Genomic DNA, 142,111 nt, shown 5'->3' with positions numbered 1-142,111 from the left:
AAGTGGAATTCAGCCTGTGGTGTCTGACAACTTCAGACCTTGAGTATGGATTATGATGGAAGCAAGGGAAAGGGGGTGTGTGTGTGTGTGTGTGTGTGTGTGTGTGTGTGTGAGAGAGAGAGAGAGAGAGAGAGAGAGAGAGAGAGAGAGCTGTAGCTACTGAAACAAGGCAGTATAAGGTGAACAAGTTCATCTGAACCTTGCTAAAGAATTGTCCCATGGTAATTTCTGGCAAGTGGCTTGAAAATGATATGTTGACATTTTTTCCATGCAATGAAACTAAAACTCACTCTCCAGGCATCTAGCTTGGTTGAAAAATGCAGTCTTGGCAGAGAGGGAGGTAGAAATGTCAGCTGTGGCACATTTGTGTTCACCTCCTCCCCACTTTGAATTTTCTCTCAACTTTATTTGAATGACCAGGATCTCCCGAGTACTTCTGGCCCTGCCGGTCCCCAGACAGGGAATTCTCTTACCCAATTCAGTTTTGGAGAAAACAAGTTGAGCCCCATTTCCTTTCTTGTGCCCGTGAACCTTCTGGTTCATTACCTTTCCCTGCATAGAAGCAGTTTTCCTTTCTACTGTTTCTGGGAAATCAGAATTGAGGTGCATCGCAAAGCAATAAATAAAATCGAAATTTGCGTCTTTTTCCGGCAGCATTCTTATTGACTAATGGTTGCGGTGATTTGTAGCTGGATTTCTTGGAGAAAGCCCCTGTTGAACACTCATTGTTGATATGTATACACAGAGAGAGAAAGAGACAGGGAGAGGGGGAGAGAGGAGGAGATGAAAGGAAGGAAGGTAAGAAAGGAAAGAAGGAGGGAGAGAAGGAAGGAAAAAGAGAGGAAGAAAACAGAAAGAGGGAGAGGAGGGAGAGAGGGGGAAAGGGATGAGTTAGGGGCAAAGAGGAGTGGGAGGGAGGGAGAAAGGGAGAGGGGGAGAAAGGAGGAAAAAAGGTAGAGAGAAAAGAGGAGAAAAGAGAGTGGAAGGAGAGAGGGAAAGAGAAGGAGGGAAATGGAAAGAAGGAGGGAAGAAGAGAGAGACATGAGATGAAGGGGGAGGGAAGAGAAAGAAGTCTTTAGGGGTTACTGTAGAGGACACAGCTGTGCAAATGCTCTGTTCTTGAGGGTTAATGGCTCCTACTAATAAAAACCTGAACGACTTGTTCCTTTCCCTCCAAGGTGACTCTGTGTGTGTGTGTGTGTTTTAATACATCTGAGTATGTGCAGGTCATCTCTTACCCATTAGAAGGTTGGCTCAGTGATGGCAGAGACTGTCTTGCTTCTGTCTGTATCTCCAGTGTCTAGCACAGGGCCTGACACATAGTAGGTCTTCTCTTCTCCCTCCATATACTTTATATATTATATACTTGGTAACCTCACCTTCCACAGATACAATTTTTATGTAAATGACTGACCTGTGTCCATACACACTCACCCCCATTCACCTCCCCACTTACTCACACACACACTCACCATATATACACAGACTCATACACTCACACTCACACACACTCCTCTCCACACTTAACACTCACACATTCACACACATACTTGGCACATGCATACATACACACACTCTCCCTCTCACGCACACATCCTACACACCCAGCCCCACACTCTCTCTCAAGCTTGTCTCCCATCACAATTGTCCTCTGGACATTTCAAGCTGGATGTCTCCGAGACCTCTTCAGCCCATCATGACAAAGCCGGAGCTCATCTCTGGCCCTCAGTCCCCTCCTGGTCCTTTTCCAAGTTTCCCTTTTCTACCCAAGGTTCCATCCTTCCATTCTTTCAGGCTCATACTCTGGGCCTTGCCATAGACTGTCTCACTCTTCCTCACCTCACGGATCCAGTCATTTCCCAGATTTTGCTGTTCTTATTTTTTTTCTTGTTTTTCAGTCCTGTCCATGATCCCATTTGGGGTTTTCTTGGCAGACGTTGGAATGGTTTGCCATTTCCTTCTCCAGCTCATTTTACAGATGAGGAAACTGAAGCAATGTTTGCCTCATGACTTGCCCAGAGTAACATGGCTAGTAAGTGTTGGAGGCTGGATTTGAACTCAAAGATGAGCCTTCCTGCCTCCAGCTGAGGGCCAGCACTCCATCCCCTGCACCACCTACCTTCCCAATATCATTTCCATGTGACCCCTGCTGTCCTCTCACACTGCTCCAAGGATTTAGGGCCCTCTCACCTCTCACCTAGATTATTGCAGCACCTCCCACTTGCCTTTCCTGCCTCTAGTCTCCCCATTCCAGTCTATCCTAGGCACTCTTGTCAGGCATTTTCTTTGAGCCACTTTTTGACAATGTGACTCTTCTCCTTCATCAATTCTACTATCTCTCTATTGCCTCCGGGGAAAAGATGAATACTGCTGAGCTTGTAAAGCACTCCCCAGCCTGGCCCAGACCCATCTTTCCAGCACTGTTGGACCTGACTCTCCTTTCACACTTGGAGATCTAGCCAAGCTGCCTTTCTTTCTGTTGCTCACATATGCTGTTCTCGCTCAAGCCTCCATGACTATGCACTGACTGTCCACATGAAGCACACTTAACCCCTCCCCTCCGCCTCAAAGAAGCCTTCTCTCCCCTTAAGTTGCCATCTCCTGAAGCCTCCCACCTATACCCACCTTCCCTCTCTTAACTATTACATATTGAACTATCTGGTGTATTTATTCATTTTTTTCTGTGAAAATTTCCACAAACCTCGTTGTCTTCCCCAATAGAATGTCAACTCCTTCCAAATAAGAATTGTTTCAATTTTTGGCACTTGTATCCCCAACACCAGTACAGAGCCCAGTATATAGTAAGTGCTTAATAAATGCTTTCTTCACTGACCTGGTGCCTAAGTTTGGTTCTTGCAAAATTGAGTCTAAGTTCCTTGAGGCCAGGGACTATTTGTTTTTGTATCCCCACGCCTACAATAGTGCCTGACACTAAGTACATGTTTATCAATTCACAATAGGAGCAGGGCTCTAAGTCACACTAATGTCTCCAGTGCCTAAGGCATTTAGCTTCCATCTTATTTAGGTCACGGGTCCCTACCCCCAGCTTCCAAGTACAATTTATCTTCTCCAGGTGTTTGTTTGGGTTTTTACATTTTTTTGGAGGCAATTGAGGTTAGGATACTTGCTTTAGGTCACACAGCTAGGAAGTACCTGAGACCAGATTTTTATTTATTTATTTTTTTATTATAGCTTTTTATATACAAAGCATATGCACGGGTAATTTTTCAGCATTGACAATTGCAAAACCTTCTGTTCCAATTTTTCCCCTCCCTCCCCCACCTCTTCCCCTAGTTGGCCAGTATTCATGTTAAATATATTAAAGTATATGTTAAACACAATATATGGATACATATTTATATAGTTATCTTGTTGCACAAGAAAGATCAGATTTGGAAAGAAGATAAAAATAATCTAAGAAGAAAAAAAAATTGAAGCAAACAACAGAAAGAGTACAAATGCTATACTGTGGTCCACACTCATTTCCCAGTGTTCTTTCTCTGGGTGTAGCTAGTTCTGTCCATTACAGATCAATTGGAACTGATTTGGATCCTCTCATTGTTAAAGAGAGCCACGGCTATCAGAATCCATCCTCATGTAGTATTGTTGTTGAATAATGATCTCCTGGTTTTGCTCATTTCCCTCAGATCAGTTCCTGTAAGTTTCTCCAGGCCTCTCTGAAATCATCTTGCTAGTCATTTCTTACAGAACAATAATATTCCTTAACATTCATATGCCAACTATTCTGGATGGGCATCCATTCATTTTCCTTTCTGCCCATGTGGGTCCCTTTCCCTTCTTTAAGATCTCTTTGGGGTATAAGCCCAGTAGAAACACTGCTGGATCAAAGGGTATGCACAGTTTGATAACTTTTTGAGCATAGTTCCAAATTGCCTGAGACCAGATTTGAACTCAGGTTCTCCTGAGCCACGACTCCATCTCCACTGAGTCACTTAGTTGCCCTTTCAGGTTCTTAAAAAAATTTTTTTAATTGCCCTGGTCCTTTCGTAGGTTGAGAAGTTATTTATGACATAGTTAAGAGGGGGGAAAAGACAGGGGAGGCCGGGAATGGAAGGAAAGTGAGGATCCCAAGACTGCTAAGATTATAGATCACTAATGATGGGGTTCTAGATTTACAATAGGATGGGAGACCATCTGGGCCAAAGCCTTCCTTTAAACAGTTCAGGAAGCTAGGGCCCAGAGAGGTTCCAACTTGCCCCAAATTCTGTATCATTCTATCCAGTCCATCAGTCGCAGAAGAGTGGGATCTGTGGTTCCAGGCTCAAAGTTCTTTGACTGTACCACATGGAAGCTTCAGGCCTCTATTTTCATCCTGTCTTCCCACATCCCTACCTTCAAGTCTTCTCCACTCTTCTTGCTCTGACACTGCCCAGCATTTTTTCCTCCTACATAGGATTTAAAAGTGAGACTCCGAAATGTTGTCACTTGTTTGAGGTCATACAGTGTTATATGTTCCTACCCCCTTCTCTTTCCCTCTTGCAGTATCTCTACTATCAGATAATTGCTTCCTCCCCCAAGGCGCCCAAACAATCAGTCCCAGCACTTCCCTTGGTCATTGTCCTTTTCCATTCATCTCTCCCCACATTTTCTCTTCATATCTCTCCACTCTGCCTTATGATCTTCCTACATATTGGAAGACTGTCCTTGACACCTGAAGGATTCAGTCCCTACTTGAATGAATATGATGGGCTGAGTGCGCCCAATCCTAGAAGCCATTCTCCGGTCCAGCAGAGACATTGCTTGTTCTCGTCCCTCTCAGGGTTCCCTGGGAAATTTCCCTCCAGCTGGTTCAGTCTCTGAGATAGAGAAGCCAGCATCATTCCCTCCTCCCTAGCTGAAGTTGTTGCTTGGCTATCCACGGATGCTTCTCCGAAGAGGGACCTGCCCAGGAGACCCCTAATCAGCCTTGTCTGTCGAGCTAATCTTTAGATTACTCTCCCAGTAACTAGCTGGACCTCAGTGAGGGAGCCCACAAAAACGGAATATATCTTTGAGTTGACAGTGCTCCTCACCTAAGAGTGAGCCTATGCTGAACCAAGCACACTCTCAACTCATTGGCTTCCAAAGGGGTCAGTTTGGGGGCCAGAGAACAGCAGCCCTGTGACTCCCGGGGCCTGCAGGGGAGGATTTGGGGGGAGTGCTCTAATCCGTTGGGTTAAACAAATAATTTATTCAAGTGATCCTCAGACTGTTTACCCACACTACTCATTCATTCAGCTTGGAAGGACCTGCTAGTAACTAGCTGGTCGTAACAGAAGGCAAAATTGGCTCCAGCCTAGAGTGGCTTTTGTAATTCTTATGGGAATAATTGAGCACATAAATCACTGCAAGGTGCTGGCATTGGCTCTATTATATTTCCAGCTCCTGTGGTCGTCCTGCCAGCTGCCATAGACTTACTGCCTGTTGCAACAGCAGCCTCAGTTCATATCTGTAATCTAATAATTTGAGGGAGGACGGATGGACCTATGGTCCCATTGGAAGGCCAAGCGAGGAACCTCATCCCAGCCGCGTAGCTTGGTGCCTTCGATCAGTCAACAAGCAATTTTTCTGTATCCCCCAAAAGAGCTTGCCCTTCTGCGTGAGCCACCTTCCCGGTGCCCTTGCCCCTCGGACTTTCTCCAGTTTGTTCCCCGTAGAGCCGCCAAGATGTTTCCTAAAATGCAGCTCTGAACGTGCTGCCCTGAATAGGGTTTCAGTGAGTCCAGTGGTCCCGTGGTTTTGCTAGAATAAAATATTGTTTTGTGTTTATCTCATCTTTTTTAAAAGGTACATTTTTGCGTGCTTTTGGGATATACATAATTATTAGCTCAATGGTTCCTGAACAGTCTTAGTGAATAAATATTTATCTTAATAAATTTTATTAAGTACCTATTAAGTACTATTTATTAAGTACCTATTAAGTGTGACATTAAGGGTCAGGCACTGTATTAAATGTGTGCTTTTGTGATAAACATAATTATTAGCTCAATGGTTCCTGAACAGTCTTAGTGAATAAACATTTATTAAGCACGGATTTATTAAGTACCTATTAAGTGTGACATTAAGGGTCAGGCACTGTATTAAATGCTAGGGATACAGATAAGAAAAGACAATCTCTGCTCTCGTGAAGTTTACAACTTAATGGAAGAAGATAATACAAATACAAAAATATCACTTATGAATAAGTTAATGCACACATAGAGAATGTTCAAATTTTTCTTGCCTGTAAATCTGTGCAGTTAAAAACTTTGGAGATGCCTAATATAGGGCCCTGGGAGTCTGTGTCAGACATGGACTGGACCTCAGGCTTTCCAGGCTGCCAACTGTACCTCCCTGCCTCCCTACTAGAATGTTCCTCCATAAACATCTTGGAGTGTGACCTTAGCCCTTTGATGTTTTTATAGAAGAGATTATTGTAAGGAAGAAAACAGCCTGATCAGAAATGTCGGGGTGACTCGCCACCAGAAGTGAAGGCTGCTTGCCATCCATTGTAATTCCCTCACGGAGATTTTTGGCAGAGAGAGCACACTGTGAGATCAAGGGTCATTCCAGAAATAGTCCTGTGCCTACCACCATGTGAAGAAAACAGTAGGAAAGGGAGAGTTGTGCGGTACTGGGGCCTACCCCACCAAGGTTGTCGTTATTTTGTCGTTATTCACTTGTTTCAGTTGTGCACAAGTCTTTGTGACCCCATTTGGGAGTTTGTTAACAGAGATACTGGAATGGTTTATCATTTTCTTCTCCAGCTCATTTTACGGATGAGGAAACTGAGGCTGACAAAGGTGACTCATCCAGAGTCACACAGCCAGGAAGTATCTGAGGCCAGATTTAAACTCAGGAGGATGAATCTTCCTGATTTCAGGCCTGGTACTCCATCCATTGTACCACCTAGCTGCCCAGATTACCCCATAGGGGAGTTGTAAATGCTAATATTTGGATGTAGCATCTCCCGGGTCAGAATGTCCACTCCCCGAAGATCTGACACTTAAAGGGTGATTGCTCAAGGACATGGTTGGAAAACCCCGTCACCAGAATAGGGCTTTCATGCTGCTTTATTCCTCCCTCCCCCATCCTACTTGTCCCCTGGCATGAGGAAAGAAATCTGTAAATCTGGCTTCTTGCTTTGCAAGACGCTGCCCTCTCCTCCACTTCCAGGCATCATCCGTCTGTCTCAGCATTTGTTAAGACTAGCAAATCATCAATAGCTTTGCCTGGCAGGGAGATGAACCGGAAGCGTTAAGTCATATCTGTCCAACTGGGGGATTGGTTTTCTAACTCGTAGATTACTGAACTTGGAGACGGTGCTTTGGACAACAAAGAGCTGATTGTGAGGGGGGGGAAGGATTTCAGGATGAGGGTGAGGACAAAATTGAAGAAGAGCTTAGTTACTCAAGCTCTGGGTTGTTTTTATTGGGGATGGAGTGGATCAGGAAGATGTCAGTTCTAAGAAGCAGGAGATTCTCCTACATGTCAGTGTCAGGTGCTTAACAAATGATGATGGCTCCAGAAACCGCTACTATTCTTATCCCTTAATAACCATGGGAAATGATGGGTTTAGTAGGACGTAAGAATCTAATCAGGAGAACTGGGCAGGATCCTGACCGACCCTCAAGAGATCCTTTGGATTCTCAGTTTCCTAGTCTGGAAAAGGAGGCGATTGTTCTAGATGATCCAAGAGAAGGCTGCCTGAGAGCTCTCAATGGTGGGTGTCTATTTATTTTTGTTACTAGAGCTAAGCCTAGGTCAGTGGGTGGAGTTCCCTCTGTTGACAATGGAGTTCAGATATTTATGGAGCCATGTTTCTTTTGGGGGGGGGGTGTAAACAAAAGATTTAAGGAGGGGTTTCTGACCTGAAGAATTTGTAGACTATTTTTGAAATTAAAGAAATACTTGAGATAATTTTAAAATAATCTAATGCATTAAAAGTGAAAAGTAGTTCTCTACAAATGCTTTAGGGTCATAGATCATGAAGTAAAGGCTTGAGGGGAGTGGGCCACGGTGAAGGAAGCCTTGGAGGAAGTGAAGGAGGGGCTCTACCCAGAGTAGAAGAGAAGAGCAGCAGAAGGTATAAACCAAAGCGGGTCACGATAGGAGAGAAGGGAGGTTTGTATAGTAGAAGGCCCCAATTTGGTTTGGCCAAGGTAGAGGAAGAAGAAAAAAAGAGAAGAAGATAAATTCTTTCTGTTCAGGAAAACTTTGACAAGAGCTTTAATAATAAGAGCTGTTATTTATGCAGTTCCTGCTAGAGGCTTGCAAAGTGCTCATTTGATCCTTTGCTACAATCCTGAGAGCTAGTTCTTGTTATTTCTATTTTACAGTTGAGGAAACCAAGGCAGACAGAGAGGTTGAGTGATTTTGCCCCAGGTCCTCATTCATAATTGTTGTTTATTATTGATCACATATTGATCACATTATTGATCATATTGAGCCATCAAATTCATTGATACGGAAGCCATCTGTCACATTATTCTTGGGGATCCCCTTTTAGTTTGGAGCACAGTCACAAGTCTCCAGTTGGGCGGAAGGTAGCAATTCATTGAGGTGTTGAAGTGAGAGTGATCATGTGAGGCAGTGGTAAGGAAGGAGTGTTTCCTAGGCATAGGGCACTACCTGGGTAAAGAAAGGCACAATAGGAATTGAGTATTGGGTCTGAGCAATAGAATAAGAGCACAATGAGGGAGTCATGTATCCCACATCCCTCTGCTAAACAGAGGAGGTTCTATTTGACCCAGAGACAACTGGGAGCCATTGGAATATTATAAATGAGGGCGGAAAGGGGGGTGACATGGATCAGATCTCTGTTAGCAGGGCTTTTGCCCAAGCTGTGCCCATGCTTGGAGCACCTTCCTTCCCTCATCTAGTTTCCTTCAGAACTGACCCATCTCCCCTTCCACATGAGACCTTTCCTGCTTGCTCCTGCTTCCTGAAATGATCTTGTGCTTACCTCTCTGCATGTCCCCTTATCTGTGGAGACACATTTCTCAGGAGAAGAATGGCAGCTTCTTGAGGGCTCTTGGGGTTCTCTTTGCCTCTGCATCCTCACTGCTTGCCTGTTTCTTTGAGTGAGAGCTCAGTTTCTTCTCATCTCTAAATGGAGATGAGACCTTGGTGTTTACTGCTTCCTGCAATGAGGGAATGATGTGCACTGACCAGCCTTAAAGTACCTTGTAGATGTTATTTATGGGAGCCACTCATTCTGTGTTCGGGGCCAGAGAACGGCGACTGGAGAAGTGTGTCTGTCCATGGGACGTCGCAGAGAAGGGGAGATCATTTAGGAAACTGCCTATGAGGTGGAGGAAGGCCCGACCATGGGGTAACAACAGAAACATCGAGGAAGGAGCAGGAACAAATGGGAATAACAGGAGGTATTACTACAGGTAGAGATAGAAAGCATTAAGTCTGGGTGCTGGGACCACTATGATGTCATTCAGTGGCAACTGGGTGATGGAGAAAGTTTGGGGTAACAGGGGAAGGAACTGGAGGAGGAGATATTAATGGATAGTCTCAGCGGGCACCAATTTGAAAGGAAGAAGTCAGGATGAGTCAGTGATTTCATTGGGCCAAGGAACTCCCAGATGCAGAATCCCTCCACCAAGGCAGGTCTGCACCTTCTCTGTGGGATAAAGGGTTTAGCCAGGGTCACACAATCAGTATCGATGTGAGAGGGGGGCCTTGAACTTGGGTCTTTCTAACTTTGAGGCTGACCCAGTTTAATAGGCACTTCAACCATGAGTAATCCGTGCTTAATGAATGTTAATTGTCCATCCAAGGAGTCCAAAGTCTGAGGGTGGGAATGGAAAAGGCTCCTGAAAGAAACCAACAGAAAATATAGCCCTATAAAAACATTGGAAAGGAAGCCAAAGAATATCTTGCCAAACACAGGTGGGAAAAGCCCATTCTCTGGAAGTGACCTTAGGAAGGAGGAGGAAATGGGAAGGAGGAAGGGCTTGGTGGAGTGCCACCAGCTCCACCTTGATCTTGTTAAGCTAATCAGGGGGATCCATTCACTTCGGGCTGAGTAGCCATTTATCTCACCAGAATACTTATTGTCCACACCTGCTATGACAGACATCTGTCTGCCAATGCTGCTCAGACTGAGGGGGATTATCAAATAATTCACTAAAGGAGGCAGCTACGGGGCACAGTGGATAGAGCACCTGCCCTAAAGTCAGGAGGACCTGAGTTCAAATCTGGCTTAGCTGTGTGAACCTGGGCAAGTCACTTAGCTCTTCTTGCCTCAGCAAAACAATAATAAGTATAAATATAAAATAAATAAGTCTAATTTAAAATACCATAATTGGTATTTTTACTGTATACCCTCAAAACATCATTATCTCATTTGATTCTTAATCCCCATGTTACAGATACGGAGACAGACAGAGAGCTTTCCTCTCCTGGAATAGTTTTGTATTTGCTTATCTGTGTAAATGTTGCATGTCCCCTGTGGGGACAGAGAGAGTGTTTTGTTTGGTCTGGCCCAGTGCCTTGCACAATACCGACATCGCTTAGTAAATGCTTGCTGGAAAAATAACGCTGGGTCGAGGGCTCCTTTCTCACCGGCTCACTTGAACCTCAGTGAAGAGTCCAGCAGCAGGTGGGTGAGCTTTAGCCTTTGGGTGGCGGTGGGCAGTGGAGGCTGGGGGGAAAGGAGGCTGCTTTCCTTCTAACTCTTCCTTCCTCCCAGCCAAAGGAAACTGAAAGTCCTTCTTGGGCCCTTAAAGACCATTACTTTGGCTTTGAGGAAGTGAGACTAAAAGGGCTCTGCTCCGGGAGAGCGATAGGCCTCCATCAGGGCTACAATGTAACACATCCCCAGGAAACAGTAACAAGGCCGGGGAAGCGAGAGGGCAACATTGTAGCCAACCAGGGGATGTGGGAAGCTGGGAGCCTAAGGGCTCGTCTCTTCTGGCGCCCCCTCTGGTTCCTCTGTGCTATAGCAAGGCTCCTAGAGCTCCCAGCAGTTGGTTAAACAGTAATCGGCCACACCCCCTTTAATCTCAGATGGCACCGGAGAGTTGGGCAAAGTTCTTCCTGACGCCTGCCTTATTTTTATGGCACAGCATCAGAAGGAAGGGCACTTTACCGGACTCATTTAACGCAGTAAACATTTATTGGAGGCAGGTGCCCAGGCCAGAATGCTGGCACTCGGAGGGTTCAAATCCTGCCCCAGCCCTTTCTAGCTACGTGACTCTGGACAAGGCAGGCGTGTGCCTCAGTTTCCCCATCTGTGAAGAGAGAGGGCTGGGCTAGACGAAGCCAGAGTGCAAACAGCTCTAGGTCTGGGGGGTTGCTTTTGCTGCTTGTCTGCTGCCCAGCTGTTACTAATCTCTTACAGCTGGTGAGTTTTTCACTAGGGATACAAAAAAAGACAATAAACAAGATGGTTTTTGCCTTCAAGGAATTTCCAATGTCCTGGGACAGGTACAGCAGGTACCTGTATAAATGCAAAGAAGTGACAGCGTGTTCCTATGTAAATACAAACACATGCAAATACATCATATGCAAATAGAAGAGTTCTGTGGGAGAAGGAAGTGAGGTGCTCCTCCAATAAGGGAATTTATTGTCTATTTCCCTTTGCAAGCACTGATTGAGTGATCAGGGTAGTCAATAAACACTTGCTCCTGCCTCATTCTGGGCTGAGATCCATTCCCCAATGGGGTAAAGGGCACGGGGCGGGGGAGACTATTATTGTAAGCTCGCAGTTTTATGGAGCTGGAAGGTGCCTTATCGGAGATTTGGTGGTTGTGGCGAACTGAGGTTGGCTGAGGTCATTCAAGCAACCCTCCAACTGTTAGTGTTTATTAAGTGCATCCTATCTACACAGCAAGCACCAAGCTTCCGTTCTCTGGAGGATACAGCTGGCATATGGATAAGTAGATACAAAACATATACAAGGTGATTTGGGGAGTGGGGAAGGGGAGGAGAAAGTACTAGGGGGATGAGAAAAGGCCACAAAGCCAAGGGGGTGGAGTACCTTCCAGGTTGGGGATAAAACCCGTCCAGAGTCAGGCTGTTTTGTATGAAGAACCCAATGAGAAGTCCGGTTTAACAGTACCTGAAGGGAAGCAGTGTGTAATAAGTCTGGTCTAGGTAAGCTGGAGTCCAGTAGAGAAGAGTAAGAGGGAGCCACGGGGGCTTTAGAAAGAGGAAAGACTTGCATCAGGGAGCCCACAGAGAAGCTCGCTGGAATAGGCTAAATGAAAAGACCTGTGCCAGAGGAACGGTATTGTGGGTGGACACCTGTGTTATGGATGCAGAGGAGATGTGGGAGTATTCTAGCCAAGGCTTGGCCACTGACTGGATGGGGGCAGAGTCACTTTGCCCTGGGTTGTCTGCTCTTGCCTCTCTCTTTCCTTGTTTTCTCAAAGTCTGAATACCTCATCTGCTAATGGGGGTGACCATTTGCACTAATTGGCTTTTCCAGAATGGCTTCATTTTTCTTTTGGTTTTTAAGTGGTTCTTTAGATCAGTGGGAAGATTTCTTTCTGCTTTTTCACCCTGCTCTCAGGGCTCTTTTGCTTTCTCTCTTGCTTTCATTTCATCCATTATCGATAACTTATGCCCTACATTCGAAAGGTGTTTATGGAGAGGTGGAGGGAGGGCACTGACCTGGGGAGTACTGGCAGCTGAGGGAAGAACAAGCACCCAGATGATGGCGGTGCTATTCTAAAAGAAGCTCATCTTGACTGGCTGTGACCCCCAGAGTAGTGGGTGGCTCTAAGTCAGCCATAGAGTCTCTGAGACTTGTTTGGTGATGGTGTGTTGATGTGGACTGAGTCTAACAGCCAGCCCCAGATACATGGCAATAGATACTTGATATGTATTATAATATATACAATATATACTGATATGTATTATAAAACATATATGTAATATATTGTGCATATAATCTATGTTTTATATATATATATATAACCTGTTATGTATTATATATGTTATATATATGAACCTGTTATATATTAATATAAATATATGTTTGTCATTGATGGGTCTCAAACCCAGGTCTTCCTAGTTTCAAAATTGGGTCTCCATTTAGTATGCCATATTTCCTTTTTTAATATTTGATTAGTTTAATTGAAAGAGAAGTGGACGTGGCCTTTCACGATAAGTGCTCAGGGGAAGTTCCAGATTTAGTAAAAGTCAACTCCAAAGGTAAAGTAAGGTTTCAAGGCTAGGAACCAGCCAGTCCCTTGTTTCGGGAGTGAGGGTGGGGGGAAGGGGGGTGTTGGCACAATACTTTGCACTCAAAGTTATAAGCTCGTTAGATGCGTATATTATTTCCAAAGACAGAGATCATAATTTGTCCTATGAACTCCCCCCAGCCATATGGGAAAAGTCAAGTGGATGAGAATGCTTGTTGTCCAGTCTGTTCTTGAACAAACCACTGAGTCCTACTGTAGGGCCTGTGTCTTGGACAGACACTGCCACTGGAGAGGGAGCAGCTGAGCCCACAACTGAGTGAGGAGAGCATAGGCTCAGTTGCCTTGGGGAGACTGCTTTTCCTTAAAGCAAAGGTCCATCTTTTTAAATGCCAGTATTCTTCTAGAGTTTATGTAATGAGAGTTCTAGAATTCTGCAGCCTTGCACATAGTAGGCATTTAATGAACGTCTGAACTGAATCAATTCTAAATGAGATTAGATTTTGGCATACGGGGAATTGAGCAGTGATGGGGCTCATTGCATTGTCTAGAGTTGTGGAATGACCTGAGAATCTTGACTTGGGTTGGGTGCTAGGGAAGGACCTTGGGAACCTGTTCCCAGTTCCTGATTCAATTTATCTAAAAAATAAAAAATACTGGACAGACATACAGTTGAGGCAAAGGGGCTATATATGGAGAGTATTTTTAAGAGTTAGTACTGCCTCTAGTTCTATCAAAGGGAATGTTTTTAAAGTCAGCATTCTTATAGGGGAATAGCATAACAATTCAGAAATTTCTTCATTTTAGTGTTGAGTTTTCCCAGAATAAGGACAAGATTCTACTTTCTTATAATTATTTTCATCCCTCTTCTTTTGGCAGGGTGCTGAATAAAGATGGCGGAAGCCCACCAAGCCGTAGCATTCCAGTTCACGGTCACTCCAGATGGAATTGACCTCCGTCTGAGTCATGAAGCTCTGAAGCAGATTTACCTCTCAGGCCTCCACTCATGGAAGAAGAAGTTCATCCGATTCAAGGTCTTTGTCTTTCAGTCAATGATGCTTTAGAACAGTGGTTCTCAAACTTTTGTTCTCATAATCTTTATACTATTAAAAAATTATTGTTCAGAGTTTTTTTTTCAATGTGAGTAATATTTATAGATATTTACCATGTTAGAAATAAAAACTAACTTTAAATTTGAAGACTCTCTGAAAGAGTTTTCAGAGATCTCCAGGAATCTGTAGATCACACTTTGAGAACCACTGCTTTAGAAGATGTATTAGGACATGAGAAAAATGTTTGAATTGGAGGATCCTTAGAAATCCTCCATTATCAGTGGTTTTTTCTTTCTCAGTCTTAATATTGTGTTTACTGTTCTTATTTGTCTCCGATGCTCTTTGGAAGCTCTGGAGGAATACATCTTAAATAGTGAGCTGGGGCCACCTATTTGAAAAATTCAGCAATGGTATCAACACAGGGTTGACCTGACAGGGCCAGAAAGTGTGGGAGCCTTGGTTTTAAGTAAAAGTCATCCCTCTCAATCTCCTCTTGAGGGAATGCTGGATTATCAAGGCTTTGTGTACACAGGAATCTCGAGGCAGGACTTTTCAGATTTGAGAATATCCCTAGTTAGAGGTATTGTCTCTTGGCTGTGTGGGACTTTGCAGCCTACAGACTTTGCAAATAATCCCCAAGGTCTCCAACTCTGTGACTTCAAAAAGTTATTATGATCTAGGAAATATAAAAGACTACACTGATGACCAGAATTTTAAAAATCACATGATTATATCACTACTTGCCTCTCAAAATGCTTTTGATGAAATCCTCATTTCTGTTTAAAACACCAAAAAGCACAGCAATAAATGGACTTTTCCTTGATGTGGCATTTTATATGTCTCTTAAAAGATACTTTTTTAAAATGATGAGATATGAATCCTGAAAGTTTTGCACATGGAGGCATTAGGTTGTGAGATCCTCCAAGTCAGGGGCTGTCTTTTGCCTTTTTTTGTATTCTCAGACTTAGCCCAGTGCCTGCCATATACATAACGGGCCCTTGTTCAATGTTGATTGATTGATTGCATCCAGGGTGCCTTTTTTGTGCCTCCACATGTCAACAATAGAAAAGGGCATTCCAGAGCCAGAGATCTCTGGATCTTAGGAAGGGCAGAACAGGCAGCCCTAGCAGGAGCAGGATTGCCAAAATAGGTCCAGTGATGACCACAGTGGGACGAGCCAGGCTGCCATGCAGACCCTATTCTTATCCGAGATTTGAACTGTCTCTAGGGGGATGGTTTTTAATCCATGGCAAGCTGTATTCTAGTTTTTAATGAGAGAGAGGAAATAGAATTTGCTTTAGTTTCTATTGTTTTTTGTAAAAAAGTTACAGAGACCTAAATGTGTTTCTGATTAGTGGATTTCCAAGGGAAAATTGCATTTTTATTAATATCTATTTATAGTAAAAAAAAAAAATTGAGAGTCACAAACAAGTTATTAGTGGAAACAGTTTAATTTAGAAAGCAAGAAAAGTCCAAAGTTCCATTTTTTAAAAAATAAAAACATACTGATTTAGCTTTTTCAGATTAATCCTTCCCACATCCTTGTTAGGAAAAGAAGTCATATATCCCATCATCCCCATTGTACAGATGAGGGACCTAAGGCTGAGAATTTAAAAAAGACAGAAGGTTTATTCAAAGGCTTAAATTCACTTTTGGTTGTTGTTCTTAGGTTCTGTTTCTTCAGCCAGGTAAATTTAATTATTCCTCAGTGGGAATGCTTATTTAAGCTCACTGGGTTTTCTTAATCAGCTGAGCCAATGAAAGTAAAGAACAGCAGACCAAAGAGCCAGTGTGCCCAATCTGAGAGCTTTATTAGAGGTCCCTGAAGAAGCGTGGGACTCTTTGTGTACCTGTGATGGAGGCTGGCCAGGAGTTAGGTGGTTAGAGGTTTATACTGATGGAGGGTGGAAAGATGAGGCTAGTCCCTAACAATGAATAATCAGAAAATTGCCAGCATTTTCTTTGGAACACATCCAGACTTTGCTATTACAAGGGACCCACGAACTCCCTTTTGTCCAACTGGGGATTCTTGCCTTGGATTCAGAGTGAGTGACCTAGTGCCCAGTTAGGGGCCAGCGAAAGGCAACTCTAGGTCACCCTTGGATCAAGATAAGCTGCTTAGAAATGCCAGGGTCTTGTGACACCTTGAGTGAAAGCAGAGCTTACTGGTCTCCAAAGCTACCTCTGTGTGTTTATTTTTAGAATGGAATCATCACAGGCGTGTATCCTGCGAGCCCATCCAGCTGGCTTATTGTGGTGGTGGGGGTGATGTCAACCATGTACGCAAAAGTTGATCCTTCATTAGGAATAATAGCAAAGATCAATCAAACTCTTGGAACAACGTAAGTGGGAATTTCATGCTTCAAATTCTCCTGCTAATGGGTTTTATATGCTGACATCAATCCTTTGAAGTTGATAAAGATTATTAAAATCCCATGGATTTTGATTTAAGATGTTTAGCTCATTTTCCCATGTGTTCTCTTGTCATTTGCTTGTTCTAATGGAGCAGCTCCAGACTCACTGCTTTTCTTTTTGGAATCAGAATAGGTCCTCCGCAGCACGAGGTAGGGGTCTCGACGAGAAGAGGCCGCCGTTGGAGATACTGAGGAGGTGTTGGTTTCTGGTACTGAGCTTTCTTTGGTATCATAGTGTCCAGTTCCAGAATTCTTAGGAGCTCTGATTGCCCTGAGGCATCCTTGGGGAGGTCCTCCCAAGGCCGGGAGGGCAGCTCTAGAACCACCTTATTGTTTTAGCTATCTGAATTTTCAGGATTCATATAGACTCTGAGAAGATTGTGGTGAATGATTGTGATGGAGGCCTTTGGGCATTTTGGGGTGTTTCCTGTTTTTGAGGTGACATGGGCAATGATTTCTGTATTTCTTTGTGTATACAACTTTGGAGTGAGGGCTAGTTAGATAGCAAGGTGCTGATCCAAGGCGATCCCGATAAACTTTGGATATAAAAATGCCATCTGCATCCAGAAAAGCAACTGTGGAGATTGAGTGTAAATCAACACATGCTGTGTGTTCACTTCTTTTTTTATGTTTTTATGGTTTTCCCTTTTGTTTTGATTTTTCTCTCCCAATATGATTCATAAAGAAATGTATATTAAATAAATAAAGCAAAAAGGAGATCAAGGTATTGAGTCATTCCAGGATTAGCAAAGGTTTAGTTTCCCAATCCTCTGCCACCAGTGAGACCACCTCCAAGAGACTATGTTCAGTTCTGGGCACCAGACTTAGGAAAGATATATTAATCTGGGGAGCAGTCAGAGGGCCATAACCAGTAATCAGCAATCAGTCATGAATCAGTGATCTCAAGGTCGTCCGCATGAAATTCTGATGAAGGAGCCTAGGATGTGATAGCTATCTTCAAGTGTTTAAAGAGCTTTAAAGATTTATTCTTTGTGAATCCTGAGGGCAAAGCTGAGAGCAGATTTAGGCTCAACATTCTGCAACGCTAGATTTGGGCATTCAGTTAGAGATGTCGGTGATAGGAAAAGGGAGGGAAAGGAGAATTAGGAACCTGTTGCATCTGGTCTCAGAATTCATTAGCCAAGCAGGAGCCAGGGATCAGGGAAAGTCAGAGACATAGAAAGTGTAAGTTTGCTTCCACGATTTATGAAGGTTTAGAAAGTTGAGATAGACAAAACAGCTGCCACCAGTCACCTTGAATAGATGAGCCTAATCATTGAAGCATCTTTTCCCATGATGAACTATGCTGAATTTTACAGGGTGACTTAGCCTTGGGTACATGCCAATTTCTCTTGTTTATCAAATGACACATTTCAGGTTGTTATTTAATTTCTTATCCTTTTTGAAGATTGTTGTGCAATCTGAATTGGCATTTGTTGATACTTAAATTGCTTCCTACGGGCTATTGGGAAGCTCTGAGATTTGACAAGAGCATTTCTCATGAAATTAACTTGGGATTCCTCCCTGTCCCTATCCTGTGCATTATCTTGATTTGTCCTCTGGTCTCTCTTTCCAATATTTATGGAAAGTTTTGTTTTGTTGTGTTTTATTTCATGAAATGTGATATTTTAACTTTTTCAATCTATTTTTTCTTGGAGATAAATTATCTTATGGAATTTTGTCTTCTAGATTTGTTGATTTGGTTTGTGGAGCTCTGAGATCTTCTAGTTTTGAGATTTTTAAATGATTTACTCTCTTCTGCCATCTCTGCTTTTTTCCTTTTTTCTGCTGGCTCATTTCTCCAACCATTCTCCTACTTTTCCTTTAAAGTTGTGTAGATGTGAGTAGTTGAGGGCTTCCTTCTTTTTTCTTCTTTTTTCTCCATCTTAACATTGATGTCCTTCTTTTTTGTTTAACATCCTTGTTACTGTTTTAAGGGTGTGCTTGACTCAGGTGGGACTGCCTGTTCTGTCCTTTTGACAGAAGTTCCCCCTGGATAGATTCCAAGAAGGAATTAAGACTTTTGGAAAGGCCCAAGATCCAGTGCTGAATCCTTCTCCCTTAAAACAAATAAGAGAGGAATTTCCCAGTTCCCTCTCTGTAGCAAACAATTCAGAGAAGGGGCACCTGGCATGATAAAACAATGGGAATCCCTAGAGGTAAGCATTTTGTTTTCTGACTGACCTCACCTCCCATGTGCAATGACCAAATATAAGAATATTAGCTGTTCCTCCTCAGGACTATTCAGTTTAGGCCCACAGTGGGCAGTTGAACCTAGACAGAAGTAGAAAAACTAGTGAACTGAAGATGGAAGTGCTGAGTTTTCGCATTGTGATTTCCTTTCTTGTTCTCTTTCATCTAGCCCAATTAGCCTTTAATGTGTTCCTCGCACAGAACATACTCTCTAGTTTCCATACCTTTGCACTGTCTGTCCCTGGACTGAAAGACACTCTTTCCATGTCCATCTTTTGATAGAATCTCTTCTTTCAAGAAGCACCTCAGGTCCCACCTTATCATGACATCTTCTCTGATTCTCTCCGACTACTCCATGACACCCCTCACAAATTAACTTGTCTCTAACAGCTTTCCACATTTATTCTCTATGTGAGTGTTTGGATTCTTGTTGTGTTGTGAATTACACATAACTCCATTTGTATTTGTAGTCTTGACTCTTAGCACACAGTAAGTACTCAATAAACACTTGTAGAGTTATTGCATATTAACATTTATGAGTACTGGAAGGTTGTAGACAGAGTAACATGCATAAAAAGAACACTTGACTTTTTCTTTTCTTTTCTAGTTGACTATATTGTCATATTCCAAGTTGGTTGTATGGGGATACAAGGTCATATGTGATAAGAAGTGTAATATGCTTTTAAATTAGTCGTGTCAACTCTTGTAGCAACGGGGGCCACTGAACCATTCACAGACCGATTTAGAAAATCATATAATAACATTATCTATGTTTTGACTTATCTTGTTAAATATTTCCCTGTTACATTTTAATCTAGTTCCTACCTCACATAGAAGTACTGGGCATATTTGACATCTGCTTTAAATAGTTTAAGCTAAAGGATACAGGGGGGATTTTTATGGAACATCTAGCTCATTTGGGTGTGAGTGTCAGCCATTTAGAGAGGATTCTGTAGTGATTGGACTGAGTTAAGATAAAAGTTCCTTTTAAGAGCAGACTTAATTTGATCTTGAAGATGACAAGCGGAAAGTGAGCAGACTCTTTGACCTAACCTAATGACATAGACTGACCTTGTGGCCCAAGTCATTACTAATGACGGGTGTGTCCCAACCCTAGAATATCAGTGTGTATAGGAAAGGAGGATTTCAGGCAGAGAAATGATAGCTCACGCCTGTCCTCATGCACAAGGCTTCTGGAGACGTGGAGACATGTCTGATAGGAGCCTGGAGCTTCAAATTAGTTGAGAAACATGGGTCCTTTCATCAACAAAAAAATTATATTGTACTCTTCTAGAAAGAAATCCAGGATTTCCTAAGACTTGGGTAACCCTGCTGTATGAGACCTTATATTAAAAGGGTGTCAACCAGTATTCCCTGGCCCAGGGTGGGACTTACAAAGTCAAGCCAGTAACTCCACTGGTGACTCAATCTTAAAGAACATTCCTTCTGGAAGTTGCTGGAGTTTCCAATTGTAGATGTGTGGGCTTGGTCTTACACTGCTTGCTCAAATTGTGGCAGGCAATCTTTCCCATGGAGCGGATGAAAAATTGCCAGTTTAATCTGAATTAGACCTTTGCTAATGTTGCCTTTTCAGATCAAGATTAAATGGAAGAGATTAGGCCATTGAAAGCTTATTACAATGTGAATATTTCTAAGATTTATGCATTCCTTCCATCCACTAAGTGGAATGGATGGCGGTAGTCTCAGAAAAGGAACCAGGCAGACTAGGGAAGGCCTCCTGGTGGGATGTAGGCCATGTTTTGAGGAGGGTTAAGAGAACAGGAGGTATGGGGGAGGATACATGCAAAGGAGATGATGAGGGACTGCATTTGAGAGCAGAGCAGCTGAACCTGTGAGTCCAAGGAGCAGACAACCAGGTTGGGAAGGGTTTTCAGTACCAGATAGAGGCCTTGATAGTTGCTCTTGGAGGTAATAGGAAGCCACTGTAAGTTGTGTTAGGCAGCAGGAAAGGAGATGATATAGTCCAACTCATAATTAGTAAACTTTGGGGGTTGATTGTAGAATGGATTGGGGTGGGAAAGATCCTTGAGGGATGCAGGGAGACTTACTAGAAAACTATTGCAATAGTCTAGGCAAGAGCTGAAGAGGCTAGTGGCTGTTGAGTGTGGAGACATGTTGTGATGTTTCAACAATAGATTAAAAAATGGCTCCAAGAATATGAGAGCCTGAATGCCTGGGGCACAATATAGTGCTCTCAACAGTAACAAAGAAATTTGAAAAAGGGGAGGGTTTGGAAAGGAAAATAATCAGCTCTGTTTTAGACATGTTGAGTTTGAGATGCCATCTGTCTATCTATATCTGGTATTGTCAGTGTAGAGATCATTGAAACCAAGGAAGCTGATGAAATGATGGAATAGTGTAGGAAGAAAAGAGAAGATGCTACAGCAGAGAATATTGGGTAATCACCAGATAGGAAAGAACAGAATCAAGAGAGCAGCATCGTGAAATACTAAAGAAGAGTCAGACACTTCAGAAAAGTTAAGAAGCATAAAGACTGAGCAAAGACACTTAATTTCTTGATTAGGAAATCAGCGGTCACTTTGGAGAAAGTGATTTCAGTTAAAGAATGAGGTTGGAAATATACTTAAATATATTTAACATGTATGGTCTATCTGCCGTCTGGGGGATGGGGTGGAGGAAAAGGAGGGAAAAATTGGAACAAAAGGTTTTGCAATTGTCAATGCTGAAAAATTACCCATGCATATTTCTTACAAATAAAAAGCTATTAAAAAAAAAAAAAGAATGAGATTGGAAGCCAGACTACAGAGAATTATAAAGAGAATTTTAAAAAAGAAGGAAAAGAAGTAGAGTCACCTCTGGGAAGCAGGTTTCTCAAGTAATTTAGCCATCAAAGGAAAGAGAGAGGTATCTGAGTCACACACATGCAACTCAAAGACTAGCTCATAACTGATCTTGTATCTACCCCCACCCCACATTGCATGTTTTTATTTTTTTCTCCTCATCCATAAGATTCTTCTTAGTGGAGAAAACAGAAGCTGAAAAATGAGTTTTTATCTCTGCCTTCTTTTAGTCATTGGTCATCATCCCATCATCCCCAGGTAACAGCCCAGATCCTCCTTTGAACCTGGGCTTGCCAAATTCTCTCGCTGAAGGACCCTTCCAAGGTATCCTTTGGTTTTCCTCATTCTGGGCTTTGGCACTCCTGCCACTAACATTATATGGACCCTGAACCATTTTGTATTCATTCTTGGGTTCCTGCCCTAACATCCCTCTTTGGTTTCCCATCTTCTTTAGATCTGAGCTAATAAGAGAGTTTCCTGTGTGTCCACATCGGTGTCTTTAGACAATGACCATTTTCATTCTTCATTAGAATTGTTTGACTTTTTATTTTCAGAAAGCACTGGTCTTTCTAGGCTGACTTCCACTTCCTCCATAAAGTTTCAGGCCATGGATCCCTGTCCATACTTTTGTTGAACTCAGAAATCTGATCTCCCCAAAGCCAAAACCCACAGAAGAAAAGATGCGGCTTTTCTTTTCTTATATTCCATGCTAGGATTTGCAATAGCCACTTTCCCTTTCTAGTGGGAATGTTGCTTTTTAACAGAAACCATATTTCTAACGAATCTCTTATTATAAAGTTTCTCTCTATAGGAAATATTTAATATACTACTTTATTTCTCTAGTTTAGTTATTTTCCCCTAAGTTACATAATACAAGAAACCCAAAATACACATTTAAAAAATATCTCTTTAGAAAAACAAACCCAAATGTTTTGCTTTTATACAGGGCTGGGAAAAATTGTAAAAAGAAAAAAGAAAAGAAAAACAAAAATTAAAAATAAATCAAAGTTAAGATTCTTTTTTATACCTTTTAAGGACTTGAGTTTTAAAATGGTTATTTCCATTAGAGAAGAGTATTTCTTGTTTAAAATTTAATTAATCTCTAGTTTGGGAAAGTTTTAATTTTTTTGCAAATTTTTGAAGTTTTTTTATGGAATGATATAGGTGATGATTATTTATATTTGCATATGTTAATATTAAAATTAATAATATAATTTTATTTAAATTCCTTTCATTTAAATTTATTATATATATTTTAATATAATTTGTATAATTATATATGACATAATTATATGATATATTAAATTTATTTAAAATTAGTTAAGATCCAATGATTCCCTAGTTTTTTCTTCCTAATGACTATATTTGAGAGGGTCTGTCTCAATCAAAGTCACAGTAAACAAAGAAGATTAGACGGATGTGCTCAGATGGGGTCAATGAAAGTGATTTTGCTGGGTTGGCAGCTCTGTCTGCCATCAAGGCCTCATGCTTTCAGAGGCACTAAATTCTGCCTTTGCTGTCACTTAATTAGTTTGACTGAAGTAAAGAAGGCACAACAAGCACTGGGTTAAGCATCATTGCCAGCTTAGGAAGAGCGTATTTTGATTTCATGGAAGGAATCACAGAGCCCAGCTTGCTTCCCTGAATGGACGGCATCGGTGTTCTGGTTCTAGTGGGCTCTTCTCTCCCCTGGGGAGCAGGAAGGCTTCTTTTCTTCGTGTTCTCGGTCACAGGGGATCGTTACCTGATGCGCCCCCCCCCCAACCTGGCTAATGTAGAATTGTCCTGTCTGGTTTGCAGGGGTTCTATGTCCACCCAGACCAAGAACATTGTCAGCGGCATTCTGTTTGGCACAGGCCTCTGGGTCACCCTCATCATGGCCATGCGGTACTCCTTAAAGATGCTGCTCTCCTACCACGGCTGGATATTTGCTGAGCACGGCAAACTGAGCCGAGCAACTAGAATCTGGATGGTAATGTTGCTTGGCCGGGATGGCGCCATCTCGCTGAGGCTGGGAGTGGGGGGTTCAGAGCAGTGGCTTCTGTGGGTCCCTCTGTCACATTTCCTTCCTTTTCCCCTTCATATATCATTGCCTTTCCTCCTGTCCTGACTTGCTACAAACTCATTCACTCAGGACGGAGTTGTCTGTGGTCCTGAATTAGCCCTTCTTTTTTCCCCTCCAGTCATCTTCTGATTTCTTTCCAAAATTTGTAAAACTCTCCAACAAAATATGGGCTAAACTGGTTTTTTAATACTAATGAAGTCCCAGGAATAAAAATTATACTGGTTTTGAAGGGCCTTGTGAATAGCAGACACTTGCAAGCACAAACACACACACGTGCACAGAGCATCCAGCTTTCAGAGAGTGCTTTAGGGTTTGTGAGGCAGTGTCCACATATCTCATTTGGCGTAGGTGTTAGGATTATCCCCAGGTGAGGAAACTGAGGCTGAGGAAAGAGAAGAGAGACTTGTTCAGCTAGTAAACTGAACTATATATAATAGTTATTATTATATATAATGTATAAATATATATAAAACTATATATAATAATATAATATATATATTGTACATATACATGTGTGTATATATGTACATATATATATATACATATATATATAACAAATAAGAATTCTTATTTGTATCTTCCTAGCTTCAAGTCTAGCACTATTCTCTGTCATTTTGCCCTTAGAGGTGATATCATCTTACTATTACCAGTGACATTATGTGATTTTCTTTGCAGTTCAGCTACTGGAGAGGGCAAAAGGGCCAGGTGGGGGCAAAGAGCAGGTAAAGTAGGGCCCAAGAGGTGTTTAAAAGGTAATTCACAGGTCTAAGTGATTGCTCTTTGGGAACTCCAACAAATGGGTCCCAGACCTGACCCATGGAGAACAGGAAACAAATATTTAAAGAAAAGACTAAAATACTTGAGGACTTAATTGTTTGATTTTTTTTTCTTTAAAGATTTTGGCTATAATTCAAATATATTGTGGTTTACAGGTAAAGTGAGGTTTACATAAATGCCGTGGTCCAGGTAAACATTGTTTTTCCTAATAAAAAGTGAGATCTCAAGAGGGAGATTTCGGCTTCTGTATCAAAGCCCAGCAGAGGCCTGTCAGCTACATGGCTGCTCCCCCAAAACCCTAACACCCCCCCATAGGGTGAAAGTGACAGCTCAAAAAGTGGGCTCAGTTCTTCCTTAGACTAAGGATTCCAGAAGATCAGTTATCATATTACTATACATCCAATCCAATATTTTTTAAGCACCTACTGTGTGTCAGGTACTGAGCTAAGCCCTGAAGATAGAACTAATTTTTTTTAAGTTCCTGCCCTCAATGAGCTTACAGTTTAATGGGAAAAGATCCCCATCAACCCCCAAAAAGATCAGAACTCACACTGGTTTAACAGGTAGACCTGGCTGGCCCAGCAAGAACACAAACAGGTTATGGGTCAGAGGAGAGATGGCAAGATGGGAGGTTTGCATTGAGTTATGGAAGAGAACTCATCCAGCTCCTATACGTCCCCAAATCCCCTTCACCCACCCCTTCTCTGCCTTTGAATTACCAGCCGGGACAGGTCCAATACCTGTCCAAAACAGGCCAACGGGCTGTTTCCTTACAGGAGTCATCTGTAAGTAACGAGACAGCGTGATGTAGTGGATTTAATTTTGCCTGAGACTATGAGAGCAGGTCACTGAGTATTCCTGGAAATCCCTTCTCTCATCCGTAAAATGAGGGAACTGTCCCCTGCTAGATCTTTTTGGCTGCAAGTAGAAGAAGTGCCCATTTCTAGGAAGGAAACATCTTTCATCTCTCAGAAAGTCCATTGGTTTTCTTGTTCTTCTCAAATTGATGGTTTTCTATGTTGATATTAACATTCCATTATTTTCAATTCAAATAATATATGGGCTCCTAACGATGTCAGGGGGAAGCTTGATTAAAAAAAAAACCTGTCCTAAATAACCCTCACATAAATAATTAAGAAGGGACACCAGACTTTTTTTGTTTTCAAAAAATAGATTTTTATTGGCATCTTTTATTTTTAACATCACATAAATTTCCTTCTGTATCTCTCAACTTCCCAGAGAGCCATCTTTTGTTCCAAATTTTCCCCTCTTTTCCCTCATCCCCTCCCCTAGCTGACAGGTAATCCAATACATGTTAAATATGTTGAAATACATGTTTGATCCTATATATATATATATATATATATATATATATGTATATGTATATATATAGTTATCTTGCACAAGAAAAATCAGATCAAGAAGGAAGGAAAAGAAAAACTGAGTCATCTTTTTTTCTTCAAAAGGAAAATAAAAAGAGGAAAAAATCAGCAAAAAAAAAAAAATCAATCTATTGAAAAAAATCTGCCATTATGTACAATATTCCAAACCCTTGGACTGTCTTGAACCTTCTTGGCAGAGAATTAATAGAATAGTTAATAGAATAATAATTAATAGAAGTCTGATTCTAATTGAATTACAGATGTCTTACAACTCTTGTTTTTTTATAATCCCATTTTAAACCCTATTAGTTGATTTTGCAACATTTATTAGGCACCTACTGTATGCCAGGCACTCCATGCTAATGGGCTTTTCTTGGATTTCAGGGAATGGTGAAGATATTCTCAGGTCGAAAGCCAATGCTGTACAGTTTCCAGACGTCCCTGCCCCGTCTCCCAGTGCCAGCTGTTAAAGATACTGTCAACAGGGTACGCTTTTGATGGAACGGCGCTCTCCCTATTCTAATGCTTTCTAGTGCTTCATTCTTTGGCAGGGCTGGAAGTGATGCTCAGTGAGGCCTTGAGTGTCATCTCGGGGCTTAGGCTCCTTGCCATCTTTCTCCTAAAGGCAGGCTGCACCGTTCCTGAGCTCATCTCATTGCCGGGGGCATAATGACCCGGCTGCCAGATGGTCTCAGCTGTGTCTGGGGCAGTGGCCGCTTGGGGGATGGTTTGTGGCTGTTGATGTGGACACGAGCAAGCACAGAGATCCCTTCTTTCTCTGTCCAGCTCCTTCAGATGAGGGCAGCCTGGGTAGGAGGACAGACCCATTAAGAGAGTCTCCATCTCAGTTGCTGCCTCCTCTCCCAAGCCCCAGCCCACGGGATGCAGGGGAGAGTATCCATTCAGAGTAGCTGGGAGCAAGAATTTTTTATCTTTTGCTTTTTTTACTCAATAGTTTTTATTTTTCCAATTCCATGTGAAAATAGTTTTCAACCTTCATTTTCGCAAGATTTTGAGTTCTCCCTCCCTCTCCTACTTCCCTCACCCCAAGACAGCAAGAAATCTGCTCTGTGGACATTTTCCACATTAGTTATGTTATGAATGAAAAATCAAAACAAAAGGGAAAAAACTGCAAGAAAAAAAGTGAAAATACTCTGTTTCAATCCACATCCAGTCTCTGTAGTTCTCTCTCTGGATGTGGATGGCATTTTCCATCCCACTTCTATTGGAACTGCCTTGAATCATCTTGTTGAGAGTTGATCAGAGTTGATCATCACATATCCTTGTTATTGTGTACAATGATCTCCTGGATCTGCTCCCTTCATTTAGCATCGGTTACCGTAAGTCTCTCCAGGCCTTTCTGAAATCATCCTGCTGGTCATTTCTTACGGAACAATAATATTCCATCACCTTCATATACCATAACTTGTTCACCCATTCTCCAACTGATGAGCATCCACTCACTTTCTTGCCACTACAAACATTGCCACAAACATTTTTGCACGTGTGGATCCTTTTAAGATCTCTTTGGGATACCTTTGGGTCAAAGGGATGCCCAGTTTTTTGGCCCTTTGGGCCTAGTTCCAAAATGCTCCCCAGAATGGTTAGACCAGTCACGACTTCTACAACGATGCATTAGTGTCCGGGAACAAGATTTTACAAATCGACAAGGCTGCTTCTGTGCTTCCCTCAGTGAGTGGGTGACGTCCCTGAGTGGTCCTTCCCCTGTGCTCTCATGTGGTCAGAGAACGAACCAGAGAACCCTGAGAGTCTCATAAGAAACAGGAGCGAAACCAATCAATCCATACTTGCAAAAAATTAAACATTGTCTTCCCTGAGGGATTTGGGAGAGAGGTTGGAAGGTTTGTGGGGGCTGGATCCAGAACTCTGGCTTGGTGGGTGTGGAAACTTTCCTTTTAGTGATAAGGATTGACTTCTCATCAATATAAAATCTTAGAAACTTAAGATCCCATGAGATTAAGAAAACTGTGACACTGAGACATTAACAGGCTTGCCCACTTTTGCTAAGATGTGTAAAAGAGTGGTCTTGAACCCGGTCTTCCTGACTCTAAGGCTGCTGGGAATCACTAAGGCATAAATCGATTTTGACATCCTCCCCAACCTTGATTTTCCTTTTTGTTTCAATGACTTAAATCTAGTATCTAGAATCAGTCCAGCCGCTTCTGAATAAAGAAGATTTTAAAAGGATGAAGGGGCTTGCCGAAGATTTCTCCATTAACCTCGGGCCAAGACTGCAGTGGTATCTGAAGCTGAAATCTTGGTGGGCCACAAACTATGTGAGTATATGGCTATCGGCTCCTGGGCCTTAATTGTCCTGATTAGTAGTCCCTGCTGCTGGTGTTTGACGTGACTGGATTTTCTTGGTAGAAGTGAAGGAGAAGAGCTTCCTATTCTTAGGCAATCAGCATGCATTTATTAAGCACCTACTCTGTGCCAGGCCAGCTGCTAAGTTCTAGGGATCCAGATTTAAAGTATGAAACAATCTCTTGGAGTTATCTGTCATGGGGGGCCATTAGGACCTAAGAGCTAATGAGGTTCCCCAAGAAAGAGTAGAAAGAAGAGGGTCTAAGACAGAAACTTGGGGACACCCACAATTGAGGATATGGTGTGGACAACAAACCTGCAAAGTAACCTGGGAAAGAATGGTCAGATAACCAGGGGAACCAAGGAGAAATGGGACAGATCCAGGAGGAGTGGGCTGATTCAGCATAAAGAGATCCTTGATAATTCTGGCAGGAGACCCAAGGGCATGGGGCCAGGGACTGGGAACTCCACTCATGAGGAAATCTGAGGGACGAGAAGGGATCTCCAGGGATCTCCCGGACTCCAAGTACTTGGGGCAGCCTTAAGCCAGGAGAAATCCTTGCTCAATGTTGAGGAGAAGTCCTTGGTGAGTGGGCCAGCCTGGCCCCGGGGCCACCACCTGCCAGTTGGCATCTCTCCCCCGCAGGACAACGGTGCCCTCTGTCTAGGGCCCTGCGAGTGCAGGAGGAGCTCTTGTAGTCAGTCTACGAGATCCAGTTCCAGTTGGCTAATGGCAGCTCGCCCTCTGCGGCTGGGGCTCCCGCCCCTTGCCCCCTCCACCCCCTCCGCCCTGACCCTGAAAATGGCCGATGTTCCTGTTGAGAATTTTGTGTCTCTCTGTCTGTGTCTCCAATTTAGGTGAGTGACTGGTGGGAAGAATACATCTACCTCAGAGGACGCAGCCCCATCATGGTGAACAGCAATTATTACGCCATGGTGAGTGTGCCAGCGGAGGTCCGGGTGGTCTGGGAGAAGAAGGTCCTCTCCAGCCTCGGGCTGGCGAGTGTGCTTGGAGGGCCCGGCTCTGCCTCCCCAGCTCAGACTGCTCGGGGAGCTCCCTCCTTCTCCCGGAAAGCGGCTTGCAGGGCCTGCAGGACAGGCTGCCCCGGAAACAGGACCCTGCCCGCTGCCCGCTGCCCAGGCCTGGCAGGGGATGCACGGAGGGCGTCAGCCCTTTCACCAAGCAGTGACTGAGGGCACAGGACTGGCCCCCGCCTCCAGTCAGGAGGAGGATCCCAGACCCTCCTGGCTCCAGGGAGAGAAAGCCTTGGACTGTGATAAAAGCGAAGTTGACCTCTCGGAAAGGGGAGAACCAGAGGCTAAAAGAACCCGCCATATTGGCGAGCCCCGCGAAGAGGGAGCACCAGATCCTGGGAAGATGCCGGTTGGCCCAGGGACCTCCTGCTGTGCGGGGTGCCGCGCGGGCCGGGCCGCAGACTCTCCGGCTGGAGCCACAGAGAGAAGGGGACGGGGATGCGGGGCCTTCTGGAGGCCCGTGGACTGGCTCGCCCTCGAGAGATGAAGAAACGTGATCCTGTTGACTTGGGCCTGCCAAGTTTTTGCTGGCAGTGACTTCCTGTGCCCAGAGGCGCCCAGACTGTGTGTCACGGCTTGACCGTCCGTGGGATCAGTGGGGTCAGTGTTTACAAGGCGGGCCAGAGGCCCCTGGGCAAGCCCAGGGAAGCACAGCTCCGGGTCTGGCTCAGGCCTCCTGGGGCTCCTTGGCAGTTGGTAGGGGGGATTCCTAGGACCGTGTTCTTTAGCATGTCACAGCGCAACCACGAGTGCGGCTTGAAAAGGCCGAGCTCCTCTCTGAGCTGAGAAGACCTTTTCCCTTTGCCTGCAAACATGAGATTTGGAAAACATTTAAAACAAGGAAGGCCTTGGGGGAGACCCCCCCATCCCTGCTTAGCAGCAGCAGATGGGGGCCCCCCAATATCAGAGAGCAGCATGATCTGTGAGAGCCTGGCTAAGAAGGCAGCCTGAGGATCCAAGGGAACTGTCCTCTGGAGGAGGAGGAGGCAAACAAAGATGGCGGCTCAGAAGGACTCGCGATCCTAGGGCTGGCGATCATGGACTCACGTGCTGGTGGAGGGCTGGACATGGCCTGGGCTCTGCCCTGGCTTTCCTTCCCCTCCTGGGGACGCTCCCTGTGCTCCATGGGCCGGCTCAAGGCACGGGGACCTCCCCTAGCTCGGGTCCTGCACTGTGCCATCCCAAGAAGCCCCCTTAATCACTCCCCAGCCTCCTCATACATGCGGCCATCCAGACATTCTCTGGGAGAGTCAGAGTAACCTCCCAAGAGAAGAGCCTCCCCAGGCCCTGCAGTGGAGGAGGAGCACGGCAGCTCCTGCCGAATGGCCGTCCAGAACGTTTCTTGCTCCCTTTTCCTTCTCTCCCCCCTCCCTTTCTTCCATCCTTTGTTTGCTTTATCTTTCCCTTCCAGACTCAATGGAGTTTTTCTTCCCTCCCCTTCCCTCCACTCTTCTACTTTCTTCTTGTTTTCCCTCCTTTCTGCCCTCCCCTATCCCTCCCCATCCTCCCTTGCTGGGGTTTGCATCTCCTTGAGCTTCCCTCTTCTATTTCCCGGTCACTTTTCTCCTCCCGCCCCTTCTTCTGGCCACCCCATCCAGGGTCAGCTTTTCCAAGACCCCCATTCTTTTTATTGTCTGCCTCTCAGCTCCCTGGCCCGCCCTGGCACTCCCAGGGAGTTCCCATGCCCCAGGGCTCCTGTGGCCCGACCTGGAGCAGGTAGAGCCGAAGGAGTTGCACCACACTCTGGGAGGGGCTCAGACCACCATCCCAGTGGGGACATTGGCTTCCTTAGCTTTTCCCTGTCCCGGTTCTACCTTCCTGGGTTTCTTGGTTCCCAGCTTGCAATTTTCCGATTTGACTCTGACCTTTGATACTTATCTCACATCCATACACACTGAAAGGACCTTTAATTTGTGATCCCAAACCATTGTTCCTCTGTAATGTGAGTGGAGATTTCATAAATAAATAAGAGAATGAAAATGGATGGAAAATGTTTAAAAATGTAAGCTTGCCCTCCCGCACTTGAGCAGATAAAAAACCTCAGTTCGTTTGTCCGAGGAGAACGTTTTGAGGTTGGTTTGTCCGAGGAGAGCGTTTTGAGGTTGGTTTGTCCGAGGAGAACGTTTTGAGGTTGGTTTGTCCGAGGAGAACGTTTTGAGGTTGGTTTGTCCGAGGAGAGTGTGTTTTAGTAGAAACGTGGAAACACTCGAGGGCATTTTCTAAGTGCCTTCTTCTTTTGAGATCTTCCCAAGCATTCATGTCTCTTTCTGCCTTGTTCTCTGTCCCCCGTCTCTCCCCCTTCTTAGGATTTATTATATGTCCTGCCAACCCGAATTCAGGCGGCGAGGGCGGGGAACGCCATCCATGCGATCCTGCTGTACCGGAGGAAGCTCGATCGAGAGGAAATCAAACCAGTAAGTCAGAAGTGGGACTCCTGTCCGGAGGCCCCGGGCAGCTGGTCTCTGCCCCACCCGCGAAGGCCTGGCCCTTTAAGGGAGAGTGTTTGCTTTTGAAGGACATTCCTCAAGCTAATTAGCGAGCGGTTGCCACGAAGAACAAAAAGCTTCCACGGTTAATGATTATTTTACTTGGAGAGTCGGTTTGAAACAAATAACAACACAGAAAAATAAGATGTGTTCTGGAAGAAATGCAGCATGGGAAACTTTGGAGGGCACCTGGAGGGCACATTTCAATAAATAATCCTCTGGAACACGGCATTCCAGGGGAAATATTGTTCTTTCTTTAAAGAGCCCGAAAAACGAAGCCAGACGCTGTGGTTGTTGGTTAGAGGGATACTGTTGGGCTGGTGGGAGGATAGGAGATAGCGTGAAACAAAAAGGAGCAGTGATGGGGAAGAAGCCCATGTGGATTTCTGTGTGTGTGTGTGTGTGTGTGTGTGTGTGTGTGTAATTATGTGTGTGAATGATTGTGTGTGTGTGTGATTATGTGTGAGAGTTTGTGTGTGTGTGTGTATAATTGTGTGTGTGAGAGGGGGTAAGTATGTGTGTAATTATGAGTGTGTGTGATTATATGTGCGAGTATGTGTGTGAATGTGTGTGAGTGTGTGTATGTAAGAGAAAAACACAGAAAAAGTTACCTTCTTTTGCTTTTTTTTTCTTTAAAAATTTATTTGAAACATCCATCTGTGTTACAGATTCTTCTGCTGGGGTCCACTGTGCCCCTCTGCTCAGCCCAGTGGGAACGGATGTTTAATACCTCTCGAATCCCAGGAGAGGAGACAGGTGAGTGTCTGGGAGTGTGACCTGGGCGGGAGGGGTCGTACCTTGACCTGGATGGCCTGGACTTCTAGTATAAGTCACATCTACCTGTCCCCCGACTCCCCTTGGGAATCTCTGTCCCCTTCTAAGAGATGGATTTTTTAGGCTGATCATCTTGATCTCTGTTTGGTGGAGGATTGGCTTATTTTCTGTTTTCTCTCGGTAGTTTCTTGGGTGTGATCTAACCTGTAGCCTATAGGGTCAGAGCACCTAGTGTGGCCACAACTTTGGGTGTGATCTGACCTGTGGTCCATGGGGTCAGAGCCCCTAGTGTGGCCACAACTTTGGGTTGATCTGACCTGTGGTCCATGGGGTCAGAGCACCTAGTGTGGCCACAACTAAAGGTGCGATCTGACCTGTGGTCCATGGGGTCAGAGCACTCAGTGTGGCCATGACTTTGGGTGAGAGACATCACCTCACCTCTGATCCTTAGGCTGCTCACTCCCTTTCCAGAAGGGGCTCGTAGCTCTACCCTTGGATGCTCTTGTAATCATGACATTCTTGACCTTCGAGGCCCTGGCTTTTCCCATCAGTAGGCAGTGGTGGGGTCCCTGTGAGCAGGCTGACCCTGTAGCCAAAAGGAGGGCGTCCACAACACTGTTGATCCACGTTGTTTGGTGATGTGATTTCTTATGACTTTTGTGCTGATTCTTTTTCATTCTTAAAGGAATTGGCTTTTGGGTAACTTGCCCCGGTTCCTAGCATTTCCCCTCACGTTTGTGTCTGAATCCCTCCTTCCCCTCCCTGCTCTAGGGCTGACAGAGCAGCCAAGCTGAGCACAGGGAGGAGTTTAGCAGAGGGCAGCAGCCGAGGCCCTCCCTCCGCTCCAGCTCTTCCTCCTGAGCCCGAGCAGGGGGCTTGGAGCCGCCTCGTCCACTCAGCACCAGGGCCTGAACCCTCCGGGACAGGGGACCATCCGTGTCGTCTCTTTGGAACCGTCCCGGTGATGAGCTCCCTGCCCTTCCATTTGGGGGCGGCTCTAAGGCTGGAAAGTTCCCGTGTTGAGTGGAAACTTGGCACGTGGTGGGCATTCCTGTGGCAGAGCGTAAACCTGGGGCCGTCTCAGATTCGCTCCTGTCCGCTCCTTCCTAGAGCTCCTCGGGGCTTCCCGGGCCCCTTCCTCCCAGCAGCCCGGGGCGGCCGTGCCCTCGTGTACAAACACGTTCCCTGGGCCTCAGAGAGGGCAAGGGGTTTGACCAGAGTCACATGGCGCTGTCAGTCTCCTGACTGCAGATCCAGGGCCCTTTGTGCCCCACAGCCCCATCTCAAGGACGAAGGACTGGAATATGGCCCTTCCCTTCCCTTGCCCCATCAGTCACGGAGGGAGTGCGTCAGTCTGGCTGCACATCCCCTGATGTGACTGATCCCTGTGGGCCCGCACAGGCAGGAAGGGACAGGGGTGGAGGCGGGGACTGACCCTGTGCACTCAAGAGCATTCACTGACTCGCACTGGGGTAAGCGCCCCCCACCAATGCACATCACCACCATGTAAAGCCTCCCCGAGGTGTCTGGAGTACCAAGAAATGAGGAGACGGCCTGGGATGCGGCTGCCGGTCTGTCTACCGGACCACACTGGTGGGGGTTGGGGGGAAACAGGAAGGACCTGGTTCTCATCCACCTTTGTCATTTGTGGCCGTGTTTCCTGGGTCTCGGTTTCCTCATCTGTAAAGGGTGGCTAAAAGCACCCAAAGCCCCTCCCTCTGCAGACGTTAGCGAATTGTTCCGTCCGAGACCGGGGAGGCTGGGAGTCAGGCACAGTGCCCGCTGCCCGTCCCTTGGTTTTATGCATAAAAGCACAAGCCCTTCTGCCTGACAGATCAGCAGTTTATTTAGGATGCTTCCCTATTTCTAGATATTGCTTCGGCATCAAGGGTCTCGTTTGCTTTCCAGCGGGACGAGAAGGTTCGTAGTGGCCGGCGTTTGGCCGGGGACCGCCGCCGGTTGGTTCCTGCCCTCCTTCGGGATTGATCAGCGAACATTTCTCGGTGAAAAGTGCCCTTCTTTTTAACGATGCCCCCTCCCCTCCTCAGATACCATCCAGCACGTGAAGGACAGCAAGCACATTGTGGTGTACCACCAAGGGCGCTATTTCAAGGTCTGGCTCTACCACGATGGCAGGTTGTTGAAACCCCGGGAAATCGAGCAGCAGATGCAGAGAATTCTCGATGACCCTTCGGAGCCTCAGGCCGGAGAGGAGAAGCTGGCCGCCCTCACGGCCGGCGAAAGGTGGGTGCCCAGCTCGGGCATACGCCCGGCATTTCTAACACTCGCTCCACTTCAGGCCCGTTCGCGTCCGTCCTCCAAGGCCTCCGGGTCACTCTCTGTAAAAGGGGAGGGTCCGACTGGTTGGTCTCTGAATTCCTTCCCAGCTCAGAGATGTCCCATGACTCCGCCTGTGGTTCTGCGGGTACCGGGCAGAATTTATAAGGCTGCAGTGGCCGGCCAGGCCCCCGGGAGCTCCATTCTGCTCCGGGTCAACCCTGTCACTGAGGCGTGACCTTGATTCCAAGGACACGTGGAGGACAACAGAGTACAAACTTGTAACTCACTGGGGAAAAAACCAAACGTCCTTCACAGATGGATGGGAGAGAGGTCAGGCAGGTCCCAGCCTCCGTGGGGGTCGTGTTGGCAAATGCGTCAAGCTCTAATGAAGAGCCCATAAAGCTCCCCTTCCCCTCAGCCAAAGTGGCTCCCCTCTGTCCCCCAATCTTGGGCCACCCTCTTCTGGCTCCATAACTGTTTTCCTCTTCCCGGCTGCTGAAGCCTTTCCCTTCAGAGCCCAATTCCAAAGCACGAGAAAGTTCCTCTTCCGTGCCCCCCACAAGTTCCTCACAAGACTTGGTGCAGTGGCTCCTTACATGCTGGTCTCTCGTCCTTAAGTAAGATGGTGGCCCCTGACAGTTCACTCCCTGAAGCAGGCGTCTGCCCCCCATTCAGAAGAGAAGCATCACTGGGATGAGTCTGACCCGGGTTCTGAGGCAGGCGTCTGCCCCCCACTATATAAAGAGAAGCATCACTAAGTCTGATGTAGGTTCTGAGGCAGGCGTCTGCCCCCCATTACGAAGAGAAGCATCACTGAGCTGAGTCTGACCCGGGCTCTGAGGCAGCAGCTGCTTCTTTGCATGGGACAAGTAGTGGAACACTCGGCGGAATCAGGAATTCAACCTTCACTTATTTGCATCTGAAGCATTGAAAATTATTAGAATGTGGGCAATATGGAGCCCAGAAGTGAGTGCTGATTGGGGAACGGCTGTAGTTTACCTGCTTAGAGAGAGATTAGAGTTGGGTACCTAACCCTAAGCTAAGGGGGCTTGTTCATGGATGAGACTGTTGTGTGTTCTTCATTCTCGAAGAGGACCATGACGTAAGGGAGGGGATGCTACAGCATGCGAGTGAAGGGGATAAGGGAGGGAGGGCTGGGCAGGGTTACCGGCCTCGCTTTCCCCTCAGAGCCCTCTGGCTCCAGGGGACAGTTATAGATCCGAACCACTGGAGCTGCCCGAGCTGCTGAACCAAAGAAGGCCTAAGAAGGAGCCGAGATGGGCGCCAGAGAGGCGGTCGTTGTCTCGGAGGTGTCACTTGTTGCCAGGCAGATTGGCTGCCCAACGAGCGGCCGCAGTGCTCTCTCCTGACACCTGCTGTTGAGAAGAACCGGGAACAGAGAGAACAAATGCTGTTCTCCGTTGTCCCGGGAGAGGGCAGCCGGAGGGGTTTCTCTCCCTGTCCCCTGATGTTGACAAGTGATGGCGAGGCTTTTGTCAACCGTGGACAAGTCATTCGCTGGGTTAGTCTCCGAGTCTTCAGCTGACAGCACCGGCCGGGGCAAGCGATGGGTCCCCCGGTGCCGTCCGTGATCCATTTGGGAGCAGAGAAGCCGCCCGGGGATCCACGCCCTGGGGAAGGCTAGGGCAGTGATAGCTAAGCACAGATTGGCTCAGGCGGCTGTGGAAGTCCCCGTTGACAGATACTGTGCTCAGGAAACTTATCTGGACAGTTCCCAAGACTAAAAAGGGCACCAAAGTCTATTACTTGGATTTTGAATTGCCCTGGCCACATGTGTCCTAGTCCAGGACTTTGGGTGTGTGCCCGTTCTCCCCACCAACACTTACACATTGGAAGAAATTGTAACTGAGGTTTCTGAGTGGAATGCTATGTAAATATAGTGAGTTTACTTTGCATTTCCAGTAAATATTTTGGTTAAGATTAATTGGATATTAGTGGCTACTTTGTTTTTTTGTTTTTTTTAATAACTTTTTATTGATAGAACCCATGCCAGGGTAATTTTTTACAGCATTATCCCTTGCACACACTTCTGTTCCGATTTTCCCCTCCCTCCCTCCACCCCCTCCCCAAGATGGCAAGCAGTCCTTTACATGTTGAATAGGTTAGTAGCTACTTTGTTCATGGGAAATACACAGGTTGGAACTTAGGAACTATTTTTTTTTCTGAGGCAATTGGGGTTAAGTGACTTGCTCAGTGTCACAGAGCTAGGAGGTGTTAAGGGGGCTTATGAACTTTAATAGTCACCCACAAGTTATTCCTAAGACCCTGAGAGTTAGGGTAGTTAATCGGGAGTAGTCACCTCCCTCTCAGCCCCTCGACATTTCCTGGGCGGCGATACAGCCGGCAGGCTCTGCCGTGTGACGGGCCCTGTGCGGTTCTTTGATGAGATCCTCTGTGTCACCAGGAGGAGGTCATTGGCCATGGGTAAGATGTTGCGGCCTTTACATCCCTGCCCCCATGTCTCCATGGATTTCTTGGTGATGGGGTGCTCTGATTTGTGGCCAAAGGGGGAAAAAACATGATAAATTGAGAAAGTGATAAAAGTGTGCTGTGGCTGCCTCCAGCCTCCGTGGCTCTTTCTTTGGAAGCTCGGGGTGTTCCTCATCAGGGGTCCTCTGGGATGTCCCAGGTTGTGCAGATTACGTGAGATAATCCCTACCAACCTCCAAGTGGGATGGAAACGGGAGCTCTCACTGGCACGCTCGTGGTTATCGTTCATCATCGTGTTGTGGGTCATGGGCGATATTTCCTCCCTTCTTCTTGGCTTTGGTGGGAGTTTCCTAAAAAACAGTGAAGGTTTTTTAACTGGCGATATTGGGAAATGTGGTAAGTACCCCCTGGTGACGTTTGCCCCGGCAACTTGTCTGATCTTTGCTGCAGAGTGCCTTGGGCCAAAGCTCGCCAGACCTATTTTTCCCGTGGGAAGAACAAGCAGTCCCTCGATGCCATCGAGAAAGCGGCGTTCTTTGTGACCCTGGATGACACCGAGCAGGGCTATAACAAAAAGGATCCCGTGACCTCCATGGACAGTTACGCCAAGTCTCTGCTGCACGGCAAATGCTATGACAGGTAGGGCACTGGGCGGCCATCCTCCGAGCCCCGAGGAAGCCCCCGTCCCATGGGAAAAGCCCGTGTCAATCAGTCAGCATCTGAGACGGGCGTCATTAGGCCGGGGTGGGAAGCGGGGAGCTTTTTTCTGCCAGGGACCATTTGGACATTTATAACATCACTTGCAAGCTTACAAAATTACCGACTTATAGACCTCAAACAGAGGAAAGTAGTCATACCTAGCTTTGGGCTCAGCATCACTAACTGATGGCAACTGATTTCTTGGACCCTCGAGCCAGACGCTCCCCATCCAGGTTTAGAACAAACACCTGAGAGCTATAGAGGGCTCCGCTTTTTAAGCATTTTTAGACTTCTCTCCTCAAAGTTATTTCAAAAAACACTCTTCGACCCTGCTCATGGGTTCTGACTTTGTCAGGGTGGAGAGCTCTTTCCCCTGGGGCAAAGTGCTCACCTGTGATTTAGGGGAATCAGTCCTTGGGGGTTCTTGAAGCACAGAGAGTCAGCTAAAGTGCTTCAGAGATGGTGGAGGTCTTCCTGATTCTAAACACAGCACTTTATTAAGAATTTCATGCTGTCTTAAAAAAAAAGGAAATAGTATTAACAGAATGGATATTTTCTCCTCCTGATATACAGTAGACCACATGATTCTTTTTTTTAATTATAGCTTTTTATATATAAAACATATGCATGGGTAATTTTTCAACATTGACCCTTGCAAAAACTTCTGTTCAACTTTTCCCCTCCTTCCCTCCAGCTTCTCCCCTAGATGGCAGGTAGTCCCATACATGTTAAATATGTTAAATTACATATTAAATCCAATATATGTATACATATTTATACAGTTATCTTGTTGCACAAGAAAGATTGGATTTAGAAAGAAGGTAAAAATAACCTGAGAAGAAAAAACAAAAATGCAAGCGAACAATAACAGAAAGAGTGGAAATGTTATGTTGTAGACCACATGATTTTTATACAGAAAATAAAACCATGTATGGCCAAGGGTGGAGGAAAAATCCCAGTCAGAGTGGGCAGACTTCCCATGGGAAGTCAGGGATGCCAGGGGTTCCCAAATCTGGCACCTGACACAGCCTGGGATTCTGGGAAAGTCCCTTAATCTCTGTGCTTCAGTTGCCTCATCTGTAAATGAGTATGACCTGCTTCCCTTCCCCTCAGGGCTGTTGGTGAGGCCCTTATGAAATAGTATAAGTTGTTCTTTGTGTTAGTAGGATGTAGGATTACATGTAAGAGTCTTTTACCTTTTTTTATCTCAATGAGGGCTGCACTGATTTTCCTATAGTATATAAGAGTAATAAATAGAATTACAAATGAGATAAATTGAAAGCTGCTGTTCTTCCTGTCTTCCTGGTTGTTCTCCCAGTTGCCCAAGCCCAAAGCCCAGAAAGTAATGACCAAAAGTTGTTTTATTGGTCACCATTTCCCATATAATCCAGACTCCAAAATACTCTTGCCCCGTGTCATTTTATACATTGCTTGTGGGCGTATTCAGCCCAGAAGCACCTGTTGTGCCCAGGCACTGGGGAGATGGGAGAAATGAGCTGGATATTTGAGAGAAGGCAGCTTTGGAAGGCTGCTAAAACAAACCCAATGAGAAAGCACGAGCCTGAGTTTCTCCCTCCCCTCTATAGCCACAGGGGCTACAAGACTGTGAGGGAGCTCCGCCCTCAGTGGGGATTCTGCTCTCCACAGGGTTAACCAATCAGCCCACAGCTCTGTGTGAGTTTTGTCCCTGCCTCCCCAGACAGCCCATCCAGTGCCCTGGAGGCTGCATGCCCACTAGTGGTAATGGCTAGTGACCAATCCATTTATTTATTAAGAGCCTACTATGTGCTGGACACTATGCTCAGGTGCACATAGTAATGGAAGTGGAGCCTTTAGGAAGGCTGAGGGCAAGGGACCATCCAGAAAGTGACTGCAAGATGAGGGGTGATGAGAAGAACCAGCAAGATAGTGGTTTGGGGAGAGGAGAGGCCCTGCTGTGATTTGGCATCTTGTTGGCCATGTGGGAGGAGAGGAACCAGTGAGGAGGGAAGGATGATGTTGAAACTCAGGTTCCAAAAAGGTGGGACGCCTGCCTCAGAAAGAGCACAGTGAGGAAGAGGGATGGATCTACAGGGAGAAGCAGGGAACGAGTTGGCTTGTCAAAGGAGCACTGAGCCAGGTGGGACCTTCCAAGCCCCTCAGATGTCCCAGAGTCAGCCAGTTAATGTCTGAGCCAGGCTGTCCAGCCTCTGACCACTCCAGCACTCCAGCCATCATGCAACACTGCCTGTTTTAACACGTTCCAGACATGTTAGATCTGATGCATTCATGGGAAATCCAGTTTGAAACAGCTGCTTATCCAGGAGATAGTTGGTGTACAGGTGGGGAGGGGTCTCTTGCAGAGTGATGATACGTCAGCCTGTGGGAGCTGATCGGGTTTCCCCGAGAGCAAAGGTGAGAGCTGACCTGGGGCCAGCTGGTTTCCCTTTTGTCACAGGGGAATTGAATCTGCTTTCTTTGGTTGCAGGTGGTTTGACAAAACGTTCACATTCATTGTCTTCAAGAATGGTAAAATGGGTATGAATACAGAACATTCATGGGCAGATGCGCCAATTGTTGGTCATCTGTGGGAGGTGAGATGTTATAATTTTATTTTATTTTTGCTGAGGTAATTGGGGTTAAGTGACTTGCCCAGGGTCACACAGCTAGGAAGTATTAAGTGTCTAAAATCAGATTTGAACTCAGGTCCTCCTGACTTCAGGGCCAGCAGTCTATCTACTGTGCCATCTAACTGCCCCTGATGCTATAATTTTAAATATAAAATTAAATTTTAAATTAAAAGAATAATTTAAATTTAAATAAATTTAATTTAAATAAAATTATAATTTAAAATATAATTTAAATAAAGGAATTTTTATTCTGTTATTCTGTTAGTCTTAAGTTCAGGCAATAGGAAAGTCAATGTGGAAATATTTCCCTAGTACCCATACAGTTCACAAACTATTCCCACAAGTGATCTGTGGGTGAAAAAGTGAACCACCCTCTTTGGTTCCCATCCTTTCATGCTGCTGTGAATGTTTTGGTCCTTTCTTGTCCTTTTTAAAAATTTTTCTTTGAGATATATATATATGTATATATGTTTTTGGATGAGCTGGAACTGTAGACTTACTTTCATTTTCATTCTCCTTACTATCAGGAGCCAGAAGCATTTTTTGACATGGTGGTCAATAGCTCCCACCGCTCCCAGACTATCACTGCTACACAACTACACTCTCCCCATCTTGACCCATGGGCAAAGCCGTTCAATGCTCTACTGCTTTCAGACTGGCCCCGCCAAGCTCCAAACTTGAATTACTCCCATTATCCATTTTTTTCATTCCTCTTCACCTCCTGCTGAACAAATCACAAAACTGGGTGAATTGGGGCCCCCACGAATTTATAGCACAGCATCTCAACTGGGCTCTCACTGCAGCAAGGCATTGTTTTTATATTGCCCTAATGAACTCACTTTCCAAACCTTTTCCCTCGTCAAACCTCCCGTGACGCTTCCATCCCTCTCTCTCTCAGTTAAGAGACTTGGCTCACGTTTTACTGAGAAAATTTGAGGCCATTTTCTCTGAGCTCTCTCCTTTCCTCTCTTGCTTACCCATCCCACCTCTTCCTTCACTCTATCCTCCTTCCTTCCTGGCAGCACATCTCTCTCTGTGTACGTGTGGCCCCACTCCATCGCGTCTCGTCCGGCAGCCTGCCTCCTCTACATTTCCCTCACCTTTCCTCTCTCCCAGTCTACTAACTGCATCCCTGCCTAAAAACACACCCACAAGCAAAACAAAGGTCCGTGTGTTAAACGCTTATTGATCTGTCCATTCCCACCGGCCTTAGTCTGATATCTGCTTTGTTGATAACTGCTTGAGAAAACAGCCCACAAGTGGGACCTCCACTTTCTTTTCTCTCTCGCTTTTCCTGACTCTTGCCATCTGGCTTTCCTCGTTTCCCTGAAAATGCCCCCTCCAAAGGTAGCAGAGATCCCTGGATCACCAAGTCTAAGGATCTTTTCTCAATTCTCCTTCCTTTTGTGCTCCACAAGCTTTGACACTCCAGATCACCCTCTCTCTTCTCTCTAGGTAATTGTTGTGCTCTTTCCTGCTTCTCTTTCTGCCTCTAACCACTCTTTCTCAGTCTCCATTGTTATATCTTCATCCGAGACATGTCCAGTAACTATGCATGTCCTTCAAGCCTCTATCCTGTCCCTCTTCTCTCTCCCTTCCATATAACTTCATCGGCTCCCATGGATTCAGCGATCATCTCATTGCAGATGCTTCTCACCTTTATCTATCCAGTCCTAACATCTTTGCTACTCCATTCACACATTCCTAACCGCCTATTGGATTTCTCAGAACATAAATCCTTTGGATCCAACATATCTAAAACTAAATTCATTATCATTCTTCTCCAGCCTCTCCTCTTCCCAACTTTCCTATTCCTACTGAAAGTTCCTCCCTTCTCCCCATCATCTGGGCTCTTAGCCAAGGTAACTTTCAGAAGGAAGGTACCAGCTGCTGGGAGTTCTCCAAAGTCTTCATGTAAAGATCACCCTTGGGCTGAATTTTGAAGGAAACAGGCTTCTAAAAAATAGAAGTGAAGAGAGAATGTATTCTAGGGTATAGGTGCTGGCTGTAGGAGGTGAGAAGTAGAATGCTATGTGTGAAGAACAGCAAGAACACCAGTTTGGCTTCCCATTTCTGTCCACCCTGCTCCCCTCCATCACCCTCAATTTATATTTCCTCCTCTTGTCTAGGATGTATATATATATATACATACATATATATATATATATATATATATATATATATATGTGTGTGTGTGTGTGTGTGTGTGTGTATATGTGTGTGTGTATATATATAATGTGTGTGTGTATATATATATATATATATAATTATTATAGCTTTTTATTTACAAGTTATATGTGTGGATAATTTTCCAGCACTGACAATTGCCAAACCTTTTGTTCCAATTTTTCCTCTCCTTCCCCCCACCCCTCCCCCAGATGGCAGATTGACCAATACATGTTAAATATGTTAAAGTATAAATTAAATTCAATATAAGCATACATGTCCTAACAGTTATTTTGCTGCACAAAAAGAGTCGGACTCTGAAATAGTGTACAATTAGCCTGTGAAGGAAATGAAAAATGCAGGCGGGCAAAAATAGAGGAATTGGGAATTCTATGTAATGGTTCACAGTCGTCTCCCAGAGTTCCTTTCTGTGTGTAGCTGGTTCAGTTCATTCCTGCTCTATTGGAACTGATTTGGTTCATCTCATTGCTGAGGAGGGCCATGTCCTTCAGAATTGATCATCATATAGTCTTGTTGTTCAGGTATACAATGATCTCCTGGCCCTGCTCGTTTCACTTGGCATCAGTTCATGTAAGGGATTTATAATTTTTTAACCCCCAGCTAGTTTCATATTTTGGGTGGGTATTTAGGAGTTTGTGCATTGGTTTAAAATGTTCTCTTTCTACTTATTATTCTGTTAAAAATAAACAGAAATTCCAGTTGCAGGAAAATGTTTTAAAATTTGAAATCTGTCCAAGCGTTTTGTATGAGGGCTTTCTTGAATATCTTTTTAAATGGCCGAGGATTTTGACTTAAATCCTTGAAGAGAACCTTAATATCATCAAGTGCAAAATTCCTGTTGTCTTTAAATAAATACCCATATGGCTTTATTCTTTGCAGTATGTGATGGCTACAGACTGCTTCCAGCTGGGCTACGCCGAAGACGGTCACTGTAAGGGAGACACCAATCCCAACATCCCGTGCCCCACGAGGCTCCAGTGGGAAATCCCAGAAGAAGTGAGTCTGGGAGGAGCAGGGTCCGTGTCAAGGGTTCCACCGTGTCCCTCTTGGTGTGGACGCGCTTAGTAGCTGAAAGGAGGCATCCTTGACTCGAGGGGGAAGCTGAGTCAGGACCTAGCAATGGCTTCTGTAACTTCCCTTCTGCATACAACTCTGTTCTTAACCTGACCAGGAAGAAAAGCTCAGTGTTCTTCGATTGGAGTTTAGTGCCTACGTCCTTATCTTGGATGTATAATATATAGTATCTTGGATTAAATAGTGAGCAAGTAAAGTCTCCATAGAAATCCCCTGGGAAAAGGAAGGAAGGGAAGAAAGAGCATTTATTAAGTGCTTACTGTATGCAAAACACCGTGCTAAGCTGAGATGATGGTTACCCAAAGAATAATGATGGTCAAGGTAATGAACTCCTTGGGGATCTTTGCCTTTGAGATGTTTCATGCTCATTACTCATCTGACCATTTAGTATGAAGAGTTGGGGAGTTTGTTTTTATTACCATAACTAAAGGAAATCAGAATGACAAAGTATCCAAATGAGTAGATTCAGTAACCCCTTGATCTACAGCCAGAGTGAGATAGAGGATTACTTAAAAGAGATCTAATTAATCATCCAAAGGGCAAAAGAATCCATCTGAGATCTGGGAAAGCCCTTGCCAGAGGAAGAGCAGGACAGGCTAGATCGGGCCTGGAGAGCTGCTCTTGGGAACCCCAATACAAGGCTTCTCCCGGTGCTTCTGGTTGTGAGTCTTGGACCAGAGAAGTGTCTAAAAATTGTGGCCGCTGGCTCCAAGGAGACACACCTGGAGGTTTACTCTGAGCGGTAACCACCAGCTGCAGGGTCAGGGGTATCATGGCAGCCATTTGTAATTGGAGAAAGAGTCGGGTCAGTTGTGTGGTGAGAGCGGGGGAACAAGGTGCCCCCCGGGGCCTCGGAGCCCAGGGGCCCGGCCTTCGCCTCACCTGCTCCTTGGTGGGCCAGCTCGTGGCAGAGGTCGTGGATCCCCAGCTGGGTGGCAGTATGAAGGGGTCCCCCAAGGATCTGGCTTCAGTCGCAGGCTCCTGTTGTACTGAACCCCAGAGGAGAAGGGGGAGCCACGAGCCTTGGCCACGGCTGCTGGACTCGTCTGTGTGGTGAAGCCCAGTGGGGTGGGGGTCTCACAGGAGTGTGTGCTGCAGAACAGCCTGTTGGGGGGCTCAGGGCTACTGCTCCATTATCCATCGAAAACGAGCTCTGGCTCTCCTTCGAGGAAATGTCCCAGCCAAGTCTTTACCTCTTCCTTTCAGTGCCAAGAGGTCATTGAGAGATCCCTGAGCGTCGCCAGCACCCTCGCCAATGATGTGGACTTCCACTCCTTTCCATTCGATGCTTTTGGCAAAGGGCTAATCAAGAAAAGTAGGACCAGCCCGGACGCCTTCGTGCAACTGGCCCTGCAGCTGGCCCATTACAAGGTGAGACCCGGAATCCTGCTGCATCCCCTTCCTCCTCCCAGGTGGGACAGAGACAGGGAAGAGACTTGGGGGAGGGGTTTGGGTGGGCTCTGCAGGCCTGGCAGCCACCCCCCTGCTCATCCATGTGGAGCTGGAATGGGGGCAAAAAGAGAAAGGGGGGAGGGAGGGAGGAGGGAAAGCGCAGAGGAAGAGAGAAAGGGAAGGAGGGAGAGAGGGGAGGAGAGATGGGGCGGAGGGAGAAAGAATGACAGAAATGGAAACTGGAACCTTCCCGGTTCTCCTGAACAGACCTAAGCCCAGGGGAAGAGGAACCTGGGAGACACACAAGCAAAGTTAGCCCTTATTTGAGACAGTTTTACTGAACTTATGAACCTCCTTTCTTTCCTTCCTCCCTTTCCTACAAATCAGACTTTCTTTTTTTCTTCCTTCCTTCCTTCCTTCCTTCCTTCCTTTCTTTTCTTTCTTTCTTTCTTTCCTCCCTCTCATCCTTCTTTTCCTTCTGTCTTTCCTTCCTTCCTTCCTCCCTCCCTCTCTCCTTCTTTTATTCTTTTCTCACTCCCTTCTTTCCTACCTTTCCTTCTCCCTTCCTTTCTTCTCTCCTTCCTCCCTTCCTTCTCTCCTTCCTCCCTCCCTTCCTTCCTCCTTTCCTTTCTTCCTTTCTTCCTTCCTTCTCTCTCTTCCCTTTCTCCCTCCCTCTTACTCCCTCCCTCCCTTCCCTCTTTCCTCACTTCTCTCCTTCCTTTCCTCCCTCCCTTCCTTTCTTCCTCCCCCCTTTATTCCTCCCTCTCTCCCTCCCTCCCTTTTTCCCCCTTTTTCTCTTCTTCCCTCTCTTCCTTCCTGCCTCCTATCCATCCTTCCACCTAGTCCAGTCTGAAAGCCCAGCAGGCCCTCCTAGGCCCAGCGGCAGCACAGATTAGCACAGAGGCTTCCCGGTCCCTTCCTTCTAGGCCGCACGGGTTCAGCTGCCTTGTGTGCTTAAGCCCACTGCGTCTCACAGCTCGCTGGCTCGGGGTCCCCAGGAGCCAGGACTGCCGGCTTTCCCAGGGATAACCCTCCTTATCTTGGGGAGAGCCCAGCGATCCCCACTGAGCGCACACCCCAAGAAGCAGGGCCCTGGCTGGCTCGGGGGGACGCGGCTTCTCGGGAAGGGGCCCGCACCTTGTGTCCCACTTCTCTGCCCTCCCGAGCAGCAGTTAGGATCTGTTTGTTCGGGTGATACTGGTTTTTCCATTGAAATTTTTTTCTCAAATTTCCCATTTTAAACCTTTTTGCATTTACTTCCTGATAGCTGTATTTGAATGGAAGTTGGTCTTTGTTCACGTTCCTGGGCTGCCCCGCAGTCGGGGCTTTGAGAGCCGTCACGTGTAAGAAGGATCGGCCTCACGCTGCTTGTCCCTAGCCGGAGGAAAGGGGGGACCATGGGCAGGGCCGGGCGTCGGTGGGTTCCCTTGTGGGGCGTCGGGGTCCCCCCAGAGGCAGAACTTCCAGCGGAGGCTCGATGACCCGTGCTGGGGAAGGGTGGACTCCGGCCTCCAAAGCCCTGTCTGTGAGTGCTTGCAGTTGAGTCCCGCGGCGCCCTTCGAGTTGTTTCCCTGAGCGGAGCTAGAAACAGGCCTGTGATTCTCTTCAGCAGACCCTGCCTGTCCCGGGGAGACTCTGCAGGCCCGAGCTCGGGCCTGGGGCTCCCAGGATTCGGGCCCAGGAGGCCGTGGCCTTCGGCGCTGGTGCTGCCGGGCTGCCCGCCCGCGGTGGCCCCTCTTCCCGGGCCGCAGCGAGATCCGGGCCCTTCAGGTCAGGCGCCACGAGTTGACTCTGGGGCAGAATCCGCTTCTGGGGCGTATCGGTACTAATCTGCAGCCCACGCTCCCGGCCCAGCCCCCCGGGATCCCCCTCTTCCTTTCCCAAGCTGGATTTGAATGCATGACAGCCGACGTGTGTCTGCCTCTGTGCTCTGCACTAAAAGCCTGGGCCCTAAAAGCTCTGCATCCTCTGTCCCCAAGTTGCCTCTAAGAAGGGTCCGAGTGCTCGGCTTGGCTTCTCAGGCTCCTTTCCCTACTTGCGAGGCTGGTTTGCCAGGCGATGACTGGAGAAACTCCCCCCGACGCCCTCCCAGCTCCTCTGGGGAATCTAACTGCCGTGGGTCAGGGGCGCCCACTGCCCTCCCCCGCCCGGCTAGGAGGCTCCTGATTCAGGCCAGCCTTCCCTGTGGATCTGTGTCGTTGGCCCAAAGGGCAGGTCTGAGTGTGAGGAGGATTCCAGGGATAGTAGCTGGAGGTTTGGAACAGAAATCTCCCTGACCAGGTCCCCCCGGTCGCCCCGAGGGCCCCTTGGGAGCAGAAGCCCACCCTCACTCCAGCCCACACGGGGAGCTCCCGAGGGTCTGGATCTGGAAGGTGCTCCCCCTCCGACACGGGGGAGAATCCCGCCCGGTCCTGGGAGAAGCTCTCGGACGTTTCGAGGAGCCGGCCGGGGCTCATTGCACAGCAGCGCCCTGTTAGTTGCCATGATGGAGTGAGATTAGCTTTGGGGACTGCAGCAAAGAAACACTGAAGGGCCCTCTGGAAAACGGCCCCAGCCTTTGGGTCGTTCTTTGTGGGGTAATGAACGGCAGGGTCTGCCACTGCCTGGAAGGGACAGCCAGGCCCGGGCCTTCTGGGGAGCGTTTCCTCCAGAGCTTGTCAAAGGATCCGGGATGAGGCGTCCGGCCTCTGACCCCGGTCACGTGCTCCTGCCCTTCTGCCTCCAGCCCTCCTCTGCCCGGGCGTCTCTGCGGGAGCTCTGGCTTCAGTCGCCCACCTGATGGAGGAGGAGGCGGGAGACATTTCAGCCTGGCACCCAGGACCTGGATGGGTGTCCCCTTGTTTCTTCCTGCCCCTCCTGGCCCACCGTCACTCAGACTCAAAACTCAAGGCTAACCCCTGGCTAGTGTGGGCCCTTTGCCCGAGCACTCGAGCCATCTGCGGCTTCTTTGGGAAGCAGGCGTGCCGGGCTCCCTCACCCCCCTTGGGAAGTAGGAGAGGGATCGTGGGCAGACCCTCGGCAAGAAAATCCGGCCTCGGAGCCAGAAGCCACCTCCCGTCTCTGGGACAAGGCTCTCCTTGGAGGCCGGGGAGCTCTTCGCCTCCGCTGAGCTGCTCAGGCCAGGGGACCCCCTTCCCCAAGGGGCCCCTCTGCCAACTAAGGCCCAGGCCCAGATAAAGCAAAGAAAGCTTCCTCCCTGGAGCTTCCAGGCGGAGCTGTGAGGAGACTGTGCGCTTGCCGTGTAGCTGGAACCTGCCAGGGAGACAAAGGGACAGTGACGGGTGCTGCACGTCCCTTAGAGCCTCTCCCGGGCCACCACAGGTCTGAGGGCTCCTCCATCTTTTCGTGGATTCGGACCTCTCACAGGAGCCCCGGCTTCCCATTCCCCCCTGCTCCCCAGAAGCCCTTGCCAGTGTGCTCAGTCAGAAGGGGCCCTGGAAATCTGGTCCCCCTGGTTCAGTCAGAAGGGGTCCTGGAAACCTGATCCCCCTGGTTCAGTCCGAAGGGCCCCCGGAAACCTGGCCCCCCTGGTTTAATCAGAAGGGGTCCCCAGAAACCTGGCCCCCCTGGTTTAATCAGAAGGGGTCCCCGGAAACCTGGTCCCCCTGGTTCAGTCAGAAGGGCCCCCGGAAACCTGGTCCCCCTGGTTCAGTCAGAAGGGCCCCCGGAAACCTGGTCCCCCTGGTTCAGTCAGAAGGGCCCCCGGAAACCTGGTCCCCCTGGTTCAGTCAGAAGGGGTCCCGGAAACCTGGTCCCCCTGGTTCAGTCCGAAGGGGTCCCGGAAACCTGGTCCCCCTGGTTCAGTCCGAAGGGGTCCCGGAAACCTGGTCCCCCTGGTTCAGTCAGAAGGGGTCCCCCCCTCAGCAAGTGGCTGAGCTTGCCGGCCCAGGGAGTAACACCCAGGCACACACGTGTAACCTTCCTGCATGGGCGTGACTGTAGATTAACGTTCTAAGCTCAGTGTTCCTCACTCCCTTCCTAAAAAGTCACCATTGCTCACAAAGTGGTATTGATACGCGGGATGGTCTTTTTCTTACCAGGACAAGGGCAAATTTTGCTTAACGTACGAAGCTTCCATGACCCGCCTTTTCCGAGAAGGGCGGACGGAGACCGTCCGCTCCTGCACCATGGAGTCCTGCAGCTTTGTGCTCGCCATGGTGGACCCCGCGCAGACGGTGAGTGCGCCGACGGCCTGGCCGCGCGTGCAGGCCCAGGTTCTCTGCCTGTCCCGTCCCTTACCCCGCACGCCGCAAGGAGGGGCTCCCACAGACGCGGCTTTCTCCCTTCCCCGTGGCTTCAGCTCTGTCGGTCTCCATCGTCACCTTTTGTTTGAAGCTGAAGGCGCCCGAGCTGGAGCCGAACAAGCAAAAGGCGTCACTCCCATGGAGTCGGGGGGCAGTTGCCTAGAAAGGCCGAGGAACCTCGGGAGAGTGGGAAGAGAGTCTGAAGGCAGTGAGAGGAACGGGGCGGGACCTGAAGAGAAGGGAGTTAGAATGGGATTGGGACTTAGGGGCACAGGGGCAGCTGGGGGTGCAGTGGAGAGAGCACCAGCCCTGAAGTCAGGAGGACCTGAGTTCAAGTCTGTCTCAGATACTTAACACTTCCAGGCTGGGTGACTCTAGGCAAGTCACTTAACCCCAATTGCCTCAGGGGGAAAAGAAAAAAACAAAAAAATAGTAAAAAGACTAAAGGGCACATAGAGAGTCAGATCGGGGTGGGTTGGCCCCTGAGGATGCCCAACAAGATGGCAGCACTCCTTTCACCAGGCATTTCCCATATTGGGAGTCAGCACTCATCAGTCTTCATCAGTGACCTCCCAGGAAGCAATGGGCTGGACACTTCTTACGTGGTCTTTTTCAGTGACTTCCCAGGAAGCAATGGGCCAGACATGTCTTAACATCCTTACAGCCCGATGATTTCTGTACCTGTTTGTGTCCCAACGGTTTCTTTTTTATCTAATAGAAACATAATTAAAAACCAGCTTTTTAGGTAGAAACGCTCCATTATTGGCTAAGGCGACCTTGGAAGTTTCCTTCCGGCCTGTGGCAAAGATGAGCGTGGGTGATGGTGCTGAGGAGCGAGAGGAGGATTCAGTGATCTGAGTGACATTGCTCTGTGCCGGGCCCTGGAGGTGCAGGGACGAGAAGCAAACAGCCCTTGCCTTCAAGGCCCTCCCTGCCACAGAAGGATGCAAGCGGGCACCTGCAGCCAAATGGTAGCTGTAGCACTTGTGATTTCCCTGTTTGGGGAAACTCCTTCTGCCAGTGGAGGCGGGCGTCTTGTGAGAAAAAGTCTCGTCATGTGGCCTGGAGGGCAAAGGGTTTGCCAGGGCTGGGCAGCCAGCATGTTTCAGAGCCTCCTGGCATTAGGGCCACCTCACTATCCACTAGCCCACACTGCCTCGCAAATAGGAAGTCCGTCCAAAATAATGTTGTGAAGGACACAGATCCAGTCGGGGGGGGGGGCAGTTTCCCAAAGTATTGTTTATCATATTACTCTCGTATCACCCTAATGAGGATTGTGGCCGTACAAAGGCTTACCCGGTCCTGTCCATGAAAAGGGTAAGAGGAGAGGGAAGCCCTTGGCAGTACCTCAGAAGAGAAAGGAGCAGGAAGAGGAGGACAGATGGGCCGTGGCCTATTTGGTGCCTTGTCGAAAAGATGGAGCCATGGGCAGCGCGGTGAACGCTGGCCCTTCCTCTGCTGACTCAGCGAAAGATTTCACCCCTTCATTTTGGGTCAGCCAGGCCAGTTTTCTGTGGAGAAATCACCCACCTTCAGGTTCCCTCAAGGGCCAGTTCATCATTGGCTTCATACGTGGATTTTTCCCAGTTTGAGTTTTCAACTTTTGCCCTATGGCTGAAGCCTTTTTGAAGTCTGTTCACGTCCATATCCCAATGGGGCACCAGAGCAGGACTTTTGGGACTGAGTACATCATAACAGTTCATTTTCTTAAAATCTCAGTGTTTTTCCTTTTCTTTTTTTCTTTTTCCTTTTTTTTTTTTTCTTGCTGCCCAAGGTCACAAAGCTAGGAAGTCAGTGTTTTTTCTAACAAAGTAGACATGAGTAAAAAACTGTCTTTTTTCAATTACATCATTGAATCAATTCCCAGTGGAGGCCCATTATTTTGAGTCCTACTCACCAGCAAGTCCAACAGCCTTAGAAGACGGTTTTATACACTACAGTGTGAAATAATTACATGTGTGCTCTCGCTCTCTCTCTCTCTTTCCCTCTCGCTCTCTCTCTCTCTTTCTCTCTCTCTCTTTCTCGCTCTCTCTCTCTCTCACTCTCTCTGTTATTTAGGTTGAAAACAAGCTCAAATTATTCAAAATTGCAGCTAACAAACACCAACACATGTATCGCCTTGCCATGACTGGTGCTGGCATTGACCGCCATCTTTTTTGCCTTTATGTGGTCTCCAAATATCTAGCTGTTGACTCTCCTTTCCTCAAAGAAGTAAGTAATTTTGGCAGAGGTATTTGACTTGTCTCACTCAACTAAACCAAAACCCATCCTTGGTATCAAAAGGGCCAGTTGACAAGCATTTATTAAGTGCCTACTGTGTGCCAGACACTGTGCTAAGCTCCCAGGACACAAACACAAAGATAAAACAGTCCTGACCTCGATGATTTCAAATTCTAACATGAAAAGGTGTGAAAATTTAAGATTAGGAAATTTAATAAGAATTTAAAAAGTGTGATTCAGAGTTCAGTTCCTTGTAAACAGTCAGATAGAAGACTCTTCTGCATAAGGAGATATGAGAGTGAATGACTGCGCACATTTGTGTGGGGGGATGAAACGCCCCCGTGCTGGTTGGTTAAAACAGAGAGCGCATCAGACTCTCCATGGAAGAATATTCAGAGGAAGTGGCAGGATATCTATCTCCACGGTTCTATTCTTGGAGGATTCAGATTTCCATAAATATCCTTCCAACAAGTGCTTTAAATGGAATTCACCAATTCTCAGCCAGTTCTCCGGCACCGGGGCTGAGAACACACGGGGTGACATGAGCGGTGGCCCCTTTTCTCCTTGAACCCCCATGTAACTTGGTTATGTTGGCCTGCTTCGGTCGTCCCGAGGGCCTGGCTCCAGGTTCTTCCTTCTGTTCACTGCCCGGGAGATTTCTGGCACATCCCTTACTCTCAAAGGACCCTGTTTTATTCTCATCTGTTAGCTTTGGGCTGGGGGAGGAGCTTCACCCGCCACCCACAATCCTTGGGGAGGGAGGGCATGTGGTCTTCGTACAATTGTCCCATATGAAGGGGAGTGCTTCCTGGGGGCTGTATTAGAAAGTCAGAAGATCTAACGGGAATACCTGGGACTTTTCCCCTCTACTTTTTAATCATCAGCCCCCTCTCCCCCCACTTCTACTTTCCCCCTGCCACAAAAGCTCTCTGTGTTCTCAGGGAAATGTCACTGTATATCCCTAAGTTCTACCTAAATTCTACTCCGAAGGTTTTATCTGATCCATGGAGACTGTCAACTAGTCAGACACCTCAACAGCAGATAGAACTCTTCGATCTAGAGAGGAATCCAGAATACGTGTCCAGTGGCGGCGGCTTCGGACCGGTAAGTAACATAACTTGTTGTCATTCAGTCCGACTCTGTGATCTCATTAGGAGGTTTTCTTGGTGAAGATATCGGAGTGGTTTGCCATTTCCTTCTCCAGTTCATTTTACATATAAAGAAACTGAGGCAAACAAGTTGGATTAAGTGTTAAGTGACTTGTCTAGAATCCCGCAGCCAATACGTGTCTGAGGCCGGATTAAGGTCCTCCTGCCTCCAGGCCCAGCACTCTACCCACCTAGCTGCCCAGTGGGATGATAATGTGCACCAAGTATTCTGGAGGGGCTTCAGATACACCCAGCATGTAATGCCTTCCTCAGTCAGTGGGATCCCCATAATATCTATTCACTGCCCCATCTTTAGGCAGATTTCTGATTTTGTGCTTGTCTTTCCTGTAGGTCGCTGATGATGGTTATGGAGTATCCTATATTATAGTAGGGGAGAACCTCATCAATTTCCATGTGTCCTCCAAACTCTCCAGTCCCGAGACTGTAAGTGTGAAAATGGTCCCTCTGTGTGCTGCTCTCTTACCTTTATTTTTTTTTCCTGCTTGATCAGTACTTTTTCTTTAAAAAAAAATTATTATAGCTTTTTATTTATATGCCTGGGTAGTTTTTCAGCATTGACCCTTGTAAAAACTTCTGTTCCAACTTTTCCCTTCCTTCCCCCCACCCCCTGCCCTAGATGGCAGATAGTCCCATACATGTTAAATATGTTAAAGTAGATGTTAAATACAATATATGTATTCATATCCATACAGTTATTTTGCTGCACAATAAAAATCAGACTTAGAAATAAGGTAAAAATAACCTGAGAAGGAAATCAAAAATGCAAGCAAACAAAAGCAGAGGGAGTGGAAATGCCATGCAGTGGTTCACACTCGTTTCCCAGAGTTCTTTCGCTGGGTGTGGCTGGTTCAGTTCATTACTGCTCTATTGGAACTGATTCGGTTCCTCTTGAGAGCCACGTCTGTCAGAATTGATCCTCATATAGGGTTGTTGCCGTGCATAATGATCTCCTGGTCCTGCTCGTTTCCCTCAGCATCAGTTCCTGTCAATCTCTCCAGGCCTCTCTGAAATCCTCCTGCTGATCTTTTCTTACAGAACAATATTCTATAGCACTCGTACACCACAGCTTGTTCATCCATTCTCCAATTGATGTTGCCTTTATTTTTAAACGTTGCCTTTCCTCTCTGTCTGATAGCTGACTTAGGTTGTCTGCTGTTGCTTGTGAATTGTACATTTATTAAACTAACTCCTAATTTGCTAAAAGAGCTGCAAAGACAAAGAGAAGGGTGTCTTTACCCTTAATCACCTCTGTCATTGCTGAGAGCAAAGCCTGGGTTGGTCTGCACTGATTCTCACTGGCCACCAAGAGGTCCCAGGCCAAGTCCCATTTGATCATTGTTTGAGTCCTGACTCCTGTGGGGGCGGGGGACAAAGAACTGGCCACAGGAGCGCTCCTTTTAGGCGGTCTCCCTGGAAGAAATGCCACGTGTGGGTGGGAGGAATGAGAGGATTCTGCAAACTTGCTCCAGAGCCCGGTGCCATTTGCAACCCCACGTGCATCTTTTCTGCCCCTTCCCCGGCCACAGGTGCTCATGAAGGAGGCCGAGCATTGTGGGCCGTGCCCAAGGAGTGGGGAAGGAAGTGAAAGGCACGAGCCTCGGTAGCCCACGGGGTTCCCAGGTTTTGCCTGTGGACATAGGGAGGGCGGAGGCCATTGCTCGCTTGCTGCTGTCTCCCCTTCAGGCTGGGCCTGTGCCCAGGGGTTCCCTGTCCCAGCCCACAGAGGAGGGAAGCCTCTGCTGGCCTTTGTCCACCTTTGTCACTCCGGCTGCCGCCATCACCCTCAGGCTTGCCATCTTGTGCTCTGTAACTCCCCTCACCCTACTTGTTGTTGACCGACGTTTTCAAGGGCCCTTCTTCTTACGAAGCAACTGTGTCCCTCCCACATCCCTCCGTGGCCCTTTGGGGCTCCGAAAGTTTTGGGGGAGATGGTGTCAGACGGTTGTAGGGGTTGAAAAGAGCTGCTTTTGTGGCAGAGGCTGGGACGTGCCAAGGTAACCCTGCCTGAGCGGCGATCTCCTTTTCCTCCTCCTGCAAAACCCGGTTCCTTGTCTGCTTCTTAATGGGGCACTGCGCACGCTAGTTCAGCAAATATTGATGAAGCACCTACTGTGTGCAGTGGGGCCTTTGGCGAGTACCCACACTCCTCATGTTTCAGTTTTCCCTTGCTGCCCTGGGGTCCTCCTCCCTACCAGCTCTCATTCCACACCAAGGGATGGAATGGAGCCACATGCATATTGTTGGGGAGGGAAGGAGCCTCCCATGTAAAGGAAGGTGTGTGTATGGAGGGTCTCACCACAGCAGAAAACAAGTTCGTGGAAATTGTGGTCCTCTCACCTTGTGGGGCTCCTGTTAGGATCCTACTACTGAGAGCTGATGAGTCACCGACAAAAGCTCTTGTAGATGATGAGCTAGCTGAGATAAACACTTCCCCGAGTCCCGGAAAACGGGCTGAAAGAAGGGAGAGACCCAGCCCAGTGTGGGCAGCCTCGGGCATCAGCAGCTCCTGCCGTGGTTGGGATGGAAGTCGAAACGTGGGAAAGGACTCATTTTTGATGGAGCCTTACAGGGGGATTTCTTTTAGAATTCTTTAATGAATGAAGAGGGCGCCTTGCATTGTGGGGAGGAGGGAAAAGGATCAAACAGCTGACCGCCTACCCCTAAGCTGTCATTTCACTGACCGCTTGATTTTCTGGGCTAAGTGAGGGACTGAGACCTAGTTCGGGAGACTTGAGGATGATGTAGCTTCTGAGAAACCGTTTGATGTGGCAATTTTTCACCTTTTCTTTTGTTCTCCATTAACATTAAAGGATTCTCATCGGTTTGGAGCTCACCTGAAGCAAGCCATGATCGACATCGTCACCTTGTTCGGACTCCATTCCAACGCCAAAAAGTAATTCCAGTTATGCCCATCGTGGAGGAAATGGAACTATTCCAAGAAACCAAATAAGACTAAACATTGCATTCCCTTTTGTAGTCGAGGGTCAGAAGTTGCTCTTTTCCAGAGAGGATTTTGTCCTTAGGGTTTTTTTTTGTTTTATATATAGATATATTGATATATATGTATAGAAAGAGAAAGAGAGCGAGAGAAGGAGGGCAGAGTATATGAAGAAGTGTAATTTTGCTACTTCTAGGTATATCCTAATTATGTGAATGCTTGATTTTTCCCATAAAGTCTTTGTCTTGCTTAAATTTAATAAATGAAGGGACTGAAGTATTGTCAGATTAATGTAAGTAGAGGAATCTTGGTGTAATATATATGTTGGGAGCAGAAATATCACATTTCCTCAATTGTGACTGTATATCTGGTACTGACATTTAGCTCTTGTTATCAGAACAGTTATATATACATTCTATATTTTTTAAATTGTTTAAATCGGAAGCGTAACCAATGGACGTGGCCGTGTCTTATACTAACCAAGAATGGGGCAGTTCTTTGGAACAAGCTTTTGCCACGATTGGATAACTTGGTTATTTATAATACCCAAGAGAATAACAGTCTTCTGTATTTGCTTCATCTCTAATTTTATTGAAATGAGAATAAACCCTGAGTGTTTTTATAACCCCAGTGCCTTAAAAGTAGAAGGCCCTAAACACGAGAAAAGTCTTACACAGATTGTATTATAACTAAAGTTTATTACTAAATTATGGGATTACAAATTCCATTAGCTTATCTTTTTTTTCCCACTTGAAGTCAGTCCTAGGATGAGTTTATTAGCAGAGTATGAAGCTCTCTTTATAGGCAAGCATATGTGTCTAATTTTCACCTCCCACAAAGAGTGTGACTTCTTTGGGAGAGGAAAAAGAGCCCACATCAATTAGATTTCCCTGTTTGGTATCCCTCCTCCCAAAATTGGGAGCCTGGCGATGGTTAGAGTAGCAGAATGACCATCTGTTGTTACCAGTGGGATGCTACTCTCTAGCAGCAAATGTGACACGGACTTTATGCTGGCTGATGAAAGGGAAAGTACGATGGATGGGGAGAGAGGGAAGAAAGGCAGAGTAAAAGAATCCCAAATGATCCAGAGCGGAGCCTTCTCAGACCCCAAGATTTTGAAACCATGATGAGAGAAATCACAATGAAATCAAACAAAAAACTGTAATCCCTCTCATTCCCAAAGGAAGATAGTACAAGGGTTCTGGATGACCATGGTTTCTAAAGCACCTAGAGCCCTGGGAGTGCTGGGATAGAGCTGACTTCTTGAGGAAGGATCAGACTGATTCTTGTTTAAAGGCACTGAATCCTGATTTTATACCAGAGTTAAAGGATCACAGGATTCAATGACCACTGCCACTGGGCTCGACTGACCATGTGTTTTTTCTTCCAATGCTGTATTTCACTTGCGTCTCCTCACCTGGTCCTGCTGGAGTTGACCTCCCATGGAAGGCAGATTTTGCATATGTATATATTGTATTACTGGCATCCCATCAAATGGGCCAAAGAAAATGTTCCTTTTTAAAGTAAAAATAAAAGGATTGGGTTTAGTGTCTGAAAAAAAAAAAAAAAACAAATAAAGAAACAAAAAAAGAGAGAGAGAGAGAGCCTCTACCGGAGGCAGCCAATGGTCTGTTAAATCAGAACCCTGCGAGAACCCGCCAGCCATTCAATCTGGGCTGCAGAAATCATGCACTATTTCTATTGACCACTGACCAATCTGTATTAAAATAACACTTAAATCTGTATTAGCTCATAGGAGAGATTTTATTATTAAAGATAGTGTTTGGGCTTGACTCAGGTTTTAAATGTTTCCAATGTAATTGTAGTTAATCAGAGCAGTTATCAATGCAATTTTACATTCTTTAAAAGGATGTCAATGTAATTGGCACAGAAAGTCAGTTTTTCCTGTACATGTTGAAAGGGCAGTAAGAGTCTTATGTATTTAATTTTTTATTTAGGAGAGATCCGGAATCTTAATGGAGATAGGGTTCGTATCCATTGTTATCTTGGAATGTCCATTGCATGTAAATAGAATATGCTCTTTGGGATGTAAATCTTGGAAACGCTACGTGAATGTTGGCTCTCATTAATAAAGAAATTAACCTCAGTCTTCAGCGGTCCTGTTTAGCATATTCTCCTGGTGGAGCGAAGGATTTTATAAATACGACATCATCCACATGTTCCCAACTCAGACTTCCCAGCGATATTCCACCATGCTCAGAATGTAACGAGAACCGAAACTGAAACAGGGGAAAGGATTCTGAAAAAGGTCTTTGGCCCAGGACTAGAATTGAACATCATTGACCCAGATCACATAGACCAAGTCAAAGAGCAAGTATTTGAACCCAGAACCTTTGGCTCCAAATTTGTTGTTGATCATTTCAGTTTTGTTTAATTCTTTGTGATTCCACTTGCAGTTTTCTTGGCAGAGATTTTGGAGTGGAAATTTCTTTTTTTTAAGTAAAAATAAAAGGATTGGGTTTAGTGTCTTAAAAAAAACACACACACACACAAGAAAGAGAGAGAAAGCTAGTGGGCCATTAAATTGCAGAGCTCTGCAAGAAGCCCTTCAGCCACTCATTCTGGCCTGCAGAAATCATGCATTGTTTCTATTGACCACTGACCAGTCTGTATTAAAATAACATTTAAATCTGTGTTAGCTTACAGGAGAGATTTCCTTCTCCAGCTCATTTTACACGTGAGGAAACTGAGACAAATTAAGTCATTTACCCAGGGTCACACAATATGTGTCTAAGGCTGAATTTGCATCCAGTCCTCCTGGCTCCACACCCATCACTCTATCACTGTTCCACCTAGCTCCAAAATTTGGCTCCAAATGCATTGTATTGTCTACCGTATCTCGTGGATAGAATGGGAAATTGCAGCCCGTTTGAAATGGCAAAGACTTCTTTCAGAAAAACATGAGAGGAGTTACGTGAACCAATTCAAAAGGACAAGAACAGAACCAGGGGCACAGGACCCTGTTCCACAATTCCACATCCAGGTGTGTAAATGAAACCACAAAGGCCCGCTGATCCCAGATCATTTACACGCCTGATCTTGGTCCCAAAGAGCAGATGACAGACTTCCTTCCTCTCAACGGAGGGGAAGCAAGGGATAAATCTGGCGTTCTCTCAAAACTGCCTCCAGGGAGTAGAGGGAGGATTGGATGGGGGTTCGGGTGGGAAGGTGGCATTTTAATAAAGCATTTTAAAATTCTAGATCTTTTTCATGTTAAAAAGATCTCAGAGCTACCAAAGCAAGTGCTCTTTAATCACAATCCTCTATTAAATATCTGTGGCCTCAGTGTTTGACCTAAAGGAGCTTGTATTCTGGGGGGGGGGGGCAGGGAGGAGAGGGTGCCCTTGGGGGAGTAGACAGCATATATGCACACAATGGGGGGTTCGGGTGGAAGGGGGTAGTTAGGTAGTTTAGTGGATGGGGTGCTGGCCCTAAATTAAAAATCCACCCTCAGATACTAACTTAGCAAGTCATTTGAGGTTTGCCTCAGTTTCCTCATCTGTAAAATGAACTGAAGGAAATGAAAAATCACTTCACCTGTTTACCAAGAAAACCTCAAATAAGTCAGACATGACTGAAATGGCTCAACAGCAATACTTTATATAAAATATAAATAAAATATAAAGTAAAAAAGAGCATACTTTATATAAAATGTGTGCCTTTGGGTCCTATTTCTCTGCATCAATTCACACAAATTTCATGTTTCTCTGAATTTTTCATATTCATCATAAGGGGTTTATATTCTACTGGTGGATGGATGGGAATAGAATTTAGGGATGAATGAATTTTAGTAAATAATCAAGAGAGGAGGGAGCAGTTCCTTTCATGAGTGTGGATTCAACTGTTATTAAATACCTGCTGTGAACCAGGTGCTGTTGTGGGAAACGGGGATAGGGAAACAAGGAAAGACTCTTCCAGGAGGCTGGGGATTCTGGATTGGAGGGGATGAGGGAGCACTTTATAGAATAGTCTGTGCAAGGGAAAGATGGGAAACGGATTGTTAAATTTAAGGAACAACTACTAGGCCAGTTTTGTGCATGAAGGAGAATGATATTCTAGAAAGGTAGATGGGAGCCTTGGTGTGCAAGGCTAATTTACTGTGGTACTGGGAGAGAGGTCTGCGTTTGGAGTCCAAGGAGCTGAGTTCAAATCCTAGCTCTGACACTTGGGCAATTATTAACCTCCTTGGGTCTCCCTTTCTTTGTAAAAGTTACGTGCTGGACCACCTGCTTTCCTCATCTCTTCTCCAGGAACCTCTTCATTGCCCATCTCTGTAGGTCTTTTTCTCACCTCTCCTGGAGCTCCCGGCAGCCTTTCTGTCTCTGCTCCCTGACTTCAGTCCCCCTGTCCTGCTGCCCCCTTTCTCTCTCCCCACTGGGCCACCCAGCCACCAATCAGTTCCCAAATCCTGTGGATTGTCCCTCAAAGGCGTCCCCTTCTCTTCGTGCACTCAGCCTTCACGCCTCCCACCCGACCCATGGCCACAGCCTCCTGGGTGGTCTCCCTGCCCCAAGGCCATCCCCTCCGCTCCATCTTCCTCTCGGTGCCATTGATGTTCCTCACCATCTAAGGCCCTTCAAGGCAACCATTAGTCTCTACTCTCCCTGGTCCAGACAAATGAGTCTTACTGCAGTTTCTCACAAGTGCCACGGACACCCCATCCCTAGGAAACTGTTCCGGGCTGCCCGGGGGGTTCATTTTTCTCTCCTTTGCCTCAGAACCCCTAACTTCCTAGACCCTATCCCCCAGGGGAACAGACTCCCAGCTCCAGAGGCAGCCCCTTCACCCCTGGGACTGGCAGCTCTGGGGATCCAGAGGCACTTTTTACTTGTTTGTCCTTGTCCCAGGTGTCTGGCACATAGTAGGTGCTTAATGGATGCTAGCACATAATAGGTGCTTAATGGATTCTGGCACATAGTAGGTGCTTAATGGATGCTAGACCCCCTTTGGATCTGGCTCCATGGCAATGGCAGCCATTCCAGTAAGATCCTGCGCCCTGGAGGCCCTTAGAGGCCGCTCAATATTCTCTAAGAACAATTCTGACCTGTCTTTGAGGAGTTTGTTAAATAGAAAATTTGGTATCTTTATTAGGGGCCTAGTCCGGTCTAATTAAAATCAAAGCCCATCCAGTCCAACTTCCTTAGACAGATGAGGAAACTGAGTCCCAAGGAGGGGTTGGGGGGGGGGAAGCAGTTGGCTAAAAACCGCTGGTTTTGTCGGCGCCCGGGGCTTGTGCTTTCCCGGACTCGTGGTCAGGGTCTGCAGGGTGGAAGTGACCGGCCCCAGGCTCCCAGAGCCTCGCCGGGGAGGGACTCGCTTTCCCCAGGTTGGGGGAGGGGGGCCAGTGGGGGAGAGGGGGGGAGTGGCTGCCCCTCCCGTTCTCCTCGCCCAACGGTTCCTGTCCCCTCCCCCACTCATCCCAACGGTCCCCCCCCCCCCGGCACGCGCTCTTGGGCGGTTGGTGCGGGCGCGCGCGGAGGAGCGCGTGCACGGCTAGGGCTCACACACGCGCTCGCTCCCGGACTGGCTGCGGGCATGCGGTAGCGGCGGCGCTGTAGTTCCCGGCTCCCCTCGCCTCGTCCTCGTCCGGTCCCGTTCCTTCGTCCTCGGCGGCTCTTCGCGGCCTGGCCCGGAGCCCAGGCCCCGCGGTGCGTATCCCGGCTCTCCTCCCGGGCCTCAGTTTCCCCGTATAAAATAAGCGCTCGGCTGCGCGGCCCGGGCAGTAACTGCGCCTCTGTGGGCTCCCGGAGGGAAGCTCCGCACCGGGAGGACCCGGCATTAGCCCAAACCCTGTCGAAGCCTGAGGGGCCTGGACAAGGGGACCGCTAGGGGGCGCTACCCCATGGGAGGACCCAATGTCAGTGAAATCCCGGGCTCCCATCCCCCCAAAGGTCTGCATGTCGTGGGGGGTCAGGGGAGAGGCCCGAACTCGGCCTGGAAAGTCCCCGGATGTGTCCGGCCCCCTCACGCTGAGGAGCTTCCCGCCAAGGGAGGGGGAGGGAACGGGCGGGAATCTCGGCCCCACGAAGGTAGGAGGGCGTCAGCTCCCGGTCACACGGGGGCTCGCAGCGGAACCTGAGCCACAGGCTCGTCATCCAGGGCCCCCAATTCTGCCTCTGGGGGGGAGGGCGTGGCCTCGAGCCTGTTCCCTGCCTTCGATGCCCTGGGTTCTAATGTGGCTCCCCCGGCGCCTCTGTAACGTGAAGCTCTCAGTCCCTGACCCTGATTAGGGCTTTGGGTTTCCCCTGGAAGGTCTGACCTGGGGTGTTGGAAGGAGAGTCTCCCCCTAAAAGGGGGATCGGCCGTGTTATGTTCTGTGTGGCCCTGGCGGGGGGGCGCTACGAGCTCCCATTTTACAGATGAGGGTTAGGGTCACAAGTGCCTTTGTCCGCTAACCAAGGGCCTTTGGGGGTCTGGAGGAGGCTCTCTTGGGGTGAATGAGAAGTCCTCTTATCACTTGCGTTCTCTGGGCCTCAGTTTCCCCACCTGTAAAAACAAAGCTTTTAGACGACATCTGAGAGTTCCCGTAGAGTCTGGGTCTTTCTGCATCTTAAACAGTTGCCTGGGGAGAAGCCCTTTGGGCCCATTTAAAAGACCTTCACTTATTTGTTTTCTAGATGAAAGGATTGCTGGGAAGAAAACTGATTCTGGAAAAAGAAAACTGTCGAGACGAGCAGTTCAAGATTTCTTCCGTGGACCTGGAAGACCAGCCCCTGCTGGGCGGGATTTCCAGCACGGAAGATGAAATTGTCACGGAGATCTTCAGCCAGGACAGTCAGTTCATCTCCGAGAACATTAACCTGAAAAGCGCGGTGATCAGCAAGCACGATGACGACGAGGACTTCCATTCCTTCAAGGACTCGTACTTCAGCGCGGCCGACCCTCGGGAGACGCTGCTGCACTCCTTCAACCCCCCCCTCAACGCCGACTGCGGCAGCAAAGTGAAGGTGGAGCGCCTGGTGGACGACAACAACGAGGACGAGATTCTCGAAGACTACTCCAGCCTGCCGGAGCTCAACCCTCTGGAGGAGACCATGCTGCCCTCCCCCTCCCAGCTGCAGCCGCACGCCTACAACGTGCACTTCCTGTCCTCCCTGAGGACTCAGCACAGGAACCCCCCCAGCGTCCTGCCCCTGGGGGCCTGGGCGGCCCGGGAAGGAGCGGCTCATCACAACGTCCGCGTGATCCCAGTAAGGGCCCGCCCGCTGTCCCGCCTGAGGCCTGGGGGGCAGGGGGGAGGCTCGGGGCTGGATAATTTCCAAAGCATCACGCTCTAGGGCCTTGTGGAAATTGTAGGTTCAGAGGGCACAGTGGCTGACGGTGACCGATGGCCTTTCAAGTTGGTCCCCATCAGGCGGCCGGCTCAAGGTGGTCCTGTTCCGGGCTCTTGCAGGGCGTGATTTAACACTAGGTGGGTGGGAAGGAAGACAAATGGCCTTGCTCAATCACAATCCGATCAGTTATGTAGGAATCATCTGTTTAAACTCAGTACTTTGTGCATACCCTACTTAGTGCTGGTCCCCATTCTCCAGTCAGGTGGGAGGGTGCTAACCTGAGCCCGATTGTCCGAGGAGCTCACAGCTCACACACGTGGTCAGCCTCCGGCTCGGAGGAGCTGGGTGGCTTCGGGCTAGATTCCCTGCTTGTCCCATATTTATGGAAATTCATCTTTTGACTTCGGCCTCTTTAGCTCATCCTGGAATCAGCTAAGCTCGTTTTCCAAAGGGCTTCAAGTGAGTGGGAAGTCTAATGAGAGAACAGGGCGAAGTAGTTTCTTGATGAGCTTGATTCTTCCCAGCGAGCTCACTCATGTAATTAATCATTACTAGTGTGAGTGATCATTCATTCTCTAATTTCAGCTCTGAAAACACTGTGTCAACATCATTTAAGCCTCCCGGCAATCTGGGCGCTCTTTTGAAGGGAATTTGGGGTAATTCGGGCAACAGTGAATGGGATGCCTCCAGTAAGTAAGAGTGGCTCTGGTGGAGGTCCCGGAGTGCAAAGGCTTATGGGAGAGCCATCTGATTGGCTTCTGCTCCGATGCTCCTTCTGGGCTGTCCTTGGGCTGGGAAGGAAAGGTTTGAACCCTCATCCCCAGAGGGCAGCTTGCCGACTGGGGCTTCCCATTCTCTAACTCTCTCTTGTTTGTCTTTCTGTCTCCTCCCCTTTTCCCCAAAACAAATTTACGTAGGATTTGTCGGTTTCAATCAACAAACGTGTTCATTGCTTAAAAGTGAAAACAATGTTGCCAGTCTTGGCTTTCACTCGTGAAAGCTTGGGAGGGGGAGCTGTCCGGCTCGCTTAGTGCTTGGAAACTCGGATTTCAGGGATAGCCCATAAGGAACAGGATGTCCCAGAAGTCTCAGTCCAGTTTTACACTTTAAAAGCTGAGCACTGAACCAGACTTGGGAATGCCCTCTATACGAGGATAAAAGGGAGCTCCGGGGTGGGTGGGGGAGGAGGGAGAGGAAGGAAGAAGCCTTGACTTTCAACATCTACACACAAAGAAAGGAAACTGAGGCAATTTGGAGCTTGTCTGTCCTAATGATGACCTCCATCCAGATTCTCCACCGAAATCCAGACCATTACAGGAACTCTCAATATCACTCAGCCAAGTTGACCCCCATGTTCCTGGTTAATAAGCAGTCGTGTTCGATTGGGTGGGGAAGGAATAAACGGCTCTAATTATCTGAAAGAGAAAAAAAGGAAAATGAGCAAACTCAATAAGTATGATTCTTCGTTCCTTTTTATTATACCCTGCTTTCCTTGATGGCTGACATTCAGGAGTAAATTTGATAGTATGACTCCAAACGTGTGTGGACATTTTCAGAGCAAGTTTTATTGAAGTTTATAGATGGAGGAGACTTGGGTCGCCAGGGCCAAGCCTTTTTGTGAAGAATGATCCCCCACAGTTTTCATCTGGCACCCACATGGACACCTTCATGGTTACGAGCCAGTCACTCTCCTCTGAGGAAGTCCAAATCAAGCTGAGAAAGTACCACCCTAATTCTTTGGTGACAACTCTATAGCTACTGGACAACTGCCCCTCTAGGCTGATCGTTCTGCAGATTCTTCTGGGACCTCTTCAGGAGTTCCGTCACAAGCCTGGCCTGCAGGGGCTAATTGGAAGACTTCCTGGACATCACACCCTGCTAGGAAGGTCTTTTTTTTTTTTTTTTTTTTCCCGATGTCCCTCCCTTCCCCTTAATTGAATTCAGCATCTGCTGGATGCTGAAATGAGAAATCCTGCAAGATTCAGAGAACATTATTGGGAATATTTTGTAGGGGACAAAAAAGTACTTCTGTTTGTTTTATTTCCCTTTAAGTCCTGGCTTTGGGGAATGCTAAAAAAGATCCATGACTTTATAAACTTGCCCTTATATGCTCAGGAGAGGGGGTCTGGACTCCAAGATCTTCATTCTTAGATGCCCCAAGCTGTAAAAAGGGGCATTTCTGCTCAGGGAGTGATTGACTTTGGCTGCCTTCTCTTTTATTCTCCTTGGGGTTTGGGGGCCTAGAAGACCCCATGACACAGGACTCTTATCCCCCTTGGGCAGCCTAGCGGTATTGGCTACCATCCAGTAGAATTCTCCAGACTGCCAGCATCCCTCCCGGAGTAAAGTGTAGAGAATGGGATGTAGGCCAGCTAGGGACCAACTCTTCCCTCTCCTATGTGGACATGGGCCCATAGTTGCCTTTGAGTGTTTGACCATCAGGTCAGTCTGGTGACTTGTATTCTTGTGGTCTTCAGGATTTTTCTTAGAATATCCTCCATGTCACGAACCTCCCTTCTGTAGCACTTGAGTAGCACCTCTGTAGACACCCAAGATTCTGCTGTTTAGTCTTTGTTGATTTTTAAAGCAGCATCTGATTTGGGAGAACCACACACAGTCCCAGAGCCAAGCTCTGGGCCTCTCCTGTGCATTTTATACAGGATTCCTGGTCAGATACAAGCACAGAGATAACTTGGTTCAGTTGATTATTCATATAAAGTGAGGTATAATACAGGGAAATGAATACCAAGGGCATTGCCCAATATCATGGAGGTGAATCCTCATGAAATGTAAACCAAAGATCTGTAGATGAGATCCTCCCAATCTCATCTCCTTGCCTTTGATATGGCAATGGTTGCATTCTGCCACAGAATAATTCAGGGCATTATCTCGGAAACCCACAGTCACTCAAGAGATGAACAATCCACAGAGAAAATAGAAAATGGAAAAGTTAAATATCTATCATCCTGGTTGTTGCACACAGTTGGATGAGCAGCCCACTGAATTAGCACAAAAGGGTATGTTTTGGAGAGTCCCTGGAGCTGGACAAATGGTGGGCTTAATACTGAAGATTGGGAAGGGAAGAAGGAAGAGAGGGAGAAAGGGAGGAAAAGAAGAGAAGGAAGAAACTTAAGAGGAAAAAGTCATTAAGCAATACTTGAATCCCAAGGTTTGGGGCGGCCTACTCAAAAATCCATATTTTTAAAAAATTTTAATAGTATTTTATTTTTCTTTTCATATATTTTAATAGTATTTTATTTTTCCAAATACATGCAAAGATAGTTTGCAAAATTCACCTTTGCAAAACCTTTGCAAATTTTTCTCCCTCTCCCCCAGCAAGCAATCCAATAATAGATTTTAACATGTGCAGTTCTTCTAAACATATTTTCATATTCATCATGCTGTGCAGGAAAAATGTGCAAAAAAAGGAAAAAACACGAGGAAAACAAACCAAAAGTGAAAATACTATGCTTTGATCTACAGTCTCTCTTTCTCTGAATGCAGATGGCATTTTCCATCCCAAGTCTATTGGGATTACTTTGAATCTCCTGATTGTTGAGAAGCACCAAATCCATCCCATTTGATCATCACATAATCTTGCCGTTACTGCGTATGTTGTCTTCCTGATTTTGTTCACTTCCCTCAGCATCAGTTCTTGTAAGTCTTTTCTGAAATCAGCCATTTCCTATAGAACAGTAATCTATTATATTCATATACTATAACTTATTCAGCCATATTCCAACTGATAGACATCAATTCCAGTTCCTTACCACTTTAAAAACAGCTGGTATTCTCAACAATGCTGACACCTGGCTGAAACTCTTGGAAGAAAGGATCATCGGCAAGGGAAGGTGCATGATGGGTGTTGAGACTGGACATACTTCCAGTGATGATGACAAAGGTGTATGTAATCTAAAAAAGAGGTGGGCCGGCCATGGAACCCAGTGCCTTGTCACCCAGGAACTAGTGAATGATTTAAAGCTAGAGGATCAAATGCCAATGGAAAAGGAGCCACAGATCCATAGATAAAGCTCCCTGCTAGCCAGCAACTTAGAGCAGGAAAGGACTGGCTGTGTTTACTCCTGGAAGGAACTGAAGATCTCGAGGATGAGCAGAAAAGGACAGTTTGTATCTACTCCTTGGAGGTCCAAGATCTCAGAGGATGAGCAGGAAAGGACAGTTTGTATCTACTCCTTGGAGGTCCAAGATCTCAGAGGATGAGCAGGAAAGGACAGTTTGTATCTACTCCTTGGAGGTCCAAGATCTCAGAGGATGAGCAGGAAAGGACAGTTTGTATCTACTCCTTGGAGGTCCAAGATCTCAGGGGATGAGCAGGAAAGGACAGTTTGTATCTACTCCTTGGAGGTCCAAGATCTCAGGGGATGAGCAGGAAAGGACAGATTGTACATCTGTACTCAAGGAAAAGGGCTGTTGACATTAGAAGAGCAAGTCTGAGCCAGCAAAGGCAAGGTTAACAGTTATTGCCATGATAGAGCATTTTGCTGCATTTGCCCCATTGCTGCTCCAACTTGGGATGAACTTGGTGAATCTTGATTCTGTGGTTCACCCAACATCCTCATCACCTGTGTTTCTCTCCCCACAGATTTGATAAGCAGACTATCTTGGACCATTTCCACCTCACTGATAAAAGTGTTACTTAGCACACAACCAAGCCCAGAGCCCAGCCTAGCTCACCAGTGATCTGGGTTGCTATAATCAATGTTGTCTGGCACAACTTACTCTGCCAGCTTCTGTTTCCCCATGTTTCTCATGAGGATTTCCATAATGAGGGGCTCTGCCAGATGCCAGTTGAAACCTAAATACCATGTCTTGAACAAAATGTCTGACAAATAGCTACATAATGCATGTCTGTTGACTTGAATTTAATTTGGTTACTGTCTACAGCATTCTCTTAACCTACTAGGCAAGTAACCATATCAAAATAAGGAAATTAGTTTAGTCTGGCATGACTTTTTCTTAACAAATGCAAAATTATCTCAGAGTGATCATTGCTTTCCTTTCTAAGTGCTCAATCTGAATTTGTTATGTCTTGTAACTCCTATCAGAGACTCAATCTCGGTGAATGATCATGATCTCATCTCCCATTTGTTTGAACTAGCAAATGACTATCTTCTTGCAAGAAATAAATATGAAACCGTAGTTAATAAATTTTATAACTTACCATTGTTGTGGATATTTAGTATCTTCATCAAAGGGCTAGTTCTTTATTTGGGTTCCTGCTACAATTAAGCAGACTGAGCTTCCCGGGAAATGATTGGAGTTAAGCCGGAAGCTGCCAGCTCCGATGGTAGCATGGGCCTGTCCTGTTCCTGAGCTTTGCTCTACCCAGGCTTACCCTGACCCCTTGGCACTACAGAGCTTCAGGAGGAGCGTCTGGGGCCATTTTGCCGAACTTTGGGGAGGCTAGACTTCAGTAATTTAACGTCACGCAAAGATAATTTACCAGCTAATTTATTTTATGCCTGGAGCACAGATAGGCAGCTAGATGGCACCACAGTGCAAAGAGCACCAGTCTTGGAGTCGGAAAGACTCGTCTTCCTAAATTCAAATCTGAGACTTGTAGCTGTGTGATCCTGGGCAAGACACTTAACCCTGTTTGCCTCAGTTTTCTCATCTGTAAAATGAGATGTAGGAGGAAATAGCCAATCACTGCAGTGTCTTTGCCAAGAAAACTCCAAAAGGGGTCATAAAAAGTCAGGTTTGACTAAAATGACTGAACAGGAACCACAGTGGAGCACAGATAGTACCCAGGAGCTATCTTCCCACCTTATAGAGGTTCTAGTTACAAGGCAGGATGGATGTAATGGAATTTTACAGAGAGAAGGAAATGGTAAAGATTTATAAATCCAAAAAAAAAAAAGTCTGCATCAGGTAAAAACAACAAAAAACAAAATAAACCAAAAAAAAAAAAAAACCCACTGAAGATAAAGGAGAAGATATTTCACCCTGGAGCTAGACCTGGTTATTTGACATGCTCATCTTAAGTAAATACTAAAGATGATAAAGAATAAAGGTGAGTCAGAAGTTCTCTTATCCCTAACCAGCTCATCACTGGAGCTGAAATTTAATGTCGATCGCTGCATGTTCCAGCTTGTCATATAACTGGTTATCTTAAGGAAATGATAGTCATAAAGCAAAAACAAAAATTTTCTTATCATATCACCTTAACACTTGCTCTCTGCTGGCAGAGTGTTTGAGAATCTAGGATCATCTGTACCTGAGAGGGAGCTATTTGTCCTTCTATTCATTTGTCCGTTCTGTCGTCCTGTCTGTCTCTAAGAGATATTTCTAGAGATATCTGTGATTAATATGTTCCTTTCATTATAAATTTAAGTGTTAGCTCTCTGCCTCTGAAGGTCATGAGTTCGATCCTCACGTGGGGCACTAAAAATGAGGTCCAATAAATCCTGATGAGGTACTACAAGTCACAAAGGTGGGGAGTCATCTGGAATGAATTCACAGGCTCAAACATCTCTAGGTCAAGGGACAAAGCTTAATTACAAAGCTTAGCAAGAGATGAGACCTCTAGTGGGAAAGGATTCAGAGCAAGGTGTTTAAATATGTTAATTTTGTGCACTAGTAAATCAACTGGTGGTCCTGGCTATCCTGTTTATATGAGATAACTTTGGAAGTTGACTCTATAACTTAACCTCGAGATTGTAGAGGTAACAGTGGGCATCAGTACTGGATAGCTCTGTCCTTACATGATAATTCTGTCAGTACAAGACAATTCTACAAAATCACCTTGCTCCTCATCGTGGCCCACTCAGATATTGAATTGCTGCCAGAAACATCATCTTGCTGGAGTCCATTCACCTCATTAATAGCCAATTTTAATTTTGACATATTGATTCCAAGAGTAAATTACTTCTGTAACTCCCCACTGGAAACCCAACTGGAACTGATCATTTGAACAATACAGGTCTTCATCTTTCCTCCTTCCTTCCTTCCTTCCTTCCTTCCTTCCTTCCTTCCTTCCTTCCTTCCTTCCTTCCTTCCTTCCTTCCTTCCTTCTTTCCTTCTTTCCTTCCTTCCTTCCTTCCTTTCTTCCTTCCTTCTTTCCTTCCTTCTTTCTGCCCACATAGAATGATAACCTTAACTACAGGTGCTCTACCCTAAGGAATGTAATTTTTTTTTGATTGTTGAAACCTCCCAAAAAACCTTGGGGTTTATGATCAAGAACCATGCCTTAAACATAAATGATTGATTCTCATTGGTCAACAAGAGGCCTCAGACCAAACCCCAATTTGTCATTTTGGGGCCCTCATTGGTTTAGAGTAATTTGTTTCTGCTTTAGCCTGAGACCCTAAGGGTCTAGATATTTTTTGGGGGGTGACCCGGTAAAAGAGACCATTCTTTCCTCTTTTCTTACCTAGCCTTAATCCCTGATTGGGTGTTGTCACTGTCAATCTGAAACCTGTTTAAAAAAACAACTTTAGCTTAAAAAGGCCAAGGGGTATCTCATTGCATCTATGACCACCTCCAGTCTTCCTATCTCTACTTTGCCACTGGACCCAGAGGATCTGGAGGAAAAAATAAAGCTGGTGACCTTGCCCAGCCCACCCTCGATCAGAATCGAATCTGATTCACTTGTATGTCATGGTATCATCTCCTTGATACCATGGTTCTTTTCGGGAATGAAGAACAAACAATAACTTCTCTAAGTGATTACATTTTTATTGCACAAGAGAATTTGAGGCAGCCTTTATTTCAGGTGAATATCTGACCTATGAAGGGGACAGCAGTGCCTCTGCTCCTCTACTCCCAATAACAGATATGAGTTGTTGCTTTTTTTTAATTGAAGGAGCTTTCCAAACTTTTTCTGTGGATACAACCACCCATAAATGGTCAATGAACAGATTTATTCAATATCACTTAAAGGGCCCCTCTCTGAATTCCACTCTCCATGGAATGTTTTCCCAAGTTGCAGGATTTTTAACCTGGAGTCTGTGAACTTTTTAAAAACAATTTTCTTGATCACTGTATTTCCATGTAATTGATCTTTTGGAGGTGTTTAAAAAACATGATTCTGAGATGGGTCCATAGGCTTTGTCCAGCTGCCAAAAGGGGGACCATGACACAATGAAGGGAAAGAACCCCTGGCTTAGAATGCCAGCTCCTGGTGTTTGAATATTCAGCACTTGGCACCGTCCTTGGCACATGTTGTTCTTCAAGCTGGGGGATGTGGTCTTAAGGAATATTTGTTGATTTTTACTGAATGTCAGTGAGCTTAAGAATAAACTCCTTCCCTCAGCTGGCCCACAGTTTAGTTAGAAGGAAAGCAAAAGCGGTTTTCTTGGTAATAGTAACCTAGCCACAAGCCTAGTACTCTGTTCATTGGACCACATGGCCTCTCTCTTTGTTAGTAAGTTGATGTATATATTATTGGTGTAAAGCAATGACTATGAACCCAACTAGAGCACTCAAGTAAATCTTAACTTAGGGAGTAGAGGAGGGGTCCATTCCATGCAGCTTCAACGATCTCTGTGTAAGATGGAAATTGGTTCCATCAGCCTGAGCAGAAAGAGGGGGAGACTAACAAAAGTCAGAGGAGCTTCATCCCACTGACGGGGGGCCCAGTGTCCCATGGACTCTTATGGCATTACAGGTCTTTCCATGCTAGCAATGGCGATGATGGGACAACTCGGGTCTGACGTGTTCTACCCCCTCGGGAAAGTAGAAACTCCAGAGAGAGAAAACAGCCACTAAATTCAGGTTTAGGAATGGATTTGCTTAACGTGTATTCTTTATTATTATTAATCATAGCTTTTTATTGACAAAACATATGCATGGGTAATTTTTCAACATTGACCCTTACCATCAGTGTGTATTCTTTCTGAGAGCTCTCAAGTTTGGATTTTCAGTCCTTCATAAGCATTAAGATCGAGGCCCAAAGCTCAGGTTCTGAAATGCTTTTGTTTTTTCTCAGGTGGAGATAAGGGAAGCGGTTGGTACCATCACTGCTAACAACCAGGAGGAGGCTGTTTTTCAGAATACCCATGCCCAGGAGGGTTGCTGCAAGTTCCCCCCATCACAAGAACCAATGGAAAATTCTAGCTGTTCACATAAGAAGGAGTCTAACCCGATGGTAAGAAATGCCTTAAAGAGTCCAGGAGAGGGACATTGTTAAAGCCTACTGAATTCTAAGTTAGGTAAATCATTGACAGGATTGCTAATTGCCTCTTTCCCAGGATTCTGCTCTCTGGTGTGACTGGCATTCTTCCTTGGCCCTAAAAATGTCAGGGCTTGATAAAAAATCTTCAGTTTTTATCCTGATGAGCAGAGTGCTTGGGTTGGACCTACAGATCTCCATAGAGATCAGTTAAATGTGATTCTGGACCATTAATGGCTGTGAAGTCCTGGACGTGTATGTAGCCAAAAGTGAACAGGGCTAGAATCATGAGACTGGACTCGGACCAGTGAGATGGGGACAGGAACACTCTTGGGAGCATTTTCTGAGCTGAGCCAGGTAGCCATGATATAACTTATCAGAGCTAAGGTGGGAACAAATAATCCCTGTACTGGTCCTTCAACCCAGTGGGCAGAATGAGGGAGCCAAGGAAAGAAAGACCCCAGGGAAATCCCCTGGGATGGTCACTGACCCAAGCCAAACACCGCTTGTCCTATTCTGCATTCATCCTCTGCCATTGTACCACCTTATTGTGAAGGCAGCAACCCCTGGTTCTCAGCAAGAGACAGGATCTAAAGCCCACTGCAGATGTGGCAAACTCAGGCTTAATTGAGCTACACAGAGCTTCTCACAGCACTTCACAGGTTGCCTAGAGCCCCTTTTTGGGCCACTGAGGCTGGAACAGAGGCTTCCTAGGATCCCTGCCACGCCAGCTGGTCCACATAAGCTGAGAACATCCCAGGTAATTTGAGATTGTCTAGAAGGGAGAGGAGAGAAGTTTTATTGTATGCGGTCCTAAAATAGAAAGAGCCCCAGCCTGAATCCTTCCTTCCAGATATTGTAGGGGCAGTAGAGAGGGAGCATCAGAATCCAAATTTAAATTTTCATTTAGCCCCATCCCAATGGGACTACAGCACTTAGCACCTTTTATGCGGTGGGCAGGGCTGGACCCTAGCTTAGGTTCTACAGATGCTCTATTTGGGGCTTTGTCTTAGTCTTTCCAATTAGATTAGAAATCCTTGGAGGGCAGAGATGGGGATTTTCTTCCTTCTGTATCCCAGAGAGCCAGCCCCACTGGAGGCCCTGCTCAGGCCTTGAGCAGACACTGGGCTCCGCATCTTCACCCTTTGCTCCAGCTTGACTCAAGTCATAAAATGCTCAGTTCTGAATTACACATTCTGGAAGATGCACCAAATGGCCACAGCGATGCACCAATGTGTGTGTGACAGCAAGATGACCTCAGGGTTGTGAGGATACAGGAAAGATCTTTAGCTCATTGGAGGGAGATGTGGCAAACATTCTTCTTTGAGTGCTAAGAGCAGGGAACTAAAGAGACACAGAGGCTGGGGCTCCACGACCTACTGAAGAGCTCTTCCACTGGAAGCAGAACCATCTGGGGCCCCCCAAGGTTTAATGGGTTGGCTTACCAAAGGATTCACAATTACATGTTCTTCTTTGGGTTACAAGGATGACATTGCACTGAATTCAGTTATCATTTTTCAGCTGTCTGCTTTCTCTTCGCTATCTTTGGGATTCTTGGTCGAGACAGAGGAATAGTTTGCCCTTCCTTTCCCCAGTCCATATTACAAATGAGGAAACTGAGGCAAACCGAGTTGAGACTTCCAAAGCGTGGAAATGTCTCAGATTGGATTTGATCTCAGGAAGATGAGTCCTCCTGCCTCCAAGAATGGTGCTAATCCACTGTGGAGCCACCTAACTAATCATTGCAGTGAATATCTAGTCTTCTTTTTTCACTGAGAGAAACCCCTTGAGAGAACCCAGCTATCCATGGGTTTTCAGAAAACCTGGCAGGAGAGCCCCTTCTCACCCAGGAATCGGGAGACTTTAGTGAGAAAGCAGATTACACAGGTAGAAACAGGGAATGGATTTTATTAAAAACACTAATTTATCTACTAAATTCTGAGGCTTTCTGCAAACTTTGTATCCATCTCATTATAATTACCCTTTTATTGTGGCAGCCTTCTTTGTAGTGGCCACAAACTGGAAACTGAGTGGATGCCCATCAATTGGAGAATGATTGGGGTAAATTGTGGTATAGGAATGTTATGGAATATTATTGTTCAGTAAGAAATGACCAACAGGACGATGTCAGAAAGGCCTGGAGAGACTTACAGGAACTGATGCTGAGTGAAAGGAGCAGGGCCAGGAGATCATTATATACTTCAACAACAATACTATGTGATGATCAATTCTGATGGACCTGGTCATCTCCAGCAATGAGATGAACCAAATCGGTTCCAATGGAGCAGTAATGAACTGAACCAGCTACACACCCAGGGAAAGAACTCTGGGAGATGACTAAGAACCATTACATTGAATTCCCAATCCCTATATTTTCACCTGCCTGCATTTTGGATTTCCTTCACAGGCTGATTGTACAATATTTCAGAGTCTGATTCTTTTTGTACAACAAAATAACGGTTTGGACATATATTCATATATTGTATTTAGCTTATACTTTAACATATTTAACATGTATTGGTCAACCTGCCATCTAGGGGAGGGGGTGAGGGGAAGGAGGGGAAAAATTGGAGCAAAAGGTTTGGCAATTGTCAATGCTGTAAAATTACCCATGCATAGAACTTGTAAATAAAAAGCTATTTAAAAAAAGAAATAATAATATAATTAATTACCCTTTTAACATGTGGTGTTTTTTTTTTTTAAATTTTAGGTAATATGTCAATTGAAAGGGGGCACACAAATGCTCTGCATAAACAATTCGGGCACAAGGGAGCTCAAAGCCGTTCACTTGGTTCCTCAGTATCAAGAACAAAATAATTACCTGCAGCCAGGTACAAAGCCAATGAAGAAATAGTGTCTTGTTTGTCTTATTTATGTACTTTTGGGTGAGTAAATGTGTTTGACTATTGGGAGGGAGAGAGCCATGCTGAGATGGTGGTGGTGAAGTGCTGGTTCATTTAGGAGATTCTGGAAGCGTCAGTTACTGATGACAAGAACAAAAACCCTTCCATTGGCCTACATGAGCCCACACCCATGACATACACCTATTGGATGCAGGTAGCTGGGGCTCTGTCTAGTCTTTATTGTGTGCTGGAAGACTTGTGGAAATTAAATTAGCAAATAGAATTGTCTAACCCGTTCAGTTTGGTAAAAGATAATTAGAATGTGAATGAAACCATTGAAACTTGACTCTGTTATGAAATTTTATTCTTGATTCTATACTATCTATATATTAAAGCCGTTTTTAAAAATTCTGCCTATGCCAGCTATCTCTTAATAGGCCCTTCCCAGTTTTACCAGCACAATGATAATTGACAGCAGACTACTTGTATTGTTTGTGATAATGACCCAAAGTTTTAGGAGAAACTAACTGGGTTTTCTGATAACAAAGATAAAATCCAACACAATTTTGGTGTTAAAAGTATTGGGTCCCTCTTGTTGGTAATCTAGTTAGTTAATGGAACACTTTCTGAGGCAGATTCTCCCTCTCCTTCCCCTTGGTTTTAACTGAAGTTTACACATCTGTCATGTCTGTTTACGTGTAGACTTTAAGTTTGGCCCCAGACTAGCCCAACAAATGGCAGCATCTTGTACATTGTCAGAACACGTAGGGATGCTGACAGAAGGCCAGTCACCTCCTTGTCATCTCACTGGGCTTCCTGCTTCAGCTCCATAGCCCAGTATGGGAAGGTAATGAGGCAATCTGTGCTTGGGAAGGACCTCACCAACATTCGTCCCCTGGAGCCCCAAAGGAAGAAGCTGGGAGATGGTTTTGTTGGGCATGTGATTATACAGTCTAGGTCATTAGGGTGTACGCCCCACTTAATGAGCCCTGGGATCTAACCGTGATTCAGTGCAAGAGATGGAGAAGCTGGGACTGGAGAAGGGGAGGGAGAAGGGGGAGGGAGTTGTGCAATCCAGGAAACTGGGACGTCCAGAAACCTGTTGCCTCAGAAAGTTTTGCAAGCAAAGAAAATATAATAGGATTAAGATGGGCTTAGATAAATCAGCATTATGTTATAGCTTCAGCAGTGGATGCTTTGTATTCGTTCTTCACCGGATAGGTGGAGATGCCTTTTATGTGCTATAAATTAATTTAAATTATGTTTAACTTGCAGATGTGCCTAAACCTTTGACTACCTTAGTTGGAAGATTTCTGCCAGTACCAGCTAAATTAAATCTTATCACACAACAAGTGAGTCATTATTTTAATTTTTTTAAGCCAAGCAACTGCCAAGTAAATCCAGACTGTTGCCATTAAAATAATTTGCGTTTTGGAGGGTTAATCTTCTATTTTCAGTCAGCAGATATTTACTAAATGTTTACTGTGTGTTAAATATCATGGAGAATGAAAACATATAAGACATGAGGTGACCTTTTAAAGACCTTATAATCAAGCTAAAACTAATGTAGATGATACAGTGAGTGAACAACGTTTGTTGAGCAGCATGAAAAAGGAGCTCAAATTATCAGTCAATGAATATTAGTCAGTAAAATGCGGAAACCAAGTATGGCAGGGAGAGGAGGAGGAAAATAAGAAGGAGCAGGAGTGGGAAGAGGAGAAATTGGAGGAGCAGGAGAAGGAACAAGAGGAGAAAGTGTGGAGGAATGGGAGGAAGAGGAGGAGGACAAGTAGGAGGAAGGAAAGGAGGAGGAGGAGGAGGAGGGGTTTGGTCTTGGATGAATGGGTGGGATGTGACAGTAGGAGAAGAGAGCGTGCTGAAAAAAGGGAATAGTGTAAGTGAAGCCCTGCAGTGCTGGTAGGTCTTTAGGAAAGGAGTCCTTTGTATGTAATCTGGATGAATCGTGTCCTTTGCTTTCTATCCCAGGCCACCTGAGCAGTGGCTCTGAACCCTTCCTGGCTATGTGACCATGAGCAAATTCTCTCCCATCTGTAAAACATGGGGATGGGAGGAGAGATGACCCACCTGTAAGACACGGGGATGGTGAAATCCACTCCTGACTTCCCAGGGTTCAAAGGGTCCTCAGCAAGTTTCAAGTCACTTCTAAAATATAACCAAGCACATGCCCCAGACTTGGGTCCCATTCTCCATAGGGTCGGCTTAACGCTTGTTTGGGTGATGGTCTGGATCATAAATTCTCCTAAAAACCAGGCATTTATTTTCCAAGAAGGTGAAACCTCAGGACATAGCCCCAGGCCCTGCGTCCTAAAGTCAGCTACACGAGGCACCACAGGCCGATTTGGTGGCCCTTTTAAAAAATACAAATGACCCAGGGTTGGACAAACTGGGTTGGTCGGGCCAGCTGCACTTGGGCAGCACAAGCCCCTCTGGGAGGGGCTGCAGAGGAGAACATGCAGGTCCCAGAGAAGGAAGTGATAAGAGAAGACTGGTCTGTGAGGTAGTGAGCTTCCTGCCCCAGCCAGACTGACCACATTTAAGATTGTGGTAGAAGTGACTCTTACTCAGATTGTCATGTGATTCCCTGCTCTAAAAGGGGAGGGGGTTGTAGGATTGTGTGCCCATTAACGGCCACTGGATGATGTCTCCCTTGGCAGGGTCAGGGTTTTATGTGGCCCTATTCACTTGAGGCTGATGGTCTCCAAGAACCTGAAAGAAAGTTCTCTGTAGCCTGTTTCCAGGGGAATCCCAGGGCAGAAGGCAGGGGTGGGAGAAACCTGATAAAAACTCACACTGAAAAGTAAAAAAAAAAAAAAAAATTTCCTACGAAGGTGCCTAAGTCAGGGACTTCCTTGAGGAAATTGAGGCAAATGGGCTGAGGAGCTTGCCATGGTCACACTGCTAGTAAGTGTCTGAGGATGGGTTTGAACCTAGATCTTTTTAAAAATTCCATTTTATTTTCAATTCCAAATTTTCTTCCTTCCCCTCCTCCTCCTCCTCCACCCATCATGAAAACAAGAAAAACATACACAAAAATTCCTGCATTAGCCCTGACAGAGACAGAGAGAGAAAAGAGACAGAGAAAACAGGCTTCAGTCTGCCCTCAGAGTTCATCAGTTCTCTCTCTCCAGTTGAAAAGCATCGTCGTCTTGATCCAAGTGTTTCAGTATTACTGTTTTTGTTTAGCTTGTTGCCCTGGTTCTGATCACCTCACTCATCATCAGCTCATCTATCTACCAGTCTTGCCATTTCTTTCTGAAACCATCCTGCTTGTCATTTCTTGAAGCACAATAGTGTTAAATCACAATCATATACCATAACTTGCTCATCCCTCTAGTTATTTTAATTCTGTGTATATTTTTCTTTCAAGTATGTTCTTTGTAAACATTTTTTTTTTTTGGATTCTGGCTTCTAAGCTATTCTACTGTCTACTTCTATTTGATGAATGAGTTCATCCAATTTACATTCACCATTTTGATTATTGCATATCTCTGAAGTGTTTTCTTTGTAAACATTTGGTTGGATTTTGGTTTCTAAGTTTTCTTTATAGGCAAATTCATCCCATTCACACTCTGATGGTTTCTCACAGGTGTTTATCTTTTTATGCTTCTTCTGAATTTTGTGTTTCAAAGTCTAAATTTTCTACCCAACTCTGATTTTTTCTTCCTTTTTCCACTGTAGGATTATACTCAGTTTTGCTAGGTGGGTTATTCTTGGTTGTAAGCTTCTGGAATATCATATTCTAAGCCCATCATTTCCATAAAAGGCTAGCTGCTAAATCTTTTTGTAATTCTGATTGACTCCTCATTATTTAATTTTTTTTTTCTGACTGCTTGCAGTACTGTTTCTCTGACCTGGAAGCTCTGGATTTGGACATAATATTCCTGGGAATTTTTATTTAGGGTTTATTTTCTGAAAATGATTGTTGGGCTCATTAAATTTTCCTTTTGCAATGTGATTCTAAGATCTGGGCAATTTTCATTTTGTTTTGAAATACAATGTCTAGGCTCTTTCTTTTTCATAGTTTTCTAGTAATCCAGTGATTCTCAAGTTCTCTTTCCTTGGTCTGTTTTCCATGTAAGTTGTTTTCCCTATATTTTACAATTTCTTTTACTTTTCAATATTTTGACTTTGTTTTTCATATTTCTTGATGTCTCACCTCCATTTGACCAATTTTAATATTCGAGCAGTTATTTTCTTCAGTAAGGTTTTGTATCTCTTTTTTCCAAGCTGTTAATTCTTTTAAATTTCTTTCTTCTATAGCTCCCATTGGTTTTTAAAATAATTTTTTACTCTTTTTCAAAAATTTCTTTCTTAAATGCTTCTAGGAATTTTTGTTGCACTTGTGTCCAATCTTTATTTTTCTTTGAGATTTTGCTTATTGATATTTTCAAGTAATTGTCTTGTTTCTTGATTTGAGTCTAGCACTTCCCTATTGCCATACAAGCTCTTTATGGTCAGTTCTTTTTTCCCTTTTCTACTTATTCTTCCTTGACATTGAACTTTGTCTTAATGTTGGATTCGGCTAACCTTTTGGGGTAGAAGGGTATGGCAGAGAGTCTGTCCTGACTACTTATCTTTTTGCATCTTTTCTGTTGTTTTCATAACTCAATTTGGCAACGTTCAGGCTTTCAATGCTCCCAAAGTAATATGATTCAGGATATCTGCTCACTGCCCTCCTAGTCTACAAGTTCCTGATGCAGGTAAAGATGGTAGTTGGGGATAACCTCAAAATTTTACTAGCCAAATTCAGCAACCAATTATAGGAAGACCTTTATTTTCATTGGGTCAGCCTTTACCCTTATCCAGTTCTTTAATACCATTCTCATTCTCCAAGCTCTCTGAAAGATCACCAGCAATGGTTCAGCAGTCAGTCGATGCTTTCAGTGTTCTGAGCTCATTTGGGGCAGCTAAGTTCTCTCTTCCTGTCCCCTTACTATATTTGACTTCCAAAACCCAAATAGTCTTTTAATTCTGTTGTTTATATTATTTTATAAAAGTCATTCTCCTTAACAGAAAAAAAGGAGGCAAAATAATAATGAGTTTGGGATCCTTTCTCCCTCTGTTTTCATTATCATCTCATCTGTCTCATAAGGAGCAGAAGTCTTCTCCCTTCTCTTATTTCCCTCTTTTCTCCAGGATGACAGGACACAGGGCACAATGGAGAGAGGACTGACTGACTGGGAATACCCGGATTCCCAGAGACGTGCAGACTGTGGGGTCCTGGTCAAGTGTCTTAAGCTCTTAGTGCTTTAGGCTCTCTGAGTCTACGAGACCCATAATTCTACGAGAAAGAACTTCCTCACCTGGGAATTTTGTCTCCAGTGAAATCCTAGGTCCAGTCCCCATCCCTCAAATTTTTCCAATATTGCCTTTTAAAGAAACCCTTTTCCTCAGCTCCTTCTGGATGCTGGTGCTCTGGATGCCTCTCTAGGACTGCCCCACAGTCTGCACCAGTCCTTACTTCCACTTGGCTTTGCAGCCACACCCAGTAGAATTCATTGTTTGTGTCTTCAGACCATTCTTCTTGAGGACAGCTTTCCCTCCCTCCTGGGCTGATTCCCCTGGGGGGATCCTTCCTCCGAACCTTGAACCTGCTCCTTCAAAGTCTGGAGCATGTGTCTACTTCTTTTCGAGTTTCTCTCTTCCATCACAAATTCTAAAATACCATGGTCAGTTTACCCCCAGAGTTCTTATTGCTTCTATACCAGTAACTAATTCCTCCTCTATGGATAAAAATTAAACCTAAAAAAGCCATTCCCCTCAATGTTCCTTCTACCTTTTTATATTCAGAAAAAAAGGTAAATTTTTGTTGTTTCTGTAAAAAAAGAGGGGACAGATTTCAGAGTTTCTAGTTTTGCTATTCACACAAAACTAAATTGGATGGGAAAAGTCTCTAGGATTTTTGGGGAAAAAGTCTCAGTAAGTGATGCTAAAAGTGCATATTTAAAAAGACCTCCCAGCAAACTGTCATCACCATTTTATCATATTAAACAAAGGACGTTAATGACTCTTTAGTAAGACAAGAGGATGGTTTGACATTGGTCACTGTGTTTCAAGTAAAAGTAGAGGTATTTGGATCTCACTTGCTGATTTTTTTTCTTGTGAAAAATCATTGACTGAGACTTATCTCCTGCCAAGATATATGGTGTCAGGCCTAATGAGGGAACTTAAGTAATCTTAACTGAAGGGAAATTTGTGGAGGGAGATACAGAAAAAGTAAAAGAATAGGAAGAAGCATAAGACTTTATTTTGGACCTATGCAAATGCTTCTTAAATACGTTCACCTTTTAGTTATTTATGTAAATGAAGAAAATAGTGTAGATAATTAAAATCAACAAGACTAGCCATTAGCTAATCATTTTTAATTCTACTCTCCAAATCCTTTGGTCGGAGCTACTCAATGGAAAAAATAAAAAGAAACAAACCAATGTAAATTTTACTTATTCATTCTCTTGTTGGGAACTGGCTATTTGTAGATCTAATGAGCAATGTAATGGCAAAGAAGAAGGAAAAAATGAGCATAGGAAAATTAAATGAAAAAATGTTTATTGGATTAAAAAAAGTTTTATTTGAAAAAAGTTTTATCAATGTAGAGGTTTCAATATGAAGATTTCTCAGATTGCTAATAATTATACATATTTTTGGACTGTTTACCATACTAAATTTCCATCCATTCCTCTCCTATCAAAGTCACAGTTAAAGCATTGAGTAAATACTCTTGTGTATTGAGGGAGGGGAGAACAGGCAGTTGATTAATTCTATTAGAAATAGATTCTGATATTTTGTATGAATAGGCGATATTTCTGTAACTCATTTTCCATGTGGTTCAAATAATTTGAACTTTCTATGAGCACATTGCCTCAAACCTATTGGTTGAAACCCAAATCTGAGTTATTACTAGAACAATAGTCCAGGGTACCTATCCTAGCATTGGAATCAATGGGATCGTCCCAAGGTATATAAAACAGCTCCTTGAATGGGGCGCCAAATTACTATTAAGGGAGAGAGTGAGCGTATAAACTGCCAGAAAAATGACTACTTTTTCACCTAGAGTTTCACCAAGTGGCATTCCTTAAAAATAAAAATTTTAATTTTAAAATTTTTTGCCTTTCATTTTGAACAGCTTGATAATGGCACCTTATCATCTGTAGTTAATGGAACCACCTTTCCTTCAGGATCAAATCTTCAAGGACCAGCAAAAATAACTTTAGCTGGGTAAGGATTTTAAAAAATTATTATAGAGTTATTTTAATATAAGAATATGCTTTATCTCTGTGACAGTATAAAATTAACTTTTAGTTGAGTCTCTTGAGATTTGACCCCCAAATTGTCTTTGCATTACAAGATTCTGCCCTCCAATTTCTTACACATTGTGCATATGTGGTTGAAAAGGTTGATGGGTATGACACTAATGATTAGTCATTGTCATCATCTGGTGAGTTTGTGCTATTGCAGTTGTTGTCTTGGTTTAATTTTAGCTCACACTGAGCCCCTCTGGTTTTTTGTTGCTTATGAATGCAGTTACTAGGCGGCTGTCTCTCCTTATTCTTTCAGGATGCCATTACAATGCCTTTTCTGGCCACGATCACCCACTCTGAGGCCATTGATGAGCTATGTTGTTGTTACCTGTCACCATGTGTAAACTGGCTGCATTCCCATGTGACATTCTCTTGTCCTGTAGAGCTCAGGTCCATAGATGTGACTAATAAAAGTAAACCTGAAGCCAGGTGGAGAGTGTTTATCACTCCTCTGGGCCCTCATGACCTACAGAGTTTCTGGGCACTTTACTGGGACTTTGGAGCTGGAGGCTAAGCCTTCCCCACTAGCACCCATCCTGCTCTGTCCTAATGGCCCGTATACATCAATGTAGGTGCACAGGCCCAGGACCTGAAAGGGGGAACTGGGCAAAGTGGTAAAATCTGACCCATGACCTGGTGTCTCTGTGCTTTGGGATCCCAATCCCTCTGTCCTAAGAGGTGTCTGTACTGGGCCCTGGTAAGTGTAAGGAGCGTTTGTAGATTCAGGTGTCAGGGACAGTTGGAGTGATTCCTTTTCTGGGGTCACTGATGACACCACAGAATTTTATGACAGTTGTGAAGATGTGGGGCTGTTACTGTACCTGGTGCAGCTCAGCAGAATGGCCTTTTTTGCGCTTAGTCTAAGGCTGATGGATAACGTGCTGTTGGAGAATGCAATGAGCCCCCATCGGCGGTGATCCTTGCCTCAGCTGTGAGTGCTGGGGAACAGGCTGCACACAACGGCCCCGGGACCCACAAATGGCTAGAGCTATTGTTTGGATTTTATAAATGAGGGCAGCACAAAGGCTCTTTCCTGCTCCTCGTGTTTCAGCTGACATCCTTCCCCTTATACTGTAGAGTGTCTAGCTGCTCACTGTGTGGTGATAGTAGCTTTTTAACGTATGTCCTTCCCAAATGAGTGCGGCTGAACACCACACTCCCTAGGGTGTGAATGGTGAGCTTCTCCCACACCCGTGGTGACACAGACAGTTGTCATCGCAGCTTAGATGTGTCTGTGTGAGTGTCGCTTCCTTACGTTGCATTTTTTCAGCTCTGTGTCTCTTTGCAGTAATTCTGCAGATTTCAGGTTTCCTTTTCTAACTGATGTTTCAGGAAATGTATGATACGGGCTGTTTTTCTTTTCAGTTGTGCTGCAAATAGTTGCTTGATGTTGAGGTTGTTTTCACTGAAATCATCCCAATGACACTGTCTCCCTTACGTCCACGATGCTGAAATCCCGTAGTTGTCATCTCCCCTGTGTTATCAGGGTGCGTAATTGGGAAGCAGACCTAGGAAGCTGTTTGAGGATAAGTCGTGTGCAAATCCCCAACCACATGTCTGATTTAATGCATCCGTTTGCCTCTTGAATGAGTTTTACTTGTGGAGATCCATCTCTGATGGGACTAATTCTGGGGACCTTGGAAGAGCATCTGGCTGCTCTCTCTGCCTCTCCCATCTAAAAGGTGCCGTAGGTCAGCTCAGAGCCAGAGCCGTGATCTGGTCTAAGCGAGTGGGCAGTGACTGATGAGGCAGCCCCCGCTGTCCCCACGATGGCCCAAAGGTTGACATCCCAGCTCGCCCACGTAGAACCTCCTTCAGATCTCGTCTGACACTTCCTTATATTCCTCAAGAGGATGCGTGTGACTAGTGTGGAGTCAATGACGGATTTTATTGTGGTTGGGACACTTAATTCCGTCCACGAGCATGACTCAGATACAGTCCCCGAGAGTCCCTGATTCCATTGTCTATGGATCAGTTCCCGGGTGGTTGTTCGTTCTCGGGGGGACAAAATGACATCCCTCCGTTCATTGAGTCCACCTGTGGCCGATCAGACCTACACGAGCTCGGCGTGCTCTGCCACAGGCCGGACACAGAGTCCCGATGAACATCTGGGGTGAATTCTCTAACTTTGCACATCCTGCATTTCTTCTGGGCTAACTCAATCCTGATTGGCTCACAGAGCACAACCCCTTCTCTGAGGAAGGCACGTCTCGCTGGGCGGCCCTGGGCCAGGGTCTCCCATGTCATAAAATCAAGTCTAAAGTTCTTAAGAGAGACCTTGACAGTGTCCTGTGGTAAAATAGGGGGTGTCTGCCCGAGCATGTGAAACGTGCCCTGGTGGACTGAGTGGAGAGAACCATTTGTTCCAAGGGCCGGGAAGGCGTGTGGTGGAGCTCTTAGAGCTTGGTCAGACTTTGAAGAGACCAAGGTCGTCCACTGCACCTCGGGCCATCACCAGTCCCATCACGGTGGCTGTCCTGCCACTGGGCGGTGTGGCTCTGTGGTGTGACTCTGGAAGACAGAGAGAGGCGTGAGGGATTTAAGAATCAAAAGACATGATCTTACTCAATTACTGTTAAATTTCCGGGATTTCAATGTGCAGACATTGGTGCTGATGAGAGTGCAATTCAACAAGCATTTATCAAGTACCCACTGTGTGCTAGACCCGGGGACACTGTCCCTGCCCTCCCTCGAAGAATGTGTGTCCTACTGAAGGGAGGGCATACAACATTCTAAATAGGTAAATAAATGTTGAATAAATCCAAAGCAGTGGTGTGGACTGGAGCAAGAGAGTACAAGGGGCACCTAGATCGTGCAGTGGAGAGAGCACCAGCCCTGAAGTCAGAAGGACCTGAGTTCAAATCTGACCTCAGACACTTCACACTTCTAGCTGTGGGACCCTAGGCAAGTCACTTAACCCCGATTACCTTAGCAAAAAATTAAAAAAAAAAAAAAAGAAGAAAGAAAGAAAGAAAGAAAGCAGAGCCTTTAAAAAAGAGGTTTCTAGAGATAGTGAGAGACAGGGATGTGGGGAACCTCTGCCACGGCAGGGAGACAGGAGAAAGGGGGCTCATGGACCTGGAGACTCAGGTTGGAGGTGGGTTGTGAAGGACTTTTAATTGACAAACAAGAGTTTGCATCCACAGGCAATAGGGAAACATTGATGCTTCATGGCCTGGGTGTGTCATGTTAAGAACCGACTCCCAGCCTCGGCCCAGGCAGTGTCTGTGGGCAAGGTGGAGCCGAGATAGAGGTGGACATGGGAGGTTGTGGGGGAGGCATGAGTTTGAGATTGTAAATTTGGCTGACCAGGAAGATGCCCTTGAGAAGGGGTGGGTTTAGATGAAATGTATGAGTTCTCTTTGATGGACAGAGCGTCTGTGAGGCTTATGGGTAACATAGGTGGAGACATCCAGCGGGCATTTGGTAATCAGGAGAGAGAAGAAGGTAGAACACTTAAGGAAATCGGGAAGCCATCTGCATGGAGAGTGGTCTAGCCCCAGGCTTGATACTCTTCCAGTAGATTTTATTAAACTAATGTGGAAAGAATCCAATTTCATTCATTCAGTCAATCAATCAACAAGCATTTATTAAGCACTTTCTAAACACCAGATATTGTGTTGGCCACTGGAAGTTCAAAGACAAAAAAGAAACATCCCCTGCTCTCCAGAATGCTGACTTTCCCCAAGGGTTGGAAGAAGGTGGCCGTCCCCACCATGTTTGTCGTAGATATTCCTCTTGGTGCTTTTTAATTTTGTTTGATATGTTTAAATTTTTAAAGTCAGTTTTATGGATGCCTTTTGTTTCTGCATTGTAAATGTCCCTGCCCTCCAGTTCAGTTGAGCAAAGGCCCCCAAGAGAATGTCTGCCCATTCTGCCCTGGCCATCCCCCACACCTCTACTGGAGTAGACAAATTTCCTTGTCCCTTCTTAATCTCAGCCATTCATTTACGTTCCCTGGCTTCCTCTGAGAACCACGACTCCCTTCCCATTTCTCTGAACTCCCCACATTTGTTACCATTCATGCCTAGAATGTCTCCAGTTCTTGGCTGCCAACAACGAGAGAGGCTGTGACTATGTCAGTGGGTGCGGGCTCTTTGTTTCTGTCTCCTGACTCCCTGAGGGACAGTGGGACGGTGGAGCCGGCGGGGGCCAGGAGTGGTTGAATCCATGCCTTGTATAATTCCAGAGCAATCTGCCACAGAGATGGAATAAGCCAGTGTCCCACGCCCTGGGGGGTGAGCTCCATCCCTGGCCCAGAGGCTCTGCTGTCCTCTCCAAGCCTTCTTCCCACCTTCTCCAACATCCGACTTAGGTTACATTGATGCATCTCTTTATTCCTCACCTCCAACCCCGTTCATTCTTCCTTGCTTCTGTGCCTCGGTTTGGCCTGGAACCCTTGAAGCTGTTGGGCACTGGCCAAGCCCATCATAAGCCCTCCCGTGGCCAGGGCTGCTCCCTGCCCCTCTCATCCCACCTCCTAGCTCCAAGCTTGGTGCTGTGGGTGAGTAACCATTGTTTAACAAACTACTGTAGGTCTCCCCTTGGATGTATCGTAGGGATTCCTTGGACTCAATTCCTTCTTCTCAGGGTTCAAGCATCACATGTGTCTGAGCAGGAACACAAGAGTTACCCCGGTCTGCTCTTGGCTGGAAAGGAAATCATTGTTCCCTTATCTAGGAGCTGCCGGGTCACTGCCCCCCAGCAATGCCTGGAAAACTTGGGCAGGACCCAGGTTGGGGAAGAACTGAGAGGAGGCAGCAGCAGCAGCCTAGACATGGGTGTCAACCCTCAGCCCACAGAAGTGGAGCCCTGGAGAGCCAGGCCCTGAAGGGCTCTCGTGTTCTGGCTGAGGTGCGGGTGGGGGTGGCCTGGCCCCCTGAGGGGACCAGAGCACTCTTGCCTTCCTCTATTTAAATGAAAGAAATGAACCAAGTAAACACGAAACCACGCATTGATTTAAACTTCTGGGCCATGATGATGGAGAAGCCTCTTCTGGAGAGAAGTCCAGTGGGAAAAGATCAGCACCAGCCTTGCTTAGAACTGGGGACATGACCCCTGGCAAGAAGGGGATGGAGAGCTAAGGAAGCGAGGAGAGGTGGAACTGGGTGAAAGCCATCGGCTAATGCGAGGACACAGAAGTAGGGCTGATTGGGATGGAGAATCCTTCCCAGTTTTGTCTCTCAGACCTTCTGGGCGGCATTCTGGTGGAAGCAGTGAAATCCTTCTCAGAAGATGATTTCTAAGCACATAAAGTTAAAACAACTGGGATTACCGAGAAAACCGACTATTTTTCCCATCCAAGTTCAAAAACCCCAGAGCTATGAGAATTAAGAACCCTAATCTTAATTACCCCATTAAGAACCCTAATCTAAAGAGTAGAATCAAAAGGCAAGCCCCTGAAATGAAAATGGCTGAGCCCGCCAGCTAGTCCCCACTTCCAGCAAGAGTGGAAGGGAGAAGGCTTTTTAATGACTACTAACTGTCCATGGAAAGAATTCCACTGGTCTAGAGGCCAGTGGCCATATCAGATCCGGGAATACGGGGGTCCCACAAGGAATCATAAATAACTGAAGACCACAGCGCCCCAACTTGGCGGCATCTACACAATCCCGTGTTTACAGAGCCACCATATGCATTTTTACAAAGAGATGCCTTTCTCCTCAATACAAACACATACACACCCAAACACACACATTTTAGCCAACATTTATTAAGCACCTACTGTATACAAGGCCCTGGGTTAGGAGATGTAGATACCAAAACATGTCAAACACAATTAAAGCTAGGAATCAGTAAGAGAAAGTTCCTGGGTTAATGGCCACGCCTGCGTGAGGACTGGCTCTGAATGCCCCATCTCTGCGGTTCCCTTCAGTCTCTGGTCCAGGGATGAGCTGAGACTCTGCAAGGTCTCATCCTTCAAGTGTCAGATTGGCTCATCCTAGCCACATGTTGGTGGTTGCTCCTCTGAGGTTGCTCAGACCCTGGCTGGCTGACCCCCAGCCTTTCTACATTCTGAGACCCCTCTGACCTTCTGCCAGCTCCCCTGAGCTGCACAAAAATAGCCTGAGCCCCAGAGTCATGTTCTGTCCCCATTATCCACCTGCTCCTTCTACCACTTGTAATGCCATCCCTAGTCATCTCACTCTCCTGTCCCCCCAACCCTCCTGGGCTTTGCTCTCCCTTCAGTAACTTGACCATATCTTTAACCAGTTCACTGGTCTGGACTCATAAATCACTTGCTGATTTCCACATCCCTTTCCCATCTTCAGTCTTGTATGGCTCTGACTCCCACTTCTCCATCCCCATGACCAAGCTCCAAAAAGCCCCTGGGAGGTGCTCACACAGCTGTGACTCCTCCTTCCTCCCCTGGCTTTCCTTCAAACCTCCTCAAGGTGCTTCACTCTTGGGAAACAGCCTCAATTCAAGCTCTCCAGGAAAACTGAGGACTTTTCCTCCACCTCCACAGTTTTGTAGCTCTTTGTCCCCTCAGTGTCACCCGCATTCTTTTCTCCTTTGCCCTAAGACCAGCCCCTTCCCTGAAGCACTTGATCCACTCCCTTTCAGTGAACTTCTCTCCCTCCTTCCCTCCCTCCCTTTTTCTCTCTCTCCTTCTCTCCCTCCTTCTCATCCTTCCCTCTTCCCCCCTCACTTTCAGGATATCCAGTGCTGCCTCCTACTCTGCTAGCAGACATGCCCAGATCCCACCCCACCCCCCATAAAAATAGAATTTCTTGACCCTACAGTCCTTTGAGCAACTACCAGTTGCCTCCTGCCTTTCACAGCCAAACTCTTACTTTCTCCCCTTCTGTAGTTGCCAGATCCAATGGCCAGGCTTTGTCCTCTCACCCTTCTTGCATCACATGGCAATATTGACCACCTCCTTTCTTTTATGGGGTTTTTTTTGATGCCCTGGTTTTCCTTTTACTTATCAAACCAGACCTTTTCAGACCTGTAAGCACCCCAGACTCAACATGGCCAAAACAGGGCTCATTCTCTTTGGATTGCTCATTGTTATTATCTGGGTTTCCATCACACCCATTTCTGAATATATCCCTCTCTTTGGTCTCCTTTAACAAAGAAAGGAAGAAAATAATTCCCCTAAACTCCCCAGCCCATCAGCCAACTGGGACAACGTCTAGTGTCTCTCCTCCATGGTGGTCCTCTGCAAAGGAGCTAAAGAAATGTGTTTTCTCATCTCTACTCTGGGGCCACGTTTAGTCATTATCCCAAAGAAGAACTCATCTTCTCTGACCCTAAACCTCTCCTCCTGACTTTATCTGTTCCTTGGATGCTGCCATCTATCCAGCCATCTGTCCCTCTTTCCTCCTTGAAGTGGGAGGGAAACTCTTCTCTTTACTGAAGTTGTGTTCCCTTTAAGAAACTGTATTTCCTTTTGATCTGTGATCCCTTTTGCAGTCTCAGCCCCTCCTGGGGAGGGCATATCCCCCAGATAAGTTATCTTTTGGGGATGCCAGAGCCCTTGATTCAATTAGAAATCCTGGCCAAAAAGCCCCTCTTTGAAGTGTTAATTCCAGTAGATCTGGGCTGGATACTGATAAGCATCTAAACCTGAGAACCTTGGCTTTTCAAGCCTCAAGACTCCTTAAAAAAGGCAGTTTCTGGGTTCACTCTTTGCAAGGTCCAAGCAATTTGCTAGGACCCGGCCTGCTGGGAAGGCATTCTCAATGTAAGATTCCATTTCCCTAATAGGACTTTGCCACTATAGAAGTCAGTCTTTTAGCAAACTGGTTTCTATCTAACAATAAACTTTATTTTGCGATTAATAATTCGGGATAAGTGAATTCTTTCACTTTTAAACCTGCGGCTGACCAAAAGGGGATTTTTAACGACTCTTTCATTGCCACTGACCTCAAGACTTTTCTGTTTTGCCGCCTCCTCTCATAATACCCCCATCCTGGTGCACCTCTCATTTTGATTTTTGCAGCTAGTAGGTCTGCCTCCATGGACATTCCTAGAACACCAGTCACTCCCTTACTTAGGAAGCTTCAGTGGCTCACTATTGCTTCCAGGATAAAAAATACAAACTCCTGTTTGGCATTCAAAGAACCTCACTACTTGGCTCCAGTCTGTCCTTCCACAATGATGTTCCCCTCTTCTGCAATGTCTGAAATGCTCTTCTTCCTCAATTCTTAGTTTCTTCATGAATTTCATCTCCTACAGGAAGATATTTCCTGATATTTCCTTATTCCATTATCACTCGCCCCCTCCCCCTCAAAATTACTTTGTTTATATTGTATTTACTTATTTGCATATATAAACCCTCTAAGAATAGAAATTGTATTTTTTTAATCTATATTGCTGTTCACCTGGTTCAGTGTCAGGTACACCCTAGGTGCTTAATAAATGCTTGCTAAATTTACCTGAAGATGGCACATTGACTGGCCTGAGGAAAATCCACAATGATCAAATTATTGAGTGCTCACAATATGCTTTATTAATAGGGGTCATTAAAAGTACAAACCATTGACATAAAAATAATTGTTTTATTAACTTCCTTCAATTTACACTTTCAAGCTATTTGGAACGCCTTCCCTTAGTCTCCGGGGAACCACAAAAGAGGGTTTTTATTACCCTAGAATACAAAATGAATACAGAAACGTCTGGGCACCTAGAATGCAGATGTGGACAAAAGCAGCTGATGGTGTTAATTTGTGAATGCTTCCTTGAGAAGGGGAACAGTGACTTTACCCCCTTGGCCACAACAGCTGAATTTCTAGCCCACCATTTCCATCAAGAGTGTTTTTAAATCCTTCCCACTCTCCTTTTCTAAGATTAGATTTCATGATCAAACACCTGCCAATAATTTTAGTCGCTGGTGTTGTGAATTTCTATATTAGTTACACACAAAGACAAAACACCAGAAGCTTAATGACTTCTTTTTTAAAAGGCTAACTATCTGAATACATTTTCTTTTTTAATTCTTGTAGAGTAACTCTTAGTTCATGGGACTCAAAGTCTAAAAAGCCATGTAACTGTACCAAATCCCAGTGTCTGAAATTGTAAGTAATCAAAAATCCTTCATTATTAAATATGAAATAAGGTTGTTTAGAAATCAGTAAATGGAGAAAGGTCCAGACAATGCCAGGTTGGCAAGGAGTGTACACGTGGTGATGTTTAGCAATGGAACTGATGTTCAGTGGGAATTGGAGACGCCCTCGAAGTGTGTGAACAGCCTCTGACTTTGGCACTCGATGCCGGGCTGGAATCACCTGCATCTCAGGGGAGGAATCTTCGCCTTTTGTTTGCATTTGCCATTGAGCATTCATTAACCCCTCAGGTGATATTGGACTGGACATTAGCACCTTGCTGAACATTAGCTATCAAAACATGTCCACCCGCACCATCTATTTTATGGAAACTTTTGTGGCGTGGTTTACTATACGCGTAAATTTTCTTAGAAAACTAGTGGACCCTTTTGCCTTGCCCACCTAGGGCTGCCAACTGTTGAGTCTGGGTAAGCAGAGAGATAGGACAGCATGCCTACTTAGACACATAAATGCTGGCCAGAAGGGGAGAGAGAGTGAGTGGCGGAAATTGGAGGTGCGCCTGGAACTCTGCTGTCAAGGGCGCTACGTCACAGGATTTGTTTGTTGCCTGCCCCTGCCCCGCCCAGCCCTGCCCGGTCCCATCCTGCCCTCAGCTTGGGACTGAACGTCCCCAATGGCTAGCAACCCTAACCACATCTCTGTGTGATTTTTCCATTGCAGAGCTCCTTGAGAAGTCAGAGAGCTACCTTGGTGCACCAGTGGGGGTAGGTTGGGAGAGAGGAAGAGCACAAGGGGTGTTGGATTGGGCCAGAAGTGAGTTCCCAAAGCCCACGAGGCATTGCTAATGAAGCTTTTACTAGTTGAAAAGTGAATTGACCTCCAGTAATGCTGGGATTTAGGACTGAAGATCTGTAGCTTTTTTGAGTAATTGATGACACAGCCTTTGTGAACAACACAAAGTGTGTCTTTTCACGGAAGGAATGGAAAATCTGTAGATCATGTAAGAGTGAGACAGGTAAGGAAAAGTCAGCCAGTGACCCCCCTGGACTTCTCCTTTGGGGAGGCGAAAGGATAGGAGAACAAAGTCGATCTGTTCAGGGAATGCAGGAGAGAAATCCAAGGGCAGAGAGACGCCTTATGTGGTGTTTTGGCGCCCAGGGGAAGGCTTTATCACAAAAAAAGACAGTAGGAGGGGAGGCAGAGGTGTGACCACTCCTAGGAACCTTCCTTCTTTGCCTATTTCTTCTTTTTCTATGTCCTATAAGCAGAGCTCTTGCATAGAGCAGTATCATGTCTCTGCTTAGAAATACATTTCCTCTATAATAAGTCTCTATTGAAAATAGGTGGGAAAAGAATGGCTACTACTGGCTGTCTTGCACTAAATATGGATTTCTTAATTTATAAAAATTGTGTTTCCAATAAATTGTATGCAAGTTTAATAAAATAATGGTTTAAAACCTAAAGAAAAAATGAAGAATCATTTATTCACAATACCCATCAGATCAGCATAAAAATACACAATTTGTGTTTTCCAAGTTTTTAACTACTGATGCTTCCAAATGAAAGGTTATAATGCAAAATTCACTTTTTTTTTTTTAGAAATTCACAAAGGGATATAGTTTATAATTATCATTTTCAATTTAACATATTTTAAGAGACTAATATGAAGTCATTGTTTCATATACAATCTTTCATTTTTGAATTTTGTTTAGTTCTTTGGATATTGTAACAATCATGTTGGTGATTACTAAATTTATTTATTTATAAATACTTTTTAATTTTAATAGCCTTTTATTTACAGGTTATATGTATGGGTAACTTTACAGCATTGACAATTGCCAAATCTCTTGTTCCAATTTTTCCCCTCCTCCCCACCCCCTCCCCCAGATGGCAGGATGACCAGTAGATGTTAAATATATTAAAGTATAAATTAGATACACAATAAATACACATAACCAAGCCGTTATTTTGCTGTACAAAAAGAATCGGACTCTGAAATATTGTACAATTAGCCTGTGAAGGAAATCCAAAATGCAGGCAGACAAAAATATAGGGATTGGGAATTCAATGTAATGGTTCTTAGTCATCTCCCAGAGTTCTTTCGCTGGGCATAGCTGGTTCAGTTCATTCCTGCTCCATTGGAACTGATTTGGTTCATCTCATTGCTGAGGATGGCCAGGTCCATCAGAATCAGTCATCATATAGTATTGTTGTTGAAGTATATAATGATCTCCTGGCCCTGCTCGTTTCACTCAGCATCAGTTCATGTAAGTCTCTCCAGGCCTTTCTGAAACCATCCTGTTAAAAATTCACTTTCAAAATAGAAAATATCATTTTATTGAACGACTTACTGCAGTTCAGCAGACATTAAGCACCTATGGTGTGCAAGGAACTGCTTTGTGGACAGACAAAACAAAGTAGTCCCTGCCTGTTAACAGTCTACTGAAGTGAGAGCAGAAAATGCCTCTTAATCCTTTGAAAAGTGAGCATCTCAAAGAGAGAGAGAGGCATTTTGCTCTCAGAACAATCCTGAGATGTACAAGATGTTTGAGTGACATTTGTATTGATGGACGTTAACTATTTGGGAACACATTTTTCTCGCAGCATGGAAAAAAGCAATTCTGCAATGAAATCACTTCACAATGAATCTAGGCTGAATCTTTTTTTAGACAAACCATACCTGCCCTTTATCTGCCAAAACATGGGGGCTTTAATCATTCCTATAATGGATTCCTAGAGTATATAGTTAGAAAATGCCCCTGATTTGGGACAAATTTTTCCTTCAATTTTCCTTGTCAGAAATTGGAAGTCTCCAATAGAATCTCTTTCTTTAGTCTTTTGACTCTTTCTCAGATAATTTGGCATGAACTTCAATGGTTGAACTTGCCCGAGTCTGCTGTCTGTTGTTTATTTACTTTTAACAGTGAATACAAGTTTTGTGAAACACGAAAAAAGACCACAAAATTTAAAAAATCTTGATTGTAACTGACAACTATACTTTTTCCATAACGAACCTTGGCTGTAGCTGGTCACATCAACCAAAAAAAAAATGTGAGTTTTGACCCTTTGGGTAGTTGACAAGTGAAACGGTTGATCAGTCAGCCGAAGAGGGATGAGGAGAAATTGAAGCAAAGAGAAGGCTGGGTTGAGCACAAACTAGGGAGTCCCTGGAGATTTTACAAATCAGACTATTCTTAGGTCTAAAGAGTCATCATATGTTGTGTTCTGGGTGGACAACTATTTAGTCAGATACTCTTTTTTTCTTTAAGGATTTTATATAACTGATCTAATAGAAATGGGGTGTTGAGTGTTTATAGGGAAGAAAGGAGGGTTTTCTGATGATCATGTTTATTGACTAGCCACTATTTTATTTTTAAGAGAACATTCTGACAAAATGAATTTCCTTTTTTTTCAAAGACAATTTTGTTATAGATTCCTTATATAGAGAATGAGCCATAAGATTTAATAATAATTTTTTAAAAAGCATCAAAGGGGAAGGGAAAAATTGAAAATAATTCTTCACTTTATGTGGATAATTTGTCCCTTCTCTCCCTTGTTTCTCCCTTGGATTGCAAGGAGATAGTAAGTCAGGTGGTGCTGAACTGGCCCTGTATGAGACTCGGAAGGGATTGGCCAAAACGGCCTCTGAGGACCCCCCAGAACTGGGTGGAGGAACCCATGAGTGGAGTCCTTCAAATCTGATGAGTTTTAGAGACCTGAACCTGGAGTAGAAAAGAGGGTCTGGCCATGGCTGTGGCTACTGTCCATTTGTTATGGGGGAGGTGAATTGGGGAAGGGGTAATGGAAGAGTCGGCTCTTGGAGCCTTCCTAAGGGGAAGGAGATGGTCTGTCTGAAGAGACAATGAGCTCCCCCTCGTTGCCAGTGGCCTCTCAGAGGCTGGATGACCATAATTCAGGAACGTTTACGAACGTTTACAGAGATTTCTACAGGGTGAGAGATTGACCCAGGCTAGCTTTAAATTCCTTCTCAAAAATTCTCGGCTTTCCTGAGCGAGCCTGGCAACAGGAGAATTGGCTCACTCTGGAGAATAAAAAGACAGCCTCTTCCAGAACATGAGCAGGGCATGCTTGGTTTGGTTTCCCCTTTTCCCTAACCCCCTTCCTCTTTTAAATGCTGCTTTTTATTTTTTCTTGGGTAGGTTTACCCCAATCAGCCATGGCTTCAATGTTTTAGAAAGATGTTAGATTGTGAAGGGTTAAAAACTGGGAAGCAGAGAAAGCCTGCAAAGAGAGGGCAGGATGATGCCCACAAGAATGGGGTCCCACTGCTTGCAGACTCAGTCCCACAATCTTCAAGCAGGGAGAGAAGGGCCCCACTTGGAATCTAGGACTGGCTTTCTCTGTTGAAGAAAGGTCATGGGGTATCAAAAATGCCAGTGTTGTTACCATCTTTTAGAGGGAAGAGGAAGAAGTAGATGAGGCTCCTTATTTTTGTTTCCTGATCGGCAAGACTCTGACCTTCCTCTTTCTGGAACAGCTGTTGAAGAAGAAAGACCATCAGCTGAGTCCTTGTGGCATCATAATGTGCTTTAAACACTAGTCAAAAGGCCACAGACGACACAGTTTTAAGTGAGAAACATCTGGTGGTGGCCGTAGTTGTTTTCTGTCTTGTGTGGAGACTCTTCCTGGAGTAAGGCTCCCCCAGACAGACGTGGGGCTCGTGGTCATCTTGACTCCTCCTCCAGGCAGCTTCATAATCCCAACCCTGGGGTTGCTAGACTGCTGAGAACGGGCGGGATTCGGGTGGCAGAGCACTTCTGGTGCCATTCCTGCAGCCGGGTCTTCCCGGGATGAGGACTCTCAGTTGGAGCCAACTCTGGGCAGAGCCTGTCTGTCGTACCGGACTCCTGAGAGTCACGGTCTCCGGTGCCCTGAGCTGCCGTTACTGTGCCACCCTGTGGAGATTCCCATGGATCAGGTCTGTCCCCAGGACTGAATCCCTTTAGCTCTAGCCTGGGGGCTTCCCTGGATGAACAGAAATGCCTCCTGTTCAGTGCCTCTGACCTCCTCACTTTCCGAGGAAGGCAGCCCCACTTCGCATGGCTCTGTCCCATCTGCCTTTGTCTCCCTTTGGGTCATTTGTATCCTTAGGGTGAGGAGGTGACGAGCAAGTACTTAAATGCTCGTGACATCCAAGCTGAGGAGCCGGGGTTGTTGGGTCAAGGTCTGACTGCGGTCACAGGCCCCTCAGAGGCCCCGGGAAGGGCCTGAAAGCCCCGCGTGGCCCCAGCTACGGCTCAGTGCCCAGGCCATGCTCCCAGTTCTTCAGGCTTGTGCCGGCAGCTGGGGAAATGCTGTGAGTGGCCAGCAGAGGGCAGATGTGTCCCTGCTCATCAGGTACCTCGGCCAGCTCCCTGCGGGGAAAATGCCCGGACTAAGTCACGCTCCTAGATTTTGGAACGAGAGCAAATCTCGGAAATTACTAACGTAACCTTGTCTCGGTGCAAATGAGGAAAATGGAATCCATAGAGCTTAGATGATTAAACCCAAGCACAAAACAACGACTCCCTGGCACTGTCCGATTGAATTTCGGGTGGTTTTGTGGAGAAAGGACAGAGCTCTCAATCCCAGCTCTCAGGAGCTCGTGACTCTCCCAGAGCCTTTTACTTCTGCCAGCCTCTTGTCAGTAAAGTGGGTTAATGCTTATGCCATTTATTTCTTGGCATCTTTATGCAACAGTTGGCTTGATAGAATTTGTGTTGCCTAAACATGAATTGTGTAATAATGAATCACAGGATTATAGAATTCTCAAGGCAAAAGGCACCTCAGAAGCCCCTAAATGCCACCAGTACCTGGCAAATGGTCCTCCAATCTCATCATCCCACTCCCAGGAAGGACATTCCCTGAGGAGAAACCTGCTCCCTCTAGAAACAGCCCATTCCTTTTAGGGATAATGCTTAAAATCTCCAGATGCTTTCCTTTTATGAGTCTTCAATTTGCCTTTTTATAATATCCACTCATTGCTCATGCTTCTCTCTTGTAGGGACCAAATCAAATGCCTCTTCTCCCTGACAGCCCTTCAGATACTTGAACAGGACCATGAAAGATGCCCATTCTCAGCCTTTCCCCAAGTTTTCTCTCAGGTTCATCATTCCTTCAGCTGATCAGCACATGTCATAGAGTCATTTCCCTCCACTGTGCTTGTCACTCTTCTCTGAATGCATTCTAGATTATCAATGGCTTACATAGACTATTTTTTTTATTTTTAATTATTACAGCTTTTTATTTATAAGTTACATGCATGGTTAATTTTTCAGCATTGACAGTTGCAAATCCTTTTGTTCCAACTTTTTCCCTCCTTCCTCTCCCCTCCCCCAGATGGCAGGTTGACCAATATATGTTAACTATTACATAGACTATTACACCCAGAAATGACCATAGCAATCTAGGTCATGGCAAAGTGCAATAAAGATCTCAATCTCCTAATTATTGCAAACCTTACTTCTCAGAATTCAGTTCAAAATCATATTACTTTGTCTCATCATCCTTTTATACTCTTGATTCATATTGAGCCCACTACAAGTCCTAGATCTTTGTCAGCTTCCCCCATCTTATATTTGTGAAACTGATTTTTTAAAGCCTGAGTTTAAAAAAATGGATCATTTACCACTCAGCTTAAATTCAGCTCTGTCATTTCCTATCCATATGACCTTGGACAAATCACTGAGCCATTTTGGGCTTTATTTTCCTCATCTGTAAAATGAAGGGACTGGAATAAATGACCTGTAGTTCCCTTCCTGCTGTGAATCGATGGTTCTGTGATGTCATGTTTATCTCTACTGAATTTCATCAGTGCAGTTTTCTAGTCACTAATAATCTTTTGGAATTCTGGCTGTCAGCCATTGGGTTAGCCATCCCTCCCCATCTGGGGTAGGTTCTAGCTAGGAAGATTCTCCCCAAACCCAGGGCTGTCTGCCTCAGGAGAGATTCCCTATTTCCTGCCTTGATAAAATCCCAAGTGTGACCACCTAAGGAGGCCCAGAGGTTGCCTTTGCCAATTTGATAAGCACGCCATCTGTGCCTTTACCAAAGTCATTGAGAAAAATGTTCAGTAGCCCAGGGCCGAGCCCAGACCATGAGGGCTCAGATGTTTTGAGTTCTCTTACTTTTTCCTTGTTTCTCATATTCCTTTTGCTTCTGTTTTATCCTTTTCCCACTCTCCTTGGCAGAGAAAGTGGAATTAAACTGAGGATGAAGTAGTTCTGCCTTTCCCTGTTGTTACTTATCATTGTCCCGTCCATACTAAGCTGCAGTCTTCCCTATTACATGCTGTGCCATATCGGTATAGGTACTTAGAGGGAACTCACCTAATATGTTATTTTTAAAAGCCACAGAAAGAAGATGGGATGAAGGGTAGGTATCAGATGCTGAAGGCTCAGGTGTGTCATAAACCATCATAACCCGGTGCTGGGGGTGCTGAAGCTCATGATGAGCTGAGGCTATCGGGACAAGGGCAGAGGAGAAAAAAGTTTAGGCCTAAAGAGTTCCCATTACTGGTCTAAAATCAGCTTAGAAGGAGCCTTGAAGGGTCCTGGAAGGGCTGGACCCTTTGCTGTTAACTATTTTTATTAATCACTTGCAAAAAGGCATAGCTGAAATCTGTAGATGAACTTAGACTTAGGAGGGAGATCTAACACTGAATGACAAGGTGAAAATTAAGACTTGACTAGCTAGAACACTGAGCCCATTCTAGTAAGATGAAATTTAATAGGAATAAACGGTCAGCTTCTTATGGGTTCAAAAATCAATTTCACAAGAATAATATGGGGGAAATGTGCTCAGGAACTGAACAGACTGTGACTCAGTGGTGCAACTGGGAAGCCAAAAAGTGAATGGGATCATTTTGGCTGATTTGTGGAAGGACAGGATCAGTGCCATGAAGGAGTTGGAGTTGCTTGACCCGGAGAACATAAAACTTATAATCTTCTTTAAAGGGTCATTCTGTGAAAGAGGGATTGTTTGCTCTGTTAGGTCACAGAGTACAATGCACATCACGGGAGAGTGTTCCAACGAGGCAGATTGTTTGGATATCAAGAAGAACTTCCTTACAATAAAAACTGTCCAAAAGTGGAAAATTTCAGGTAGTAGCTTCCCCCTCCTTGGAGGTCTTCCAGCAAGGATGGACCTTTAGGATATTTTTAGAGGGAAGTCTTTTCCAGCAGGGACAACTGAGGCATGGGCTTTCTGTTCAATTCAGCCATTCTGTGATAGTTAATCTCTTGAGAGGGCTTTAAGGGAAGAAAATACAAAGAAAAGCACTCTGCTGCAACAGCAAATGTGGGAGCCATGGAAGAGAGGAAAGCTTTGGGGAAGAGCAGGATGAATTGGGAGAGGAGGGAGCAGAGCTGCCTAGTAGAGAACTCTAGCATTTGGACGGTCTGAGAGCCCATAAGCCTCATGTTGGTTGTCAAATGAGCGTTCTGGGCTCGATCTAAGAATCATTTGGTGATAGTGGGGAGGAGGAGGATCAAATAGAGATCCAAGGAGAGCCAGACAGACCTTGAGTCAGAATAGAGCCGGGAAGAGAGGTCACGGTCCGGAAACAGGGGAAGGTCTGCCCTGCTGGCCTTGGAACCAGCAGCAGAACCTGGTACTCTTTGAGGGGTGGGGGCCCCTTGACTCGGGGTGCCACATGGACCCCAGCCCCTGCATTGGTGCTGGTGACAATGTCTGTCATGGACTCTTCTGTAGCTTTTTCTGATGGATTATTTTTAGGCCAGTGAGATGGTGGTTCCACTGGAAAGGAAACAAGGGTCCTCTCAATGGGAAAAGCAAAGGAGAGGAGTTTGTGTTTCAGCCAGTCAGTAAGCACTGTAGAGATCTCCGTGTCAGCCTGGGCCGCCTCCTGGGCTCTGGTTCCGCCCCTGACCCAGCCAGGCTGGGAGGTACTAGGTAGAAAGGCTCTCCCCAGACCCAGACCCCGAGACTCTGCCTCGGGAGAGATTCCCTGCTGGGTACTTCTGCCTTGATGAAATCCCAAGTGTGACCACTGAGGCGGCCCGGAGGTTGCCTTTGCCAAGCAACAGCCGATGTAGTTTATCCGGTCTTCCATTTCAGAGAATGGAGAGAGAGCACAGAGAACTCAAATGTCAGTCAGCCCAGACAAACCTCCCAAGACCCCCATCGGGGCCGTCTCAAATGTTTGGTGACCGACCGACCGACTGGTAGAGTCAGGAAGTGCCAAGGGAGTCAGAGCCAAGCCGGATGCTGTGGGCCATGTTGTAGCATTGTTCGTGACCGTGTTATTAGGCAATAAGTTGTATGGAGGATGCGGTATCCTGGTGTACACCGTGGGGGAGATGGGGGCCAGACCACAGAGTCCAGTTATGGGGATTCAAAGTCTGACCTGACCCCCTGTTGTCCTCGATGGTTGGATGTCAGCCCGGAGAGGGGGGTTCTAGTGGAGTGCCCCAGGGATCTGGCCTGAGCCCGGCTCTTCAGACAAGTCACTAGAAGAGGAAGGAGACTTAAGTCTGATCACGTCCAAAAATGGCAGGAAGCCGAGAGTTCAGAGCTGGGAGTGGGAGGGGGGGCAACCACCGAGCAGGGTCAGGGCCAAATCTAATAGGAGGAAACTTAATGGAGCTAAGTGGAAAGGCCCACGTTTGGGTCAGGCCCCTGCGGCAGGGACTCCTTGTCCACCGATTGCCAGTGAGGCTTGGGATAGTAAAGGAGGGACTCCTTTGTGGGATGTTTGGCCTCTGAAGGCCCTTCCCTGGAAGTTGAGTGAGGGCGCCTCACAGCTGGAGCTGCCTCCGAAGGGTAGGAGACGAGAACTCCCCTCCAAGGGAGGCTTTGAGCAGAGACTGGACGCCGCTCATCAGGGAGGCGGCCCAGGGAAGGATAAGTTGGATAGAGGGGCTCCTTCCCATGCAGCCAAGCTACAAGAGCTCATTAAATACCTACTGTGTGCCCAGCACTAATATGCCCTCCCAGGACTGTACCTTTTTTTGGGGGGGGGGTAGATAATGCTCCCAGGCTGGGAAATAAAGGTACGTGCAGAAAGACCACACGGTGGTGGGGCTGGGGCCAGCAAGGTGCTGAGACCTGGGGGGAAAGGCAGAGAGAAGGGGGAAACACGAAAGGCCTGGGTGAGGGCTGTGGCAGATGGCCGGGGATGAGGAGCAGCAGAGGAGCTTGGCTTGGTGGCCAGTAGGGGTGATGAGCCTGCAGAGAGAGGCCGGAACTGTGCTGGGGGGTAGGGCTGAGACAGTGGGGACCCTCCCCGGCTTAGTGAGCAGGGATGTGACTTGGTCAGACCGTGCTTTAGGAGCATCCGTTTGGCAGCTAGTGCTGAGGAGGAGGAGTTGAAGGGACAGGGAGGCCAGGTAGGAGGCTCTTACAGGAGCTAGTCCAAGAGAGCTCATGAGGGCCCAGACCAGGGCACGGGGCACACAGAGCGCAATGATCTGCTCACTAAGCCATGCTCTGCCCTGTCCTGGGGAGAAAATCACCGTTTCTTGGGCCTTTTCTGTCCTCACCCAGGGCTCCTGGGAAGGCTAAGGTTCCTAAAGCTTTCCTTGGGTCAGGATCATATGAATGTGAATGTGTATGTGAGGGAGGGAGAAAGACAGACAGACAGGGAAAGCGAGAGACAGAGACAGAGACATACAGGGAAAGAAAGTGAGACAGGGACTAAGAGAAGAGAAACGAGAGAGATGGGAGAAAGAGAAGGGAGGAATGGGAGTATCTCTGCAGACCACTCAGGGGGCAGGGAAAGATGTCTCCTTCCTGCTAGTTCTAGAAGCTTGTGGGCATGGCCATGAGGTGAAGCGGGACCGCAAAGCCCGGCAGCTGGCGTAGTGTCCGTGGGGGAGCGTGCTGAAGCTCCAGCTGCTGATGCTCTGCTCTCTGAGAGGCTGATGAGAGAAGTCCTCGGGCCTCCCTCGGAGGGCAGCCTCCCGTGACCCGCCCAGGACCACTGGGGCAGAACGGCGGTTTTGAGGGCAGAAGCTGGCAAAGGTCTGGACCATATGGCTTGTAGAAAGCTGCCCGGTGACAGGAACAGTGCCATGTAGCCCTCTCTAAGGCACCTGCCCTCCACATACTGGTGAAGGTTGGAGACAATTGGCCTCCTCTCCATGGACTCGTAGCCGCTGAAATAGCTTTCAGCTCGGAAGATGGTGGGGCAGCAGGATGGCCGGGGGGCTGCGAGCTGTCCGTGGCTGGAGGTCCGTGCTGCTGGTCAGGGGAGGGGCTCTCCTCCCACCCTCAGCTAGCGGAGTAGTCTGCGGACATGTAGGAACGGTAGAGTGAGCCCAGTGAGACGGCGGCTCTGTTGGAAATGAAGCAAGTATTATCTCAACAGGACAAACAGCCAAGAGGGAGCAGGAGGGAGTGGGCAGCCTCGGCATCAGCCTGGACCCCGGCCTGGATCCCCGGGCCACCCTCGGACGCGGGCTGAAGGGAGCTGCCGGCTAAGGCGGTTCTCCCGGAGCCCAGGCCCGTCTGCACTAGTCAAGGTTCATTGCTGGGTGTTGCTTATCCTGATGAAATCCCAGGTCTGGCCACCCCCCGGTGTCCCTCTATTGGGGATTCAATGACCCCCCCCGCCGTGTTGCAGATGTCCAGCTCCCCCAAAGTCAGGTTGTACAGGCAGCAGGGGAGCTTCCGGAGGGTCCCGTGGCTAGCCCTCCCAACTGGGGATTGCTGGATCCCCACAAACAGAAAGTTGAGGGGCTTCCAGCTCCTGGAGGGGCCCTTTGCATGTCCGGCCCCAGCGATCTTCACCTCGGCTTTCTTTTCAGGTACTGCGACTGCTTCGCCAACGGGGACTTCTGCAACAACTGCAACTGCAACAACTGCTACAACAATTTACGCCACGAAATCGAGCGGTTTAAAGCCATTAAGGTAAAGCGCCCAGGCGGGCTGAGTGTGGGGGATCGGGCGTGGCAGCCGGGCAAAGGACTGCTGGGCCAGGGGCTGCCTGGCGAGGGCTGCTGGGTGAGGGGCTGCTGGGCCAGGGGCTACAGGGTGAGGGACTGCCAGGCAAGGGGCTACAGGGTGAGGGCTGCCCTCGTCAGGCGCCCAAAGGCTTCTTAGCCTGAATCTAGAAGGAAGAGAGTCCCACAGCTTGGCTAGCAGGCAGAGGGCACTTCCCGGGTGCTGGCCCTGCCCTGTGGGAAAATGAAAACGACACGGTTTGCGACTTTTAGTCATTCCAATTAATTGAATTGCCCACTTGAAATGTGGAGAAATCGCTCCTTCATGTGGCTGAAAATACTGTCCAGACACCAACTCTGGTTGCACGGCCGCAGAGAGAGCGCCAGGCCACAGATTCCCCCTCTTACCTGTAAACTTCAACCAGAAAGACCTTTGCTTAAAGGAAAAAGCTCTCTCTAAAGTACAAAAATTAGCCGTGCGACCCTGGGCGAGTCGTTTAATCCCAATTGCCTCAGCAAAAAAAAAAAAAAAAGTTCAAAGATTGCTTTTATAAACGTAGCTGCAAAAGAAGCTGCTGAATTAAAGGTAAAGTTTTTAAATTTAATTTTAAAAAGTGTTGCCATAGTTACTAGGGTAACTGACTGTGTGCAAAGGATATGTTGCAAATATGAAAACATGGGTAAGGATGTGTATATAGAGATGTAGATAGGGATGTATATACAATATATATAGGGGCATGTGTGTATATGTGGTGTGTGTGTGTGTGTGTGTACATACACCTGAAATGTAGTATTTAGTAAGATGCACTAAAACATTGGGGGAATTTTTCCTCTCTCTCTTCCTTGTCTTTCAGGCCTGTCTTGATAGAAACCCAGAAGCCTTCCAGCCCAAGATCGGGAAAGGGAAACTGGGGGATATTAAGCCTCGCCATAACAAAGGATGCAACTGTAAGAGGTCAGGCTGTCTGAAGAATTACTGTGAGTGCTATGAGGTGAGCCATCGGCGTCTCAAAACCCTTCACTTTGTCTGACTCAGGTAACGCGGTCCACACAAATGCCCGCCCCGTTTAAAAAAAAAAAGAGAACGACAGCTCATTCCCAGCTCCAATTTATTCAATTGTTTCTCACAATCATCTGAATTGCTAAGAGCCGGTCAGAGACATTTGGTGACGTCTACTACTAAGTCAGCTTAACCTAGCACTGAGTAAGGCGCTGTTCCGGGTGCTGAGGATACAAAGAGCAAAAGGAAAATAACTTCACTCTGAAGCATCGGGGTGCTGGACCCTGGAGCTTCCCACAATCAGGAGTCCCAGGGGTTCCATGGGAATAAGTGTCGAGGTAGCATTGGAACTCCGGTCTTCCTGACCAAGCCCCCCGCTCTGTCCACAGCTCTCTTCCTGGCTGCCTTAAATAGTCTAGCCCACATGTTGCCTTCCGAAGGCCGCCCCTAGACCAGCAGTGAAGAGACTGAGGATCCAGAGGGACCCCTGGGACCTCCAGCAGTGTAAGAATGATATGCAGATGGGCTCCCTAACCCCACTGCAGCACTCCCGGGCCCGGTGTCCAGTGTTGAGGGGCCACAGCTCCTGCCTCTAGAAGCGCCTTTCGTTGGAGCCCTTTCTCCGTTGAAGACTCCAAGGCCACGAGGAGTTGATTTTTCTTGTCAGTTCCAAGGTCCTGAGTTACTTTGAGGAGCTCCAGGAGGTCCTGGTTCTTCACTTGGGTGCCCAGGAACCTTGTCTGGGGTTGTTCCACAATGAAAGTGGACCTCAGTAGTAAAAGGATGTTCATAGAGATTATGAATATGTTATCATCCATATTAGTGTGTAAGATGAGATTTCCCTGGTCTGCTCTCATTCAAACCCTCTGCCATGGGGCAATCCCCAAAGCCCTCTGGGCCTCTTTCGAGGTCCCCTGGCACAGTGCTTCCCCCTGGAAGATGACTCAGGTCCTCACCATAGCTCTTCTCCAAGACGGGAAGTGCCAGAGAGGACCAAGCTGGGGGTTGTGGGCAGAGCAGGAGGGCTGTCGGTTTTCTCTAGTTTCCTCCCTCTACTTCCTCCCTGTCTTCTTCCTCCTGCCATGGAAATGTAGAGGAAATCCCTCTGCAAAAGAGAAACCTTCACCTAATGAAGGTGGGGTCTTTTGAGGGGAGGGAAGACTTGTGAACATCATTCATAGAAGAATTCCCTGGGCTATTCCAGGCTTCCTGACACATCTGGACCCTTGGGTGGTAAGAGATTATTAGAAATCTGGGCAACAGAAGAAAGTCCAAGGACTTTTTGTTTTAAAGGAGGGTGCCACCATGGTGGCAGTAGGGAAGGCTTAATGTTGCTGCTCCCACAGAGACCATCCTGACAATGGCGGCTCCTCTTATCGGGGTCCCCAGTGCATGTCAATCAGCATTCGTTTCTCATTGTGCTGAATTCTGATTTTTCAAAAGTTTTTTCTTAAATTATAATGAAAATGAAAACATTTTATGTTATAGCCAATTGGTAGTTATCATCATCATTATCAATGACTAGACTCTGCCTTTATCTTTTAAAGGTAAAATAAATTTTATTTGTAAATTATTTATAAATTAATTAAGGTGGAATTTGGCCCAAGATTGTGGCCCAATTATTTATTTATCTATTTATTTATTTGTTTGTTCATTTTAAAGCTTTTTTCAAAACGTATGCAGGGATAATTTTTCAACATTAACCCTTGCAAAACCACAAGGTTCCAATTCCTCCCCCCCCCACTCCCTCCTTTAGATGAGAAGTAATCCATTATATGTTAAACATGTGGCCCCATTATTAAAATGACATTAGCCCCATCTCCTTGGTTCATAGGCAGGGAGCAAATCACGGGCTGTCTCCCCATTTTCCAGGAGGGCTCAGATAGGAATCCTTGATCTTTCTCCCAAGGGCCCTTTGCAGTGGCCACTGCCCCCCAGCGAGAAAGGGGGCAAACACACTTTGCTCACTGCCTGGCTAATGTACTTGGGCAAAGACAGACATAAAAACAGTACGCTGTGCACATGCATGTCTCTCCTCCAAACCGCATTCATGCAGGGTTCTGAAGAACGAGAAGCACGAAGACTGTAAGTCAGCTCTGCTGCCCCATCCCCCTTCTGCCTCTTGTTCACATCTTTATCCTCTTTTATGTGGAAACTGGAAGATTTTCTCTGGAACTGGAAGAGCTTTCTCTTTGATCTCCTCCTGCACACTTCCCCCACCACTTAAGATTCAAAATGGAGTCGGCCAGTTTAAAATAAGACTTTCTTTTTCTTTTCTTTTTCCTTTTTTGGGCGCGTAGAGCTCTTTCTACACATTGTAAGCATTTATTGTTTTCTTGATTGAATTTTATTAACCAAAGCATTTATGTTGCCAGGCCAAAATTATGTGTTCTTCTATTTGCAAATGTATTGGTTGCAAAAATTATGAAGAAAGCCCAGAACGCAAAACTCTGCTGAACATGCCCAACTGTGTGGAGATTGGGGGGCCTGAAGGCAGCCATCTTTTCTCGCCATCGAAATTTGCTGTGTTGCCCAAGTTCAGGAAGGACAGGTAGGCAACTTGCACTTGTAGCGCAGCTCTGGAGGGAAGGCAGGGAGAAATCTGCACCTGGTCATCGGTGTTTCTCGGGTGTTTGCACACGTTACCAGTGGGGGCCAGAAGGAGGACTCTGGGCATGTTTATCTGGAGACAGGAGGGACTTACTCAGGGTCGCACAGGCAGGAAGTGTCTAAGGCTGGATTAGCACTCGGGTCTTCCCCAGTCCAAGGCCAAAAGTCTGTCCACTGTGCCACCGAGCTGCCCACCCCCCTGAGGTTCTAGTGGACTATAAGTTTAATGTGTGTCAACAATAGAACATAGCAGCCCCCCCAAAAAATGTGGGGGTCAGAGACCCTCTGCCATGGACCTCTGCTAGAGAAATTTGGGCCCCAAAGGATTTTTGAAGAGACCAGAGAAAGCAGCCAGGCCTGGGGAAGGGCCCAGAGGTCAAGCCTTAGGAGGAACAGTTGAGAAAGCTGAGAGGCTTTGGCTGAGAGGGAGGGCCCAAAGGGCCTAGGGGCCGCCCCTCAGGGGTTTGAGGAGCCCTCCCGTTGGCCCCAAAGCTGACTAAGAGGCTCCTGGGCCCACACAGCCTAGACTGGGCTTGTCCAGCCTTTGGGGAGAGCTCCAGGGAAGGCCTGGGGGGCTGGGAGGGGCACAGTGCCAGGACGCTCACCCTGACCTTCCTCATTCTCTCTCTGTCCTCCCAGGGCAGGCAGATTATGTCTGTTCCCGATTGGGGAGGTCTTCACATCCTTGTGGCCTTCTCTTCTCCAGGATAAATGTCTGGTCTTTGGCTGAGCCTTCTCAGGAGCCCCCTGCTTTCCCCATTCTGGCTACCCCCAACCAAAGGCTCGGCCCCCAGTCCTTTTAAAAATATGCTGCCCATAACATGACTAGGAAGGGCAGAGATAGTGTCATTGCAATCACCTTGATTCCCTTCACTGCCACACGGATTTCTTGAGCACCTACTATGTGCCAGGTGCCCTGCTCAGTGCTGACACAAAAAAATGAAGTGGTTCCTTCCCTCAGGGAGCTGATACTCCATTGACTTAGAGTTGGTAGAGGCTCTTGTGTAGCATAACTATAAGATTTTCTCTGCCCAGTTTTATCCAAACACAGCCATAAAATGCACTTAATACACCCACAAATCTCTGAGGAATTGGCAGGGCAGCTGCCTCCTCCATTTAACCATGTTTGCAGATTTTTGTTTGCTTTATCTTTGTTTTTCAAGTAAATATATGGATGCACTCACCATAATCTACCACTTGAATTTTTCATAAAACATTCATGTAGATTTTTTGCTTAATCTTTTTCTGGGTACAGAGGTTGTTTATAACTCCCCCCCGCCTTTAGCTCAGGGGAAAATCCATGGCTGGGCCTAAGAATACAAATATTAGCAATAATAATAATGGGTAACATTCATGTAGCACCTACTATGTGCCAGGCACTGTGCTAAGTGCTTTAAAGTAATTAACTCATGTGAGCCTCAGAACAACCCCACAAGGTGGGTGCAGTTATTGTCCCCATTTTACAGATGGGGAAACTGAGGGAGACACGGGGGCTTAGTGATTTGCCTGGATCACTCATATAATAAGTACCTGACTCCAGGCCCAGCTTTTTATCCACTGGGACACGTACTGTGAGTATCGTGTCATTAGCCTTCCTACAAGACTCGGTGTGGAAGTCAGAGCACCTTGGCTCCTCCCTCTCCCTGAGCAGCCCCTGAACAAAACAGTGAGGGCCTAGCTCTGAGCCCCCTCAGCCCCTCGGGTCCTTGGGGCCTGGCCTAGGAAAGGCCTGGGGTGGCTCAGCTCACCTGCCCTCATTGAGGTGGAGAGTGGGAGTCCCTGGCAGCACCCGCAGCTGGAGCACTTGGCAGGTGGGGGCTGTTGCCTTGGGACCAGCTGAGCTTTATGGGGGGCTCCCTGTCTCCGAAGGAGGCTCTTGTAGGGGCTTTGGCAGCTCTGGCGTCAGGGTCAACCAGGTGACAACAATTTATTTTATTGAGGTTTTTAGCTTTAGCTTTAGCTGGACCTTATCCGGAGCCCCGAGGTCAAAGTGACTGGTCTGCTCGTACCAAAGTCCGGCTTCAGCGATGGGGCATCTGGGTCTCTCTGGCTCTCTGGGGGCCTTGCTGGGTAATTCTGCCAAGGATGCTCAGAACCCGCCAGCATCAGGAAGGCTGCGGTTTTATTTTCTGTGATGGTTCAGTGGGGAACTGGCTCAGGACATCATGGCAGACCTGGGCTTATTTGCCATGTGATGGTTGGCAGGACTCATGAGTCCAAACCTTTTGTTCACTGTAAGTGGGGTGGTGGGGGTCCAGCTCCAGTGAATAGTGAGAGGGTGGTTGTGGGTTTAAAATGCACGAGCCGGGCGGGGTCTGTCCACAGTTCGGTTTATTAATCTGAGAGCCAGAGTTGATCCAGTTTAAGCTGATGCTGCATTAAGAGCGGATCAAGCCAGAAGCTCGTATGGCATTAACACCGGATGTCTCCAGGGGCACCGTGTGTGTACATTCCCGTGTAGACCATACTCTGACATTTGGTTTGACGTGAACTTTAGCAGTAACTGGCAATGACAAGGTGCCTCTCTCAGCCGAGTCGTTAGTAGTGGTCCGTGGGTCCTTGTTGCCGTCAGGGCGTCCTTCCCCGAGGTTGCCCCTAGTTTGCCTCGTGTCTCTCGTGCCTTGCTGAGCCGTGCGCCCTCACAGAGCGGGTCTCGAGCACCCCCGGACCGGCCCCTTCCGCACGCGGACTTGTCGGGCGCTTGACGTGTCCCTCTGGTCCGTCTCCCACAGGCAGCCTTACACCTGCATCTCCTGGGAGGTGGTGGAAGCCACGTGCGCCTGCCTGCTGGCCCAGGGGGAAGAGGCCGAGAAGGAGCACTACTCGGAGTGCCTGGCGGAGCAGATGATCCTCGAGGAGTTCGGGAGGTGTCTGTCCCAGATCCTCCACACGGAATTCAAGTCCAAGGGGCTGAAAGTCGAGTAGACGGGCGGCGCGCCCAAGTCTCTCCCGCGACAAGGACCCGAATGGACTCTTATCTTGGTATTTGTAGGAAAGGGGCGGCCAGATCTGGTCCAGGGCGTCCCCTGGAACCCGAAGGGCGTCCCATGGGCCCCCAAATGTAGGAAATCGATTGACTAGAGAGACTGTCTCCATGTGCCCACCATTACCTGGGGGAGGGGGTTGTGGATTCCCAGCATCCCTGCTAGCTCTCTGGATTGGGAAACAGTCCCATAGAGGCTGAGCCTTTTGGCAGAAAAATCAAGGCTGGGTCCGGTTCTCGGGACCTCGCCCTCTCCAGAGAATTCCCTTACAGACAGACTCGCTCCGCCCTGACAAGCTCTTTGGAAATCTTTGGTCGGGCGTTTCCCACCCAGCCCTCATGCAACAGCCACAATTGCTGAAGAACCAAGAATTGTTGAATGCTCTGAGAATGTCCGTAGTGTTAGCGTCCCCGGAAGTCACTCAGGGACCCTGCTCGGCCTAGTGGCACCCGTGGCTCTTGGTGCCCGGGGCTTCTTCTAGAACTTGCTGATCCGGCCCTCGGTGGTTTCTCTCGAGTTCCCTTTTTCAATGAGTTTCTGCATTGTTAGTGCTTTATGTTGTTGTTATTACTGTGGTTTATAAAATCTAGGTAAAGGAGGTGGCCTTGATGAGCAGACAGGCTCTATTAGCCCCGGGCCTGGGGACATCCACGAGTGCTGGAAAGGACTCAAACATCCCCCCACTGAAACATGTCACGGAACCCACCCACCCCCGTCTGTCATCGGGACTCAGTGACAGACGGACATTCACAATGTCCTCTTCCTGTGGACACAGAAGCAGCTGAATCAGCCTTTCCAGAAAGCTCTGCCTCTGTTTCCTCTTTGCTTTGTTTTAGGGCTGGCTCCAAGCCTCCATCAGGGAGAAGAATAACTCTCAGTCCCTGGGGAGAGACTCCTTACAGAGATTGGGAGCCCTCGGTCCTTTCCCTAGTCCAGCCCCCACATAGCATTTGAGGGTCTGGAACCTTTAAGAAAAGGCCCAAGGCAGGTGAAGGGGAGGTGGATGAGCTCAATGAGCAGCTCTCCGTATCCGAGTCCTCCTGGGTTCCCCATGGACTCTGACTGAGTCAGGGGGAGCCCCGGTGCATCAGGGTAGGGCTGCCTGAGGCTTGATGGAAGTAGTGGAGGAGGACACGGCTCTCTGAAGGAAACCTGGAGCCCAACACACAGGAGTCCACCGCAGCCTGGGCTGCAAAGTTCTCAGAAGTCTGAGATGGCGGAGGGAGGGAGGAAGCTGGAAGGCCAGGCCAGGTCAGGTGCTGCTCTCCGGGGAGGGGCTTTCTCAGTTCAGACTTGGGGACTGCCTCCCCCTCATGGCTGAGCTGCGGGCAGGGCCGGGCGTTGGGTGCCCGCTGCAGCCAGGCCTTCCTCAACCCAAACTGGAAGGAAAGCCCGAGAGCTCGCTCTCCTCTGGCTCCGGGAGGGCCCCTTCCTGCGAGACCTCCAGAAAGAGAGAACCTGACTGAAGCCAATGGGGGAAGAGCCAGCCCCGTACCTGAGCCCGAGATGAAAATCTCTTTAAGTGCAAGCCCACGCACACATACACATACATACACACATACATATACATACATGTGTGTGTGTGTGTGTGTGTGTGTGTGTGTGTGTGTAAAACACTGCTGCAATGTAGATTATCTAGGATCACCAAAGACCATACAATTATACTTTATCTCCAATGGGAAAAAACTGATAGCTTCTTATTTAAAATCCGTGCTCTTATTTCATGCTGTGGTAAGGAATCTTATCTGCTATCAAAAAGCACAAATGATAAAACTCATGACCTGAGGATTGTTAACCTCCCCACACACACACACACACACACACCCCTTCCAGCCTCACCTGGTCCCTCTCCAGAACCAGGCAGGACACCAGAAACCCTCCAGATAAATGCTGAAAGGCTTCTCTTCTCCTCCATCCCTTCCTCTCACTGATGGCCAGAAGCCCGGGGCTGGCCAGAGTTGGCAGCTCTTGTCTTGTTCTCTCAGTCATTTGGCAATGGTACCATTTGCTCTCTTCTCCCAGCTGCCTCGGTGGTCAGAGAAGTAGAATGGGCTGCCATGAGCATGTGCCTGGAAAATGAGACCAATTCCAGTTATGTTCTTGCTTGCATAGCTCTACTTTGAGTTTTATTTAACCAGATGAGCCACTATCTGAGTCCTAAAAGAGAGAGAATTGAGAAGGACCCAAGACCACGAGCACTGCTTGCTCCCTGGGAGCTTCCTTCTGATTCTCTGGGAGTGAATTCATCCTTCTCTCTTGGAAGAGAGTTGAGTCCATGCAGAACCCAAATGCAAAGCTTTCCTGTATTTCCCTGCAAAAGAAATGAGGAGCCTGAGTCCTTCCCATGGGCCAGTGGGCTGGTGTCCAAAGAGAGGAGCAGGGGTGGATGGGAGGGGGAGGATGGGCAGAGCGGCGCTGCTGGGGCTCCCTCGACGGGGAGCTGAGAAATATCTACGCTGATGTAGCCATTGCAGCCAATGGATTGGGGGGAAGGGAACTTCTGTTCTCAGAGGTCAGGATGGGGAGCATGATTTGCCTTCATACAAAAGGAAACTGAGTTGTCTGAACTGAGAAGATTGTCTCACTGGTCACAGTCACAGTGGCCACCGTTACCTCTCTAACCTTGAGGCTTTTTCTTCTACTTAGTATTGGTTTAACCACTTAGCTGCTATAATTTACTGACTTGGTAAAAGAATTCTCTGATAGCTAATTGAAATGTTTTTTCTTTAATTCTTGTTATTCTTGGATATTTATTTTTTGTAATAAGCAAAAATTATCAGGGTTATCCCTCGATATAATAAAGTAAAACAAGACAGTTTTCTTTCATAGTTAGTGTATCAGTTGCTAGTATAAATTGCCTAGGATTAAGTGTTAGTTCTCTTGATTTGGGCAAAATTTAATACCCAATTTAGCTGTAGTCTACACGTTAGACTCCACTATGGCTCAGATTATTTATTGTTACAGGAAAATTATATGTACTGGTATTTTGATTTAGAAAATAAATATTTTCTAATTTTAAGTACTGTGTTTTTATTATCAAACATTATTTTAATTTCCTATTAAACATTTTGAAAAGGCTATGAGGTTAATTAGCTTATCCTTATTTAACAACAAGTCCTTATTTAGAAACCATTGGGGAGTGCATCTCCTCGATCTGCCGGCTGAGCCCCCAGAAGCCTTGTTCTCAAGTGAAAGCTTTCTTTTTTCTAACTTAGATGTTAGGCCTTCCCAAAATCCTTTTCTTTTTCTTTCCTTCATTACCTGGAGAATATTCTGCAAACTATTTGTCACATTTGCAAGGCTCTGAAATCCCTTTTGTGTTTCTAATTGATCCCAAGAGAACAGAAGGTCATCAAATATGCCCCAAAAGCCAAATACCAAATTTTGACACGAAAAGAGCTTGTGTCACCTGCTCTGTATTCCATTAGAAATATTTATTTTTGATATATATAGTCATCTGACCTTTTCTTAATAGCTTTTTATTTTCAAAACACATGCAAAAGATTTTAACGTTCACCTTGGCAAAACCTTGTGTTCCAAATTTTTCTCCCTCCTTTCTCCCCGTCCCTCCCTTAGACAGCAAATCCATGTAAACATGGGCAATTCTTCTATACATATTTCCACATTTTTCATGCTGCAAAAGAAAAATAGTTTTATTACTTGCTCAATTTTTACTCTAGTTATTTACTTTCAGTTGCTCATCCCCCCTTAGGAGGAGGATGTTTGGGTCTAATCGGACAGGAGTACATAGGTAACAAACAACAGCACACTCTGTAAGTAGGTCACAAATGAATTGCCCTAAGAGATACCTTATTCCAATTGTAATCAAAAGCAGTGATTAGATCTAATGAGTTTCCTCTAGAAAAGCATGTTCAGTTACTATGTTTAAATGGTATTCCATCCCCTTGGATTGCTGCTCACAAATCCTTTGCATCATCTTGTGTAATTTGCTTGCATTTCAAAGCAAGTTCTCATAGATATAAGAATGAATTCCACATTAAATAATAACCCTCAGTAAAATTGGTAACAAGATAAACCATAAGTCACTCTCACCAAAGCACTAATTGTGCTGAAATTCTCCTCTTTTAACACAAAACAGAAAACATCTACAATATTAACTTGACTAAATAATAGAATTAATTTTGGTTTCACAAATTCTTATGTCATTGCCTAGTTATTCCCACGCTACTGGGAGGTAACTTGTACCTTGTCTTATACAGGGATATATAACAAGTAACGGGTAGATAAGGTGAAATATCTCATTTATTGTTTAGAATACAGACTATGATTCTGGCTAAATAGCTCAGCTCTTACAGTCTGTATCTTTTTATAAAGTAGTTTAGATATGCTCCAGTAGTGACCTAATGAATAAAGATTCAAATCTAATGTTGATCACCTGCCATGATTATAGAAATTTTCCATAAAAGGAAAAAAGAGACATGACTATAGTTAGGGGGAAATGTTCCCCTACCATGTCAATTTCAGGATATATGGATAGCCAATTCAGTTGAGAAAATATCATAGTCATCCAGATGGGAAACTTTCCATTAAGAAAAAATGTCATACTGGGGAAATTGAGTCAGGAAAACTGTACCTGCATATGCCAAAAATTGTCCTCCCAGCGTTCCCCGTGAGACAAGACCCTGAAGTTCATAGATGCCGGCCCCGTAGGATTGCTGGTGATAGGATCGTCAGCCCAATAACATTTCTTGCTGATCATACCTGGTGTCAGATTCAGAATATTAATGTTCCAGTCCCATAAGATTTTACCTTGGATAGGAAGTTTCAGGAATCCTGCTGAGGGATGGATATAAACTATTCTCCTGTTGTTAAATTTGTATCAGCCCTTCTAAAAAAAATCACAAGGATTTCGCTTAACTTTTTTTTTTCCTGAGACAATTGGGGTTAAGTTTCTTGCCCAGGATCACACAGCTAGGAAGTTTTAAATGTCTGAGGTCAGATTTGAACTCGGGAACTCCTGACTTCAGGGCTGGTGCTCTATTCACTGCACCATCCAGCTGTCCTTTAACATTCTTTTCTACTAGTATTTTCAAAAATAGTTTAAAATTGATCATGTTGTAGAAAAGCATTGGCTACAATGTGATAAAATAATACTCTATATGCCGACAAAGATAGTGAATATATAACTCTAAACCTCCAGATTGACAGATGTCTTTTACTCAACCCTTAAAACAAAAATCAATCTTGATTAACACATAATTTCAATATAGACTAATCCAACTATAATTTCACAATTCATAATAAACAATTCTATAAACAAATTCCCAATTGCTGTTTTCCTAAATGGATAATCAGAAAACTTGACTACAGGCAAACGGGAGGTCAACCATTTAACATTACAGTACTTTAGAATATTGAATTTTCTAATTCTTTAACAATTCAGCTCATAATCTAGCAACATCCAGTTTAGAAAAGAATCCTAACTGCATATCTATACCATATCAGAAATATTATGGATTCAAAACGTGAAACAAAACCCCATTTCCAGTCAAGTGACTTCAGTTGAGTGCATCTCCAAATGCCCTTACACAGAAAATAATTCTGAGCAAATTTTAAGTGGAACCTAAACAGATTGATCTCCAAACTTCCTCATTCTAGCTAGCTATAAATAGCTTTCCACCTCTTGTAGCTTTCAGGTTGAAGTATCATAGAATTCCACATCGGAAGAATTTAAATTAGACCAATTTATAACCATGTCCAACATCGTAGATTAGGTGCTAGCAGGCACCCTTTTTCTCCAAGCAGAAATCCTTGAGCATCTCTCTCCAAGTTGAGTGAACACAACTAGTGATTATTTAAATCACTTCACTCTTAGCTTACTAAGAATTTGACCAGTATGGTATAATGGATAGGGACTGAATATTTTCCTTTTGTAATTCCTAGTTCTCAGCTAGAATTAAATTACTTAATTATTCCAAACTGGTAGGCTTCCATATTTCCAAAGAGTTTTTTTAATACTTTCATCAGTTATATCCATATTTCTAATACAATGAATTTCACATTCCATTAGGCACTTTTCTCATTTGGCTTAAGACTGTACAGCTAACAAATTTTCTGATCCATAATTTTCTCTATACTCAATACTAAATAGTAAAATAAAATTATAATTGTCACATTTACCAGAACCAGAATTCAGTTATATCTGGGTCCAAAGGGGATGCTCCCAGGAAAATTTCCTAAAGGGGGATGAAGAGGAGGCCCACATTCTGATATTTAGGACATATTCTGAGAAGGTTTTTCTTTTAAAAATCCTTTTAAGATGCTCTTAGTAATTACAAAAGCTTTTTAGGAGACTTGCAGATTTATGCTGCTTACAACTTACAAAATACTTGAACTGCTCAATTAACAATCAAGGTCTGTTGGGTTGCCAAGGCTCAACTTCAAAACATTTTTCCAAATTAAAACATACTATTTTCTTTTTTTTTTTTTTTTTTTGCTAAGGCAATTGGGGTTAAGTGACTTGCCTAGGGTCACATAGCTAGGAAGTGTTAAGTGTCTTCAGGTCCTCCTGAAGGGAGAGTGCTCTATCCACTGCGCCACCTAGCTGCCCCAAATCATACTATTTTCTCACTTTTCAAAATCTGGAGGAAATACTTTATAATTCATGAGTCAATAGAGTTGTATCAATTCTTACCAATACCAGTTTCAGTGGTAACATTTTAAACACAAATTACTGAAATTCTAAATTGATTGCATTCGAGGCCAGAATAGAGAAACCTTAAGTATGCCTTAAAAAGCAACAGAACAAAAACCAACAAAAATCCTTATTTTGCATTTTAAAACACATTTTGATATCATATATTGGGTGGGCAATTGTATGGAACAGAATATCATCAGAAAGTGGGGAATGGTAGCCCTAAATCTGCCCAAAGGGTCTTGTCCAAGTAGTTCCTGGGGATTCAGACATAAGTATTAAACCTTGCAATCCATGCTTAAGGATATGTGGGAGATGAGCTGGGGTTGTCCTTCAGCCCCCAACAACATTCAAAATTGACACATCAGTATCTAACAAATATGTCCCCAACTTAAGCTTAACATGGGAGTTCAACATTTTGATGAAAGAAGAACAGATAACTGGGGATGGGAACCCAAATCTGGGGTTTGAAGGACAAAAGTCCTTCAAAAGCAGTAAAATTCATGCTTTTCCAATTCACTTCCACTTGACTCAGACTGATTTGAAGTAATTTCAGCTTATTCTCAGAGGTCAACAATCCAGACTTCCTTTTGAAGCCCTATATGCAGCCAGAAATTGTACTAGAAGTGTTAGAAGTTCAGCTTGGGATGCAAATAACAAATTACATGAGATGGGGTGAGGGAGGGTTCATCCCTAACATGTGTCTCCCCCATGCACTGGATCCAGTGTTTCTGGAAAATATGACAACTCAGACAAGTTCATCCCTTTAGCATCCCTTAACACCAGAAAAATTCTATTGGGGAGAGGGAAAGAGTCAATTCACAGCCAAAGTCCCTAAAATAAAGGTTCCCCCTTGTGGACAAATTTTCCATCTGAGCCCAAAAAGATATGAGGGAGTTTTCCGATAATCTGGGGTACAGAGCTCTGGTCCCTTTGTGGCCATCAAGATGGTTGAATAAAATTTAAAGAGACAAAGTTTCCAGGTAATAATTAACTAGACTAGACAAGTTGATGCTGATGCTCATTTCTGTCAGTAATCAAAGATCCACTGAAATACTTTTTTCATTATTTTTAATACTCATTGCATTATGAATCATGTTGGAAGAGAAAAAAACAATGCAAAGGGGGAAAAAAGGGTAAGATTTAAAAAAAAACAGAAAAAAAGAAATGAATAGCATGTGCTGATTTACATTGTCTCCTTAGTTGTTGTTCTGGGTGCAGACAGCATTTTCTGTCCAAAGTCACTCTGAAACACTTTAAATCAGGTGAATGCCTTCTAATAGGGAACTCTGATGACAATTGAACCAGTCCTGATTGGTGAATGTGTAAGGGTGAAGTGGGATAGAAAATCTTCAGCTCCACCTGCTGCGATTGTGACTAGAGACCTTAAAGTGCTATCCAGTAATAAGTAGCAGCAGCTGTAGCAGTCGTAGTCAAGTGACTTAAAGGACCATCTAGTAATAAGTAGCAGCGCAGAAATAGAAAAAAGGTAACAAAGTGCTATCTAGTAACAGTCATCTAGTCATCTAGTAACAACAGCAGAAATAGTGAAAAGGTAATCTTAAAATGCTATCTAGTAACAGTCATCTAGTCATCGCAGAAATAGTGAAAAGGTAATCTTAAAATGCTATCTAGTAACAGTCATCTAGTCATCTAGTAATAAGTAGCAGCAGCAGACATAGTGAAAAGGTAACCTAAAAGTGCTAGCTAGTAATAGTAATCTAGTAACAGCAGCAATAGTACTGTAATCTCAAAGTGCTACTGAGTTGCTTGGTTGATGTCCTTCGTGCTGGGAGAGGACCAAAATGACATCACTATGTTAGAATCCAAAGATTTATGGGGCATCTCAGCTACTCAGTGCTGATGGGGCCACATGATCCTAGCGAGATAGCTGAACCCTTGCAGAATATTCTCAACAGACCATCATCGATTGATCAGCGCTGAAGTTATTGACCGTTTACCTCAAGTTGAAATCAATCACTCCCTAGCTGAAGTTCAACTGGAGAAGAGCTTTTGAATGTCATTAGGCTACTTTCATGTGGTAAAGCCATCGGCGCCGATTCTATTTTAGCCCAGATTTACTAGGGGAGGGAAGGTATCCATTGTTCATACAAAGGTTGAGTGAAATTTTTCTGATTGCTTGGCAAGAGGAAGTTATGCCCCAGGAGTTCAAGGACACCTTAAAGGGAATAGATTGTCTGTGACAATCACAGAGGGGTAGGTCTCTCAGCCCTTGCTGATCCAGTAGAGGATTTAATGAGATATTTGTAAAGCAATGCTGTAGATATGTTACATATTATAAATGCTAGCTAAGCAATAGCTTTGATTTAAAACTGGATTAGATTAAAAAGCTGGACGGCACAGTGGACTGAGTGTTGTGTTTGCAAACAAAAGGCCAATGAGCTGACTCTAGTGAACATCTAGAGACGGCGATGGGGAGGACGGAGCTTGCTGGGCTTTGTTCGGGACCTGCTACGCCAGTCAAGCTCCAATTTCTTTTCTGACAGGACTAGTAGGGAAAGACTGTAGCCATCATCTGCCTAGAGTTCAGCAGAAGTTTTGATTTCATACTCTTGTGCTGGAGAACATGAAGAGGTGTAGACTCAATGAGAGTACAAGTAGATGGATTCAGCGCTCACTGAATGGCCAGACTCTCAAAAGTTGTTTGTGATTCCCTATCAGTATGGCAGCGTGAAGGGTCCCAAGGTTCCATGGCTGCCCTCCAGCTAATATTTTAAAACTATATGATATGATATTATTATATTTGACTGAGAGACTCTCATAGTGGTCAATTATGTCTATGCCCCCAAGCAACTAAGACTACAGGTTGTCAAGTAGGAACCAACCAAAGTGCCTTGGAAAAGAAAGGGAATGTCTCAGTGGGAGTTCCCTATGGCATGGGAAAAACAGATCTGATAGGGAAAAGTCCATGGGTTGAGTTGGCTAAATCTTCTTCCCTCACTTGTCTGGATAACACAAAGCTGGGAGGGGACAAAAAATGCACTGGGGACAATTAGGCTCCAAAGAGATTGGGCAAGAAATGTTTAACTTGGGGGGAAAAGATTAAAGAAGGGAGGGGGGCAGGTTGGGCAAGGTCACCATTCTTGAGCATTTGAAGTGTTAATGTGTGAGAAAATAATATGCGCCAGAACATAGAAGAGTAATGGATGGGAAGGGAGGGATGAAGTTGGGGGAAGGGAGAGGGGCAAAGAGGCAAATTGAGATTGGAGGTTTGAAAAGTGCCCTGCCAAGTAGAGTGGTCCCAGAATGCAATAGGTGAGAAATGGGAGATTCCACCTCCTTAGGGATTTTCAGCAGAGGCTGGATGATCTCAAGCATGAATTTCTTTGGGGGAGGAGGAGAGTGGTCTGGATGCATCTAAAGTCCTTTCCAATTCTAAGATTCTCAATGATCCTGGCTGCTTATTGCCCGTTTGTTGTCAGGGCTGCCCTTTCATGGGACTTCTGCTTCAAAAGTCTCTTTTCTAGTGAAGAAAGACCTCTCTTTATCCACCAATTTACAAGGTCTTAAATTCAGTCTTTTAAATACTCATGAAGTCAGCTTTTGATTTTCCAGTTATGGAACCATCCCCTGAAAACCTAAAGAGTAATTACTCTAAAGACCATTTTTAAATTTATCTTTGGGCTGCGTTCTTAACTCTTATTTACAGAAGCCAATTTGTTGTTTTAATTATATTGATCAGGTTAATATTAAAATGAACTTTCGTTCGATTATGCTGTCTTTCTGGTGAGAGAACAAAGAGTCTCTGGACTAACTGGAGTGACAGGAAGACATTTGACACAGGAGCAGGAGACATCTATGTTTTAAAACATGGTTATAAAGAAATGAGACAATCAAAATCAACTGCTATTTTTTATTTGATCACACAAAGTAAAATATTTATGAAACAAAATGTTGGATTCTAACATCACATCAGTAAGGGCAGAAGAGACAGGAAGAGTTTACAATATGTTAAGTTTGTAGATTACTGCAAACCACTGTACTTCGAACTCCATTCTGTCCATGCCCTCTGTAAAGTTTAATCTTAAAACACACAATCACAGACAAAAATCAAACACATTCTCTCAGGATTCATTTGTTTCTTCTGAAGAGACTGAGATTTTATCAAGGGCCCCAGCATCTGCAAGAGTCCAAAGAAAATACTGTTTCAGTGACATTTAAAGGACATAAATGTCAAAGTGGGGTAAGTCCCAGGGTACTTGGTCATGTTTATGAATTGCAGAAAAGTTACCAAAAATCATTTATTGTCTTTTCTAGGTATGGACTTAAATACAAGTAACATAGGGCCTGAAATCTTAACATGTTTTTCCTAAAATCAGAAAAATGGGATTTCTATAGAATGTTCTCTAATATTACATGGTTCACACAGCTTTGCTTGCAGCAAACTCTCCTGAACACTATCCATAGAAATCACAGTTGAAAAACCAATGTTGGACTATAATCTGCATTAATGGGGGGAATTCTGGCAGGGTGAGACCATTTATTTTTTAACTGCTGAAGTGTCCCCAATATGGCTGCTTTTCCTATCTGAGGAAGGAATTACCAGCCCTTTCCCTCTTAAAGGTTTTTCCAAAGATCTTGCCATGATTTAAGTCAGGCAAAAGTTGGTTCATTGTCGTCCTTCATTCTCAGAGGACCAAAAATGGCATCATTATGTTAGAGTCGAGTTACAACGTGTCCCACTGTGACTGATCAGACTAATACAAGCTCAGCATGCTCTCAATTCCTTTGCTTTCCACTTTACCAAGATATTTATGATGAATAAAACAGCAAGAGGGTTATAATATTTCAGCATCAAATGTCTCTGCCTATTCTCTGAAACAGCTGCTGATATATAAACAAACACTTAAACTAGGGGAACTTAAAATAGCTTTTTAATCCATAATTAACCTTTAAAAGAAATGAATGAATAAAAGTATGATTTCTTGATTTCTGTGGTCCAATAAATAGTGTTTTGATGCGCTTAGAAGGGGGGAAAATATCCATACAGAATCCATTAATTTTCTTGTAATTAATGGGTGAGTAATTTCTGGTTATATGCATGTACTTGTGCATAATATGTATTTGTAATACATGCAAAGTTCGCAGTAGACTTGACTATTAAGCAATGAATCTAAATTCATGTGTGAAGCGATGGTCCAATGGATACCCATAATTCATCAGAATTCTTTCAGGAAGTCTAAGGTAAATATATGATAAAATAATGTAGCGTACTGGCACCTTGGGAGTTAAAGAGATTGAGTGCCTGTAGAGGACTCAGGTAAAAATTAACCAAAGAGAAAACTTGGCTCAATTACAGGAGGTATGAAAAATGTCAACTAGATCCTCCATCCTTTTCTATGCAATATACAAGCTACAAGCCCTAGGAAGCCATCTTCCCATTGGGAAAATTAGTCTGGAATCTGACTTGACTTGCATCTCTGACATTGATTGATGGATTGATTGATCGATATTTATTGATTGATTTTTAAAAGAAGGATTATGGTTCTAACCGCTTTTGAGATTTTAAAAAATATTGTCAAATTTCAACACCTGTGTATAACCTGGATGTGAGAAAGCTATCGCTTTCCCAATAGCTCTCCAGGATAGTCTGGTATTCTGAGAGTTGAGGAACAGAAAATAGAAAATGCTCTCACGTACCTCTGAGATGCAAGTATGTCAGAAACTCAAGTATTGTACGCACAATGTTTTCATCAGCCATGGACAATTCCGAGTTTCCTAGAAAACATAAATAGTGAATGTATACAACATGCTTCAACATGAGTAGACTTCAGAGATTTCAAGTTGGAAGGGACTTTAAGGATCATTTTATCCCACTTTCTCCTTTTAATAAGGAAACTGAGACCCAGAGAGACTCATTGACTTGCCCAGTCCTATGACTGTTGAGTATGAATCAACACAGCTGGTATTTGAACCCAAGACTTCTGGTTTCCATCCCAGCACACATCCCTATGCCTTCTCCTCTCCTGTTTTTCTTACTGGTCCCAGAAGGTAGAACTAGAGGAAATGGGCTGAACTCAGTTCAATAGAAGGAGTAACTTCCTAACCAACAGAGCTATCCAAAATGGGGTGGGCTCCCTTGGCAGATGGTAAGTAATCCCTCCCCGGAGGTCTTCAGGGAGAGACTGGCTGACTGGTCCCTTGTCAGGAACATTCACAGAATGAATTCTTGTCCAAATATACATCAAACTAAATAATTTGTAAGACCCCCTCCATCTCTGAGACCATCTATTGCTTTTCCCGCTTCATCATTCATCATTATGAAATAAAATAAAATTATTAAAAAAAACAAAATTAACACTAGGTTTTTTGTGTTTGGTATTTTATTTTCTGGTAATATACTACCCCTCTTGTGACCTAGAAGAATCCTGGCCTAATGGCATAAAACTTGTTACCTTGGAAAATAATACTTCACCTACCCCAATTCTTTCCCTAGACATGAAAGCAGCTCATTAGCCTAAGAGCATGTAAAGAGCTCCCAAGTATTATTCAAGGGAAATGGGAAAACGGAGCTGGGCTTGTTCAATGAAGGGAAAAGCATGTGATGAATTATTCCTAATCACAACATATAGATTGTACGGTTTTCAAAGGAGCTGTGTCGAAGCAAGATCAGTATAAAGAAAGATTAAGTTGACCAAGAGAGCTATACAGTAATTATCCCCAAAATCCAACTGATACACTCCATGAAGGTAAGATCAGCAGAGATTTTCTGAAGATGCATTTTAAACCCTTTCAAAATGACCCCCTCATCCTGCTACTGAGTGTCTTAGCATGCCCATTCCTAGATTTTATACCTTTTGTATATTTATATATAGCTTTTTATATAGGTATTATATGTACTATATATGTAATATATTTATTATATATATATAGGTATATATATATAGCTTTTATAGATTCCTAGATTTTATCTTTTTTATAAAATAGAAGAAAAGAACCCAATAACATTGGGCAGTAGATGTGAAAGGTTCCCGTTGGTGTGTTGATGTAAATGTAGCTGATGGAGGAAATCCCTGAGAAATCCAAGCCCAAGCTGTCCAGCTTTGGGTTCTGCCCCTTCCAGGAGCACTGAAAATGAATTATGGGTAAAGATGAATTAAGGCAAATGTCTGAGGCAGATGGGAGCAGCGCCGGGTCCTTACCTGGCTTCATGCCATCCTCATCCTGGACCTCCCGTTTGCCAGCGAGGCCGTGCTTGTCATTGAATGATCGGTGGTTGTCTACCGCATCTATTGAGTCAAGCAAAGAGGGAAAGAGTTGGGAGCCTCTTCCTCGAGCAGGGCCAGTGGGGTCGTATTGAATTCCTGGGCCAGGGGAAAGGGTTCAAGAGCTGCTGTCAGCATTCCAAAGAAAGGCAACATCAAGGTAAGACACTGACTGAGGCTCCATGTGCTGGAGACTCAGGTCAGTCTAGACACCAACCAACCTTCCCGGCCCATCACGAGGGCTAAAGACAACTCGGAGCCTGGACAGTCTGCTCCCCCTGAGGGAGCCCTGCTTCCTACTGCTGAGCCTTTCACACACACCTTAGGCAGAAATTGTCCTTATTTAGGACTAGAGACCCACGCTGGCTGGAGGCTTCCTACTCCCAACAAGCGGCCCTCAGGGGGCCATTCTTTGTTCTAAATAGCCTCATACCCGAGATCCGGGTTCTGACATGAGGGATTTCCTGAAGGGATCCCTTTTGGGGCTGTGAGAGGTAGGAATCGAGGGGAAACATGCCTGGGGAGGAGGTCTTGTTTTTGCTGCCTTTGTTGCTGTCTGGGTATTTTTGGGAATCCGCTTTCCCCCCTTTGTAGTGGCAAAGCATAAGAACCATCCCCCTGGAGCTAGAAAGGAGAGGAAAATGTCCTCTAGGACAGAACAGCCTCTCTCAGGTCCCTCCCAGCAAACTCCCTGGAGGATATCCCTCCCTGGGCTTATTTCCCTAGCCTCTGGTACACATTCACTTATTAAATGCCCTGGCACTAGCCCACATCGTCTTTATAAAAGGAAACGGCCTTTAGCTATGGAGAAATAATAAATACAGAGAGACGGGAATACAGAATGCACACAAAGAGGCTCAATGGTCTGGACTGGGCAACTGGGGGCCTCAAGGAAAGCCCTCAGCAGGAAGTGGCCCCGAGCTGAGTCTTGGAGGGACTCCCCGATGAGGAGGAAGGGCATTCCAGGAAGGGATGGGGAGGGGCAGTCTGTTCCAAGGCTCCTCGGGCTGAAATCTGAGCGTGGCTCTCACAGCTCTGTGCTGCCTGTGCTTTGCCTTCTAGCTGATGATCTGAACACTCTGTTCCTCTGGAGACTGTTAGTTCCCTGAATCTTGAGCCTGTCTGTTAACATAACGGGTGGTGGGACCCACGAGGGGATGCTGATAGTGATTAAGGGTTCCTGGAGGGGAGAGGGGTCAGGAAAGCTACAAGAAGCCTATTGCCGTGCCCCCCCTTCCCCCCCACCCCCGACAACTGGCGCATTGAACAGCTGGCTCAGGGGCTTTCTGGGAAGGCCTTCACTGCCATAAGAAATCCGCCATGCTGGCCAGATTAAAGCCAAGTTTGGGCTAATCCTGTCATCTGCTTCAAAAGGAGCGAGTAGAAAGCACCCTTCCACAATGCTCTTCTCCCTTCCACATTGCTCTTCTCTCTTCCACGAGGTTTATTTGCTTAATGAGGTCTTTCCGAAACCCCATCCAGGACCAGCAGCTGTGGGACCCTCAGAGAGCCTGGAGGGCCGGGAGCCAGACCTGGGTTCTTGTCCCTACCATTGACACGAATTAAAATCTCGAGCATAAACATGGGTGCCTCTATTTCCTCATCTATAAAAGGCCCAGATTAAATAAGATAAACTGTAAGAACCCATCCCCAGCTGAAGTTCTATGATTCCTTATGTCAAATGCAACCCAATACCCAGCGAAACAGTAGTTAGCAAGTCCCAGAAGCCTCCTGCCTCTGTCCATGGTAGCTGGCTTTGCAAAGGTTGAAACGATCCATCCTACCCAAACAGGAATACGGAGGAGCCAGAAGGGCCACTTTCCTGAGCCCCTATTTCTAGGGCGAGAGTCTTATTTCCCAACCCCCATTCTAACAAAGGGCTCTCATGGTATTTTCATTCGGCAAAGAAAGCCTGTCCTTATTCAGATGGGAGTCACCATCACTAGAGGGGTGTTTGCGAATCTCCCCCAAGAACGGTAGGTTACAAAGGGATAGAGGGGTGGCTTTATGAGTGGGACTGAGGAAGCCCAGGACAGTGCCTCCATAATGCACCCAGATCCTCCACTTCCCCCTCTCCTCCAGCCAAGGCATTGTGGGGACCTGTCGATTAAAACCTCAGGGTAATCGGCAGGTGAGCAATGCTCCAGCCTTACTCCGCCTCTCCTCTCCCTGCTCATCTGAATCACCTTAATTTTATCTAAATCCTTTCGATTCATTCAAAGGTTTAGGTTCTGTAGACAAAGCTTTCATTTATCCCATGAAAAATCTTTTTGCTCAGACCCACTTATATGGCCCAACCTGCACATTTTAATTCATCCAGGCAGTGAATAACTGATATCCTATCCTTTTTTTTTTTTTTTTGGCTAAGGCAATTGGGGTTAAGTGACCTGCCACGGTCACACAGCTAGGACATGTTAAATGTCTGAGGTCAGATTTGAACTCAGATCCTCCTGACTTCAGAGCTATCCACTGCACCAATTAGCTGCCCACCCTGTCCCTTTTTAAAAGGACATGAAACTTTCAAGCTAGAAGCTTGTTCCATCCCCCTCAGCTTACAGATGAAGCAAGGCCTAAAGAAGGAGACACATTGGCCTCAGATAACTCAGCTAGTTAATGACAGAACTCAGGCTTGAAAGAAAGACTCTACACATTTGCCTTATGTATCATGAAGGAAAAAATGAATGTCTGTTTTACTTACGTGGCCCAAGGAGATAACCAGCACTGTTCAAAGTCCAGCCTCGCTTTTCCTTGGCCTTAAGCAAAGGAAGAAAGAACAATCAGTTTTTAATATTTTAAAATCTGCTTTAAGCCCTAAATTAAGAACCAATTATGCTTAAATTAGCTTAAATTATTAGCTTAAAATCCCAATTCTGGAACTTCTTTTGCTCTGATCTAGCTCATCGTGCTAGGAGACTTAACTCTTTCTCAAATAAACTTGGATTGAATGAATGAATGGACATCGCCCAGGTAACCTTTACAACATGGAACAAAGCCCGGTGTCTTTCAGGATGCCAGAGAAAGAGTTTATAAATGGGCTTTTTTAAGTCATTTGGGAAACTGCTTTAACTCATTGAGATGAAGCTCAGTTTCCTCAGCTATGAAGCTAGGAAGTTAGACTTGCTCTGCAAACTGGGGTGATTTAAGTAATTTGGGAGACTGTTTTAGCTCATTGAGATTAAAGGATCCTGGACCTCAATTTTCTCACCTAAGAAGCGAGGAAGTTAGACTTGCTGATTTCTGGGGTTCCTTCTCCACCATTTTAGCTTTGATATGGCGCTTTTTCTTTTTCTTTCTTTCTTTTTTGATATGGCACTTTGTATTTATTTATTTTTTGATATGGCGAGTCAATCTAACATACACAAATTCAGATTCTGTCTGCACGCCAATTGTTATAGAAATCCAATTAATGCAAAAGTGTTCATTTGGCAACCTGGTTCCTGTAATAAAACTTTTACCGAACTGTCAATGAGTCCATTTATCAACATTTTATTTGCATACAACTTAGCAGGTGTGCAGTGGGATGCAGTGGGATGCAGTGGATGCAGTGGTGTGCAGTGGGATGCAGTGGGATGCAGTGGTGTGCAGTGGGATGCAGTGGGATGCTGTGGCGTGCAGTGGGATGCAGTGGTGTGCAGTGGGATGCAGTGGTGTGCAGTGGGATGCAATGGGATGCAGTGGGGCGCAGTGGGATGCAGAGTTGGCCGCATACAGCAAGGGTTATTTGTGAATGCTGACCTCTGAACTCTTTTCTAGCTTAAAGCAATTGGGGTCATTGAGTTCAAGGTTAGAATAGATCATAAGTCTACCTGTGATTCAGTAAATGTTCGCCCACGTGGCTGATTTGATGCAGTTTCCAGCAGGGTGGAATTGAACCCAAAGAGCCGTCAACAGGGCCAGGGTCAACCATGGGCTGTTTCCTCTCCTTGACCCAGAGCTTGGGACTTCCCTGGTTAACCTTTAGTCCCTCTCCCAAACTTTCCCTTTCAACTCCCCCCTGGGGTCTCTCTAAATGGCATTGCCCGAATGCCGGGGATTTGCAAGCTTTCTTTCCTAAAGATTAGGGGAGAAAGGGGGGGGGCGTTTTCCCTGGCTCACAGCTGGGAACTCTTCCCGGGCATTGCCAGCTGAGTGTGGGGCAGGGTTTCCACAATGCCCTGAGATCCCATCCCCCCTCCCGAGCATTAGGAGCAATTGGGGTTCAGAGGCACTTACGGAGAGCACGAGGCCCAGGGTCTCCGACAGGGTGACGCACAGGATGAGGGAGGCCAAGAGGAGGCTCCGACTGCACCTCTGCATCTGAAAGGGCAAGAGACAGGGCAGTGGTGGGAGGCGGGGAGAGGCACAGGGACTGGCTGCCTCCCAACCCCCCCTCTCCCAAGGGGAAAGAGATCATTGCTCCTAGAAAGAAAGCAGGAAAGGGGTCGTTGGACCTCAGAGCTCTGGCAGGAAGGGACCTTAGAGGGCAAACCCAATTTGCAGCTGGGAAGCAAGAGAAGGCGGGAGTTCTGTGGACTCATGTTTCTGCCTTTTGAGGGGCGTCTGACGCTTCGCACAACACAATGGCTGGCACGGGGGAGAACTCCCCAGGGCCAGTTCTCCTCCCCGGAGAACCTGGAACCCCGGTCACCGCCTGCTCCTCACTTGACCCCGCCCAGCCCGTCCAGGCTGACCCCAGGCCTGAGAATGGCCCCCTCCTCTCTCCGCCTCCAGGCTTCCCTTAAGTGTGACTCCAGGTCCAGTTGCTCCGGGAAGCCTTTCCTGTTCTCCCTTAACTCTCTCCCCTGCCCCCCCCCACCTCCGCCTCCGCCTTTTCGAATTGATTTTCCCTGATTAGTCCGTCTCCCCTTCTCCGCGGGTCGTTTGCTTGACTCCCTCCAGACCCCGGCCAAGCTTTTGCTCCCTTCGCCTGGTGAGGATGGAGTATTAGGCAACAGAGCCCCTAATTTCCCAATCTTAGACTCTCCCCCAAACCCAAAGCGGGGGATGGGAAATGGGAGAATGGGGAAAGCCCTGACTTTAGCCCCGGCGGGGCGGATGCCGCCTGCTTGTCCGCCCGCACTCGGAAGCTGCCGCCAGGCTGTCCGTTCCACGGACACAAAGGGCTGCGGACCTTGGAGGAAGGACCTTTTCCAGAGAGAAAGAAAGCCCACTCGTGCCCCAGTCCGGCTCAGGGGCTCTTAACCTATCTGTCGGGGCCCCTCTGGCCACAAGTCTGGGGGAGCCCGCGGACGCCGGCGGGAGTCAGGCTATTAAAGTATTGAAGGAAAAGGCTAAGGGCAGGAGACAAGCGCAGAAAAAGCTGCCATCCCCGCCCCCTCCAGGTTCCCGGCCCCCGTCTTTGTCCCCATCCTAGCATCGCGTTCAGAGCCCGAGCTCCGGCCCGGCGGGGGCTTGGCCGCGCCTCGGACACGGGGCGTCCCGTGCCAAAGACGCCGCGCCCGCCCGCCTGGCCTGAGCCGGGCGCTGCGTCCCGGGGCAGGACCAGGGAGAGGCGCCCTAGGCGGGAGACGCTCCGAGGTCTCCCACCGGCTGCGCCGGCCGCCCAGCAACAAAGTTGGGAAGGAGGGGGGAGGGGTGCGAAGATCGTGGTCGGGAACTCAGGTCAAGGTCACGACCACTGCCACGGCCCGGGCCTCAACCGCCCCTCCCACCCCCGCCGGGCTAAGATGCCCCTACCTTGAGCTCGGAGTGCAGGGCACCTGCTAGGAGACCTGCTAGGAGACTGCTAGGACGCAGCTGGCGGGCGGCGGGCCCGGCTCGGGCTGGCTGCGGGCGGGCGGCGGGCGGCGGGCGGCGAGTGGCGGGCGGCGGGCGGCGGGCTCGGCTCGGGCCGGACGGACTCTCACTGCATGCTTCGGAGCCGGCTGGACAGCGACCGCGGCAGGGGCGGCTGCGGGAGCTGCGAGGTACAGGTGGCAGTCGGCTCGCCTCGTGCTCCTCCCCGCCGAGTCCTGGCTACTTATGGGGCGGCGCGCGCCCCGCGGGGGAGCCCACGAGCGGCCACGTCAGCCGCCCGCCCAGAGGGGGATAATTGCCCCTCCGGCGGGCCAGCCGCATTAGGGCAGGACACAAATTACTGTCATCCAATTAGAGGCTTTTGGAAAAAGCTCAGCAGCCGAGCTGCGCGCCAGGGGAGGTGGCGGGGGCTGGTGAGGGGCGGGGAGGACGGCGGAGGGGGGTTGGGACTGGGCCGGCGGCCCGGGGCTGAGAGCCCGCCTGGAGCAATTATTCCCCATTACCTGCAGTCGCCCCCGCCGCTTGGGCGGTGGGCTGTCCAGGCCGGGAGATGAAAGAGCGCTCTCCATCCCCCATCCCGAAGCCCGAGGGGGCACCAGCTGATCCCACCTCCCACCCCCAGGCAGCCCGGCCCACCCGGTCTGGGGCCCCGCTCCCCCTCCAGTGAATCAGCCTCCTCCTGGGGCTGGGGGAGTAAGACCCTCCCCATCTAGGCTGGGAGGAACCCATCTCCCATGTCTGTAATATTGTTAATATTCCAATGTCTATATATCGTTAGGTTAGTTCTTATTTGTTCTCAGAACAAGCTCAGGATGAGAGATATTATGGTTGGCAACGCAGATGAGGAAACTGAGGTACAGGGAGTTTGAATAAATGACTGACTCAGGATTACGCAGCTAGCCTAGACCAGATGTGAGGAACTGTTGGGGCCTGCTGCACCCTTAGCGGCAGGAAACCTGCCCTCTGAGCGCCTCTTCTATGTCCCTAAGGGCTGGAAAGCTGGGCTTAGGTGGGTGCTCAAAGGAGGATCACTGCTCCTCAAAAGCAAGAGTGTGGAGGGGCTGGACCAGAGTCACTAAAAAGGACCTTCCTCCGGCTCCCCATGGAACTATGAGCCCTCTCTGAGCCTCAGTTTCCCTATTTGCATAATGGGGAAATTGGACTAAGGGCCCAGCCCAAAGTCCCAAATGATCCTTCAACACTTTTAGATTCTGTGCGTTCTCTTCTTCGTATCATCACATTCATTACTCATGATGGAGAAAGAAGTCTCTGAGAGCTCCCAGGTATCCCAGAAGACCTTTTACTGTCCTATCTGGGGACTGCCTGAGCTCCCACTCCCCTGGCACAGAAGGATTCCGCCTAGCAGAATTGTTCAGTCATTTTTCAGTTGTACCCCATCCTCCATAACCCTATTTGGGGTTTTCTTGGTAAAGATAATGGAGTGGTTTGCCATTTCCTTCTCCAGCTCATTTTACAGATGAGGAAACTGAGGCAAACAAGGTAAAGTGACTTGTCCAGGGTCACACAGCTAGGAAGTATCTGAGGCTAGATTTGCACTCAGGAAGAAGACTCTTTCTGAAATCAGTCCTGGTACTCTACATACTGTGCTGGCTAAGTGAAGTCTAAAAAGAGTTAACAAATGATCACTTACATAAAAGTCCTTTCATGACCCTGAGCCAGATGAGAGCTTCATTATTTCTTTTGCAACCCCCGGTCCTCACAACATCACGGTGCCTCATTACACATCTGACCAGAGTTCTTCCTTTTCTCCTCGTGTGCTTGAGTCAGTCGAACCATGTCATGTCGAGCAGTCTCTCTCAAAGCCTGAGGTCACTCGTGTCCTCAATTTTCCTTGTCAAAAATGCTCTTAGTCTGCTTTTTAACAGAAGAAATGGTAAATCTGAATTCTTAAATTGCCTAGAAAAATAATCTTCCGACCTACTTCTGTTTTCATCATTTGGTTAAGTGATCAATTGTTAGCACCAGGGCTGCCCTCCCCTTTCTGCTCTTCTTTTACCATTAAAAGGAATTTGGGGATCATTTGTCTGAAAAAAAAAAAAAAAGACATGTCTACTAAGCAGGAGATTTTGTGATGCTCCCAGGATAGCCTTTTATGGTATTTCAATCCCATCAGGAGAGCTCATATCATAGATAATGAGGCTCATTCTGGCTTGGAACCAGAAAGTACTTACTTTGTGATCTCTCAGGCGTAATGGGATTTAGGCCCATTTATGTGGCAAGTAGGAGGTTCTCCAGTGTACCCCCAGATCTCCACCATCCTACAGAAAAGCATACATGTCCCAAAGTAAGCCCATTTCTGTAGCTGTGAGTCATCTAGTCCTCTCCCAGAGCTTTTACTAATTTGCTCACTCATTTATTCATTCACTCATTCATTTACAGTCACTCATTTATTCACCCACTCACTCACTTATTCACTCATTCATTCATTCATTCACTCGCTTATTCTTCCTTTTTTCGATCGAATAGTATTTTATTTTTCGAAATACATGCAAAGAAGAAAGGCTGCCCTCTCCGTCTCCCAGAGTGATGGACAAGACAGTTCTCTGAAAATCCTAACGTGCCACAATAAGTTAGGATTATCCCTAAGAAGTCGTCTACACTGTCCCCTGAAAGTAACAGTCATCTGCTCTTTACTTGAAGACCTAGAGAAACAGGCAACTCATTCCCTCTTAAGGGAAAAGGGAAATAAAAGGCCTCCAATGCCCCCTTTTAATTCTGAGTCAGCCTGTGATCCTGTGACTGACAGATGGCTTCATCAGGCAGATTCTGAAGGGCAGGTTGGGAGGGAGGTAGAGACTTGGGGTGGGCCAAAACTGCAGCTCTCTCCACAAAAGAGGATCCCAGAAAGTGTGAGGGGATGTGGGTGGGAGTATGCTGTTCTCTCTGGGATGGGGGTACCTTGTAATTTTCCACTGGCCATGACCTTCACAGGGAAGAGTCTGCTGGGGATGGGGAGAGGCAAGCACCTCCCCTCCATACACACCTGGAGCAAGCCTTGACTCTTGATCCACCCCTGGTGGAAAATAGTCTATGAAGGTGGGGAGCCGGGTGGTCAGCTCATAGATAACTTCTAGTAATGAAAGGCCAGGACAACAAAGGGAAAATGTTCTCTGGAAACTGCCTCCATTAGAGTACATTACACGTCTGGGCCAAAGTTCTCTCTTCTCGTTTCTGTTCTTGCTCTCTATTCAATTAAATCACCCTGACCATGTTTTCCCAGAACTAGCTTAGCCATCCGGATCCTCCTTCAAGGCTGGCAGCTGCCTGAGAGACACCTCAGGGGGGTTTGGGGATGAGCTCATCCGACCCCCCCAGTGGGGAAGCCAGGTGCTGCTAAGTCCCCGCTGAGGCTGACTCACTGGGGCCTGGGCCAGTGAGAGGAGCTCAACTGGGGAAAAATCCCCAGGATGGTCCTAACTGAGCGCAGGGCTCATTTGTGAAGAGGCTTTGGGAAAGATTGAGAATCCGGTCTAAATATGGATCCTAAGAACTCCTGTCTAAGTGATGCTCTCGGGTTTACAAAGAATTTTCTTCTCTGACTGAGTACTGAAGTGTTCCCATTTTACAGACACACAAACTGAAGCTGTCACAAAGCTCACAGATGTGAGAACGAGGATTTAAATCCCAATCTTCAGAATCCAGGCTTCAGGCCACCTCTCTGGGCACTTTTCAGGAGCACTTGTGTCACCTACACCCTCCCCTTCATGATGGATCCAGGACCAACTTGAGATGGTCTCACAAGATCTCTCTGATGTGAGCTGTTCGAAACCCAGAGAATATCCCCTCCTGCTTTGTGTGAGTCTGTTCCAAAGGACCCTTAGCTCTCACCTCTAGGCTAGTAAGACATTAAATATGAAGACTCCACGAAAACAATAACCTAAACTACAGACTTCAGAAAAACTCTCTTTTCTAGTGACCGTCAAGTAACTATACCCTCCAATATGTCCTATATTATCTGCAGACTTAGAGTCCACCCAACTCACAGCCCCTGCAAAAGGATTCGCTGGGCTTGTTCTGCATGCACAGGTCTCCCTGACGCCCCATTTACCAGCAAGGACGAGATCCACAGGTTTGCTGGTCCCTCCCCAGTTTGGCCCAACGTGGGGCTTCTTGGTACACACGATTCCCCGTAGCCGATGTGTGGATGCCCAGGAGTGATTCAGAATCTCTTCTCATGGTCTTAAGTTTGGGGCTCCCTTACGTTCTTTCCAAAGAGGGACTGTTCAGAACCACCATTATTTCTGGCTGTGCTCCATCTGAGAAGAGCAATAGCAACAATAATAGCAGAGACAGAACTGGGCAGAGGAGCAAAGAATGGAGAATATGGACTTCCAAAAGCCAAAGGTCCCCAAGACCTCGGGGAGAGGCCCCCAGTCAGGATATCTCAGGAAGAGGACACAAGTAGTGGGATTGGAGACTCCCTGCTGAAGCAGGGCCAGTGAGCTGGGAACAATTTATTCATGGGTTGGTAGATTTGATGAGACCAATGGAGAGGTCGGCCATCCTTCCCAGCACAAGGATCCAGGGTGGATCCATGGGACCCCAGAGAGGCACATTTGGCACATAAGGAAAGGACTTAGGCCATAGGGTCTCATGAGCTGATGGCCGACTTCCTTTCTGATGCTTCACGTGAGCAGATGAGACACTGAAAAGTCAAGAAACCGATGAGTTCAGGCCATGGGCATTGGGGAGGCCATGTTCACATCTCTGCTGTTGACTAAAGACAGAGCCTTCCAAAGAGAAAAGTGGATTAGGAAAGTCACATGTTCCGAGGCACGAATCCAAAGTCATCTTCTGCCTTACATTGATTTAATTTTCCCGATTAAAAGAATTGTTAATAGAGGCAGAGGTGGTGGGGCTAGTCAGCTGCCTGGGAAGCCAGAAGAGCTAGACTCTGACACCTACCGGCTCTACGATCCTGAACAAGCCACCCAACCATTCTGTGCTGCAAAGAACTCCAGCTCAATTGTAGAAAAGGGTCTGCCGTCAAATCCCTGGAGAAGAGTCTGTCGGGGAATTGTCACTAGTACACTTACTAGCTGCTGAATTTTCCAACTAAAGTGGTCCCTGGTAAAAAGAGGTCTGTCTAAGGTCTGCTTTTAGAGGTGACCTCAGGCAACCCCGGAATGAGGAATGGGGAAAGCCCAAGATGGACCGGTTTGCTCTCTGCCTTCCTCCTTTGGTTCCAGCTGGGTTAGCAAGCAGTGGAAGAAGACTTGGGGGTCTTCTGAAGGTCATGGGGAAGCATGGTTTGGCATGGCAGATACAACTCTAGCCTTTGACTTAGAAGACCTGGTTCCCATCCTGTCCATGCCGCTATGACCTCTGGGACCTGGATAATGAATCATGAGAGAAGAATGAAAGGAAAAGATGTATCACTGTTAACCACTGGATTACTGGAGTCCCACAGGCTGTTACTTATTAGCAGTGACGGGATCACAAGCTCTAGAGCTAGGTGGGGCTCTTGAGGTAGGATCCACTGAGGGGGAAGCCATGGTCAGCCATGATGGATCAAACACACATCCAGATTTTTGGTGGGCAGATCAGGACTGGGATCCCTTTAGGACATTCATCTACAGACATGGCTTGAAGGTGAAGTGAGACGCATCCTGTCCCTTGCCCTCCTGCTCTGGAGACTTTTGTGAATGACCCAAAAACTAACAGGAAATAGCCAAGTTAAATCAAATTAACAAAAATGTTGAAACAGTGATCAAGAAGGCCCCCTACAACCCATGAATGACTCAGTTGAAACTTAGGGCTTCCTTCATTCCTTTCCAGAGCTTTTAATGTTTTGTGGATACCAGAGCACCCCTTCTTTGGTTTTCCCATAATTTTCCCCGTCTAACTCTCTCTGCAGGACAAACCCACCCTCATTTTCCATAATCCAGGCCCTTTCTCTCTCTTTTACGCCATATGCTGTCTTGGGCAGAAGATATCATTGGTGATGGATCACAGCCAATTCCTATGTACTGTGCATCTTCTTGTTGGAATCTTTACAAACTGTTAAGTCATTAGAGTTGAGATGTTTTGGGCCAGAACCTGAAACAAGGTACTAAGTAGAACTAATTGATACAATGCTTGTGTTTACACCTTTACTCATTGGAATTCACAAGTATGGGAGATTCACAAAGTTGACTTAACAGTTTGTAACGATTCCAACATCTTCTCATCACTCCTTGGGTCAAAATTGCAAATGATTGAAAGAAGAGCCGTGAAAAAATGGGTGTTAATTATATAACAAAGATGGTTAATGAAGTGGACGACATGATTTCTGCCATATCTTCATGGCTCTCTCTTCAGTCTCCTCCAGGCTAGCTACCTGATCCTAGACTTTGTCTGTAATCCTTTTCAGTATCTCCATCTCCTCCCATCCCACTCCTACTTTTCAGCTCCCTTTAGTGGGTTGAATTTCCTGTTAGAATATAAGCTCCTTGACAGTAAGACTGGCATTTCTTCCAGTTTATATTTATATTCCCAGCACTTACTCATAGTAAGTACTTCATAAATATCTATTGGTTTGATTTGCCATGGGAAGTTGATGGGAATCCTCCAGTGGGTCTACCACAAACATGAGCATGAGAAGGCATTAAGTACTTCTAATTTTTATACAATCATCTGAATCCCATCTTAGGATTTCTATTTCTGGTGCTTTTGCCTCCAATTCCCCTTTCATTTCCATCTGTGTTGCCTCCTCTTTGGTGAGATCCCAGATGTCCTAGAGCATACCTTCCATCTCCCAACTCCTCCCAGGTCTGGTGTCAGGATACCAGCTAATCCTGAGCTGGACACTCTCCCTGGGCTTCTATTCTGATGGTTAATGGGGAGAGCAGACAAAGAAAGGAACCTCTCTTTCAGATTCTTATCTCCTTTTGCATCATTTATATAATTTGATCCTTGAAACATCCCTATTGGGTGGGCAGGGCATGTGCTGTCTAGTTTACAGATAAGAGAGAGAGAGAGAGAGAGAGAGAGAGAGAGAGAGAGAGAGAGAGAGAGAGAGAGAGAGAGAGAGAAAGATGAATTTCTGAAAATCACACAACTAATTAGTTTCAGGAGTAGAACTCAGTTTCTCGATATTCTCCAGAGCTGACTAACATAGAGCCCCGCCTTAGTCAGTCAATCAGTTATTGGTAGACGCCCGAGGGACCGTGGGCATGATATTCCCAGCATTCCAGCTGCTATGGGGCATCCCCAGTATTGGAAAGTGAACCTGACTCACCAGCTTAGAGGAAAGCTCTGGGGTGCGCTTCATCGTTTGTGTCTTGCTGTCAAAGATTATGCATTCAATCAAACATTTATTAAGCACTTATTTTGTGCCAGGCATTGTGCTAAGTGCTGGGTAACAAAGGAATACGAAAATAGCCCCTTCCTTCAAGAAACTGATAAGCTAATGGGAAAGACACTATGTGTGTATATGAATATACAATGTATACATAAACATCTATAGGCATATATATATATATATATTTATACACACATAGTTTAATGCAAATTTAAGATATATGCCAAATAAACCTAAAGGAACCTTGGAGGGGAAGGCATTGACTGTGGTGTGGGGGGAGAGAGAATGGGAAGATTTCCGACAGGAGCTGAGTAGTCAAAGAAACTGGGGATTCTAAGAGTTAAGGGGAGGAGAGAGAGAATCCTTCCATTCAGTCTCACCCCCATATCTTTGCTCATGGCTAATATTCCTGTCTTTTCCCTTTTTCTCCCCCCATCCAAACCCTACCCATCCATTGCAATTCCCTCCAGGTCCCTTCTCCACCAGGAAGGCTCCCATGAATGCTCCAGCCCACACTGATGACTTTCATCTCTCAATCTCCTACTTTAGAGGTGGAAATTTCATACTTAGGATGCTGGATGCCCGGATCCCTGCCCTCCAAGAGCTTACATTTGAGAAGGTACCTAATGAATGAACAGGATGGATTTATTTCCTGTTAGCAAAGCAGCCTTTATGAAAGTCCTGCTCTGAAGAAAAACCAAAAGGTCACAGACCCTGTTGTGTTTTTAAAATAAAGCACAGATCTGGCAGCAAATGGACCTTGATTGAGAGTAAATCCATTTGGCAAATCCTTGCAATGATGGGATTTTTCCATCCAATGATACACTGACATTGGAATAAGTCTCAACCCTGGGAAAAAAAATTAAATTCTCAAACCCTGTTATTCTATTTGAAGAGTCATACTAACTTAGCAAAGGAAGGACATTGCCAATTAGCATTACCGGGGACATTTTTCTTGCAGGATTACTGCCTCTGCTCGAGCCCCAGAGCCCAACAGCTGTCCCACCTAAGTGCACCAGTATAATCAATGATACCATGGAAACTCATGAAATCTGCCCGGTTGGTGATGGCCTCTGTGAATTCAGAATCAGAAGAAGTGAATTATTCCATCATAGAATCTTTCAATGTCAGAGCCGAGGGAGCCATTTGAAGTCAACCAGTTCAATGCTTCCATTTTGCAGGGGGGAAACTGAGGCACGGAGAAGTGACCAGGTAACCCAACTAGGTAGTACAGAACCAGGGCTCAGAGGCTTTCCTTCCACAGGCAGCTTTTTATTCTGTTTTCATGTTTGGATAGCCTCAAAAGTTATCCAGGGGATTTGAATCAGGAATAAAAGGGATTTTATAAAAAATATTAATTCTATATATATATACTGCTCTATCATATAGAAAGCATTTCCATCTTTCTTGTTATCCTCATAGAAATTCTGTATAATGGGCAGGACAGGTGTTAGAAATCCCAAGTCAGAGATTATAATAAGTGGGTTGTCCATGATAAACCCCAGTCCCTTCCATCTCTACATCTACATTGCTGTGATTCCATCAGCAGCCATGTCTACACGGACAAAATAAAACACAAGGTACCTTGGGATGAGAGACACTGAGAAAGCTTGTGTGGAGAGGGAAGGGCTGAGCTTAACACTGAAGGAAATAGAAGATTCTCAGAAGAGGGAGAGGCAGGAGGTGAGATGTCATATTCTGAGAACACTAAGCAGTCCAGCTTGAGGGGAGGGTAAAGTGCATAATGGACAGTAATTTGAAATCTTGAAGCAAAAACAAAGGTGCTTTTATTTTTGGTCCAGTTTCATCAGGTGAAGATGCAAAATGGAGACTTGGTGGGACTAAAGGGAACATGTAATGGAAGGAAAGAAGTATTTATTAAGTGCCTACTGTATGCCAGGCACTGTGGGGGGATACCCATACATAGAATGGAAAGGAGCTTCCTCTCTAATGAGGGAAGACAATGTAAGGAGCTGAAAGGGGGTGATTTTTAAGTGCAGGAGTGAGGAGGAGGGCCAAAAGAGACAGAGAAAAACTTTGGGGTTCAATAGATGCTTTGGGGATAGAAACCTAGTTTAGAAATTAGATAATCATGAGTTCACAGACTTCCAAGTTACTGGAGCTGCCAGAAGCTGTCTTGAAATGGAAAGAATCCCAGGTTTCAGCTTTGGAAGATGAGATCCAGTCCTGGCACTGCCCCAGGCTGGTTTTAGCCAAGACCCTTTGGATCTCTGAGTCTCAGTCTCCAACTCTGTAGAATGGGAGGTCTGAGCTCCAGCATTCTGAGACTCGGTGAGGCTTCTGCCTGGGGCACAGAGGCAAGTTGGAGACACAAGGGAGCTGAAAATGGGCCAGAATTAATCTTGTATGGCTCTTCCTAGAGCTGAATCAGGAACAAATGGATGGAAGTTTCAGGGAGACTCTCACTGGAGTTTGTTGGATCCTGGACCTAGGGCTGAAAGGGACCTTGGAGGCCATCACAGTTCATTTTACAGATGAGGAAACTGAGACCCAGAGATGTTCAGACACTGCATCAGAATGATGCAGATTAAGAGTTCTAAGACAGAATTTGAACTCAGATCTTCCTGATTCCAGACCCAGGCTTTACCCACTGCATCACCTGTTCAACCTGTCAAATTTAATCTACTCAGCTGACACTCTCTGAAACTCTCATTACATAATTACTTTTTAATTTAAAGATTTAATTCAATTAATCAAAATTACTAAATTAATTGAGACAGTTAAGTGGCATTGCAGTGGATAAAGCCTGGGCCTGGACCTGGAGTTTCCTGAGTTCAAATCCAGCTTCAGATACTTTTTAGCAATGTGACCCTGGGCAAGTCACTTTACCCTGTTTGCCTCAGATTCCTCATCTGTAAAATGGGCTGGAGAAGGAAATGGCAGACCGGGATAGTGTCTCTGCCAAGAAATTTTCAAATAGTGCCACAAAGAATTGGTCATGACTGGAAATGACTGAACAACAACGAAATTAGCAATTAATAAAATCTTCACAGTAAATTACTTTAAGCAAATTAGCTTCGCTCATAGCTGTGAGATCAGCAGAGATGATCAAAGAGGAAAATGACAACTACTGAAGGGATTTTGACAGGAAGACACTGGAGTTTTGTTGCTGGAGCTGTGAATTGGTCCCGTCCTTCTGGAAAGCACTTTGGAACCGGCCCCCAAGATGATCGAGCCATGCTTGCCCTTTGAATGGGCAGGGCCCTTCCCAAGCGTACACCCCAAAGAGGTCAAAAAAAGAAGAAAAGGACCTATAAATACAAACGCAGTTATGGCAGCTCCCTTGGTAGTGGCCCCAGAGTGTGAATGAAACATTTTGAGCGACGTGGTAGCCTGATGTGTAAATGGAATAGAATGTTGTGAAATGGACAGTTCAGTTTCAGAGGAAACTGGGAAGATTGTTAGGGAAGCGCGCCAGAGTGAAGTGAGCAGATCTAGAACAATTGATACAGTGACAAGAATGCAGAAGCTCTGAATCAAGTTCGATGATTAGCAACCAGACCAAAGGACTGAATCTGGGAAGTGACAGCCACTTCCTACCAGAGTGGGGAGAAACTTCAAATCTGGAGCAAGACAGACATCTGGGGGCATGGCCAGTGTGGGAATGGGGTGTGCTGAATTAAACATATTTTGTTTTGTTTTTTTACCTCCTTGAATATTTTATTACTTTTTAAATGACAACATATTTGTGTTGGGTTTTTTATAGTTTTCCAGGGCAAAAGAGAGAATAAATGGATATAAAAATAAATAAATAGATAAGTAATTATTTCTTTTTAAAATAAAAGGGATAAGAGAAAAGGGCACTGGGCATCTGTGACAAGAGGAAAAGGTCACTAGTAGGTGGAAAGAGATGGAGAAATGAAAATGAGGAGGAAATCCCAAGAAGAAACTTTTCTTACTTTTCTCCTCAGGGGAAATCAACAGTCTCCACCACCACTAATCGACTCCAAACACCCGCTGTGTCAGAGACGCCAGGACAGAGTGGATAGAGGAAGAATGAAGGTACAATTTCATCTCAGCACTGGACAGTTCCTTAAGACTCAGCCCATTTGTGAAGAGGGGTTCCTTGCCAGGAGTTGTCTCAATCGATGGAATCACAGGTCTGGAAGCCCCTCCTCATTTGAAAAAATCCATCAAAACAATCAAACAAAAAATATGGCAAAGTCCTGGACTACAAAAGACAAAACTGTTTAAACCCATAGTTCCATTTCTTCAGCCAGCACAAGCTTCCTGGAAACAAAATTGGGAATTAAAAGAAAAAACTCAAACAAGACTCCACATTTTCAGAGACTGGGCAAAATTCATGGGTTTTCCTTGGATAGCCTATGCTAATATTTCCATAGTTTCTTTATCCAGCTGATAGTAAACCAGGCGGCTTCTCCCTCAGGAAAGCAGTGCCCTGGCCCCGCTTCCTCCTAGGAAAAGATTGGCAAGATTTCCCCAGAACCCAGAAACCATGCAAGTGACAAGAGTCTGGAATTCTGGGAAGACCTGAGGCTACCCTCCCTAGTTCACCTGGGGCTCCACATGCTCCAGTACCAAGGAAAAAACCGTTTTGGAGAGCTCTCAATTAAAGAGAAATTTCCTCTTATTTATTTTCAATGAATTGATTCAATTTCACTGTCCAGTTTTCTTCAAGTGACACGTAATAAAGGCCCATTAGCTTAATCGATGGGATCTCCTCGTTCATTGAGGAGGTTTCCTAAAGGCTTGGGAAGTTTCCATTCAAGGACTACACACTCGTTCATTACCCTGGTTGTGTTTGGATTCCTATTGCAACACACCTCCATCCTTCCCTAATCATCTCACTTTTATGTATTCATTTTGTATATATCATCATCAACAACAACAAGCATTTATTAAGTGCCTACTGTATGCCTCTATCTCTGATCCTGCTTAATAACAATTTGGGGGATTGATTGATTTCATCTCAGCTCAGTGAAACAACGTTGGTCATTTATTTCTGCTATGAATGACCAGAAAGGACTCAGCCTTGTTCCACTCGTAGGGGGGGAGGCAAGAAGGATGAATGAATGAATGAATGAATTGAGTGCACCATACACTGGGCATGCTAAGTTCGGAGGGTGTGAGTGAGAGCAAGAAAAGCAATCTGTCCTCCAGAGGACATGTTCTGAGCCCACGGGCCAGCTGCTGAGGGGAGAGGTTGTCAGCTGGTCCATCCTTCTCTTTCCAAGGCACCACGGGAGGTAATGGGAACAATCCCATGTGAAAAACATGGCTGATATTCAGCAAAGGAAGAGGAGCACGGGGGATTGGACAAGGGCAGAGAGTATCATCGCCCTTTGGGCCACCCCCAGCCCTGCAGACAGACCTGATGGTGAAGA

The 142,111-nt window shown here is 45.9% G+C and overlaps 3 protein-coding genes across 4 annotated transcripts in view; 2 read left to right on the top strand and 1 right to left on the bottom strand.

The window, feature by feature from the left end:
* The window catches only part of CPT1A (carnitine palmitoyltransferase 1A), a 66,539-nt gene extending 8,705 nt beyond the window's left edge, over nucleotides 1-57,834 (top strand). Inside the window, exons 2-19 of the mRNA XM_051964863.1 lie at nucleotides 14,019-14,173; nucleotides 16,394-16,533; nucleotides 23,421-23,592; nucleotides 26,229-26,330; nucleotides 28,004-28,141; nucleotides 29,028-29,105; nucleotides 31,511-31,618; nucleotides 32,359-32,446; nucleotides 34,513-34,708; nucleotides 37,646-37,834; nucleotides 40,362-40,467; nucleotides 43,570-43,686; nucleotides 44,971-45,135; nucleotides 49,197-49,331; nucleotides 51,459-51,611; nucleotides 52,611-52,724; nucleotides 53,120-53,212; nucleotides 55,600-57,834. Coding sequence (XP_051820823.1) covers nucleotides 14,033-14,173; nucleotides 16,394-16,533; nucleotides 23,421-23,592; nucleotides 26,229-26,330; nucleotides 28,004-28,141; nucleotides 29,028-29,105; nucleotides 31,511-31,618; nucleotides 32,359-32,446; nucleotides 34,513-34,708; nucleotides 37,646-37,834; nucleotides 40,362-40,467; nucleotides 43,570-43,686; nucleotides 44,971-45,135; nucleotides 49,197-49,331; nucleotides 51,459-51,611; nucleotides 52,611-52,724; nucleotides 53,120-53,212; nucleotides 55,600-55,686 — 2,322 coding nt within the window. The 5' untranslated portion in view covers nucleotides 14,019-14,032 and the 3' untranslated portion in view covers nucleotides 55,687-57,834. The remainder of the gene's footprint in view (nucleotides 1-14,018; nucleotides 14,174-16,393; nucleotides 16,534-23,420; nucleotides 23,593-26,228; nucleotides 26,331-28,003; nucleotides 28,142-29,027; nucleotides 29,106-31,510; nucleotides 31,619-32,358; nucleotides 32,447-34,512; nucleotides 34,709-37,645; nucleotides 37,835-40,361; nucleotides 40,468-43,569; nucleotides 43,687-44,970; nucleotides 45,136-49,196; nucleotides 49,332-51,458; nucleotides 51,612-52,610; nucleotides 52,725-53,119; nucleotides 53,213-55,599) is intronic.
* A 3,298-nt stretch (nucleotides 57,835-61,132) lies between these two features.
* On the top strand, nucleotides 61,133-111,421 carry TESMIN (testis expressed metallothionein like protein). The gene is made up of 9 exons (XM_051965181.1): nucleotides 61,133-62,938; nucleotides 71,973-72,131; nucleotides 74,866-74,986; nucleotides 76,274-76,350; nucleotides 82,143-82,234; nucleotides 103,097-103,199; nucleotides 104,086-104,223; nucleotides 106,607-106,782; nucleotides 109,574-111,421. Exons 1-9 carry the CDS (start codon nucleotides 62,366-62,368, stop codon nucleotides 109,764-109,766), a joined length of 1,632 nt encoding a protein of 543 aa, XP_051821141.1. The 5' UTR covers nucleotides 61,133-62,365; the 3' UTR covers nucleotides 109,767-111,421.
* An 8,919-nt stretch (nucleotides 111,422-120,340) lies between these two features.
* GAL (galanin and GMAP prepropeptide) lies at nucleotides 120,341-129,758 on the bottom strand. Of its 2 annotated transcripts, none has more exons than XM_051965415.1 (6): nucleotides 129,383-129,758; nucleotides 127,919-128,002; nucleotides 126,405-126,459; nucleotides 123,644-123,805; nucleotides 122,142-122,219; nucleotides 120,341-120,621 (listed from the first exon to the last, which is right to left on the bottom strand). In XM_051965415.1, the coding sequence occupies exons 2-6, from the start codon at nucleotides 128,000-128,002 to the stop codon at nucleotides 120,566-120,568; spliced, it is 435 nt and encodes a 144-aa protein (XP_051821375.1). In that variant the 5' UTR covers nucleotides 129,383-129,758; the 3' UTR covers nucleotides 120,341-120,565. The 2 variants fall into 2 exon arrangements, with proteins under 2 accessions (XP_051821375.1, XP_051821376.1); XM_051965416.1 differs by having other exon boundaries at nucleotides 123,644-123,730; nucleotides 129,383-129,744.
* Between the last annotated feature and the right edge of the window lie 12,353 nt (nucleotides 129,759-142,111).

Source organism: Antechinus flavipes, chromosome 6 (assembly GCF_016432865.1).
Source record: "Antechinus flavipes isolate AdamAnt ecotype Samford, QLD, Australia chromosome 6, AdamAnt_v2, whole genome shotgun sequence".
In the NCBI taxonomy this organism is placed as follows: Eukaryota; Metazoa; Chordata; class Mammalia; order Dasyuromorphia; family Dasyuridae; genus Antechinus; species Antechinus flavipes.
The sequence above is the reverse complement of the archived record's forward strand: the minus strand, read 5'-3'. Positions and strand labels throughout refer to the sequence as shown.

Coding starts and splice junctions, on each gene's coding strand:
- TESMIN (XM_051965181.1), top strand. CDS start 62,366: ATGAAAGGATTGCTGGGAAGAAAACTGATTCTGGAAAAAGAAAACTGT. Junction 74,987..76,273: donor AAATAATTACCTGCAGCCAG/GTACAAAGCCAA, acceptor TTTAACTTGCAG/ATGTGCCTAAACCTTTGACT. Junction 104,224..106,606: donor ATTACTGTGAGTGCTATGAG/GTGAGCCATCGG, acceptor TTATGTTGCCAG/GCCAAAATTATGTGTTCTTC.
- GAL (XM_051965415.1), bottom strand. CDS start 128,002: ATGCAGAGGTGCAGTCGGAGCCTCCTCTTGGCCTCCCTCATCCTGTGC. Junction 122,220..123,643: donor TGAGGATGGCATGAAGCCAG/GTAAGGACCCGG, acceptor TATGTTTTCTAG/GAAACTCGGAATTGTCCATG. Junction 120,622..122,141: donor GACATACTTGCATCTCAGAG/GTACGTGAGAGC, acceptor GGACTCTTGCAG/ATGCTGGGGCCCTTGATAAA.